Source organism: Ochotona princeps, chromosome 7 (assembly GCF_030435755.1).
Source record: "Ochotona princeps isolate mOchPri1 chromosome 7, mOchPri1.hap1, whole genome shotgun sequence".
Taxonomy (NCBI): domain Eukaryota; kingdom Metazoa; phylum Chordata; class Mammalia; order Lagomorpha; family Ochotonidae; genus Ochotona; species Ochotona princeps.
In genome coordinates this window covers 48,390,695-48,514,138 of record NC_080838.1, presented here as the reverse complement: position 1 = coordinate 48,514,138, position 123,444 = coordinate 48,390,695, and the positions used below count along the sequence as shown (strand labels likewise).

At 40.7% G+C, this 123,444-nt stretch overlaps 3 protein-coding genes across 3 annotated transcripts; 1 reads left to right on the top strand and 2 right to left on the bottom strand.

Annotated features, from left to right (window-relative positions):
* Nucleotides 1-17,519: 17,519 nt before the first annotated feature.
* METAP1 (methionyl aminopeptidase 1) lies at nucleotides 17,520-48,938 on the top strand. The gene is made up of 10 exons (XM_058667018.1): nucleotides 17,520-17,590; nucleotides 23,790-23,902; nucleotides 25,224-25,284; nucleotides 28,163-28,254; nucleotides 29,350-29,433; nucleotides 32,091-32,229; nucleotides 36,622-36,753; nucleotides 38,622-38,765; nucleotides 43,108-43,173; nucleotides 48,558-48,938. The coding sequence occupies exons 2-10, from the start codon at nucleotides 23,828-23,830 to the stop codon at nucleotides 48,719-48,721; spliced, it is 957 nt and encodes a 318-aa protein (XP_058523001.1). The 5' UTR covers nucleotides 17,520-17,590; nucleotides 23,790-23,827; the 3' UTR covers nucleotides 48,722-48,938.
* A 7,376-nt stretch (nucleotides 48,939-56,314) lies between these two features.
* On the bottom strand, nucleotides 56,315-69,825 carry LOC131480818 (alcohol dehydrogenase class-3). Its single transcript, XM_058667017.1, has 9 exons — nucleotides 69,706-69,825; nucleotides 66,702-66,803; nucleotides 64,660-64,801; nucleotides 63,609-63,696; nucleotides 60,315-60,534; nucleotides 59,547-59,807; nucleotides 58,682-58,817; nucleotides 56,702-56,840; nucleotides 56,315-56,555 (listed from the first exon to the last, which is right to left on the bottom strand). Exons 1-9 carry the CDS (start codon nucleotides 69,715-69,717, stop codon nucleotides 56,531-56,533), a joined length of 1,125 nt encoding a protein of 374 aa, XP_058523000.1. The 5' UTR covers nucleotides 69,718-69,825; the 3' UTR covers nucleotides 56,315-56,530.
* Nucleotides 69,826-92,886: 23,061 nt separating this feature from the next.
* On the bottom strand, nucleotides 92,887-110,702 carry LOC131480768 (alcohol dehydrogenase class-2 isozyme 2). Its single transcript, XM_058666705.1, has 9 exons — nucleotides 110,685-110,702; nucleotides 109,305-109,406; nucleotides 108,171-108,312; nucleotides 106,844-106,931; nucleotides 104,079-104,310; nucleotides 97,225-97,485; nucleotides 96,117-96,252; nucleotides 95,199-95,334; nucleotides 92,887-93,065 (listed from the first exon to the last, which is right to left on the bottom strand). The coding sequence occupies exons 1-9, from the start codon at nucleotides 110,700-110,702 to the stop codon at nucleotides 93,041-93,043; spliced, it is 1,140 nt and encodes a 379-aa protein (XP_058522688.1). The 3' UTR covers nucleotides 92,887-93,040.
* Nucleotides 110,703-123,444: the final 12,742 nt, after the last annotated feature.

The following is a 123,444-nucleotide window of genomic DNA, read 5'->3' as shown; positions in this document are numbered from 1 at the left end:
AGCCGCAGCCTAGTTGGAGCGACCCACAATAACCCCCACCAGGCCCGCCCCCTACCCTGGGTTGCCAGTATGAGTAGCAGTAGTCCAGTCTGTCCCACACCCCATTTGGCTCTCGTACATGTCGATGAGTATTAAAGCTTAGTTCCATCTAACCAGCTCCACTATGCAGCCCACACAGATGCTGTTGGGTATCTGTCTAGCCACCCCAGCCGCTGTGCTAGTTTTCGTGCCCTCCCATGGAAGTAGTAACCCAAGAGGGAGGAGCCCACTATTTCCCTCCCAGGTCTCCCACTTCCAGATCATGCACTGTTCATGTAGTTCTGTTGGTTTGACTTTACAGAATTGGCCCCCAGTGCCAGCTTCTACCAGCTGATGCTGTGGCTAAGCCCAAACAACCCTTACTCACTCTAATTTTGTTTGCACCAGTAGGAATAATCAGCCCAGCCTGGCTTTTCCCTGATCTAGTCCACAAGAGGTGCACAGGTGTTGTAGCCCTGCTTAGTCTGGTCTGCCCCCATCCCAGCTCATGCTCTCCAGTGGGAGTAGCTGTCCAGCAAGGGAACCACCCCTTATTCCCCTGCCGGCTCTGCCCCTCCATCCTGGTTCTCACGCATGCTGATTGGGTGCTGCGGTCACATCCGGTACAGGCAACCTCACCTTGGCATTCTGTATTGTGCACTAGTTTTTGTTGCAACCGAACCCAGCTTGACCCACACTGTTCTAGTGTTCGGATTTGCCAGTGGATGACGAGAACTGATTCAGCCTGGTCTTCCCCCGACCCATGTCAAATGTATGCCAGTGGGTAACTTTCCATGGCCTGTTCTGGGCTGTTTCCTATCATGTTTCTTGCGCTTACCTGCCAGGTCTGTGTCCTGCCAGAGGAGTTGCCCAGACTCCTCCATCAGAACCCCTCCGAGCACCAGATTTCGCGCATACAAGGGGGTCCATGAGCCAGCCCTACTCAGTTCACCTCCTGTCCTAGCAGGAACAGTGGCTTTTCCTGACTGGCCTTCAACCCAAACTGGTCCTTGTGCTAAATGCTTTTGAGTTTATGTGTTTTAATTCAGTTAATATGTTGAAAATATGTTAATGGTAATGTTAATGTTTTCATGTATTAAAAAAGTAGATAATATGTTAGCTGCAGAAAGTTGAGAGTGGTACCTCACCCCTTACTTACTGAGTTCCTCAGTACTGATCACTGAGGATACTTTGTTCTGTTTCCCCAAGGAGTTTTTAAGGCACATGATACATTCTCTCTCCCTCTCTCTCCCTCTCTCTCCCCCTCTCTCTCTCCTTTGGAAAAGCAGATTTAGAGAGAGAAAGACAGCAAGATTTTCCACAGTGGCTGGAGCTGAGCTGATCTGAAGCTTTAAACCAGAAGCCAAGAGCTTCTTCCCTGACTCCCACGTGGGTGCAGGGTCTCAAAGATTTTCGCTGTCCTCTGCTGCTTTCCCAGGCCACAAGCAGGGAGCTGGATGGGAATCTGAGCAGCCAGGACACAAACTGGTGCCTAAATGGGATCTTGGCATATACAAGGCAAGGATTTAGGCCCTGAGCCATCGTGCCAGGCCCCATGATATGTCTTGATTAGGCTATTCAACAAAAGTAAATAGAAACAGTCTTTTCCTGCCTGTCTTTGGTATGGTAGGTTAGTGTAGTGTTATTACAGGAATAGTGACTACTGTTAAGAATTAGATTTAGCATGCTTAACATGAGCTCTATGGATGAAACCATTTTGCCTTTTGTAGAACATCCAAATGGTAAACATTTGTTTGAGGCCAGTCTCATAGTTTGCTCCAGAACTTTGGCTGCCACCAGCTCTTGTCCCTCAGGTTTGCTTGGGGGCTGAATGTGAGCACAGAGAAAGGAAGGCACCCTCTGCACTGTCTGATAGGAGGAGTCCTCTTTCTATTGTTTGGTGTCAGAATTGGAGGATTTTTGCTAGTGCGTTGTGTTTGGGCCCAGATGGCCAGGGCAGTTTGTGGTGGGATTTTCAGCAGAGAAAACAGTAAACTCATTGCTAGGTAAGCAGTGTTTCAAATCTGTGGGTTTTCCTCTTTGCTGCTATTTACTGTTTCAGAGCTGTTTCATGCATTCTTTGAGATCTGATAGGGGCTAAGTATAAGATGTCTGTCTCCTCTGCATGGAGTGGCAATGTGGTGCCTCTACTCTGTGGTTTTTGACTTTGTATCCTGGTTTTCTGAGGGCTGCTTTGGCATCTGCATAATTGAATATTCTGCAAGCGATTGATTGCAGCCTTGTATTGAGCACCTTGCACCAGTATGCTTTTATTCTCTGTGACGGTCTGTGTAGGGGCCAGGAAAGGTCTGCCATTTTCAGACTTCAGGTTCTGACTCTATTTTTAAAAATGCTCGTTCAGTTTCATCATTTTGAAAGTCAAATATGTATGCATGTGCACAGACACACACACATTGACTTCATGTTTGCTGATTTATGCTCCAAATGCCTGCAACATAGAAGCCTGCGACTGGTAGCCTGAAGCTACCGTATTGATGTCAGGGACCCAAGCGCTTGCTGTCTTCTGCTGCTTCCTAGGGTATATTAACAGAAAATTGAATTGGAAGCAAAGCAATGGGGCCTTGAAATAGCACTCTGATGTTGGATGCTGGAGTCCCAAAGAGGGCCTAGCCTGCACACCATAGCACTCACCCCTCTGCTGGCTCTTAGGTACACTTTCCCAATGTGCAGATTCCCTGGGCCCTGGATGCTCGTCATGTATACAGTACATAGTCATCACTAATTGTGTAATCACACATAAATTTTCATAAGTGAAAAGTTGGTGCAGATTAACACACATTATATAGAAACATTTAGCTCATCTTTACAAATTTTGGCTCTAAATTTCTTTTAAAAATAATACAGTTGCTAATTAAAATTGAGCATTTACCGATTAAATATTTTATACCATTACTTTTTGCTAATTTGCAATAAAGGAAAAATGAAAGTTAGAGATAATTAAGATCCCTTCTACCTCCAGTTTATTAAAAATAATATGTGACCCGAACCAGTGCGATAGTGTAGTGGTTAAAGTCCTTGCCTTACACGCTCTGGGATCCCATATGGGCACCAGTTCTAATCCTGGCAGCTCCACTTCCCATCCAGCTCCCTGCTTGTGGCCTGGGAAAGCAGTTGAGGACAGCCCAGTGCCTTGGGTTCCTGTACCCACGTGGAGACCAGGAAGAGCTCCTGGTTCTCAGCTTCAGATTGGCTCAGCTCCAGGCGTTGTGGCCACTTGGGGAGTGAACCATCAGATGGAAGATCTTCCTCTCTGTCTCTCCTCCTCTCTGTAGATGCGTCTTTCCAATAAAAAAAATAATTCTTTTTTTTTTAAAGGTTTATTTATTTTTATTACAAAGTCAGATATACAGAGAGGAAGAGAGACAGAGAGGAAGATCTTCTGTCCGATGATTCACTCCTCAAGTGAGCCGCAACTGGCCGGTGCGCGCCGATCCGAAGCCGGGAACCAGGAACCTCTTCCAGGTCTCCCACGCGGGTGCAGGGTCCCAATGCATTGGGCCGTCCTCGACTGCTTTCCCAGGCCACAAGCAGGGAGCTGGATGGGAAGTGGAGCTGCCGGGACTAGAACCGGCGCCCATATGGGATCGCGGGGCGTTCAAGGCGAGGACTTTAGCCGTTAGGCCACGCCGCTGGGCCCAAAAAAATAATTCTTAAAAAAAAAGATGTGACCAACTTAGATACGAGCTTGACTTAATTATGTGTGTTTTCAGCCACTGCCCTGACCTTAGTTTCGAAATAGAATATTTTAGAAAATGTGTAGTCTTTCAGTATTCTTTAGTTATGAACCATCATGTCACAAGTAGACAGAGTGTTTTTTCTAATGTTTAAAATTAGGTGGAGGTTTTTACTTTGTAGTATTTTTAAATGCTTCTCTTATACTGGCTAATTGTTCCTTCTCCTCCCCGCCCTTTTTTAAATCTGTTTGGGGTGGAAGCTTCTATGTTTCCTGAATCATTTGGCACAAGACTGTCATTTAAGGATATGTATATCAAGGCCCAGCGGCGTGGCCTAGCGGCGAAAGTCCTTGCCTTGAAAGCCGGGATCCCATATGGGCGCCGGTTCTAGTCCCGGCAGCTCCACTTCCCATCCAGCTCCCTGCTTGTGGCCTGGGAAAGTAGTCGAGGACGGCCCAATGCATTGGGACCCTGCACCCGCGTGGGAGACCTGGAAGAGGTTCCTGGTTCCCGGCTTCGGATCGGCGCGCACCAGCCCGTTGTGGCTCACTTGGGGAGTGAAACATCGGACAGAAGATCTTCCTCTCTGTATATCCGGCTTTCCAATAATAATAATAAAAAATCTTTAAAAAAAAAAAAGGATATGTATATCAGCCTCTGAGGTAATGTGGATGCTGGGTGATGAAGAAGTATTTTGTCTTTAGAATCAATTTAGAATTGCATAAATAGATTGGATTAGGTTGCTAAGTATGTGAAGGCAAACCTCTTTCTGTATGGTTTGATCTGTATGAGTTCAGTGAATTTAGTCGCCACAGTTCAGTTAAATAAAACTAGTCACCCAACAATTTGGGTAACATTACAGTCACCACAGTATGCAAAGTCATCAGGGGATGTACAGACTTCACTGCTGGCTTGAGCCCGTGGGCCACTGGGTAAATGGCACAATGCACCGTCCCAATCACTGATGCCTCCTTTCAAAGACTATCAGGGACTGACCACTATGTATCATAGTTCACACGCGGACAGCAAAGTATGTAGTTGTCTGGCTTTCTTGTTTCTCAAGGATGAACTTACTTGATGTTTTACAAAAATGGGTAATCAAAACTATTTGACTCACACAGATAAAATACACCAAAGAATTAAGTTAAGTGAGGAAATGTATGGGAAAGACCAGGAATGCTGACATGATTGCCTTTCCTGAAACTGATAATGCAGCTCGAGGAACACAGTGAGGTGAACCTGGTGATGTAGTGATTAACATAGCTGTGCATGGGGCCCGGCGCAATGGCCTAGCAGCTAAAAGTCCTCGCCTTGAACGCGCCGGGATCCCATATGGGCGCCGGTTCTAGTCCCGGCAGCTCCACTTCCCATCCAGCTCCCTGCTTGTGGCCTGGGAAAGCAGTCGAGGACGGCCCAAAGCTTTGGGACCCTGCACCCGCGTGGGAGACCCGGAAGAGGTTCCAGGTTCCCGGCTTCAGATCGGCGCGCACTGGCCCGTTGTGGCTCACTTGAGGAGTGAATCATCGGACAGAAGATCTTCCTCTCTGTCTCTCCTCCTCTCTGTATATCTGACTTTGTGATAAAATAAATAAATCTTTAAAAAAAAACACATGGCTGTGCATGAAGGAGGATGACATGTCAAGCAGGAACACCAGTAAAAACTTCATTCACTTGAAAGAAACTCTCAGAAGTACATAAAGTATAAAGGATAAAATTTGGAATCTACTCCAAACCTAGAGAGGATATACATGCTGGGAATGGCAAGTAATGGTTCAAATGGCTGGGTTGCTGCCTCCCATGTGGGAGACCTGCATTGTGGTTCTTGCCCCTGGCTTCTTCCGCTTTGGTCTGAGCATGCCTGTTAGGGAAATTTGGGGAGTGAACCCTTGGACAGCTGTGTCTGTGTCTCTCAAATAGTTATCAGTGAACAGAAAAACCCAACTAGACCTGGAAAGGGATATGAGACTTTGCCAGGCAGTGGTTCCTTCCAATTTTATTAATTGTAAAGTGAGGAGGCAAAGTGTTTAAATCTGTTCTCTTTTAATAGAGATATGAAACACTTTATCAGCATTTCCAGTCTTTTCAATTGGAGTACACCAGATACATTAGCTATACTATTTTCAATTTCTCTGTATGTTATTAACTGACAGGAAGTTTTAAAGTATTTTGACAAAACTTTTACATTTGGGGGCTGACATTGTGGTCTGTAGACTAATCCTCTGAGATGCCAGCATCCCAAACTGGAGTCAGTTCAAGTCCCAGGTACTTCACTTCTGATCCAGCTCCCTGCTTATGGCCTGGGAAAACACAAAGTGTGGCCCAAGGCTTGGGTCCCTGTCAGCCTTGGGGGAGACTTGGAAGAGGCTCCTGGCTCCCAGCTTTGGACCTGCTCAGCTCTGGCCATTGTGGCCCTCTTGAAGGGTGTGAATCAGCGAATAGATGATCTCACTCTCTGTTTCTCTGTCTTTGTAACTTTGACTTTCAAGTATAATAGAAAACATCTCGAAAAAAAGTGTTAAGATCATAGAACAATTGTGATCTTTTTTTGTAGAGTATGAGGGTTACTTTGCACAGAGCTTGCGTGATCATTTGTATGTCTGCACATTATTGTGCAAGTTTTGACTGCTTATATTAAAAGGCAATTTTATATTAAAAGACCAATTTGTGTGTCATACATTAGAGGGAAAGGAGCTTTAAGGGCAAGTGCTTGGCGGTAATCTTTGGTGCAAGTCCAGAGGTCTGCTTTCGTTCTCAGTTCTTGATGTGTTGCTCTGGTCCAAGTACTTGAGTGGTTTCCTCCTGTGTGGGAGACCCCTGTCCTTGGCCTGGCCCAGTTCTAGGTATTGTGGGCGTTGTGGAATCAGTTGAGGTGTGATGATTTTTCTGTTTGTCTTTTTGCCTTTCAAATAAAAAGAAGCTAAATTAAAAATGACAGGAAAAGTGATTAAATTTTGAGTTCCAGGATGCTTGCCCATGATGTCATGAATTCAAGTTTCTATTGTTTGTTCCTTGACTTAAAACCTTCTAATGGCTTTCTACTATAACTGGGATACAACAGAATTCTAAACACAATCTGACTCCATCTGTATTTTCTTCTTTTTCTTAGCTCTTATGTCTTAAGTTTTTATAGTAAATTTGTAGTTAGCTGTGTGATGTTGTTGCAGAATGGGCAGGAATTTGCCTTTGTTTATTGATGAATGCCTGACACCCACTTCGGTGCTTTGGTCAAAATGTATACTTGATTTTAATATGAAAGGATAGACAAAATTACATACATATGTTTATATGTGTGTGGGGGGGAATTTTTTTTCCTGGGGGGCATTAATTGCTTTCCCATGACTCTGAGGGGATTAAAAAATGTTGTGAGTTGTATTGTAGGAATTAGATGATGAAATTTATACTCAACCTAGATGGTAACATTAAGCATGTTCTGTTTCCAGTCTCACTCTAAACTTGAGTACCTGTGGAGTATCTCAACATTCAGGATATTTATTGCCATGAGCAGCTACTTTAAATTATTACTGTGGCTGTAGATCATGGGTTATCTTAATATGGCATTTTCATGATCACTATCAGTTACTGTCTATGACATCTGACGGTGGGGTGGTATTGCTGCTATTTGGAAGATTGGCAGCTTTCATGTTCTGTAAATCACATCTAATTTTAGATCCTGTCTTTTTCTTTAAAAATTACCTATCTTTTACTGGATGATAATTTACATCTTAAGCCTTGTATGTGTTTCTTGAACATTCATGGTATGTTTTAAGGATATTTCATATCGTATTGAGTCTAATTCACAGTAAGATTATTTTAAGCATTTCTTGACTGACTTTGTTTATTGTCTTAATATCATTGAGGCAAAAATATCTACCATAATCAAATTAACTTTCTAACTTTTAAACAATACAAGTTATTCTTCATTTATATTGTCAAATGCTTCTGTACAAATTCTCAGTCTCCTTTCCTGTTTTATGGGTTTTTTTTTAAACATTTGTTATTTAATCTATAAATGTTCCTACACTGTGTAAAACTTCTCAATACTTGTGAGTGCATTTGGCATTTAATCGATTCAACCTTGGAAATCTCTCTCTGGAGACTCCCTTTGCATCAGCTGTCATAGATGTCATCTTGAGGTCTCTCTTGCCGCTCTCTTCACACTCCCTTCAATTTCCTCCTATCTTATTTGTGTCAGTCTTCCTCTTCCAAGGTTAAATTCTTTTGTTTTTGTATAGTATCTCCTGTAGTAACTTCCTGACAAAGATAGTGTGGGAAGTGCATTTTTTGAGATTCCCTTTAATGTGAAAATACCATCTTGTTATATCCTGAGACTTGAGTTTTAGTTTGGCTGAACATAGAATGGTTGATTGGAAACTCATTTCTCAACATTTTTTTTCAAGATGTATGTATTTTTATTGGAAAGGCAGATACACAGAGAAGAGGAGAGACAGAAAGGAAGATCTTCCGTCTGATGATTTACTCCCCAAAGCTAGGAGCCAGGAACTTCCACCAGGTCTCCCAGGCGGGTGCAGGGTCCCAAGACTTTGGGCCGTCCTTTACTGCTTTCCCAGGCCACAAGCAGGGAGCTGGATGGGAAGCGGAGCTGTTGGGATTAGGACCAGCGCCCATATGGGATCCCGGCACGTTTAAAGAGAGGACTTTAGCTGCTATGCTACCACACTGGGCCACCTTTCTCAACATTTTAATCTTATCTTGCCATATTGGAAAGTCTGGTGCCATTGCGGCCCATACTCTGTCCTATTTTGTCATTTTCGTCCCTTTTCTCTGAAAGCTTGATGAAACTTCTCTAGTCCCCAGTATTATGAAACTTCATGTGAGTGCCTTAGTATTCTTGGTGCTTTTATTTTATGCAACTTTTCGTTTTGGAAACTCACATCTTCCAGTTACGGGAAATTATTTTTAAGTTTTGGTTTTTTGTTTTCCTTTTTACATGTCCGTTCAGGAACTGATTTTTCAAATGTTAGACTTGTTTGCTACATTCTCTGGTAATGCCTCTTTGTTTCCAACTACTGTAATTTTGCTCTGCATTTGAAGAGACTAATTTAATTTTTTGGCCTACATGTATACATTTATTTATGTAGTTGAGAGGGAAAGAGAAACTTTATCTGTCTCCTGCCCCACCATCCATATCTCCTAGTTGCTGGTTTATTTCCCAAGTGCCTGGAAGGGCTGTTGCAGGATAAAACCAAACTGGAAGCTGTAAACCAAAGCCAGGGTCCTATATGGATGGCCGTCACTTGGTGCCTCTCAGGGCATGCACTAGCAGGAAGCAGAACTGGAACTCTTAACCCAGACACCTGGACAGGGATGTGGCTCTGCTGACCACAGACCAAACAGCTGTCCTGGGAGTATTCTGAACTTTGGTTTGGGGTATTCAAAAGTGAGTTATACCTAGCATGATTGCCTGGTGGAATCTTGCATCAGGCCTAGCCCTCTTTGTGGTTTCTAAAATGATGGGCTGCAGTTTTAGGGCCTGAACAGTATAGGCTAGCTAAACCAAAGATGAAAACCAAATGGAACTCAAAGAACGTTATCAGTTTTGCTGATTTTATTTATGATGTGAGATGGTTTCACTGCTGACTGAAGTCATGTTTTTTAAACTAAGTCCTGTGGCTTTTCTCTCTCTCTGAGACTGGGGTTAGGGCCATAGCAATAATGGTGCCTGTGATGCTGGCGTCTCATGTGGGAACCTGTTTGATTCCTGCCTGCCCCACTTCTGATCCACCACTCTGCACATGTCCCTTGGAAAGCAGCAGCAGAGGATGGCCCAAGTGCTTGGAGCCCTTTACCCAGGTGAGAGACCTAGAAGAAGCTCCTGACTTCAGTCCAGCTTCAGCCATTGTGGCCATTTGAGGCATGAACCATTGGGTAGAAGATCTCTCCATCCTGTCTCTGTCAACTCAGCCTTTCAAGTAAATGAAAAACAAAAACAAACAAACATTTAAAAATGTTATTTGGGAAATGTAGAACTAAAAGATTAATTAATCTTAAAAAGAAGTTGCTGTAAGTAATCAGGAGTTAACTGTCCCTTTTAGGACGTGTTAAGTATTGCAGCTTCAGAAAGACTGGTTAGTTCTTCACCCTGTTTCCGTGCAGGAGTCACATTCTTAAGGTCCATCATGTCTGGTTGGTTACTGTGTTAGTTTCCTGTGGCTACTGTAAGAGGGAGTCATAAACTGGGTAGTTTGAAACAGACATTTATTCTCTGTTTCTAGAGGTTTGAAGTTTGAAATCAGTTCTACTGTAGAGCCTAAATTGAACCTGTATGTTCTGGGAGCCCTCGCTCAGGATTTCTAGGAGAGATCCTGTTTCCTTGTCCCTTCCCATTGTGATGTGGCTGCCAGCATCTCTTGACCTGCTGCCCCTGAGCGCATTACTTCCTCCCACTCTGTGTGGATGCTTAGATAGTCTCCCTTTGCCTCTCTTTTAAAAATAAGCACTCTTGTAATGGTGTTTGGGGCCCACCTGAATAATCAATCTGCGTGCTACGGAGTCTTAATGTAGTTGCATCTGCAAGACCCTCCCCCCTAACCGCTGTCTTTTTTCTAAATGAGGTAACATTTTCGGGATATAAGGTTTAGAATTTGATAATCACTGTTCCTCTTTTTTTTTTTTTTTTTTTTTTTGGTCTAATATTGAAACAGTTTGTACTATTGATCTTGAGTTTTTGTCTTCTAAACTTCCGGTTTTTTCTTTTATGGTGGCTTTTATGTTATTTTTCTTGTATAACGGATCTGGGGGTAGGCATTTTGGAACAGGGGTAACACCTCCACCTGAGGGACCAGGTCACTCAACTGCTGCTTCACTCTGGCAGCATCTCAGCTTGCAGTAGGAGCAGGAAGAGGATATAGTGGAAAAAGGATGTTAGATGAACTGCCTCTTTTTTGGGAACCTTTTCAGGAATCTGATGCAATAACCCTATTTATAATTTGTTAAACCATGTGAATTATTAAGCCATAGCCGCTTGTATCCTCCCTGGAAGTTGCTGTGCATCTTTCAACATGAACAGACTTCTGTTTTTTTTTTAATTATTAAGATTTATTTATTCTCATGTTTTGATTTTTTAAAAATCACTATTTATTTTAGTGATGAAAATGGAGGAAGGGAAGCAAGTGGCTGGCAGGGGAGAGAGAAGAATCAACTGGTTGTTCAGTCTGCTGGTTCATCATCCAGTTGATTGCAGAAGCTGCAGCTTGATCAAGCTGAAGCCACCTTCCTTAAACATCCAGTTCTTCCATTTGAGGGGGGCAGAGGCACAAGTACTGTGCCATCTTCTGCTTTTGCAGGCACTAGCAGGGAGTTGGAGCCGAAGCCAACCAGCTGGGACTTAAACCTGACCCTGATATGGGATACCAGCTATGTAGGCCAGGGTTACAGTAGCAGCTTAACCTGCAGGATTGTATTTGTGGTAAGGAGAGGGGAGAATGGCTGTGGAGCAGGCAAGTTGAAGTCTGTTCTAGAATGTAATAATGAAAGCAGCTTATAGTTCCATCTACAATTAGGAAAAGGCTTTTCTGTATATAACATTAACCTGCATTTGTTCTCTCCTGTTGTGAGGACACATTTGGCAGGTAAGCATTGGTTTGTCAGTGGTTTGTGTTTGTCAGTATGGTCGTGCTTTGCGTCATGACATTCTGTGTTTGTGACGGTATCTGCCACATAGCCTAGGTGTGAAGTAGTCAGTATCGTCCAGGTCTTTTAAGTGTGTGACATGAAGTTCACACTGTGAGGTAGACTAATGACACGTGTCTCAGAATGAATCCATATTAAGATGTGCTAGACACCAAGGTAGCTTCTTTTTTTTGTAGGTGTTAATTGCATTATCTCATTTAAGCCTCTGTATTTTCCTCTGCTGGAGAGAGCAAACACATTAGAGGAGGCGTCAGTCTCACTTTGTATGTGAAGTAACTGAGAACCTAAGTGAATAGTCATTTCCTGATTTGAGGATAGAATTATAGGACTTAGAATTTTATGCTTATAAAAAAAAACTTGAGCTTTTTAGTTCCAAGTTTGACATTAGCTTACTGTTTGAGTATAAAACCTAGACACATACATGTGCACACAAAGTAAAGTTAAAGCAGTGAGAAAGAATGACCTTAAGTCTGGTGGCCTGGGTCAGGGTGTCAGTTCTGCCAATCACTGTTCTGCTCAGCTTGTGTGTGCTTTAGTTTTATCATTTGTAAAATGAAGATATTCTGCCTACTGTGTAATGTTCTGTGACCATTAAATAAAATAGCACAGATGTTATATTATTATTATGATTTTTCATCATAGTTTTTTGCTTTAAATTAGTTTTCTTTGAAAAGCAGAGTTAAGTTAACAGAAAGAAGGAGAAATAGAGATCTTCAATCTACTGGCTCATCCCCTACATGACTGCAGTGTCCAGAGCTGGGCTGATCCAAGGCCAGGAGTCTGGAGCTTCTTTTGAATTTCCATGAGGCAGGTGGAAGGAGCAAAAACTTGGGCCATGTTTTGCTACTTCCCCAGGCCATAAGCGGAAGTGGAACAACTGGGATTTGAACCAGTGCCCATATGGGATTCTGGCACTTCAGGCAGAGGCTTAGCATACTACACCACTGTGATGACATCCTGTCTTAGTTATAGTTTGACATTGACCTTTCCTATATTCTCTATAGATGTGATAAAACTGAAGCAATTACTTCTGCTTATTTTAGAGGAGATTCTGAACCAATTTTAACACAATACGTTTGTGGTGCAGTAGTAAATATACTTTTTTTTATAGATTTATTATTATTGGGCCTGGTGCTGTGGCCTAGTGGCTAAAGTCCTTGCCTTGAACACACCGGGATCCCATGTGGGTGCCGGTTCTAATCCCGGCAGCTCCACTTCCCATCCAGCTCCCTGCTTGAGGTCTGGGAAGGCAGTCCAGGACGGCCCAAAGCCTTGCAACCCTGCACCCGGTGGGGGACCTGGAAGAGGTTCCTGGCTTTGGATTGGCTCAGCTCTGGCTGTTGAAGTCACGTGGGGAGTGAATCATCAGATGGGGGAGCTTCCCCTCTCCCTCCTCCTCTCTCTACATCTGACTTTGAAATAAAAATAAAATCTTTTTTAAAAAAGATTATTTGAAGCCACCCATTTTGTAATAATTTGTTATGGCAGCTATAGAAAGCTAGTATAGAAGAGGAACTGAGTGTATCCATGCTATCAACTTGCAAAAATGCTCAAAAGGGTGATACAGATCAATTTTTTCCCTACCCATGATTTCAGTGAACTGGTAGGAAAGCATTTATCAGGGTTGGCATCTGATACATTTTATTATTTTTAAAGTAAATAATATTATTTATTATTATTTTACTGGAAAGGCAGATATAAGGAGCGAGAGAAAGATATCCCATCCAGTGATTCACTCCCGAAGTGGTCCAAATGGCCAGAGCTGAACTGATCTGAAGCCAGGAGTCAGGAGTCTCTTCTGGGTCTCGCACATGGGTACAGGGTCCCAAGGCTTTTGAACCATTCTCTGCTGCTTTCCCAGGCTACAGGCAGGGAGCTAAAAGGGAAGTGGAGCAGCAGGGACATGAACTGGCACCCATATGGGATTCTAGTGGATGCAAGACAATGATTTAGCCACTAGGCTATTGCTCTGGGCCTGATAAATGTTTTCCTACCAGTTTGCTGTATTGTAGGTACGGAAAATTGATCTGTATCACCCTTTTGAGGGTTTTTTTGCAACTTGATAGCATGAATAAACCCAGTTTCTCTTCTGTACTAGCTTTCTATAGTTACTATAACCAATTACTACAAAATGGGTGGCTTCAAGCAGATTCATTATCTTATGGTTCTGCCTTATTGCTTATGGTTCAGAAGCCTGACTCAGGGCTGGGACTAAATCAGGTATTGGTGGCTGTGTGTTACCCCTGCATTTAGGAGAGAAACTGTTTGCTTTTCCTTCTCCACATCCCTGCCCTGTGCCTGCCTCCCTCCAGCTTTAGGCACATGATGGATTAGCTATGTCTCTGATGCTCTGTTAGTAACGGCTTCTCTCTCCTCTGACCCCATCCTCCAGCATTTAGGAACTCTATTATTACATTGGCCCATCTGGAGGAACCAAGATGACTGTCTCCATTGATCTGCAGTCTTAAATCTGGTTTGCTTTGTAAACCAGCTTAGTCACAAGTTCCTGTTAGTAGACAGAATTATCTTCCAGGAGCTGTTTTTCTGCCTGCTATTGTTGCCGTCCTCCCTAAAAGATGGAGCTTAGTTTAAACTAAAAAAATTAGAAAGTGTTTGGAGTATGGGTACCTTCTGTGCAGTTATAAGTTGCAGTGTGAAAGAATCTGTGTAAATGGGGCTTCCTAGACTTCACTGTGCCAGGCTGTGAGGACACCAGGGGAGGTGGTGAAGCCCTCAGCGCAGGAGGAAGGGCTTACACACCACAGGGAGGGCAGCTGGTGTCCCTGGTGTAAAGTGACTTGATGGTGGCATAGTACTAATCATTTTCCCATTTATTTTTCTTTTTTTCTTTTTTTTTCTTTTTTTTTTTTTTTTGATTCCATCATGTATTTGAGGTAGAGTGGGACACTGAGGGAGAAGCCCCACCTGGTTTCCCGCCCACCCCAAGTCCCGGATGTGGGGCATGCTCTGAGATATGTGCTCAAGTGGTGTTAATAGTTCTCCACTTATGAGTCACTGCCAGTTTCGCTCGATGAGGTGGTCCACTGATTGATATGGTCCATCATGAAGTCTCCATTTGTCCCATATTTCGCTGCCAACATGTAGCTGAGATGAATGATTGTCCTATTCTTGGTTAGAATCCTGAGTCCAGCAGTTCAAGTGGGGAGATCTCCAAAGATACTTTGAGGTATCTTGTATGTTCTAGCAAGCACAGGGCCCGGAACAGTCCATCACCCTGATCAGCTGGTGGTTGCAATTGCTGTGTTGGTTCTGTTTTCAGTCCCGAGTTGCACTGGAACCAATGGGTGTTGCAGTCCAGTCTGGTTTGGCCCTTACATCAACCAGTGGGAGCTGCAGCCTAGTTGGGGCGACCCACAATAACCCCCACCAGACCGCCCCCTACCCTGGTTTGCCAGTATGTGTGGCAGAAGACCAATCTGTCCCCCATCCCATTTGGCTCTGGCCCTTGTCAATGGGTATTAAAGCTTCTAGCCATCCCAGCCCCCGTCCTAGTTTTCATGCCCTCCCACGGGAATAGTGACCCAAGAAGGGGGAACCCACTTTTTCCCTCCCAGGTCTCTCTGTCCCGGTTTATGCACTCTTTAGGTGGTCCTGTGATTTGACTCGACAGAATTAGTCCCCAGTGACAGCTTCTGCCAGCTGATGCTGTGGCCCTGATCTAGTCCACATGCAGCGCACAGGTGTTGTAGCCTTGCTTAGTCGTGTCTGTCTCTATCCCAGCCCACGCTCTCCAGTGGGAGTGGCTGTCCAGCGAGGGGACCAGCCCCTTAACCCCCCCGCCAGTTCTGCCCCTCCCTTCCTGGATCTCACGTGTGCTGGATGGGTGCTGCATTCATATCCAGTACAGGCAACCACGCCCTGGCGTTCCATAATGTGTACTGGTTTTGTCGCGACCAAACCCGGCCCATTCCACACTCTGTTCTGGTGATCGGATTTGCCAGAGGATGACATGAACTGATTCAGCCTGGTCTGCTCCTGACCCATGCTGAATGCATGCCAGTGGGAAACTTTCCATGGCCTATTCTGGGCTGTTTCCAATCATGCTTCTTGCGCTTACCTGCAGGGACTGTGTCCTGCCAGAGGAGTTGCCCAGGCTCCTCCATCAGAACCCCTCCCAATGCCAGATTTTGCGCTTGCCAGGGGGTTCTTGAGCCAACCCTACTCAGTTCACCTCCTGTCCTAGCAGGAACAGTGGCTTTTCCTGGCTGGCTTTCACCCCATTCTGACTCTTGTTGTTGGATGTTTCAGCCCGGCCATGGCTCGTCCATACCCACATACAGCTCACGCATGGCTCAGAAGAGGAGTGAGACCCAGCCTAGTCAGTCCCACATCTACCCTGGTTCTCCATAACACCAGATGGTGCTGGGATCTGAACCAGCCTGGTGCATCCAATCCCAGCCCACACTAGTGCCTCGGGTGACTGCAGCTGTTTCCTAGATAGAACGCAGCCCCCATTCCAGCACATACACCCCTTGGTGGGAACCTCATCCCAGCTGTGGCATCCCAGATTGGGACCGTTCCTAGCCGTAAATCACGCAGCTGCATGTGGTTGCTCCGAGGACCATTAGGTGCCAGCCTGCTAGACAAGCCGGAGCTTATCTTTTACTTCATAGGTGTTCAAAGCTCAGCATTATTAAGGGATTGGAAGTTCTTCAAAGGAAGAGTTACTGGCATTGGGAATCTTTAGGATTGACTCAGATCCCAGAAACAGTGGGGTCACTCCAGAGCTATCTCAGCAGCGATTCAGACGTTCAATACCCCAGAGCTCCCCGCCCGGGCCCAGCCCGCCATGAGCCATGGGCACATGGCGGACTGGGTTCGGGATCCGAGCTAGACGTCCTCTCCCGCAGCCCTCGGCTCGCCTCTGGCAGCCAGAGGTTAAATCCTGCAGGCCCAAGGTTGCGCCCCTCCCCAATCCCGTTCACCACCCAATGGGGGTGGTGGGTGGGCCCCGGACATGCCCAGTCACGGAGGCCTCCCCCCTCGGCGTACTCACCCCAGAAGGAAGCAGGCCCTGCACCCAGGCATGTCCGGGCCCAGCCCGCCATGAGCCATGGGCACATGGCGGACTGGGTTCGGGATCCGAGCTAGACGTCCTCTCCCGCAGCCCTCGGCTCGCCTCTCTCCCATTTATTTTTCTTAACTTTTCTCTTGTCCATGCTTTACTTTTTCAGTGTGTTCAGTGGTACACAACTGGTAGGCATTTGTGAATTTTTTAGTATTTCTAATCATACATTTGAGTATCTTTAAACTTTATAAAGGAAACCATATAAAAATAAAAACTTAAAATCACTGGGTGAATTATTTCCTGATTTATTATTTGAATTTAGTTCCCCAACTTGTTACTGGGGTCTCAAAATATTACATAAATATTTTCACAAATGAGAATGAGAAATCTGATCTTTTTAGTTAATTTTTTTCTTGACCATTAATTTTTGTTTAGATAGAGGTAAGACAAGAACACCAAAAGCTGGGGCACAATCTAGGTTTTCAAGTAGATGTTTTTTGAGCCATTAGTACTGCCTCGTATACTTCATTGGTGAGTAGCTGGAGCTGGGAATTGAACCCAGGCACTTGGATATGGTGTGAAAGTGTCTTAACCACCAGGCCAAACAGTTGCTCTCTATTCTGTCCTGTTGGTTAATAAGTTACCGGAACCCTGTGATGTGCCAGGCCTTAACTGGCTCTGGGTAGCTGTAGTTAACTATAAAACTAGTCCCTTCCATCAGAGTTTATATCTCCCATACTGAATATGATATTCAGATGGGTGCTTTCGTATATGTGTAACTGAGTGTGGAAGTCTCATTCCCATAAATAATGGAAAAATCTGCAAATATTTCCTTGTTATTTTTTCATGTTTATGATTGATTAACTGTTCTGAAATATTTCAAATTAATTTGGTAACATAATTGAAATATAACTATAGCTGCTGTTTAACATAGTGTAATGCTTTTTGTTATTTTAAAGAAATTTTAGATTGCTTTTTGAAGTGAAATTTTGAGTAAGTACTATTTTTTGAACTTTCCCTGGTTGATTTGTGGAGTCAGAGGCTTTAGTTTTTGCAAATAAAGTTTGCAGTGGCTGTATCTTGTATTGCTTAAAAATGTTTTTAACTAAGGAAGGCCTGATGTTAATTACTTATTTGATCTTCTAGGAATGTTTTAAAGGAAGCTGGGCTACTCACAAGTTACTACATAAGAAAGCAAGTAAGTGGGACCATGTATCTTTACTATTTGGATAGTTCTACTGTTTGTAAATGTGTATTGAAATGTACTGAAGCTATATAATGACTTTTTGTGGTATGGTAGATACTCATGAAAACAAAATGTGCCTGAGTAATATCTTTCTTAGTCTTTATTCACATGTTTGACTTGAAAACATGAGTTAACTGCTAAGATTCTTGAATCTTGCTTGGACAATCTTAACACAGCTCTGCTCTCTTGGCATTCTATTGTCTTTTCTAGAAGTGTTTGTACATTGCAGGCAGGAGACATACTAACTATTTGGCTTCACTTTTTTTATCTAGTTTCAATTCGCATTGTTTTTTTCTACTCAACATTATATTCCAGCCAGCCTTCCATATTTGTGGGTTTCTCATCTGTGTTTTGAAATATTTATTAAAAATGTCTGCACTGAATGTTTTATGCAAGGCTCTTTGACTAAGAGTTTCATTTCTGATTGTAGGCTGGGGGTCAGTTCTGGGAGCCAGTCCCCTGCAAATGCTGAGTGACGATTGTAGCTTGTTATTTCGTGTTTTAATGTTACCCATAGTCTAATGGTTAGTTTTGTTTTTTGAGTTTACTTCATGTATGTCTATAAAGTGAAACAGTTGGCTGTTGCTTAGCTACTGCTGTCAGTCTTACTCATACAGCTGTGATGTAACTAATCTTTCTGCTTCAGCTGCTCCTGCATGAACTCGTACCATGATAATTGGCTGTGGCAGCCTGATAGCTGGTCACAGTACATGGGAATAGACAAAGGGCATTCCTGTTGACTGAAGGCTTGACTGGCAGTACATGTTTCTTAGTGTAAGATTTTTGTTGCAGCTTACTGATACTCATGCAGCTTACTGATATCAGCAGTTTACTGATACTCGTATGTTTTGCTCATCTACTTGTGCATTTTTAGGAACTGATTTAATGAGCTTTGATAAATTCTTTTACCAAGGCATATGTAATTGAGGTCAGTTAAATTGCCATTTGAAGGACATGGAAATAAAAAAAAAATTTTAAAGATACACAAATACCTTCTTTGCTTGGATAAAGTAACTTTGTGTCTAATGATAATATAGGCTGTTCAGAGAGGAGATTTAGTCAGATGAAAATGATGTGAATGAATGAGACTTATCAAGTACAAAAAGACTTGTTGTTGATTCTGATTTGTTACCACAAATAAAACGTAGACAAAAGTTTAAATAATATCAATTAATGTTATTAATACATCCATTACATGTTATATTTTTAATGTGTTAGATATTTTGCAGAGCAGCAAAATACAAAAGATCAAGGTTACACAGTAAGTAAGGGAGCTTAGGTTCTGTCTTGACCTCCAGGTTTGCCAATTCATTGCAGTGTACCTGGGTCTTCAACACTAGATTTCTAAGTACAGAGCTATTTCATTTTGGCCTATATTACAAAAGAACTGAATAGCAGGTGTTCCCTGTGTGAAATGGACATGCAGTATTGGTCTTGGCTGCTTGAATTTCATCTCCACCTCTGTTTAGTGCAGTGCCATCCTTTACATGGTGCCCTGTTGGATTGGGGGAACTAATTTTCATGACTGGCTGAACCTATGATTCTTTATCCCTTTGGGGCATTTTGGATACAGGTAGCCCTCAATTGACCAGCTCTGTACCTTTCCCAACCTAAGCAAGTTGACCCCAGTACACTACTGTGGGTGACAGACTTAGAGAAGGGAATAGTGTGGAGAAGGATGAGCTCAAAAGCAAGAAAAGTATCAAGAATCATATTAGGGGAAAAGATTGAGTTAAGGGTCTAGGGTATCTTAAAAGGAGATTGGAGGCAATGGTCTCATCCACTTTTCCCCCATTCCTTGACCCTCCCCACCCTAATCTGTTGTCCACATGAATATGCATCTCTTTCAACTGTGTAAACATCAAAAAAATGAAAAAAAATTTTTTAAAGATAGTGTTTTGATTCTTATAAATGCTGGTGAGAATAGATCAAGCAGTTCTTCTAAACAGAATATATAGACTCTGGGTTTTGTTTAAAGTGTAGTATGCTGGTTTCTGACTAAGGCTGCCTGATTTTAATTTGGCATATTGACGTATAATAGGCTGTTAATGTGTTTGCCTAATTTTGTTGTTGGAGCAATTCTGGTTTCATAAATTAAGACGAGAAAGTTTTTTTCTCTAATATTTTAGGAGAGAATATGACATTTGGTATTATTTCATTTTTTAAAAGATTTATTTTTATTGCAAAGTCAAATATACAGAGAATGGAGGAGAGACAGAAAGGAAGATCTTCCTTCCAATGATTCACTCCCCAAGAGACCGCAATGGCTGGAGTTGCGCCAGGCTGAAGCTGTGCTGATCTGGAGCAAAGAACCAGGAGCTCTTGCTGGTCTCCCAGGAGGGTACAGGGTCCCAAGGCTTTAGGCCATCCTCGACTGTTTTCCCAGGCCATGAGCAGGGAGCTGGATGGGAAGTGGAGCTGCCAGGATTAGAACTGGCTCCCATATGGGATCCTGGCATTCAAGGCAAGGACTTAGCCACTAGGCCACAGAGCTGAGCCCTATTATTTCATTTTTAAACGTTTAATAGAGTCTACATGTGAAACATGGAATTTTCTTGATTGCAAGAGCTTGATTTTTTCTTCAGACTGCAGGAAATGCTTAATTGTGAATAAAGTAAATGACCTTGATGGAGTATTTCTATGTCTTACAGCAAGAACAACCAGTCTGATTGTCAGGCCATGAAGTGAGAGCATGTATAGTAGTACTTGGGTGCATGTTTCCTACATTGTGGCTTCTGACAGAGTGTGCACCCTTAGTCTGATCTGTGGAAGTTGTAGCACTGCACATCTCAAGATTATTCTACACTCTCTAAGTGTATCACTGATTTTATTGTGTTTCTTTCTCTAACTTGTCCAAAGTAAATGGGAGAAGAGTGTGACCTTGTTTGAGTAGCCAAAAACTTGATATAGGTATACTATGTTTTTAAAAGCTCCAACTAATACTTTATCTTCTATTGCTGTGCTCCCAACTGGTTCCCCTAAACTACAATCATGGATTGTTCCTTTCTTAATTTGTATTTATGTAATTTTAATTTTATTCTAAATGCATAGAGAGAGACATAAAGAGACAGATAAAGATCCATCTTTGATGTGTTGTTTTACTTCCCAAATGCTATGAATGGACCAGGCCAAAACCAGGATTTTGGAACTCTGGGGATACTTGGTGCCTGGCAGGATCCCAACTGGGACTTCTGTACTGTCCTACACTGCTGCCCCTGTTTACTTACCCTTTAAACATAAACACCAGGTTATTGAAATCATAGGCTTATTGTATGGACTAAATAAGCAAACTAAATAAACAAATTCATGTAAAGTGAATATAAGTACCCATTAACCGTTGCATTATTATTTTTATAAGAATTTGATCAGAAAATCCTGTCCCCATCAAAGTATTCATTTTGTGCCATTTGCATAGGCAGCCTGTATATTACTAAGTTTTGGACAAGTTCTTGTAAGTATCAGGCATTACCTGTTTTAAAGACTACCTACTAGTGTTTATTTACAGTGTCCTGCCTGTTCACGTTTCTAAAAAATTATACAATTTACTACCAGTCTTAGCTCAGCTTAGATTATAAATCTATTATGTCTCTAGTATTTAAGGCTCAGATCAAATTTAGCCTTAAAATGTTACATAACTTTGTTTTCAAGTGTACATTTCTGTAAGTAAATCATACCTAGGTTTGAGTACAGAACTTGTGAAATTTCAGCTTACTTCTGTAGGCTTGCTTCATTTTAAATTATTGTTCATAATCTTGAATTCTCTTGAAAATAGATTGTGGAAGGATAGGAATGCAGATCAACAGAAAGTTCTGGATGGTCTTACATCTTTGCCTTTTCGCGGCTCACTCCCCAAGGGTGTACTGAGGCAGAAACCCTGTGTCTTCATTGCTCTTCTGTCCTACATTTCAAGGGAAAGTTGTTCCTGAGGATCAAAAATGTGTTCTTTTCTAGAGTAGTGTGAATGAATAGATTGGTATTTGTGTGCTTGTCAATTGTTACCTTAAGTGCTTTGACCCAGCAAAGGAAATGAACAGACATTTTGAAAAGAACTGATTCAGATGGCTAACAGACACCGCAAGATACTCAGGTTCTCTAGCTGTTAGGGAGATACAAATGAAAACCACGTTGAGGTACCACCTAACTTCAGTGAGATTGGCCTACATTCAGAACTCAACAACACCTGTTGGCGTGGATGTGGGGAGAAAGGTACCCTTCTTCACTGCTGGTGGGAGTGCAGGCTAGTACAACTGCTATGGAAATCAGTATGGAGAATGCTTAGAGAATTGTAAATAAACCTGCCAAATGACCCAGCTATCCCCTTCTTAGGTATATACCCAAAGGAAATAAGAACTGCCTATGGGAAGGGGATCTGTAATCCTATATTTACAGCAGCACAAACTGCAATAGCAAAGACATGGAAACAATCCAGATGCCCATCCAAAGAGAAATGGTTAAAGAAACTGTGATACATCTACTCCATGGAATATTACTCAGCCTTTAAAAAGAATGAAATTATTCCATTTGCAACTAGATGATCCAAACTAAGGACCATCATGCTCAATGAAATAAGTCAATCCCAAAAGGATAAGTACCATGTTCTCTCTAATACAAGGAAGCCATCGTGCAAATTATGTTCAATAATCCTTTCCATAGTGTTTTTATTGTATCCCCTGTCTTTTGATGTTTTTTATTTCATTTTCATTTCTTCCAGTTTCTTTTCTCTTGTTGAATTCATCACTAACTCATGGATTGCACGGTGGCATCATCTTTTTGTTATCCATGCATTGATTTTGCAGTGGCACGATTTTTTTTGACTCCATGGTGCTGTAATTTTTTTGTTTTGTTTTTTGTTTTATCTTCATCCCTGTTGCTAACTTTGTTTCATGACTTCTCATTTAAGGGAATGTACAGTGATGCATAGAAGAGACTTCCATATCCAGATGTGACGATACAATGCCATGTGCATCCTTACTTCAAAATCAAAGATAGACTCTCAATGAAAATATTGGAAATTATAGAAAATGGGATGCTAGACTATCTGACATTGTCTGTACCAGCAGTGTTGGGGCACAGCTTAATAACAGACTGATGGACTTATGACTCCTTAGGAAGGACTTTACTGTTGTGGTAACATGGGGTAAATCAGTCGGAGGTGGGAATTTGGGGATGGGGAGAAATCCCAGACCCTATGGAATTGTACCATACTATTAAAAAAAAAAGTTCTTTGACCCCATAGTTGACCCCGTGATATGCAAGAGTATGAATTGAAGCAGGCATTCTTGTCATTTTCACTTCAGAATAAGGATAAGTCAGACTAGTTTTTTACATTATGCCATCTGTCTCTCCATTTTGTATTTTAAATAGTTTAATAGAATTAATTAATTTAATAGAATTCACTCTTAATGTCTTGTCTCAGTTGAGAAGATTTTGCTAACTTACAAATCCTATTTTTAAAATGACCTTAAAAATTGACATTGTAGGGCCCGGCGGCGTGGCCTAGTGGCTAAACTCCTCGCCTTGAGCGCCCTGGATCCCATATGGGCGCCGGTTCTAATCCCGGCAGCTCCACTTCCCATCCAGCTCCTTGCTTGTGGCCTGGGAAAGCAGTCGAGGACCCTGCACCCACCTGGGAGACCTGGAAGAGGTTCCTGGTTCCCGGCATCGGATCGGCGCGCACCGGCCCGTTGCGGCTCACTTGGGGAGTGAATCATCGGACGGAAGATTTTTCTCTCTGTCTCTCCTCCTCTCTGTATATCTGACTTTATAATAAATAAAAAAAAATGACATTGTAGAGAGAAAATGTTTAGTGTTTACTTGAGAAAAGCAGTTGTAAGATCTGTTCCCATTTGACATTTTGTAAAAACTTTAAAGCATTTCAGTCTTCTAAAAGGAGTTGCAAAACTAGTGACTGTAATGGAAAAGTAATAGCTTTGATGATTTACAGTGTACATGTGTTAGCTCCGTTTCCGTAATGTAGTGGTTATCACGTTCGCCTCACAGTGGACATGTGTTGGATTTGTGTGTATGTATTCTTGGGGTTGGTTTTTAAAACATGTGCTAATCAAAGTGTGCTACATCCAGTTGCTTAATCATTGAAGCATTCCTTTCTCTTTTTCTGCCTTCTGGTTGCTGCTGTCTACTCAACTCCCAGAGGATGAAAAAGCGAAACGAGAAGTGTCTTCCTGGTCTATGGAGGGTGATATTAACACTGATCCATGGGCAGGTTACCGATATACTGGTAAACTCAGACCACACTATCCTCTGGTGAGTAAATAAGGTAACAAAATTGAGCATTCATTTAAAGGGTAGCTATAATTTTTATTCCTATGGTAGTGAATCAGCCGATCAGGATAGAATTTGCAGAAGGACTTGCATTCTAGCTCTTTAGCTCTTGTGGGACAATGTTTGGGAGTCAGTAGGGACAGTTGGCAATCTTGGGAAAAGTGGGAGAAATTTTAGATGAAGGGATTAAAACTTTTTAGATTTTAAAGTAGTGTTATATAGTCATGTAGATAATTCTGGCTGGCATGATGGTCATGTATATTACTTCTCTGTTGAAATTTTTTTCTTTGAAATTGACTGCATTTATATGAAAGGCCGAGAAGCAGATTCTCCAATCCTGCTGGTTCACTCCCCTAATGGCCACAATAGCTGTATAAGCGTAAGCCAGAACTAAGTATAAGTCCCCCAGAAGGAACTTGACTCACCACTTTGAGGGTGTGCCTTACCAAGTAGCTGCAGTCAGGAAGAAAGGCCCTCTGATATGGGATGCAGGCCTCCTAGGAAGCACCTTAACCCACGACACCAACTGACCTTCGTTGTTGAAACATTTTAAACTTGTATTGATTCCTGCCTTAGTTTATATGGATAGCTTTTCTGCAATTCCTGTCCCTTTCCATGATCTTTAGATAGGACTTAGAGTTTTATTTTACTTATTTTATCACTTTTTTGTATGTAGATTATACATTTTATTGATATTAGTTGATTAAACTCCCATGATACATTAGTCTGTTTTACAGATGAGGAAATTGGGCTGAGGTTAAGTTATTTGCCACAGATCACAATGATGATAAGGGGCAGATCCAGGGTTTGAGTGTGGAAAATCCAGCTACAGAGGACTCAGTTATAATATAGAAATTCTCTTATGTTGTACTTCACTTTGCATTCTTCAATATTTAAATTCTCTTTTGGTAACTTTTTAATTAAAGGAAATTTTGAAAAAATATCAACCATCTTAAGAAGGATTCCTTAAGCCAGCCTCCCAGCAAGGGTGACTTTGGGCATACTGATAATATGTTTACTTTTGGGTACTTTGTTAGTTTGTCAGTTTGAACCAATACAGGAGTGAGTTTTGTGGTAGGTATCTAATCTTAAATCGTTAATGGTCTTTCTTTTTGTTAACTTACTAAAAAAAGGGTAGCACAAGGTAAATAAAGCTTAGGCTTAATGAAACAGATTTGTCTTACAGTATTTTAGATGTCACTTACAACTTTTTTGTCATTTAAAAAGCTGAGTGAACTTTAGTATTTTTTTGAGTTTTGTTTGTCAGTAATTAGAATATAAATTACCTTTTTCATGTTTTTAGATGCCAACAAGGCCAGTGCCAAGTTATATTCAGAGACCAGATTATGCCGATCATCCACTAGGTAAGCTCTGCTGTGTGTTGACTTGATGGCTGCTGTGAGGAGTCCTTTTCTTGTAGAAAAGGTTCAGTACTGAAATTCTTTGTTCCCTTTAAGTGATGATGTTTGTTTTTTAAGTGATGTTAGAACACTGAGGAGAATAGATTCGCCGTTTTGAAATCTACCCAGTTCTGAAACATTATTTATTTAGCTGTTAAAAGACTCCAAAATAACACTGTATTTTGTGTGGTTATAGTATCCTCTGCGTTTAAGTTAAAACAAGCAAGTCTGGATTTGATTTTTAAGATATCCTGCCTAAGCTTGTAGTTAGGTTAAAGCAGATTGTAGAGGCCTGAGTGAGTGCCTACCTAAAGATTTTGGACTGTAGCAATAATAGAGATACTAACAGTAGCCTAGATAATGGTAGTAATGACGAAGATCCTGCTGCTGCTGCTGATACTGCTTTAATAGTAACCGGTGTTTATTTTTGCTTAACTATGTGTCAGGCACCGAGCTAAGTTCTTTGTACGTGTTACTCTATTTAACAGTTGCAACATTGCTGAGATAGGTTCTATTGTCTTCTCCATTTTATAGATATGGTAGTGAGATACCCAGAGAAGATAGGTAATAAGCAACTTTGGCACAGTTTCTTACCTCAGGATCTCACAGTGTAGTTTATGTAGTACTGTGTGAAATACTTTGAGTTTACATGTCCAAAATGGTTGAACAACAGCAACTTCATGTGATTTAATCTGCTTTGGTAAACTGCCTTTGTTTGGTTCTGTAAGTGAAGAACTGCTTCTTATGATTATAATTTTAAAACTTAAAATGCATGATTTCAGGTACATTAAAGGAAAAAATATTGAAGTCTGAATGATAACCTTTTATTGATATGTATTTCATTGTTGTCTAATTTTCTTTAATAAAATACATTGGTTTGTATTTTAAAATACAGACAAGGTAAATTGTAATAGAATAAAATATCATGCAATGAAAGGCAAATCCTGCTCCTAAGACTAGCGAACCAGCTATTGCTAGGTTGTTGCAGAACTTTCTAGACAGAAATCATGTGTACACACATTGAACTTTGTCTTCTACATTTCACTACAAAAGAAACGTTATATACACCTTTTTCCTTTGCTATAGTCTCTTTATACATCTTGAAAACATTCCATATAAAACCATATAGCACCATTTCTTTTTTTGTTTTTGTTGACTGAAATATTCCATTGTGTGAGTCTCTCAAATCACTAAAGCTGGCTCCCACTCACTAATGGAATGGTTAGATTATTTCCTGTCTTATCAATTCGCAATAATTATTCTTTCATTTACATTTGTTTGCCTGTGAGAGTATGTCTGTTGGTGAATCTAAAGTGAAGTAATTAGGTCAGTTTTGATTTGCTTCTAGAGATTTTGGACACTTTACTAATTGCTGCTGCTGTTGGAAACAGCATAATCTGTTGCCATGCTTACAGTAGTCCTTGCTAATCTGAGATGAAAGGAAGGTGTTTAATTATTATTTTAATGCACATTCTTCAGTATATTGTCATGTTTAAAGTCATTTGGAGTTTTTCTTTTTTTTTGAATTATTTTTATCTGTAGCCTTCTCTATCCCTGTTAGATTATTAGTACCCCCCAGTATTGATCTGTAGAGGTTCATTTTGTATTAAGAACAATAGACTATATATATGCACTAAAGTTTTTTTTCTCAATTGACCATTTACATTTTGTTACTACATAAATAACCTTCAGCATTTTTTATGTAGTAAAGTTTAACAGTGTTTTAAAGATGTTTGTTTGGCCTTGTGACCTTGAAAAACCTTTTTGGTTCAGAGGTCACAAAAAATAATTTCCCATGTTTTCTTGTATTTTTGCATGATTTTGATTTTGTTGTGTGTATAATAAAAGTTTGTGATCTGTTATGAGTAGATAGAGAACATACAACTTGTTTTCCTCAGGAGAGTGCCAGGTGTCATCATAGTTACTACGAAAAGCAGTGCTGCTTGTAAGCAGCCTGTAACGCGGATCCTTGGCTTGAGAGTGTGCCGCCACGTCAAAGTGGCAGCTGACCGTGTTATCAGAAGTGTTTCCAGATGATCACTTACTTTTGTTTTCTTAATTAAGGGCAGTGATGAATTAGATGAGTAGTTTTGCTAAATTGAGCTATCTTGACCTTGTGTTTGTTGATATTTTATTTGAAATTCTTTTATCAGTTACTTTATAAAGATTTTTTGATTTTTATATTAATTTTGTCATATTTCCAAATAATTGCTTTACTGACTTACATTTAAATGTATGCAAGTTTTGAATTAAACTAATTTCATTAATAAGTATTCTTAGGGGAGTATTTTTCAAACTTCTTTGACTATGTCAAAGTAAGACATGGGTTTATAACATGAGTGTGTAACAACAAACATTTCAGAGCAACTTTTACTCTTATTCTTTATGATACTTTATTTATTTAAAAAGTAGTGTCTATAAATGGTGACATTGCAATTCAAAAAATACTGACTTGGATTTCTGTTTCAAAAAATAGGTATGTCATTTGTTGGTGTATATGCTTCATTAGATGGTGATAATGAAATCAACTTGTAAATTGTGTGCCATTATTCAGATGTCAATCATGCTCTGAGTTAGTATACTGAGGCAGATAATGTGTGCTCTGTAAATACTGGCTGATTTCTAGCAGATAGGAAGTATGTTCTCTAGAATTCTTCTTTCAACTTGTATAGTCAGTTTCTTTTCTTGTCGAATATTTTTTGAAAAAAGCTACCTGGATAATCTCTAATGATGAAATATCATTGTGTGATAGACTGGATTATTATGTTATCTGGGTTATAATTCTGCTGGTGAATACTATGTGATGTTAATTTTGGTTTTGCTTACTGATTTTGTATTGCAGGTATGTCTGAATCTGAACAGGCTCTTAAAGGCACTTCTCAAATTAAATTGCTCTCAACTGAAGATATAGAAGGGATGCGACTTGTGTGTAGGGTAAGAATTAGTTTTTTTCCTATAGGATGGGGGCATGTTTAAGGATGGATGTAGAGGCAGACACAGTCAGTGATCCTGTTGGCTTATAAAGGTTGATGGAAATGTCATAAGGCTGACAGGCCATAGTTGTTTCAATAGTTTTTTTTTTTTTTTAAGGATTTTATTTATTTTTATTGGAAAGTCAGATACACAGAGAGCAGGATCTTCCATCCACTGGTTCACTCCCCAAGTAGCTACAATGACCAGTGATAAACCAATCTGAGCCAGGAGCCAGGTGCTTCTTCCAGGTCTCCATGCAGGTGCAGGGTCCCAAGGCTTTGGGCCATTCTCTGCTGCTTTCCCAGGCAACAACAGGGAGCTGGATGGAAAGGAAGTGGAGCAGCAGGGACACGAACTGGCGCCCATTTTGAATTCCAGTTGATGCAAGGCGAGGTCTTTAGCCACTAGGCTACCATGCCGGGCCACCATAGTTTTTTAAATATTTAATTTTGGTGGATGATGTATATTTAGTTGACATTTGTATTACCCTTTATATATATAATTGTAAAAGAACCAGATTTTTGTGATATTTTGTTACTTTGTGTATGCATAGTTACAGGACACAGTTTAAGGCTTTTATTAAAGATCCTGTTGTAAAATATCTAAAGTTTACGCTAGTAGCTATTGCCAGATAAGATCATATCTATATTCTTTTCAAAAGAAAAGTAATTGGTAGTTTTTATCTAGATGTGCAATTTAAGCTTTTTATGCAGCACTTTGTTTAAAAGTGATTTGATATTTTTTCTGTTTTTGTTAATTTAAAAGAGTTAGTGTTCTTGTAATTTGCTTGCTGTGATTCATGGAAGAAATTCACTTTGTTTTTCTGCTTCCATCCTGTACAGAAATATGAGAAGATTCAGTCTTTTATCAGTTGGTTCCTTAGGATGTACATTTATTTTGCATATAAATTGGGGTGCCTTACTTAGTAACTTGCTTACTAGTTTGCTTAATTTTTACAGATAATTACAGATTTATTTTACTAGTCTTTCACAGAGTCTAAGAAGTACTGATTTCTGGTTCTCTGTCATTTTCTTCTGAATGTGTTTTCTTTTACAGCTTGCTAGAGAAGTTTTGGACATTGCTGCAGGGATGATCAAGCCAGGTGTTACTACTGAGGAAATAGATCACGCTGTGCACTTAGTAAGAACTTTCATTTTACTTTGGAAAAGAAAATTCACACTATTAGATATTTTTGATTTCTAAAACTTCAGTAGATTTAAATTCTGAATGTTTAAGGTAACTTGGAAAGCAGATTTTTGCTTTGTTACAAATATGGAAAATATTCCAGTCTTTAAATGCTTGTGGCAAGATCTGAGGTGAGGTTGAAAGATCTTGTTTCTGGAACCTTGTGTTTGTTAAGCATTTCAGTTGAGCATTTATAAAGTAATTCATTTTATCAGTTCCAACGTATAAATAAATCATGACAATGTATACATCAAGTAGTCCAAAATAAGAATATGACTTCTGAAGAAACAAGTGTTCTCTTTATTATCCATGGTTAGCAAGCTGTTAAATAGACCACATAGGTAGTCCACATGCAGTATGTGCAATGCAGGAGTTACTTTCTTGAAGAAGCAAAGATTGCTGATAGACTCTGGGAGAGGAAAGTAAATATTAATGTGAAAAGATCCTTTATGAAGGAAGAACGGTAGCTAGATACACCTTTACAAAATGAGTTGAGCCTATTTTGGTAATCAGATATGATCTATAAAACCTGGCAATTTCGTGTTGTCACGATGTCTGTATTCATTGCATGTGCAAAGATGATGCAAGTGCTCTCATGGTCTTGTTTATTGTTGGGAGTATGTATTAGGATCGTTTGAAAAGAATGTGATTATATGTCTCAAGATGCAAAAATAATTATAAATCATTTTACGAAATTTTACGAATTACAATTTTAAGGTATTGTTCATGTTTTATGAAATGTGCAGCATGCAGGACTAGCATTTTGAGTGTTTCATATTGGCCAAGTACTACTTTGAGTGTTATTTTTATATTAACTCATTTAATATCAACAATAAACTCTTGAGTTTAGGTACTGTTATAATCCCAATTTTATAGATAAGGAAACTGAAAAGGAGAAGTTAAATTGTCCATGTTATGCAATCTTTTAAATTTTGTTTAGTATTTATCTCGTTATTTGGAAGAAGCGCAGAGAGAGAGGGAGAGAAGGAGACAGAGATCTTCATGCACTAGTTCACTCTTCAGATGATCACAACAACTGGGGCTGAGTTAGGCCGAAGCCAGGAGTTTCTTCCAGCTTTCTGGCATTGGTGGTGGTAGTGCTTATCCTTGGCCTATTTCCTGTTGCTTTCCTAGGCATGTTAGCAGGGAGTTGGATTGGAAGTGAAACAACTGGGACACAAACTGGCACTCAAACTGATGTCCACATGGGAAGCCGGCATTGCAGGTAGTGGCTTAACCTGCCTGCTCCACAGTGCTGGCCCCATGTCGCACAGCCTCTGAGTGAGTGATAGAGTTGACATGTTCAGCAAAGACTAGTTGATTGATTGATTGTGCTCTGAGCTGTTTATACTACTATAAGAAATGCAGAATTAATTCTCGAAGGGAACAGCCACAGGCATGTGGTTACTGGTGTTTTCTTTTTTTGTAATTCAGAAAATTTTTAATTAATTTAGATTTCTAGTAAAAGTGGAATTGCTAGTAAAATTATTGCAGATTTCACAGATGGTGCTTTATGCAACCATTAAAAAATTGTTAGCCTGAAGACTGTGTGGCAGTATGAAAACAGAAGTGATATAAGCTGTGATTACCTCAGTGTAGAAATATCTAAGTATCATAAGTTGTGTTGTGGAAATTAGACTGTTTTTTTCTCAGCATTCCTTTGTTATTCCACTAAATGTAATGACTAAAATGTCTCTGGAAGTACTTTGCCATTTGTTAATTATACTGGCATTCATAGGGATATTGGCTTATTTTTCTACATGAGATTACAATTACATTAAAATGCTTATTATATCCTTATATGTATCTTTAAGGAGATTTTTTTTTCACAAATAGTAGTGCTTTTTTTAAAGATTTATTTTATTTTTACTGGAAAGTCAGATACACAGAGAGGAGAGGAGGAGAAACAGAGAGAAAGATCTTCCTTCTGTTGATTCACTCCCCAAGTGGCCACAACAGCTGGAGCTGCGCTGATCTGAAGCCAGGACCCAGGATCCTCCTCCAGCAGTTGTTTTAAAATAAATTCTTCATATAGTAAAAATTTGTACAAATAATATGTAAATTTTATTTCAAAATTCATCACCAATGAACTGGCATGTATATCAGTGCATCCAACCAGAACCAGCCTTGTTATGGTAACAATATATAGTACTACTTTTTCCTTTTTTGTATTTATTTATTTTTATCTGAATGGCAGATTTTGCAGAGAGAGGAGAGACAGGGAAGTCTGCAGTCTGCTAGTTCACGCCCCAGATTGCCACAATGGCAAGGGCCGAGCTGATCTGAAGCTGGGGACCAGGAGGCTTTTTCTGGTATCCCATGTAGGTGCAGGGGCTGACGACCTGGACCATCCTCAGCTGCTTTCCTAGGTCATAAGTGTAGAGATGGATCGGAAGTAGACCAGTCGGCACTCATGGAATGCTGGCACCCAGACAGAGGATTAATATGATACAGCACTGTGCTGATCCCAAGGGCTGTTTCTAAAATGAACTATTAAATGCTTTTTTTTTTTAACATCTGCCCAAAAGTTTTCAAATTTTAAAAGCTGAATCACTGGGTACATATTTTCTTCACATTCAAAATTGTCTTTTCTACATTTTAATTCATTTTAGGCCTGCATTGCAAGAAATTGCTATCCTTCTCCCCTGAATTATTATAACTTCCCAAAGTCTTGTTGTACCTCAGTGAATGAAGTCATCTGCCATGGAATTCCAGACAGACGGCCCTTGCAAGAAGGTGATATTGTTAATGGTAAGAAATATGTACGTATGACTCATGGTGATGAGTAAGCAGACAGTAAGGTGTTAGATAGAGGCTGAGCATGGCCTGTTTTCTGAACTTGCTTGCTACACTTATTTGTCTAAAACTCAGCATCTTTCTAGAATCTACAAAAACCTCCTTTAAAGTTTTGTGCCGATTATAGAACTTATTTATTGATTTAAACGAGTAAGAAATCGGAGAGACAAGGCTGGGGGTGGGGGGTGGCGAGGGAGGAGGAGGAAGGAGATATGCCTCCTTCATCTGCTGTTCCTCTAAATGGCTGCAACAGTCAGAGCTGGACAGCCAAAGCCAGGAAGTTGCAATTTAATTTATGTCTCTCATATGGGTACAGGGACCCAGGTGCTTAGACCCACTTTCACTACTTTCCCAGGTGTATTAGCACGGAACTGGATGGGAAGTAGAACATCTGGAACTTGAGCTGGCACCTATGTGTGATGCCAGCCTTGCAGGCAGTGGCTTAGTCTACTGTGTCACAATGTCAGCGTCTGAATATCTTGCTTTTAAGATACTTTTAGGGGCTGATGCAGTGGTTTAACTGGCTAATCCTATGCAAGAGCTGGCGTTCCATGTTGGCACAAGTTTGTGTCCTAACTACTGCACTTCCAGTCTTACTCCATGCTTATGGCCTGGGAAAGCAGAGGAAGATGGCCTAAGTTCCTGGGCCCCTGCACCTACATAGGAGATGTGGAAGAAGTTCCTGGCTCCTGGCTTTGGATTGGCACAGCTCTGGCTGTTGCAACCATTTGGGGAGTGAAACTGCAAATAGAAGGCATCTCTCTGTGTCTCTCTGTAAATGCCTTTCCAATAAATATAAATTGCATCTTTAATATGCTTTTACTGTTTTTCTTTAGTAGTTATTATCTCATGAGATAAACAGGTGAAAGATGTGACATGCAGAAGTAATGTAGTGTGGGTTTTTTTAAGATTTTAAAGTCAGAGTTACAAAGAGAAGGAGAGACAGAAAAATAGGTCTTCCACCTGCTGGTTTACTCCCTGTACGGCTGCAACAGCCAGAGTTGAGCTGATCAAAGAGTAGGAGTGTCTTCCAGTTCTCTTGGGAGAATTGAACCCAAAGATTTTAGCTACCCTGTGGTTTTCCAAGGCCACATGTAGGGAGCAGGACTGGAAGAGAAGCATCCAGAGGGCCCAGCACGATAGTGTAGTGGTTAAAGTCCTTGCCCTGAATGCGCCGGGATCCCGTATGGGTGCCGGTTCTAATCCCATCAGCCCCGCTTCCTATCCAGCTCCCTGCTTGTGGCCTGGGAAAGCAGTGGAGGATGGCCCATAGCATTGGGACCCTGCAACCCTGCACCTGCGTGGGAGACCTGGAAGAGCTCCTGGCTCCTGGCTTTGGATTGGCTCAGCTCCAGCCGTTGCAGCTGCTTGGGGAGTGAACCATTGGACGAAAGATCTTCCTCTCTGTCTCTCCTCCTCTGTGTGTATATCTGCCTTTCCAATAGAACTAAATAAATCTTTAAAAAAGAGAGACAGAGAAGCATCCAGGACACAAACTGGTGCCCAAACAGGATGTCCATGCTGCACACAGAGTTCTAGCCAATTTTACCATGGGGCCGACTCCAAAGTAGTGTGATTTTAATTAATTTATTTAGAAAGAGAAGGATGAGATCTCCCATTTGTCAGTTTCCAAACTTGCAATAGCTTGACTTAGGCTAATTTAAATCCATGAACTTGATTTGGCTCACTCACATGGGTGGCAGCACCCCAGCTACTTGAGGTGTTACCAGCTGCCTCCCGTGGCACCCATTAGCAGGAAACTGGGACATTACCCAGGTACTTCAACACTGGTAAGGGTGTCCCAAATGGCATGTTAACTGCTATACCGAATTCCTCTCCCAAAGTAGTGTTTCATTTTTTTTCTCTCTCTTAAATATAGTGACTTTAAAGAGGTGAGTTTTCTTATATGCAGAGTGTCAACAATATAAAAGACCTTAAGAAAAAAAGCTGAAAGTTTCATAGATATTCTGTTCCTGAGTAGAAATGGTTAAATTAAGACCTCTGTTTTATTTATTTATTTTAGAAGAGTAACAGTTCTACTTTATTAAAATACTGAGTTTATTTCTCACGTACATTTTAGTCTCCCCACCATTTCCACGCCTGACCACCACTAACTACTGCTACTGTAAGACCTCTGTTTTAAAATCTTTGGGAAACTGCAAATGTGGAAGGAACTGCAAAGACATTCCTCCATGTGATGATAAAACAATATTGATGGAGAAAACTCCTTTAGTTGATATTTTAAAGCTCATTTTGATGAAATTCGTCTCTTCGTCATCAAGTTACTGAAAGGATTTGTGGATCAAGGGATGAAGCATGAGGCCAAGTGTTACAGGCAGCAGATTGGTGATGCTGTGAATGATGGAGAAATAGCTATGACAGTGGTTCTCAATAGTGCTGCTAACTGCTTTAGTTAGAGCGCTGTTTGTAAAATTCCTTAGATCTTGATAAACGCTTTTTTTTAAATCATGTAAGGTTTTTTTTTTTAAACACCTTTATTTGCTTTAAAAACATAAGACTTCTTGTACAATAAAGCACAAGCATGTTTCATCTACAAAGTCAGAATATCTTCCTCATAGAACACGCAGGAAGAAAGGAAAAACACACACATGGCAAAGTAGTCACAGATTACCTCTAAGATAATTAAGACTTTCGGCCAGAAAAATTAATCTTTTGAAAACAAAAGTATAACAATAACAAAAAGCCATATTTCACACCTGGTACTAACAGTAAACATTCATAGTACAAAATTATCTGTTAAAATCAAGTTCCTATATATTGAAAGTATTAATATCATCAAAATACCCATCGTACTTAAAGCAATTTACAAGCTTATTGCAATCTCAAAATACCAAAGACATTTTTTTTCTCATATCTAGAACATTTTTTTTTAACTAGTTTTTCGGATTGACATCATTTCATAACAGCCACATCAATCACAGCATGAATAACAACAGCAACAATGTTAACAACAAATTGTAGCACCTTGATTAAGTAATGTGCCACTGAGTAGGCAGCACATGCTTAACTAAAAGGAAACACAGAAGTCTCTTAGGAAGTATGTTGCCATACTCCATGGGCACTTGATGAACTCCACTAGAGAAAAGAAATTATTTGGGAGCCAACAAACCAACATAAAAACATCAAAACATCTGAGACACAGCCAAAACAGCCAACAGACGCTCAAAAAAACAGTATAGATTGGACTATTGGAGTTACCCTTTCCATGTTGGCTTCCTTATATGAGAGAGAATATATGGTATTTATTCTTTTGTGATTGACTCATTTCACTGAGCATAACAGTTTCTAGTTGGGACCACCTGGTTTTAAATAGAATAATATCGTTCTTCTTGACAGCTGAATAATATTCCATTGAGTAGATGTACCACAGTTTTTTAACCATTCTTCCTTAGACGCACATCTGGTTTGTTTCCATGTCATTGCTATTGTAGATTGTGCTGCAGTAAATATAGGATTACAGATTCCCTTCTCATATGCAGATTTTACTTCTGTTGGGTATATTCCTAAGAGCGGGATTGCTGGGTCATATGGCAGGTTTATTTGCAATTTTCCAAGCACTCTCCATATGGATTTCCACAATGATTGTACTAGCCTACACTCCCACCAGCAGTGAAGGAGGGTACCTTTCTCCCCACATCCACGCCAGCATGTGTTGTTTTTCGAATTCTGAATGTAGGCCAGTCTCACAGGAGTTAGGTGGTAGTGAGGTTTTTTTCAATACTGTGTATTGAAGTAAGGCTGAAATGTCTATCCTGCAGTATTGAGGTTGATTGAAATTGAGGAGTTAAAAATGTTCGTTTAATGTGCTCTGTGGATACACATTGTGTATGTTCATTATAGTGATATTATAGTAGTGTGTGTTAGAGAAATATGAATATTCACATATAGATGAAAGGCAACTGAATTTTTTTAAAACAAATGTAGAATTGTTTAAATTCTGTTTGCTTGTTCCCCAGAAGCAAGAAGAACCCTGTTCAATATGTGAGAAACTATTCCCTCTTTTATGCCAGAACATAACAAAGTCCTCACTTTAATATTACTAACTCATGTTAGTTATTTTGTATGACTGTATCCTGCATACATTTTTCTTGTGGCACCAGTGGTCTAATAAAGAACATAAAAGTCACCATCTGGCTTGTGCTGTGTGGCCATACTCCTATTTTCCACAGTGGGTGAGTTACGTGGCATTCAGGAGTTTCTCTTGGGTCTGATTTGAAAATATAGTGGCTCTTTTCTTCATTAGGCTCTTGAAGCTTTCATATTAGGAAAACAGTGATAGCTTGGGATAAAATAATGTTGTCTTCATGTTTGCACCTTCTTTTGCAGTGGACATCACCTTGTATCGCAATGGTTACCACGGGGACCTGAATGAGACCTTTTTTGTTGGTGATGTGGATGAGGGAGCACGGAAGCTTGTTCAGACCACGTATGAGTGTCTAATGCAAGCCATCGATGCAGGTCAGTGCTGGGCATCCGCTGGCACTGCTGTGTTGGAGGGGCTGGGCAGGACCATGCTTTCGTTACCTGGGTCTGTTCCTCTATTCGAGTTAGCTTTGGGCTTTAGCAGTGACAGGTTGAAGGGCGATTTGGGAATCCTAAGATGGGGATGGAGCAAGTAACTAGTTAGCGTTCATTGATCGTCTGTGACTTACCGTTCTGTGCTAAATGAAGAGAATTGTGTGGATAGTTTTTTAGTGGAGATTTTGTTTCTGCCCTTTTTTTTTATTCTTTGACTTACATAAATGTCTTCTGATTATAAAAAATAAGCAGTTGAATATTATGACAAAAAAGTGAGCAACCCTCCTTCAAGCTTGCACTTTCCCTGTCCTCTGCTGAGGGATACTGGTAACGTCTAGTTTTTGCTTTCTCCTGTGTGCTCATTTCACAAATACGTAACACATGTTATACATTTGGTTGGGTTAAATAGAACGATGCTGTCAGTGATGTTCTGTGATTTGGTGTTTGTGTGGGTTTTTTTGCTTTTTTTTTTTTGGTGTTTTTTAGCTAGTAATATTTTTAAAAACTTTCCGAGTCACATGTGTACCTACTTAACACAGATATACCTATTCTGTTATTTATTCATTGGAAAGGCAGAGAGAGTGACAATGAAAGTCTGTGGTGTGCTTCCTTCTATGAGCTCATTCTCCGAATGCCTGCAGTATCCAGGCTAAGCCAGCTGCATCTCAAGTGGGTGACAATGGCCAAAGCACACGAGTCATGACCTGCTCTCTCCCAGGGTCCATCAGCAGGAAGCTGGATCAGCAGTGTAGTAGCCAGGAATGGAACTGGTACTCTGCAAAAGAAGTTGTAGTTCAGCCTGTTGTTGGTCTGTTCTTTTACATGGATGGGCTATGATGTTTTTACTGATTTTATAAAATCGAAGAAATGAAAATGTAATATTTTTGTATATTAGTATGTAAAATTAGTTTTACTTATTCACTGGTAACTATTTGAAAACTTTAGTGTTCTTGGTGGTGTTGCGAGGTGAAAACTTCAGCGTTTAGTATTTCTTTTTTAAAAAACGTAATTTATTTATTTGAAAGGTAGAAGTTACACAGGAGAGGGAGAGATGGAGAGAAAAAGAGACTCTTCCATCTGTTGGTTCACTTCCCCGAGTAGCCTCAGTAGTTGGGGCTGTCACAGATGAAGCCAGGAGCTCGTAGCTTCTTCCAGATTTCATGTGGGTGCAGGGGCCTTAGTACTAGCAGAGCCTGAGGGGCGATGAGAAACCCCAGTTTGATTTTGTTTTTTATTGAAACAGTAATACATGTAATAAAACTCAATATAATAAGAAATCCATTATGTACTTTTTATATTTTACCCCAACATCTACTGCAGAGGCAGCCTGGATAGATGGAGAATCATTTTTGAGGGGTGAAGAAGTACAGGGGAAATAATTCTTCGAGAAGCTGACCAGATGGAACCTTGGAACAAGTCAAGTTACTTTTGGACATTTGCTTTGCTGCTGCTGTAATGTTTTCCCACTTGGCTAGAGTAGAACACTTGACCTGAGGGAAGGATCCAAAGAGAGCTGGTTTTCTTTTTTTTTTTTTTTTTTTTTCTCTCTATTGCTAGAGGAAGCAAGAAGATGCTTGTCCTCAACTCCTTAATTTTACAAAATGCCCTTCTTTGGTTCCTGACTTTAGGTGCCACTGTTTGAACCAAAGCTCTGCCATTAGGTGGCCATGTAGCCCTTTTGTGCCTAGGTCTCCTTATCTTTCAATGAGAAGGCATACAGAACCGTTAGAAAGCTTCCTGGCAGATGGGTAGTATGCTTACCAAATGTTTGTTGTTGCTCTACATTGTGTCTTCTCTTTTCCTTTCAGTGAAACCTGGTGTTCGATACAGAGAACTGGGAAACATTATTCAGAAACATGCCCAAGCAAATGGGTTTTCTGTTGTACGAAGCTACTGTGGGCATGGGATCCACAAACTCTTCCATACAGCCCCCAATGTCCCTCATTATGCCAGTAAGTATTGTTCACAAAGGTTTTTAATGTGCTATTCATTTATTCAGCGAATACTAATCCAGATATTTAAGATGATGTATTCTTTTGGATTCTTTAATCTGTTAGATATTAAAAATAATACAACCCCAAAATATACATTTCCTCAGGTGAAATCTGAGTTTGTGCCTTGCTCCACGTAACAGAGCAAGGTGGGTGTGTTTCTCCACTGTGTGGTCAAGGCCATTGCTTTGTGACCAGAGCTCTTTATCCAGGGCTTTCGTGAACATCTTGGCTCTTGGCCTTCTGGTCAGCAAATAGTGTGGGCAGCAGGGGGGGGAGGGAGAAAAGCTTGGAGGAGGGCTGTACTTGAGAGGTTTTAATGAGGCAGCCCGGATGTGGCATAAATCACTGACATTTATTTCCTTTGTCAGGATTTCAGTCATGTAGCCATGTCCAGCTACTGGGAAGATTGAGAAATGTAATTTAGCTTAAAATCTTGAAGAAAAGCAAATTAATTTTGTTGAAAAATTAACACTGCCCCATGTGTCTGGCTATCAATATTCTGATTCCTTTGATAAAATCAGTTTATTTTACTTGATTTGCGTTCTTAATATCTGTGTGGTCTGTACAGTTCAACGTGTAAACAGAGAGGAATAAACACCTGGCCTCAGGTTGAAAGCTGTGAGCTGGAATATAACAGGAAGTATCAGAACAGTGTCTTCAGCAACCTGTTCTCTGGAGAGAGGACATGTGCAGAAGCCTGGCTGTTAGTTCAAGTGCCAGAAATGAAAGCTTTCTATCCTAGTGACCTGGGAAGAGATTCACTGTGTCTATTGAGCCATTGCCAATGTAAACACTTTCTTGAATTTCTGCTATTCATGTTTTTTCATCTGAACAGTAGGTGGGGATTAATACCTTAATGGAATTGTTACAATAATTGCAATCATATAGGAAAAGCACGTAGGACATCACATGAAATCGTACATGAGAGGTTGCTGATGTGTAGCTTTGGAATGATGACAATGATGATATCCCTTCTCAGTCATTCGATCATGATAGCTCTGAATCACATGAGTGTGCATTCCTTTTATAGACTAAGAATACTTATTCCTGTAGGATGTGTGGGTACGTGTTGTGAATATGTGCAGGAACACAGACACTGGCCCTTACAGAGGCAAGAAAATTTGAACTAACATATAGATTCTTGAAGGCCTCTTGACAGACAGCAGAGTTTCTGAAAGAAGGGGATTTGGGAACCTGGGTGTAGGCTCAGCTGGCTGATCCTCCCCCTTTCAAACATTGGGATTCCATATAGGCGTCAGTGCTGGTTCTAGCTACTCCCATCTGCCATCCAGCTTCCTGCTTGTAGCTTGGAAAGGCAGTGGTGGACAGGCCACAGCCTTGTGAATTTGCGCCTGCGTGGAAGACCCAGAAGCTCCTGGATCCTGGCTTTGGATTGGCTCAGCTCTGCCCATGACAGCCACTTGGGGAGTGAACCAATGGATGGAAAGTCTTTCTCTCTTGTTCTCTGCTTCTCTCTATAAATCTGCCTTTCCAATAAAAATAAATATTTTCTTAGGTATACCCCTTCTGGTCTGAAGACAGAGCCAGTGGACAATGGGATGCTGGACTCTATGTTTGGTATACGCTTGCAATGGGGGAATCTCAACTGAACTTGAGCTGTGGTTATGCAACAGGGTGGAGGAATCCACCATAGTGGGAGGGTTTGGGGAGGGGTGGGGAGAACCCAAGTACCTATGAAACTGTGTCACATAATGCAATGTAATTAATGAATTAAAAATAATAAATAAAAAAAAGTTAAAAAAAATAAATATTTTCTTAAAGGGGGAATGGGTTATTTTTATGATGTCACACAGTGTAGTGCTTTTGGCAAGAGATACCATCTGACGGGTTTTTTTAAGTTTTTAAAAAATTTTAAAATTTTTATTAGAAAGTCAGATTTACAGAGAGAAGAAGAGACAGAAAGGAGACAGAGAAAGCTCTTTCTTCTTCTGGCTTACTCCCCAAATGGCTGTAATGGCCGGAAGTGAGCTGATCTGAAGTCAGGAGCCTATTTGCAGCTTTCCCACATGGGCACAGGGTCCCTGGGCTTTGGGACTTCCTCTGCTGCTTTCCCTGGTCATAAGCAGAGAGCTGGATTGGAAGTGGAGCAGCTGGGACCAGTGACCATATTGGATATTAGTGCTTGCAAGTAGGGGATTAACATGTTAAGCCTCCTTGCCAGCCCTACCACCTTTTCATTTACTTAGACAATTCTGATAAAGGCAGGTACTAGATATATTTCATTATATGGATTTGATATGTCTATAAAAATTAAAGTGTAAATTGAGTTTATTTAAGGCAAAATATGTTGTGATACTTTTAGGGAAATGTTACAGGAAATTGTCGAGGGTATTTTGAGTCAAAGAAACCTATTAAAATGCAAATAATGCTGCTTTGGTTTGTAACTATTACCCCACAAGAGGGAGGAACCAGGAAATTGTTGTATAACTTCTTTCCACCTCTTCTGTGTAAGAAAATTCTTTTTATTAGTGGAGAGTTCAGCTTGCTGCTTTTTGAAAGTTATTAATGGGGCCCGGCACGATAGCATAGTGGTTAAAGTCCTCGCCTTGCACGCCCCGGGATCCCATATGGGCGCAGGTTCTAATACTGACAGCCCTGCTTCCCATCCAGCTCCCTGCTTGTGGCCTGGGAAAGCAGTCGAGGACGGCCCAAAGCCTTGGGACCCTGCACCCGCGTGGGAGACCTGGAAGAGGTTCCTGGTTCCTGGCATCGGATTGGCACAGCACCGGCCCGTTGCGGCTCACTTGGGGAGTGAAACATTGGATGGAAGATCTTCCTCTCTGTCTCTCCTCCTCTCTGTATATCTGGCTTTCCAATAATAATAATAAATCTTAAAAAAAAAAGTTATTAATGGTTGGGAAATTGTGGTAATACCCTAATTGAGAATGTGGGTTACTGTGATTCTGTGAGACAGGTATTTAATAGCTGTTCATTATTTTCAAAGTATTTGATAAAATGCTGCAGTGATATATGGGCCAACGCTGTGCCATAGTGCGCTAAGCCTCCACCTGTATGATACGATGCCAGTTCAAATCCTCTCTGCTCCGCTTCCTTCTTTGTGGGACACTTATCCTCTTGACATTGTGTCTTTTTGGCTTATTTTATAAGCCAGTCACGTATATGTAGTAAGTTGCTTGTAATTTTGAGAGAAAGTTTATGAGATTAGAAATGAGAAATTTAACAAGTTTTTTCTCCCTCTTAAGATTGCCTGAATTTAGAAACTGGATTTGTAATTTGCATTGAGTGTATTTTGGTAATCCAGGATAGTGAAAAGCATGATTACGATTCACCAGGAGATTGCAGGGATATAAATGTGTGGGTAGATCGGAGCACTCCTGGAATGAGTGGAGTCCAGTAGGTGCAGCCTCCTTGGGCTCTGTAGGAAGTTGAGATTCTGACTACCCTACAAAGAAACCCAGTAAGGCCTGTGAGTGTGCCATCTAGTGGTTGCTCAGAGCAAATACAGATATTTATTCAGCAATTTTTTTTTTTTATTCAGCAATTTTTACCTGAACTTTAAACTAATTCTTTATTTGTGTCTCCAGTTGTCTGAAAATACCTATCTCTATCTTAAGACATTTTGGTCTTTTTTTCATTGATTATAGATGTGAACACGAGCTCATACCTGTGTGTCTCATGGTGGTCATGAGGGTTATCAGTGAAGTTGGGCAAAAACATTTTAAAAAGTGTTTAGCAATGGAATTGATTTTCAGCTAGGAGGGAGAGTAGTCTCTTCAGCATTTCACAAAATATGGTAATGCAGAGACTTTGTTTCTCACTCCAAGAGAAAAACTATAAATATTCTGTTGTTGTTTCTATGGATTGTGCCTCTGTACACACACAAAAAACCACATATTCCCTTGGCCCCCAGAGGGCTGGGGGACTTCTGTTATCTGAAAGACCTGCCATTCTTTTTTTATCTTCACATTGCTGCTCATGGGTGAATAATGAAAGTTTGGTTCTGTGATTATAATTCTAACAATGGAAAATATAAGTGGTGGCATTTTTCCTTTTATGGAAGTAATAGTCATGTTTGAAACACACCTGTGGACCTATCTGTATTTTCCTAGGGGCAGTATGAGCCGAATGAACTCTGCCCTAAGGCTGGGGGGTGTCACCAGTACTAATACCTGTCTGTTGAATGATAAGCTTTAAGAAGGGGAGTCAGGACAGGAGGAAGTCATGTCAGACTCTCCGAAAGGAGTTGTGTATTCTTTCTGTTGAGCTATTCAGTTGTTGATTGTTGCTACTATTGAAAATTTTTTCCCTTTAATTTCAGAAAATAAAGCAGTTGGAGTCATGAAGTCGGGCCATGTGTTTACAATTGAGCCAATGATTTGCGAAGGTGAGAAAAAATGAAACGATGCTTTTAACATTTTCAATTGAATTTTTATCTTTTTTTGGTTACTTATCAGAATAGTGATCTGTTCTGTTTACTTGCTTTTCTTCCCGTTTCGTTACCAGTCCTCTTCTTATCTTGAACTTGGTTCAGTTTCATCTTGAAAACAGAAAATTTATTTTTTCTTTAAGATTTTTTTTTTATTGGAAAGGTGCATGTACAGAGAGGAGGAGAGAGAGAGGAAGATCTTCCATCCGATGATTCACTCCCCAAGTGAGTGCAACGGCCGGTGCTGTGCCAATCTGAAGCCAGGAGCCTCTTCTGGGTCTCCCACACGGGTGCAGGGTCCCAAGGCTTTGGGCCGTCCTCGACTGCTTTCCCAGGCCACAAGCAGGGAGCTGGATGGGAAGCAGGGCTGTCAGTATTAGAACCTGTGCCCATATGGGATCCCGGGGCGTGCAAGGCGAGGACTTTAACCACTATGCTATCGTGCCGGGTCCTGAAAATTTATTCTAAGAGTTGGAAAGAAAAGAATACTGCCTTTGTGATAGTTCTCCCGCTGTCAGTGGATGCTGAAGTGCTTGCCTCCTGGTCCCTTTTATTAATGATCCCATCACAGGGTACATTGTAATGGTCCATGTCCAGCATCAAGCCAGTATAGCAGGACTTGATTTACAAGGAGGGGAATGAAAAGGAAAAAAGAAGTAGACCATCTACTGAACCAACCACCCTGTGCAGTGGCGGTCAGCTCATTTAATTCTGAATAGTTAATGAGATGGCTGTTATTGTCATCGGACAGGGATGCAAGCTGATTCTTGAAGAGCTTAAATAACTTAGCTCCAGTCACTGACTTAGTTTGTGTGGCAGAATTTGTTAGTTTCAACTCATGAGCTCTTTTTTTCTTTTTTTATATTTTTATTTGAAAGGGGGGCATTTAGATATTCCATCTGTTGGTTCACTTCCCAAATGGCTGCAATGGCTAGAGCTGACTTAATCTGGAGCCAGGAGCTTCTTCCTGGTTTCCCACATGATTGTAGGCGCCAGAGTCCAGCTGCAGCTGAGTTCGGAGCTCGGGAAGGGTGCATGGAGTCGGTGATAAAGAAGGACTCGGACATTGTCACTTCGTGCGCTCTTGCTACAGCTCAAGAAGCAGCTGTCCTTTTTATTTACTCAGACACATTACAAGCCTCTACACAAACAACTAATTGTTCTATTTTTACTTCAAGACTAAGAGGACATGTACAGACATTTGGTCATTGCGTCTGCACTTCAGAGCTGAGCAGGTGCTCCTAAAGATAATTCTGCAAAATACTGTATTCATATTCTTTAAAGCAAGCCATTATTCATTGTTCAGTAGCAGTCATGGAGTGAAAGCCAGGACTCCAAGGCCAAGACACATGTGATTACCTGCTAATCAGTATTACGTTCCTACCACATTTCTATTTCTACAATTTACCCATTATTTAATGGGAAAATAGGTTACAAGGGAAAAAATGTAATATCTAAGACAAAAGTTTCAAATATTAAATCCCCCTACAACTATAGGCTCAACAACCCCATAAACAGTAAAATAATAATTGAAAGCATATTTCCTTAATAAAAGCATCCTTAATTCCTCTAGCTAAAAATTATAAAAGCAGCTAAAGCAGTTACATATTCTATGCTCTAAAAAAATTGCAAAGACAGACTAGCCTTTGAGATAACAATAACTATTTTTATTGCCATAGCAGTTTCAGCTCTCACTCCCATCACTTGCATTAATATTTAGGATATATATCAAGCCCTTTCCCAGAAGGTGTGCTACATGTCTGGGCCAGATTCTGAGGCAATGGTTAGCACACTATAAGGTGTCCAGAAATGGCATGGGCTTTGATGTGCCCCTGTGTGTAAATTGTCAAAGGCCCACTCACCAAGACATTATCAGTGACATTAACTCTCAAGCTCACATCGGTTGCAAAAGCCATCTCACAGGGGCAAACAACTGACCCTTCATAAGCTCTTCTTAACTTTTGTGGAATGGCAGGCTGTCACTGTGTGGAAAACATGACGGGGATGTCTCTATCCTTGGCAGCCTAATTAATTCCCACTGTGCTTATTCGCAGAGGTAGGCATGTCACAGTGAAAGCAAAGTTGGCTTTTTGGGTTCTCATTATAGCAATGGGGGCCTGTAATAAGGCTTCTGTGTGCTTTGCTCTATATTAAATGACACTAGGGGCGACTTCCATTCTCTTCCTTAGAAGTGAGTCACTGTGTGAGCAGGGCTTGAGCAGGGCGTGAGTTCCTCGGGTGGCGTTTAGAAGTCATCCTGTAGCCTGTTGCTCTCCTGATTCTGTATGGCCCTTTTCTGTAACGTACAAATTGCTGTCCTTGTCCTGTCAACCACCCCAGGACTGCTGTAAGAATTGGGATGGTTTGTATTTGTAGACAGTGCCTTGCGGCCTTTAAAGAATTACACAAGGTAAATGTGAGGCCATGTTTCTGTCTTCCTTCCGGAATAAGAAGATTCTTGTGTGCAGCCAATTGTAAGATCAACTGAGTGCGTCAGCAGGGGAGGAAATTGTTTTGGTGGTACATTAAAGTACTTCAGGAAATTCCTGGAAAATTGAATTAAAAACTGTTTTTGTGCAGAAAGTTTTGAAATCTGTGTAATTTTTTCACAATGTGAATCTTTTTTTTTTTTTTTTTAAAGATTTATTTTATTTTTATTACAAAGTCAGATATACTGAGAGGAGGAGAGACAGAGAGGAAGTGGAGCTGCCGGGATCAGAACCAGCGGCCACATGGGATCAAGGCAAGGACCTTAGCCACCAGGCCACGCCGCCGAGCCCTACAATGTGAATCTTTTATGAATTTTTGGGAGATTCTTTTATGCATGGATTTCAGAATTTTTTGCACAAAAGAAAACATTTTAATCCAGTTTTCCAAGAATGTTCTGTAGTTCCCACATAGTTTTATTAACTGGCACCTGATTGGCGAAAATAGTTTGCCATTTCCAGGAGTTAGCAAGTATGTTTCTGTATAACCAGCTTAGGTAGTCATCCAGTTACCACACAATAGGGGCTGGCATTGTGGCATAGCAAGTAAAGCTGCTGCTTGCAGTGTTCGCTTGCAATTTAGGTACTGACTTAAGTTCCGGCTATTCCACTTCTGATTTAGATCCATGCTAATGTCCCGGGAAAGATAGCTGAAAATGGTCCAAGTGTTTGGATCCCTGTTTTCTAGATTTGGCCTGGCCTAGGGCTGGCTGTTGTGGCCATTTGGGAGTGGACTACTGGATAGATGATCTCACCTTCCTTCTATGTAACTTTGATTTTTGTACTTTTAATATATAGCATGTATTTGATAATAACTTAGCTAGGTTTAGTCTCTGCTGTGGAATGCAAAGTCTTCAATTCCAAAGATCATGGCTAAATATATTTGACTTGACATTACTAAAGAACCTTGTATTTTAAGAGCAGGAAGAGGGCCCGGTGTGGTAGCCTAGCGGCTAAAGTCCTTACCTTGCATGTGCTGGGATCCCATATGGGTGCGAGTTCTAATTTAGCAGCCCCTCTTCCCATCCAGTTCCCTGCTTATGGCCTGGGAAAGCAATAAAGGATGGCCTAAAACCTTGGGACCCTACACCCGCATGGGAGACCCAGAGAATGCTCTGGGCTCTTGGCTTCGGATTGGCTCAGGTCTGGCCACTGTGGCCGCTTGGGGAGTGAATCATTAGATGGAAGATCTTTCTCTTTGTCTCCTCTTCTCTAATATGTCTGACTTTCCAACAACAACAACAAAAAATCAATCACTCTTAAAAAAAAAAAAAAGAGCAGGAGCAAATCAGAGTTCAGTGTGTCCTAAAGCCACCTGTGTAAAGGTCAGTACATCTGAAATTATTCATCCTTGGCTGTTGAACAAAACTTGGACTGACTTTAAGATGCTTTCTGTTTTCTTCCTAGCTTGGAATTTGATACTGAAGTCTGTGTTCTGGGATTTGGGTGTGTGTCATTGAGGTCTTAAGTAGTATGTTTCGCCTGAAGATTACTCATACTAAAGAACATATTGATTTTTTTTTTAAAGATTTATTTTTATTGGAAAGGCAGATATAGAGAAGGGGATGCAGAGAGAAAGACCTTCTGTCCACTGATTTACGCCCCAAGTGGCCGCAACAGCTGGAACCAGGAGCCAGGAGTTTCTTCTGGGTCTCCTGAAAGGTGCAAGGCATGGACTTTAGCCACGAGGCTGTTGTGCTGGACCTTGAATTTTGGGGGAAGAGTAGGGCCTTTAATTTTGAAACAAGAAAGTCTGTAAACACACCTTTACCAGAGTTGCTGCTCTCATTCTACGTGAGATTCTCTTGGGTCTTAGCTGTCTGCTCACTCTGCCTTCTGTCTTCCCACTCCCTGACTTTCTGTTGTCATCTTGCCACTGCCTTCACTGGCCCTGTGCTCTCCTCCTGTAGTCTCGGCTCGACTCTCTGCCTCCTCCTATTCTCTCTGTCTTGCCATCTCTGCTTCTTTCTCTTTGCGCCTCTTTCTGGTAACACCATTATTCTACAAACATTCTACAGTGTTATCTGTTCCTACAACTTGGTGGTAGGCCTGCCATTTAAAAATTATGACAAGAATTAACTTCAGTAATAATATAAAAGTTTGGGCCTGGCACAGTAGCCTAGTGGCTAAAGTCCTTGCCTTGTATGCACCAGGAACCCATTTGGGCTGTGGTTTGTGTCCCAACTGCTCCACTTCCATCCAGCTCCCTGATATGTGGCCTGGAAATGCAGTTGAAGATGGCCCAAAGCCTTGGGACCCTACACCAGTGTGGGAGACCCAGAAGAGGCTCTTAGCTCTGGGCTCCTGGCTTCAGATCAGCTCAGCTCTGGTGGTTGTGTCTGCTTGGGAAGTGGATCAGCGGATAGAAGATCCTTCTCTCTGTCTCTGCTTTTCTCTGTAGTTCTGACCTTCCAATAAAACAGACAAATAAGCTAAATGCATATATATTTATTTAAATTCAAATTATGGAAATAATTTCATGACAGACATAGTCCATGGTCTGGTTTGATGCCGAAGTTATGAATAGCAAAGGGTAGCAAAGTCCAAGGTGCTACTGTGAGTGCTGTGACTGTCTACCAAAATGTGACCCAGTTTTTAATTTTGGAAGTATCTTTTTTGATTTGGTATTTGAAAATATAAAAACCTGTAAATTTTCAACAGTCAAGAAGATGAAAATACCGTGAGTTCGTTTGTACTGAAGTTGGGAAGGCTTGAACTAAAGCAAGTGACTTGGCAAATGGGATCTTAATGATCAGGTTTCTAATCGTTTTTCTCCTTGATAAGGTACTTCCTATGAAAGCTAGTTTAGAAAACTGAGTGGCGAAATTAAGAACTTTGCTTGCTTGTTTGTTTTAGGTGGATGGCAGGATGAAACCTGGCCCGACGGTTGGACTGCAGTGACGAGAGACGGCAAGCGCTCTGCTCAGTTTGAGCACACGCTGCTGGTCACAGACACTGGCTGTGAGATCCTGACCCGTCGCCCCGATAGTGCGCGGCCTCACTTCATGTCCCAGTTCTAGCTCCTCACAACATGAGATCCAACAGCTCTGTAATACACTCTTACCGTACTGTGCATTTTATTGAAAGTACAGAAGGAAGAGGAAATTTTTTTACAACTAGTTTTGTTTTGACAATAGATTAAAAAAAAAAAAGACTGCAGCATTTGATATGTGTCCTCAAGAACTTGGCTTGAATCGGAACAGGCTGAGAAGAATAAATAAAACCTTGCTCAGCTTCTCCCTGCCCCCATCTCTGCACACCTGTTTTCTCCTTTGTCCTTTAAGCACTGCTGCAAACCGACCGTCAAGAGCCAGCTGCTTCCAGGTGAATGTTGAAGATGAAAATCTTTGAAGCTTTTGTCGTTTCTGTTTAGATTTTTTTTAATATGTATATATGGAAATATATGGATCCCTTTAAATTCCATAGACATAACGATGGAACACTACATGACCTGGAGTTTGTGCTGATTCTGCTCAGTCAGGGTTACCTACTGTCATCAGCGGACCCCTGCCTTGCAGTGACCTAATTCCCACTTGAAGAATTGCCCTCCCTGTGCTAATTACCGCTGCAAATTGTGCATGGGGAAGTACTCACTCAGTGTGATCTTCTCACCAGTGCAGGCTGTGTGTCTAAATGAATGTGGGCAAATTCACTTTTAAAAAAAGTGTGTCAAGCTTTTTTAGAGTCTAGTAGAAACAGCCATGCTCTAAGTGGGGGTTGGCTGCTGCACGACATGAGGGTTTTGTGTTATACTGCTAATTCAGATTTATTCGGTCAAAAATGGAAGGAAAGAAACCCTCTGGGAAGAGGGGCCTCTGTTTTATCTCAAGGTATGTTTTGGAAATGCCGAGAGGAGGGTGGAGGTTGCAATTGAAAGGGAGCAGGGAGTACTCTGACATTTCGCCAGCTGTGAGCACAGTGAGTCAGCTAGCTGTTCGATTCTAACAATTAGGAAGTCAGGTAAGGTGAAAGGAACATGCTTGAGTACTGTAACCTTGCAGTAGAGATGCAGTGGTCTTTGGTGTGAAGACACCACCTCAGCTTTAGTTGGTTGAAAAATGACCACAGCTGCCTGATACCTTTGTTCCTTTCAACGGTTGTCCAAACAGGATTGTTTGTGTAGGGAACATATCAGATCATAAAGTCATTGTCATTGCAGTGTACTTTATTACTGGGTCTCTGATGACTATCCTGTAATGCAATTTGATACCACTGACATGTTATACTTGTAAGAGAACATCTTTCCCAGAGTGCCTCAGACCTTATTGCTTTAAGAGAATTATGACAATGTTTTCATTACTTTTATTATTTTAATGATTTAGCAAAGTGACTGAATCTGGTAGACTTTGGTGGGTATGTGCGTGTTGTTTTTAACAGACTGTGCTAATTGTGAATGGACTGCCTTGCAATATGAATATTAATGTAATGTGTAAAGGGAGATTAAAGAGTTTGACTGATTATCCCACCATGCAGGCATCAGCTCTGCTGCATTTGTCTGGGTCTTCGAAGGGCAGGGTGGGCCTGGCAGGCTAATTGCATCATCTGAAATAAACTCAGGACCATTCCAGTGAGAATCCTGTTTCAGGTTTGTGACTACACAATTGTGGAACTATGCTGAACGCATCAGTGTCTGCCAACAGTATTTGAGGGACAGCCATGTGTTTTGAGCATTTGTACAACAGGATGCTACCTAGTTAGTAGGGTTTTCTTAATGTTTATTTTTATTTTTATGTTTGATTCCACTCCCCTCTCCCCAGTAAGCCTTCAGGGGAAAAAAACATGTTGAAAGGGGTGAAAAACTACTTAGGGAGGGAAAGCTGGGGGAGTGGCAGGGAGGGGGAGCTAGGGAGAGATAATAATCGTTTGAAAAATTGGTGAACTCTCTCCCCGCAGAAAAACGGGGTATACCGAAAGAGGGGGCTAATATGGGGGTTGAGGTGGGGAGTTGGGGGAAAGAGAAAAACTATTTATGTATTTATTTATTGGAAAGTCCTATATACAAAGAAGAGATAGGAAGATCTTCTATCTGCTGATTGACTTCCCAAGTGGTCACAATGACTGGAGCTGAGCTGATCTGAAGCCAGGTGCCAGGAACCTCTTCTGGGTCTCCCTTTCGGGTGCAGGGTCCCATGGCTGAAGGCCGTCCTCAACTGCTTTCTCAGGCCACAAGCAGGGAGCTGGATGGGAAGTGGAGCTGCTGGGATTAGAACTGGTGCCCATATGGGATCCTGGTGTGTGCATGGCGAGGAATTTAGCCATTAGGCTATTGTGCCAGGCCCTGAGAACCTTTTCAGTGTCTTAGAAAATGATCTTGAGAAAGTAACTGGATGATTTTTCTTTAAGATTTGTTTACCTTTATTGGAAAGGCAGATTTACAGAGAGAAAGAGATACAGAAAGAGCTTCCATCTACTGGCTTGCTTCCCAAGTGGCTGCAACAGTTGGAACTGAACTGATACTGAGCCAGGAGCTTCTTCCGGGTCTCCCATACAGGTCTGCAGTGTCCTACGGCTTTGAGCCATCCTCTCCTGCTTTCTCAGGTCACAAGCAAGGAACTGGATGGAAAATGAAGCAGCTAGGACATGATCCACTGCCCTTATGGGATCCCCATGTTTGGAGGTGGAAGATTAGCCAATTGAGTCATAGTGCTGGGCCTCCTGGAAAATATTTAATGAAAAAAAAATCACTGCACTGGTGAATAATGCTTTTCTTGGTTTGGGAATACAAATATACTACAATTTTGTGTAATTGTATATGTCTAACTTTATTAAATTTATTAGGTCCCATATGACAAAACATTTAATCCTATCAACTTTTTGTAAACTCAATATTTGTTTACACTCACTTTTTAAAAGGATATTTATTTTCATAAAGACACAGGCATGCAAACACATCATCCAGCCCCTGAATCACTTCCCAAATATTTGTAGTAGCTGCAGCTGGGCCTGGCAAGGGCCAAGTTGGAGCCAGGAGGCCAGAATTAAGTCTAGGTTTCCCATGAGGGTGGCAAGGGCCCACGTAGTTGAACATGTCCTGTTGCTGCCTAGGGTGTGCACTAGCAGCAAGTTGGAATGAAGAGCATAGCTGGGACTCAAAACCCTACTCTTGACATGGATGCAGGTGCTGCTTGCAACCCCAAAGTGGCATCTTAAGTGCTGAGCCAAATGCACTCTATCTGCATTGACATGTTTTTAAATGCAATTTATTTTTTTGAAAGGCAGAGTTAGAAAGAGGAATCTTCCATTGACTGGTTCACTCCCCAAAAGGCTGCATCAGCCAGGGCTGGGCCAGATGAAGTCAGGATCTTAGAGCCCTGTCTGGGTCTCATGTGGATGTAGGGTCCCATAGTGTCCCAATCTGGTGGGAGCTGGATTAGAAATGGAGCAGCTGGGACTGTAATGAGTGCCTGTTTAAGATGCTGGTGTCATGGGCAGTGACTTCATCCGCTATGCTACAATGCTGGTCCCTAGAAAATCTTTTTTCAAGGTAACTTTTGGAGTTTGTTAAAGTGGTGAGGGGATTACAGACACGTATGGGAAATGAATAGAGGTGGTGTGGGTCAGGAGGGGAAAGGCAAATGAGAAACGTTTCTGTCTTCCCTTCTGTGCCCACGGGAGAAGAAAGCATGCTGTTTTCTTGCTACCACACTACACATGTGCCAGGGAAGGGGAATGGTCTCATGTTGTATCCAGACCCTGGTAGAGCGAAGAGATGGAAAGGGTTACTTGAGGGGTGGGTGGAATTTAGATAGAGTGAGGAATGTGCACCTCCCACTTGTGACCCTAGACTAGTTACTTAATTGTCCCATTTCAATCCCTCATCTAATGGGTTTTTCCCATGAGCCAGATTCTTTCAGTGCCTGTTGCTGTTCCTCCCACATGATTTTGATTGCTCTGAGAATTTGCTGGCTGCTTTGTGGTAAATTTCATCTGTACCACCACAAATGCTTCGCTATTCTCTGTGTAAAAAAATTAAGACCTGTTAACTTTCCATGACTAGCTCCAACAAAGTGTCTGCAGACTTCGGTGCTTGCTGTACAACTTGGTTTGAAACATTGGTCAGCATCTTTCTACCCTTTGAGCAACTCGAGGTCTTTGCATCAGAAAGTAGTCTTACCTTTCATGTGCACCTAGGTGTGTTCTTCGCCTTTGCACAGCAATGGAGGTGGCCTAGTCATGCAACATGTACAATGAGGCCAAACCACATGTTCATGGGCTCTGTAACCCAAGATTGGAGTCCTGTCAGTATGAGTCAATCATGTGATTCAAGCATCTGACCCTTGGCCAGACCCCCTACATAGCCCACCCAAATATATAGTTCTCATGCATGCCAGTTGGCACAAAAACCTGGTCTAGGGAGACCCTCCAGACCCATACATTCTATTCTAAATATTAGTTCCCGGTGCATGTATTAAAAGAACTTGCCAGACATGCCTGTATATGGACTTGTTCAAGTGCAAATGACAAGGTAGGTTAACTAGAAAGCAGAAGAGCCTAATATGCTAAAAACAATAAAGTAGGAAAGAATAAAGTGATGGTACATCAAAATTTCCAGTTAAACAACATAAAGATACTTAAGAGTTCTTAATGTTTTGAAACTTAAGATCCTTTAAAATCCATTTCACCAGTCACAAAGATGCATGATGAAAGTTATTAATTTGTGTTAAAATGGTCTAAAGAAAGCAGTTTAAAGATTACTTTGAAAAAGTCAAAGACTCCTTACAGACAATCATAATCTTAGACAACCTGAGTTGGTTTGTGCACATATATGTAGGCAAAGTTTTGTTGCCTTTGATTTGTATCTTATTTCAAAAACTAATTGATTTAGCAACATTTATAGCATCCTAGATCCAAGATGTAGTCAGGAAGTCTCACAAAGAACCACACCTATTGTCAGACTATAGGTCTGTGATCCAAGAATCCTTATATACTCAGATTCTTGTAAAATTCTTTGTAAGTGGATTTCCAGGGCAATTGTGTTTTCACCCAGGAAATGTTAATACTTGTTAAACCTGTTTGGTCAGGAATGTGTGCTGGGACAGACACAGAATATGCATAAATGCTATTCTGCATATGGAAACTAATGGGAAAATACTTATGGGACTTTAGTATTTTTTCTTTTTTGTGGCAGGGGGCAGTGTATGCTTTATCTTACAATTTCCTGCACAAATTTGTTTTGGGGGAGATCTGCATGCATTTTTTTTTTTTAAAGATTTTTTTTTTATTACAAAGTCAGATATACAGAGAGAGGAGGAAAGACAGAGAGGAAGGTCTTCCATCCGATGATTCACTCCCCAAGTGAGCCTCAATGGCCAGTGCTGCGCCGATCTGATGCCGGGAACCAGGAACCTCTTCCAGGTCTCCCACGCAGGTGCAGGGTCCCAATGCATTGGGGCGTCCTCGACTGCTTTCCCAGGCCACAAGCAGGGAGCTGGATGGGAAGTGGAGCTTCCGGGATTAGAACCGGCGCCCAGATGGGATCCCGGTGCGTTCAAGGCGAGGACTTTAGCCACTAGGCCACGGCTGGGCCCATGCATGCATTTTTTAACAGAATTTTCTCCACAACCTAAATTTTGAACGCATACTGCGTGTATGGTTTGTGATAGTGAAAAAAGTGTCACCACTCCATATTAATACATTTGACTAAAATAAAAACTCTTAAAGGATTGACATCTAGAATAAAGAACTCCTACAAATTAAAGCAGCAGGAGAAATAGCCCAGTAGAAAATGGAGTAAAGGATATTATATTCTTCACAAGAAAGCACATCAAGCTCTCTTTCTGCTGTGCTCTTAAAGGTGCTGTCCATTTTCACTCTTCCCCCATGGAACACACTGCTCTCCTATGTGCTGTGCCATTAGCAACGTGGTCTCAGATGGACCGTTCCCACTCCCCACGGGGGAGGGGGTAATGGCAGCTTCCAATTATAAAGCATCATTTTTGTTTTTTCTTCTCTCCAGTTTACAAACAGTTCTGTCATTCACTCATATTGTTGGGTATTTTCATGGAGCAGTCACACTGGTACATGAATGTACATTTATTCGCTTATTACCAATAAAATTCCTATTTGCACTAAAAAAATACAATGATCATTGAAATAAAAAATGTAACTAGCAATTGAGAGAAATTTAAACTAATGTCATAACGAAGCACAATTTCATGGAATTTGCAAGCATATTAAACAGTCCTGTGGCCCTGTCTGGTAAGGTTAAATGTGTTTATTTTACAACCTGCTGGGCACAATGCACAAAATGTTCCATGCACTGGTACAGTGACAGCTCAGGAAATGCTGCTGTGCCATCAACTGGGAGCAGGTAAATATGGTAGTCCACAGAACTGCCCACTCTGCTAAAACTGGTGTGCAATGATGAGAGAATTTCTGTAGAGTGGGGTAGTGCAAGTCTTGTAACACACAAAGCAATGTGAGACCGGAGTCTAAGAGCATGTGTGGGAATGATAAATGCCAAAATCCACTGGAGAGGGAGGAAAGGGAACATGACCAGAAGCAGCAAAAGCTTTGATAAAACAAGTGGTATGAATTTGGAGATTTAGTGTATAATTCACTGTAGTTTTCATTTGCTTTTAACTGATCGCAATGTCATTGCCAGTGCACCTCAAGCATGGAAAGTTGTTTCAAAGAATTTTAGTATTCCCTTGTGAACCAGATGCTGTAGCAAGAACTGACGATCCTGGTGTGCATAAAGATTTTAACATGACCTCAAGGAGACACTCTTAGGGCTGACATTGAGGTATAGCAGGTTGAACTACCACCTGTGGCACTGGCATCCCATGAATGCCAGTTGAAATTCAGGTGTTCACTTCCCATCTAGCACCCTGCTAACATACCCAGTTAAGCAGCAGAAGATAGTCCAAGTGCTTGGGCTGCTGTCACCCATGTGGGAGACCTAGGTGAAGCTTCTGGCTGTGGAATGGCACAGCCCTGGCCATTGCAGCCGTGTGGGTATTGAATCAGATGGAAAATCTGTCTTTGTCACTCTGTGGTTCAGTCACTTCTAGCCTTCACCCCTGGATAAAGGTACTCTAAGGGCCTGGCAGCATGGCCTAGCAGCTAAAGTCCTCGCCTAGAATGCGCCAGGATTCCATATGGGCACCGGTTCTAATCCCGGCAGCTCCACTTCCTATCCAGCTCCCTGCTTGTGGCCTGGGAAAGCAGTCAAGGCTGGCCCAAAGCCTTGGGACCCTGCACCCGCGTGGGATACCTGGAGGAGCTCCTGGCTGCTGGCTCCTGGCTTCGGATGTGCGCAGCACCGGCCGTTGAGGTCACTTTGGGAGTCAATCATCGGACGGAAGATCTTCCTCTCTGTATTTCTGACTTTGTAATAAAAATAAATAAATCTTAAAAAAAAAAAGGTACTCTTACAGAAGCAGACTTGGATGCTGATGAAATTTTCCAAAGATAACTCCAAAAATCTGTTCTTCAGCAAAAGGGCCTGGGACCCTGAAAAGCAGAGGCTGTTCAAGAGACCAGCAGCAGGAACGGCACATGTCTTCCCTTCAACCCTGTGTTTTCACCTTGCCTTTACAAAGGGCAGACAGTGGGTAGGGAATACTGAGAAGGAACAGCACATACAACATAGATGACAACTTGCACAATGCTGCAGTGATTACTTTTATTTTGTTAAAAAAGCCAGCGACTGATCAGGTGAAGGACATCTCAGAAAATGGATTTCTGACCTATGTGGCCCAACACTATTCCCTAGAGTAGTCAGTCAAGGTCTAAGAGGCTGAGAGCTTGGAAGAACTTCTCCTGTATGTCACGGTGAGCCAGCACATACGACTTGGGTCCAGGATGGACACACTGTCCACGGGCATTTAAAACTTTACAACAGTTCGAATGCTGTAAGGGAAGAAAGTGATAAATGCATTTTTAAATGCTGCCTTTATCTTCTGAGATGACTAAAATTGTTATTTTGGCACTCACTCCCCGACAAAGCCCCAAATCCTTATTACATTCCAGAATACAGAGCGTATTACAGTGTTTACCTCTTCCCCGAATGCATCAGTTCAAAGGCTTTGTTAATTTGGTCAAATGACAGAGTGTCAGTGACAAATTCATCAACTTTTATCTTCTTGGACATATAGTCAGACACCAACTTTGGGACACTCTCCACACTCTTCCATCCTGAAAAAAAAAAGGCATTCATTTATAGTCATTATTTGTTCAACAGATTTTAGTGTACTCACTACTTAGTGTGTGGAAAGAAAGACACTGAAGAGAATGAAGCTTACACCTTAAAAACTAAAATTCCAAAATTTGTATGGAGTTCAGGAAGAATTTGGTATCAAAAGAGACATAATGTCTCTGAGTACTCTTATTTTTCTATGTCAAGATTTAATACAATTTATTTAAGGTTCTGGCCAGCTGTAACTTTTAAGTTACCTAGGATAGAACTTGGAGTCTTAGCAACACACTTGCTTATTAATCTTTTGTTAGGTATGGAAGTCAGTATGGGGAGTGCTCAGACAATTTAAAATTGATCTACCGCATGACTCAGCTCTGACTTTTGGGAATATATCCATAGGAAATGAAGTCTCCATATAAGACAGTGACCTGTAATCTTATATTTATAGCAACACAATCTATAATAGTGAAGGCATGGAAACAATCCAAAAGAATGAAATTCTATTGTTTGAAACAAAATGGTCCCAACCAGAGACCATTATGCTCAGTAAATTAAGTCAATCTCAAAAGAACAAATATTGTATATTCTCTCTGATATAAGGTAATCTTAATGCAAAAGACAAGGTCAATAGATATATAGGTAAACACGTATATACATATATTTATCTGGAGGAACTGTATAATGGCGGCAAGTATATTGTGAAGTGAAGACACACTACAATAAGTATCTCTACTTCTGAATAAAGATGGACTCCCAATGAAACTGTTAAATGTTATCTTTACAATAGAATGCTGGAATTTCTACCATTGCCTAGATATACAATATTATGATGCACTTAAATAGAACGATGGACTTGTGACTGTTGTTCAGACTATACCACTGTACTGATATAGGGGAAGCTAGTAGCGGGGGGAGTGAGGGGAGGATGCGGAGGCTGTAAGGGAAATCCCTGAGCTTAAGCACTGTATCACGAAAAAAAAATTAATTAAAAAATCTTTAGCTAAGTAAGATTTTCAGTAACGTTAGATGCTTCAATTTTTTATTTGTACTGAATGAATCAACAGACCAACAAAGAAATCTTCCTATCTTTTATGGATTCTCTGGATGTTTCAAACTTTCTTTGAGGCTTGTTCGAATCTTCTTTCTTACATCCTTTGCTGGTTACTTTTTTTCCTACAGACTGTGGGGATTTTTTTTTTTCTCTTAAATCTTCTGGTGACAGTTACAGTCTGTTTTTCTCTGAAAACTTCTATTTACATCTTTGGGGAAGACCTCAGAAGTACTGAGACCCAAATGTCCAGTTAATTTCTCAGCTAGAATATGTGAGGATCAAGTTTTGATTACAGATTATCATCAGGACCCCTGACTCAGTCCTCCTGCGGTCTTTCTAATGGCACCAACATACTTATGTTGCTATGTTTTCTAAGGTATAAAGCTGTGACATAATCTAGGTTCTGGTAAGCAAAGCAGGTTAGAGTGATGTTTTCTAAGGCAAATTCTGTAAGGTAAAGAAAGAAAACTAGTCAGACTCATTTATGCATACGTTCCCAATCTTTTTCTAGCCTTCCAAAAAAGCTGGCAATAACACGAGGTAGAGGAAACTATTACAGTATTTTGGCATGTGGATCAATCAAACCTCATATGAGTTTTCTTCTCCAAGAGGATGATGAGATTTAAATGTATTGTGAAAAAGACTACAAAGACTACAATATCATTGCTGTAACAATTTAGAATGAGAAATCTGTCCATGAAAATTGCTGCTGCAAGAAAAATGGCCGGGGATAAAAAAAATCTGCCAATGAACTAACACGGAAAAAGTCCATCTCATCCGCAGAGTTACCTCCAAAGGCGGTGCCTTTCCAGGTACGCCCTGTTACCAGCTGGAATGGGCGAGTGGCAATTTCTTCACCAGCACCAGCTACTCCAACCACCACGCTGACACCCCAGCCTTTATGGCAGGCCTCAAGTGCTGCTCTCTGCAGGCACAGAGAAATGACCAGAACACAAAAGTCAGTGCATTTTTTGAGAATACCACCCCTTTCCACCCCAAGACTTCAATTCAGGAAGGAGGTGGTGGGGGAACATGGCTTTTGTTTCTGTATAATGGCAATCAATTTTTTAAAAACCAGTAATCAGATATTCAAATTTAATTTTATTCAACAGTTATCTTTTAACAAATATGTTACCATATATCAACACAAACTGGAAGAACTTAAAGCTTTACTTGCTTTCTAATCTTCACACTAAATCCTAGCTCGACATTCCAACAACTTAAATGCTTGCAGTGTCCATTCAGTGTCAAGTAGCTGTTGCTGTTGACATTATCTACACGAAGAAACTGAAGTTGAAGGAAAAGTGAACTGTTTGCTCAAGCCACTTACTTCGCAAGTAGAGTTACCTAACTTCAAAGTGTACTCTCTATAGCCGCACTGTTTTACCTTTTAATACACCATGAGATGGATATATTTAGGTGTATCAGAAAGTGGAGAGACAGGGTTTTTTTCATCTTTTCCCTGAGATGACGTATCCTAATCCCAAATTAGCTTGAATTTTCTCTTCTTTCACTGGAACAACTGTTATTAAATGAGATTTTTCCTTTGCAAACACAGTCATTTTTTAACTTAATAAACATTGTATTAAAAAAAATGCAAACCCACAAAAAAAAAAAAAAGAAAAGAAAGAAAGAAGAAGTCAAGCACACGCACCATGATCTTCACGTTGCCGATGCACTCAAAGGAATAGTCTACTCCTCCATCAGTCATCTCAACAAGTACTTCCTGGATGGGTTTACTGAAGTCTTGGGGGTTAATACATTCAGTGGCTCCAAACTCCTTGGCTCTTGCAAATTTATCTTTATTGATGTCCACACCAATGATCCGGGATGCACCAGCCACTTTACAGCCCATGATAGTTGCTAATCCAACTCCTCCCAGGCCAAAGACGGCACAAGTAGAGCCAGACTCCACCTAAATGTAAAGACAGTCAATAAAATAATCCTTGCAGAATGAAGTAGATCTCTAGGGTTTTTTTTTTTTAAGCTTTAACAAAATTCATTTTTAAAAAAGATTTATTTATTGTAATCAGAAAGTCAGATGTACAGAGAGAAGGTGAGACAGAAAGATGTTTCATCTGCTGATTCACTCCTCAATTGGCTGTAACAGCTGGAGCTGAGTGAATCTGAAGCCAGGAGCCAGGACCTCCTCTGTGTCTCTCACACGGTAACAGGGTCGGAAGGTTTTGGGCTGTCCTCCACTGCTTTTCCAGGCTACAAGCAGGGAGCTGGATGGGAAGTAGAGTGCCCAGACATAAACTGGTGCCCATACGGGATCCTGGCATATGTAAGGCAAGGACTTTACCCTCTAGGCTACCTCGTCAGGTCCAAATCTCTAGGTTTCTAGCCAATGTCACTATTCTAGCAAACCTTTGCTGAACTGAATCATAAGTATAAACTAAACCCCATGCCAATCTCTTACCTTGGCAGTGTTTAATGCAGCACCATACCCAGTAGAAATGCCACAACCCAGAAGGCAGACTTTATCCAAAGGTGCTGAAGGGTCTATTTTAGCCACAGAGATATCAGCCACGACTGTGTATTCCGAAAATGTGCTGGTTCCCATGTAATGTAAGATTGTCTTTCCTTTGCAAGTAAATCTGCTAGTGCCATCTGGCATTAAGCCTTTTCCTTGAGTGACTCTATGAAAATGAAAAAAGAAAATGGTAGGGTAGAACTAGGTTTCTTTCTTTTTTTTTTTTTTAAAGATTTATTCATTTTTATTGGAAAGCCGGATATACAGAGAGGAGGAGAGACAGAGAGGAAGATCTTCCATCCGATGATTCACTCCCCAAGCAGCCGCAACGGCCGGTGCTGCGCCGAACCAAAGCCGGGAACCAGGAACCTCCTCCAGGTCTCCCACACGGGTGCAGGGTCCCAAAGTATTGGGCCGTCCTCTCTTGCTTTCCCAGGCCACAAGCAGGGAGCTGGATGGGAAGTGGAGCTGCTGGGATTAGAACCGGCGCCCATATGGGATCCCGGGGCTTTCAAGGCGAGGACCTTAGCCCCTAGGCCATTGCGCCGGGCCCGAACTAGGTTTCTTAAAAGCCAAAAAGAAATCAGTTTTAAAAATAATGACCAATAAATATTCACAAAAGTGTAATAAGACCAAAAGCCCAGTTTTAATGTATTAATGAATAATTCAGCACTTTAACCAAGGCCTCTTAAGGAAACTGCTAAGAGATATAAGCTTACCCATCTTTTCTTATATTCAACAGTCTTCTGGAACTTAAACCAAACTTTTAAAGTAGAGATAAAACATTAAGATCAGTTGAAGTAAGATTCCATCACAAACCTCTGTGAGCAAACGTAACTTTGTCAGGGATAAAGTCATAACCAGCAGCTACAGAGGCAGGGACACCATTCACTGGTTCAGGTCTCAGAGGCCCTCACTGAGACTGGCCCAAGCCAAAGCTAGGAGCCAGGATCTCCATCTGGTCTCAAAAGTGGGTGGCAATGACCTAAGCACTGGAGGGATCCCATGCTGCCTCGCAGGTGTGTACTGGAGGGCAGGCGGAATCCGAAGCAGAGCCAGGACAGAACCCGGGCACTCGGGTGTGGAATGTGGGGATCTCAAGCAGCCCCTTTTCTTCTGCTCTAATGCTCACCCCAGACGAGGAGTTTCTTCAATTAAAGGTGACATGAATTGCTTTCTCTCAAAAGTTACAATCACAAAAAAGCTCACCATCATTAGTATACCCTATGTGACACAAAATTTTTCAGATTGTCTTTGAAACTCTCTGAAAAAAACAACCATACATATTTTTTGGCTCTTTGTTAAAATTAACTGGCTTAATAAGTGGAAATTTGCATTCCAAAAATATAAACTAATTTTGTCAATAGTATTAGAAAACAAATACAAAAACATATCTGCCAAACAATGCTACCTGAGAGTATACACTGTTTACTACCACACTGGAGAATTCCAGATAATGCTGCTGTAACTTAGCAACTCCAACTCCAGGAAAATACCCAAGAGAAAGTACAGCATGCATCGATCAAAAGGTATATGTAAGAACATTCCTAGTAGCAGTCATCATAACAGCCTCAGACTGGGAGCAACCTAAGTGTTTTTCAACTGGAGAATGAATGAAGAGTGTTAACCATGGTACAGGAACAAAAATGAACTATCAATGTATGCAACAACTTGGCTATATTACAGACATCAAGAATGAGCAGAAACATGACAAAAGAGAAGCTAACTGCATGATTATATTTATTTATATTTATATCACATATTATACTGAAGTAAATCAGCACTTAGTCACCTTTGAAAGAGGTAGATACTGACTTGGAAAGGATACAGGGACTTTGTGGAGTGTTGGTGGGCTTCTTATCTAAATATGGTGAGGCTTCTAATTAGTAAGAATGTTTAAATATTCATTAACATGTACAATTAAGATTTGTATGCCATAAATAGTTTATTAAATGTATTATGTCCTACCTTACCAAAGAAATAAAACACATATAAGTAGCTACCTTTGATGGTATATCACAACCATATTCCAAATACCACTTTTTATCCGTACTCCCACTGATAAGCATTTAGATTGCTCCTGAATTTGACTTCCCAAAAAACCCGTTGTTATGAAAACACAATAGAATATCTTCTCTGTGTCATAAAATTATTTTATCTCTTATAGTCGCCCCAGGTATTAACCTTATGAGGTAAATTTTAATTAGTTGCACTTAATGGGCAATAAAAGGGATCATAAAAATGATTTCCTTTCATTTCACAAGCATGTCCTATACTACACATTCTGGAAAATTTAGATGAGCATTACTGAGTCTGGAAAATTTGTCAAAAGAAGACCTGTCCTGAAAATTGTTTTATATCTTTTTAAATTATTACTATTTCTTATTTAAAAGATTTGTTTCTAATGGAAAGTCAGATCCAGAGAAGGAGAAACAGAGAAAGATTTTCCATCTGTTGGCTCACTCCCCAAGTGGCTGCTATGGCCGGAGTTGAGCTGATCTGAGTGCAAGAGCCAGGAGCTTCTTTCGGGTCTCCCAAGTGGGGGGAGGGTCCCAAGGCTTTGGGCCATCCTCCATCATCCCCCGTCCCCCGGCCATGCCACAGGTAGGGAGCTGGGTAGGAAATGGAGCAGCTGGGACCTGAACCAGCACTAATATGGGATTCTGTTGGTTGCAAGGTGAGGATTTAGCCACTATAGTCCAATACTATCACACTGGACCCAGCCATCTCTTTACAGCTGGTAATCCCAGGCAAACCCTTATTTTCAAAATCTTAATTTTTCTCACCTATGAAAGCAAGAAATTTCAGGAATGGCAACATCACTTTAAAGATGAAATAAGGGGCAGTCATTTGGTGCACGCATTAAGATGTCTCCTGCATCCTTCATCCTCCATCAGGTACCTGCATGCTAATTTCAGCTTTCTGGTAAGGAGCACCTTGGGATGGTTCAGAGTGGGGTCCCAGCTGTTTACAAGAAAGGTACCCAGCTCCTGACTCTCTGCTTCAGTCTAGTCCAGTCCCAGCTACCCAGAATGTTTAGGGAGTGAACCAGTACTGGGAACTCTGTCTCTCGCATCTCAATTAAGTAACGCTGTAACAGAATTGAAGTAATGCATGTAAAATTTACATATTATAATAAAAAAAGAAAACAAACAAAAAAGTCACGTTATAAACTGTCATATAATTTTTTATCATTGTTAATATGACCTTTTGTAAGAAGGAAATTAAAAAGATACTAACCGTATTTTCTGGCAAAGATTCGTTTTCGGATTAAGGCAAAATTTGCACTCTCCACACTGTGGGATGTAAAGTGGAATGACGGTATCACCTGGAAAATAAACGTGAAGACATGATCCTGAAGAGGATAGGATGTGTTTGCAAGTGCAGACATCAGTCCCTGAGAAGTCTCAGGCTTGTCACCTGATAGAGCTTTGCAAAGTCAACAGCCCTGCACTTTACAGCTTCACCAACATCACATCATTTGGGAATGTCCGCCTGATCATGGGGCAACTGGGACTCAGAATTTTTATCTAAAGGAAACTCTTTTTTTTTTTTTTTAAAGATTTATTCATTTTATTACAGCCAGATATATACAGAGGAGAGACAGAGAGGAAGATCTTCCGTCCGATGATTCACTCCCCAAGTGAGCCGCAACGGGCCGATGCGCGTAAAGGAAACTCTTAACAGTAACTAGAGAACAAGGAGGTTGTGTGCTTTAAAAAGAAAATAAAACAAAAAAAACCACCTCATTGATATTTTTCTGAAAATTCTTGCTTGACTTGTCAAAACTGGTTTTGAGGGCCCAGCGCAATAACCTAGTGGCCAATCCTCGCCGTGCATCCGCTGGGATCCCATATGGGTGGTGCAGGATCGTATCCTAACTGCTCCACTTCCCATCCAGTTTCCTGCTTGTGGCCTGGGAAAGCAGTGGTGGGTGGCCCAAAGCCTTGGGACCTTGCACCCGCATGGGAGATCCAGAAGAAGCTCCTGGCTTTTGATCGGTTCAGCTCTGGCCATTGCGGCTACTTGGGGAGTGAACTAATGGATGAAAGATCTTCTTCCATGTATATCTACCTTACCAAAAAACCAAAACAAAACAAAACTGACTTTTGAAACATATTTAAACAGTTATGGACAAATATTAGCTTGAAAATTAAAAAGGCAAAAATTACTCAAATATCTGTGCTTTCCATGCAAGAGGGAAATAAGTCAATGGTTATTATGTGATAAACTGTTCATACGTTGTGCACAGCCACAATCATCAAACAAATAATTCAAATTCTGTCCTTACCAGCTTTTAGCTTAGTAACTCCTTCACCAACACTTTCCACAATTCCAGCACCTTCATGTCCCAAAATCACAGGAAAACATCCCTCAGGATCAGCTCCGCTCAAGGTATAGGCATCAGTGTGGCAAACTCCAGTGGCGATGATCTAGCAGAGTATCAAAATATAACATGCAACTCAGAGTGAGGCAGAGATCAGATGAAAGGCATTTTTCTTTTTCACTCAAAGACATTTCTTGTAACCTTTCTCTAATCAGGAATTTATTTTTAGTGGAAATGCAGATTTTACAGAGAAGCAGAGACCAAGATTTTCCATCTGCTAGTTCACTTCCTAAACACCCGCAATGGCTGGAGCTGAACTGACCCGAAGCCTGAAGCCAGCAAATCTTCCTGATGTCCCATGTATGTACAGGGTCCCAAAGCTTTGGGCCATCCTCTACTGCTTTTCCAGGCTACAAGCAGGGAGCTGGAAGGGAAGTGGATCAGCCGGGACACGAACTAGCGTCCATATGGGATGCCATACTTAGAGACAGAGGATTAGCCAGTTGAGTCATTGAGCTAGCCCCAGCATATGCATCCTAACAATCCAAATCAGTGGCATTATTTCAGTGATGTATCAAAGCCATGGTACATTTATGAGCAACAAACTATGGTACATTTATTTTCTTTTCCAATGCATATTTATAAGAAAATGCATATGAGGGGATTTAACGTGTACGGTGCCTCCCGACATGGTGAGATACATCACCTGTGTGCTAGAGAGGCTGTCCCCATCCCTCTGCCAGCTCCCTTGTGATTGTAGGGACTTGAGATGTCTACATTGGTACTATTTTTGAAACAAGAACTCAACTTGAATCCGGGGTAAAAATCTGAGAATTTAGTAGAACTCACTCCCTTTTGAGAAAGCACATATACATTTTACTTCAATAAGTACTTCTATCTCTCTAGCTATCAACTACTATCTTTTCAAACCACGAAAAATGTAGCAAGGCAAATCCATAAGTTTATGTTTATGCATCTCTGCTTTTGGCATATAACCCCACTTACAGAGTGACGTGCTTTCCCACTGTCAGCAGTTTCCCAGGGAAGATGGCTAGAGGCACTGCTCTCCTCACTACATCCTGGACAAATATTATCTTCAGTGGCGACAAGATAATCGGCCCAAGTTCTGAATGAAGAATACCATATAAAGTAACAGATGGTTCTGGAATCCTGGCTCTGGTTTAAAAAGGACCCTCAAAAGTCATTTGGCCTTGGGTTTTGCTACCTCACAAGTGTGATCTTGAAGTGCCTGACCACTTCCAGACATGGTATATCTGGAAATGGGATAAGAGGAAGAATAGCATGGAAAGAGGAAACTGTTACCTCTTCTGCTACAATGTTACTTTTATTCCCTGGTTGGTGCTTAAGTGTTTAAGTCACTTTAAGTGTTAATTTTATATCCAAATAAGTAGAGAGCAAAATGTTGAAAACATGAAGTTTTACAAACATTACAACTTCCAAGATCTCACTAACTGGCTGCCTTGTATCATCTGCCTCCCTCCAGTGGCAGCCTGTCTCTGTCACAGCAGAGAAGCAGGGTCCCCTGCACTTTGTCCTCCACTGCCGGGGTCAGCTCATTGAAAACCTCTCCCATCAGGCAGATTTCACTTGCTTGTTGCTCTAACCAGCAAACTCTTCTCAAATCTTATTTGAAGTTACTACTGCCAAAACTGAACACATTTGTGCATTTGTTTCTGGGTTGTCACCATAAAGTTAAAGTTACAGGATCAGCAAAACAAACAAAAAATACAGGGGTGGGGAAGGTTCTGAAAGTCACCTGCACAGGATCAGTTGCAGCAATCCAGTGACTCACAAGGATGGTTACCTGGACCAAGAGCAAAACCACAAAGACAGGAAGAGAGTGCCAATTCCAAGGCTGGATGACTTTCAGCAATTTCCCCTGACGCTGTCCAATGGGAATTATCCTCTGCAGGCCTCAGGTATACTCATCTATCCAGAGACCTCATTTTAAGCCTTTTCTTCCAGTGCCATAGCTGAGTCATTACCTTAATTCGTACTTCATGAGCTTTTGGAGGTGCGACCTCTATTTCCTCTATGGAGAGAGGTTTTCCCGCCTCCCAGGCAACTGCAGCCTTGCACTTAATAACCTGAAACAAGAAAAAAAAAGGTAAATTGCTTCTCCTAAGCTATTGTTTTAGTTTAGATATAGAGGAATGTTAATGTTAGAAAGTATATCATAGATTCACAAAGAAACATCTAGATGATACAGAGAACTGCTTTGAGATTTTACATTTAAAAAGCCTTAACTGAAATTACTACATAAACGCACAAGTCTCTTGATTAAAATTATATTCATAAATTAGAGAGCCTCTACAATGCATCCTTAAGAGCTGCTTCAGAATACAGACTGACGAAGTGGGAGCTGTGAAACGGCAGGTGAGAGCTGCTGCTTGGAATGCCTGCATCCAGTAGTGGAGCTGGGATTGAGTCTCAACTCTTCTTCACATCCGGTTTTCTGCCTAAGCACACCCTGGGAGTCAGCGGGTGATGTGTCAAGTACCTGGGTCCCTGTCATGCACAGAAGAGACCCAGATGGGTTCCTGATTTTGGGCCAACACAGCCCTGGTTGTTGTGGGCATATGGAAAGGGAACCATGCTGGAAGATCTCTGGCTCTGCTGCTCTGCATTTCAAATAAATTAAAAAGTTAAGGGAGATAATACTGGTTGAAGGCAGGCAATTGCATAGTGGTTAGAAATCAATCTGGACACCCACATCTCCTACTGGAGTATGTGAGTTCAAGCCTCATCTCTGCTAACAGTAGTGCTTCCTGTTAATGAAGATCTGTGTGCCAGAAGGTGACAACTCAAGTTCTTTGGCCCCTGTGACTGGAATGAATTCCAGGGTCTTGGTTTTGGCCTGGCCCAGTTCTGGCTATTGTGGGTGTTTTGAGGAGTGAACCAGGGCATGGAAGTTCTGTCTTTCTGCCTTCCATATAAAATGGAAAAAGAAGAAGAAGAAGGAGGAGAATTCTAAAAGAATCTGATTGAATAGATCCATTTTGGGGTATAAAAAAAAATCTGTGCTTTATCTATACTCCATAGAACTTTTTTGCTTAGGCTTATTTCACCAGTTAAATGCAAGGCCCAGAGTGGAAAGGGGGTCAGGAGATATCAGTGTAGGGAAACTTGACAACACATCAAACCATATCCCTTATAACTATGACCTAGAAGAGTTGTCACTTGCCACACTTGAAAAACAGTCTGTGTGAGCTTGGATGTGAGCTGTAAGTATTCCATATGCCTGCATTTTGAAGACATGGCATAAAAACAGGTGTAACTATCTCATTAGTAACATATTAGAAACCATTAACTACAAAATAAAACAGTACTCTGATTAGACTGGCTTATATAAATACACCATTAGAGATTAGTCAGTATGAGGAAGGTTGACAAATGACACATGCTTTTGAAATATGTTAACAGAATACAGGCTGCAAACCACTAGGCTCCCAGCAGACCTAAAAGTCAGTAATTCCAAAGTACAATTTAAGAAGACAGGCACAAAATGCTACAAAAAGCAGGGCAAATAGTGTTATCTCTATTTGTGGGTTTTGAAGCATGTTACTTTTAAATTGGATACTGATTGGTAAGGAGAGCATACTTACAAATGAAAACATGGGCAGTTGCTTTTCAAAAAGCTCATTGAAAAACGGAAACAAGAGGACTATGCAAATTTCCATTACCTTTTCGGAGCCCCTTTGTGCACACCGAGAGATTATGAGGAGTTCATGAAAATGAACATGACTAATGGCCCTTGGCACAGTGTGTATTTGAAAGTAAGAAACTATCAGCAGCAGTAGAACAAAGTGCTAAGGAAAAGCAGAATGGCCTGGTAAACAGGCGAGGCTGGGAATGACCACTTTGGAAGTGAAAATATAAATATTAAATTTGATAATACAGAGAATTTACACTGCATTGCAATCCTTTATTGTACAGCCAATTACAAAAATACATCCGAAAATCAAAATTACAACACTGAGACAATGTAACAAGAATAAATAATCCAGAATCGAAATTTGATGCCTCATCCCTTTGAAAAATATTTGCTATACGCTTGCTTAATCTTTTCCTTTCACTTGCAAATCTAAGCAAGGCAAAGCTCCAACTGTAAATCCTAGGACAACTGTGCTACTTCAACCTTTCAATTATTGTAAGAATTATAACTTGTCACTTCCTCTGACTGTACACTAGGTAACAAAAAAAATACTAATTTACCAAGTTTGGAGGACAGTTTTAGAGTTCGTCTTGTCTTTTAAATTCTGATACTTCAAGGTCACATATATTTTTAGAAAAAGTCTATCAAGTTTGCAAAGCATTAAAACAACTTTAGACTGATCATTCTCATTACTTGCATATTTCTGCCTCTGGCACCTAATGTCTATTTCAGGAACCTGTCACACTGCAGAGCTGTGGGTCAAAGTCTCCATTCACTACTCGTGGCCACCAAGCCCAGCCAATCTCTCCCGCTTTTAGTCTGTGAAATGGGGAAAATTCCTCCAGCAGAGCTTGAGAGTATCCATCTGTCGGTAAATCTGTGCTCAGAATGTCTCAGGACCTAATCGTCTTCACAAAACGCACCGCTCCAGTGCAGGCTTGGTTATGAGCCCAACCAATTACGAACCACACAGGGGTTAATATCGCTGACTCCGGCCGCAGCTTCGCTCGGTGGAAGGCCTTACCCGGCGCAAGCGATTTGGCGTAAACAGCCATGGCTGCTGCAAGTCTTTAGTACAAGGAAACAGACCGGCCCTGGTCCGGCCCCCACGCCCCGGTTCTCCCTTCCCCCAGTCCACTCCGGCAGCCCCGAGAACAGTTAACAAAGGGACGGTCTAGAACAAAACTTTCTGCCTTTCCTTCCCGTGCGAGGTTCCCGCTCCGGTAGCGGGATCCCATCCCGGGCGCAGCCCCGCACGGCCCGGGGCTAGCGGCCTGGCTTCACCTCATGCGCTCCCTGACTTCGACTCCGGGCCCTTCGCGTGGCAGACCTACCTGGTTCGCCATGTCTTCCACCTGGGGTTGGCGCGGGACGGGAATCCGGGGAGGCCCAGCCGGGGCCGGGGCCGGGGAGGTGGGTGGGGCGTGCGTCGGGGCGGGGCGAGGGGCGACGTCCGCCCCCCGGAAGGGCGGTGCCTGAGGCGAGGCGTCGTGGGGCTGAGCGAACTTTCGCCCCATGCCTGCCTGTCTGACAGATTCCGGACCGAATGTCCTGACCCGGGGACGGTATCCCAGTGTAATTACTGTGTAGCCACGGTAAATGAGGCTTACGATATAGGAGTTGTGGGAGGCAAGAGAATGAGAGGCTTGGCCGGGAGCGCCTGAGCAGCCATGAGCGGCCCGCACAGACCTTGTTCCCCTCAGACAACTGCTGCTTTCCCTTCTACACGCCGCGTGCGTGGGAGACAGCCCCTGAAGGGACGCCACCTGAGCTTTGGGTTAGAAGGATACAAGGGGCGGGCCAGGAGGGCTGCTTGTTCTAGAAACTTCCCCATTCTAACTGGTGTGTTGGATGAGTTGGGGGGCGGGGCGCGGAGGGACCTTGGAATAGAGGGGAGGAACTTGGCAAAGAACTTAGGACAGCGTCTCTGGAGTTGGGATTTGCTAGAAGTTTTTGAACAGTTGATGTTTTCCTTTTAAACTCTGAATGCTGTGGGTCCTGGATAACTCAGCCACCCAGGCTACTCTGCTGTCTCTGCTATAGTCTTTTCGTGGCTTTTCCTAAATACACACCCTCCTGCACCCTCTTACCTAAATCATGGTCTAAGTTAACTTCTGATTATATAAACTCTTTTAAACGTTTGTGATAAAGTGAAAATATGATTTTTATTTTAGTGCAAAAACTTTTTTTTAGTGTGGAAAATGTTTAGTGAAAAGACCATGTACTGATTTCAAAAATCAATTTTTTAAAAAGATTTAGTCATTTTTATTGGAAAGGTAGATAAAATATATGGAGAGAAGTAGAGACAGAAAGATCTGCTGGTTCAGTCCCCAAATGGCTGCAACAGCAGGGGCTGAGCAGATCCAAAGCCAGGAGCTAGGAGCCTCTTCCAGGTCTCCCTTGTGGGTTGCAGAGTCCCATCCTCTGCTGTTTTCCCAGGCCATAAGCAGGGAGCTGGATGGAAATGGAGCAGCCAGAATCTGAACTGACCCCCATATGGGATTCTGTGCTTGCAGGGTAAGGATTTAACCATTGAACTATAATGCCAGACTTCCAAAAAATTTGTGAGCTGAAATAAACTCATACTACGAGTTCAGTTTTTTTTGTCCACGAGCCTTTTGATATTCCTTCTTATATCCCTAATATCCCTAATCTGGGTGGCTGTCTTAACCTCCAGGTTTCTCTCCTTAAGGAGTGTGTAATAACATCCTACACCTGTGAGTCCCAGGAATCAAGAAGACACACTTTCGTCCTCTCCCTTGCTCGCTGTGATCTGTCTGTCTGCAAGCCCTATATACCTCTTACGTATTGTGTCACGCTCTCCTCACAGCTAGTAGCTTGGCTCAGGATCTGGTCATTCCTTACAGGGCTTTCCATCTGATTTGCTTTATGCTGGTTCTAAAGTAATGTCCCTGTAGTGTTCTTTCTGAAACATACATCCGTGCCATTTGCTTTCTACCTCAAAATAGTTTAAATAAGTTAGATTATAAACAAATAAATGTCATTCTACTATTTAAAGATCTTCAGTGTCTAGCAGATGGACAAACATTTTGTAGTGAGTCAGTCAGGCCCAATGTAATCTCTTGCCTACCTCTCCTCCTTCTTCTTCCTCTACTTCTCCTCTGCCACCTCACCCCCTCTCCCTTCTCTTCACTTCCCTTTAAGATTTAGTTATTTTACTTCAAAGGATTACAAAGAGAGAGGGAGAAACAGAGATCTTCCATGTCCTAAATGACTGCAATGGGCAGAGCCAGGTCAGTCTGAGGCTGGGAGGTAGTAGATTTCTCTGGGTCTCCGATGTAGGTGTGGAGACTCGCATGTAGGTGGCTACTTCCCCAGACTACCAGCAAGTAGCTCTCCATCCTTAGTTTTGCTATTCTTCCACATAAGTTTTACAGAATGTCTGTGGTTCCTTAAAAGGGCTATCCATAAACAGGCACAAAACTGTTCCATCTGTTGATTCCATGACTTTTTGTATACCACTATTGCTTGGAATGTAGCAAGCACTTTCTGGTGAAAGGTGGGGGTAGGGGAAAACTTAGTGTTGCAGAGACTTAATGTTTTTTTCTTCAAAGGGCTAATTTTCTTTACCTTATGGTAAAAATGTTGTCTATTTTTTGGGACAGAGGGTACAAGACACTTTTTGTTTTTTAAGATTTAATTTTTATTGGAAAGTCAGATATACAGAGAGGAGGAGACACAGAGAAAGATCTTCCCATCTGCTGATTCATTCCCCAAGTGGCCATAACAGTCAGAGCTGCATTGATCTGAAGCCAGGAGCCTGAAGTCCCTTATGAGTCTCCCACGTGGTTTTAGGATCCTAAGGCTTTGGGCTATCCTTGATTGTTTTCCCAGGCCATAGGCAGGAAGCTGGATGGGAAGTGGGGCCATCAGGATATGAACAAGCTCCCATATGGGATCCTGGTTTGTGCAAAGCAAGGACTTTAGCTGCTAAGCTGCTGCACCAGGCCCAGCACTTGTATCGTTATAGTAATTTGTTGAACAATAATAGCCACAATATAGAACTTCTTGTTTATAATGTATCACTGCTCTTCCAAAGGAAAAGTTGAAAAAACTAAAATTTAACATTTTTTTTTAGGTTCGTGAAAGAAGTGAGCTCACAGGGGAAGCTGCTGCTTCATACTGGAGACACAGACAGATGGAGACAGGAAATGACATACCTGAGTGGAAGCCCGATCCTTCAGAAACCATTACTGAGGTAGGAAAACCTGAATTATTATGAATGAGTTTGTTGGAGATGTATCTTGGATTAGTTTGAGAGTTAAAGTTCCAAGGGAACCCTTTGGTAACAGAGGCTGTCACGCACTCTGAGCTTTACTTCCCTAAATTCTCACATTGAAGATCAGAGACAAATTCACTGCCTCTCCTTCCAGGTAAGTGGAAAAGTAACCATTTTGAGATATGCAGAACCTTCTGTTCTTAATAGGGCTTGCTCTCAGAATGAGGAACTGTTTTGTCTGTGCCTCCCCTGCTGTGATAGAGAGGTAACCAGAGTTTAAACAGACACAGAAAAAGGTTTTACCTAACTCCAGCCCTGTCTATCAATCCTTCACTACTCAAAGGAGTGGACAAAAAGAAGGAAAGGAAGAAGAAGAAGGAAAAACAAACAAAACTTTTTTTTTCTTATTAATATTTTGCATTATGTGACAGTTTCATAGGCTCTGGGCATCCCCCCACCCCTCACCCCCCTCCCCTCTGGTGGATTCCTCCACCTTGATGCAGCATTACAGTTCAAATTCAATCAAGATTCTTTCCTTGCAAACATATACCAAGCATGGAGTCCAGCTACTTATTGTCCAGATGGGTTGAACAGTTTCTTGGGGAGACCATTTCTGGTCCGAAGTCAGAGCTGGTATAATATCATCACAGTCAATTAAGAGTCCCAATATAACATCAACAGCAATTTGCAATATTATGGAATTGACATGGTTTTGAGTAACCAGTATGTTAAAAAAAAAAAAAAAACAAGTCCTAACCACAACCTATGATTAGCTCATTGACATCTCAATTTTAGTTTATATACAGGACCGGCTGCTATATACCTTAAAATGGCTATAGGGTACCATTCAGCTGTCTCGTGTCTATTTCATTTTAGTATTTAGCCATTTGTTGTGTTGAAGTATAATTTTGTTGATCTTGGCAGATTTTTGGATAATCTAGACTGGCTTGTAACTCTAACAAGATATTTGTTGACATTTAAGGTGCAGAACATTTTTTTGGGGGGGGGCGGGGTGTGCAGGAAAATCCTCAACACCATGGTGAGGAGTGACTAATCTTTGTGTCCCACCCAGCAAGGCATGAGCCAATCCACGCCAGCTCTTTCCTGTCAGATTTCAAGCTCTACTTTCTGTTGTTTGTCTATTTATTGTAGGTTTTTTTTTTAGTTTGTATGATAAACAAACAAAACTTAAGAACTGTGAGGTTCAAAGCCTAATGACACAGATTCAGTGAAAGTTCTCAGTGAGATCAAATCATAAAACTGTAGGATACTTCCATTTTTTCTGTACCTAAGCACTGTGTTACTGAAGGACTGTTTACTGCAGTCCCTTTACCCAGTATGTCATGTTTGCCTTTCAATAAAGATGTATAAGACACACTAAAAGACAAAGCCACAGTTTGGATGAACAGACCATGCATCAGAACCAGACCCAAAAGATGGCATGGATGTTGGAATTATCAGACCATAATTTAAAATAACTGTTACTGATATGCTGAGGCATTTGATGGAAAATGTAGACAACATGAAAACGTAGATAACAAATTAAAATTTCTGCTCTGTGAAAGAAAAAAGAAATTAAGAGTCTGACTGGAATAGCCTGTTGGAGGATGAAGTGGAGCAGAATTAAATGGGAACAATGATACAGGTGTGTTTTCCCAGAGTCATCTATGAAGTTGGGGAAAAAATCAGATGCAGATGTTTTTAAAAAGAACTTTACCAAAGAGAGGCACTTGGACATGTCAGGTGAGCTTGTGGGAACTGAGGTTAATGCAGAGTGCTTAGCAGTCTGTTATAGAAAGAACCGTCCTCGTAAAGGAACCATTTTCGTAAGAGATCTATGGGGAAGTTGTCTTCCTGAAAGCAATAGTAATCCTCCACTCAGGAAGGAATTCAGTATCTAAAGGTGAGGTACTCGAAGGGCACCAGTGTTAGAGTACAACTATACTTGATGTGTAAAATGTAGGCTTTGCTTGCAGATATCCCCTCCTGCCTATGCTGGACAATGGCCTGAACAATGGAGAAGGCTTGATAGTTATTGGCAAGTGATGGAAGAGATAGTGAAAGGAAATAGGAAGCAACAAACTCCTTGCCCTTGTCCATTACAGATTCTCTAGTTTGAGGCAGTTCTGAACTAGAAGTTCTAAAAATTGATTTAGATGTGTCTTCACTTTTTTCTTTGTGTATGAAGTTCATCAGAAGAGCCATTATATCTGTCCCTGTTTTCGCTTAGGAAAGAACAAGACCAAAACCAAAAACAAATGTACTCACAAAATAAGTACATGGTACATTTTTTCCTTACTTGGATGCCTGACATTAAACCTCTGTTTTTATACTTGGGGAATTATCCATCACAATAATGTGAAAGAAGGGAAATGAATGTCAGGGATAATTATCAAATACTTCTTGCCTGCCTAACTTAAATAGCTGTGTTCCTTGAAAGGGCCAAGAAACTGAAGATTTCATCAAAGTTATCAAGAAAGTCATTGTTGTGGCATGATTGTTTTTTGTTTCAGTTGGTGACGAGTGTTGAAGCTGAGATGAACTTGTTGGTTTTTAGCAGAACCAGACACTGGGATGACATAGACCAAGTGGTATGACAAGAGAGGAAAAGTGGGCACAATCATTATGATTAGCAGCAGGGTCAGTGTGATAAATAGTGGTTTCTGATCCACTGTGACTTTAGAATGTGGCAATGGAAGGATTCATGTATTTATTAGATTGTTTTGCCTAAAAAATGGAATCTTTGTGTAAAATAAGCTTAACAATTAAAGGTTTATTATCTGATACAACCAAAAGTGTATAAGGGCTTGGTCAGCCTCTTTACCATTCCTGTATCTTTCCAGCCATGGTTGACAGATGTTTATTGCAGCCCCAATATGTCATGTCTTTATACAACAACCTGAAAGCAAAAAGAAAAGGGTTTTATGTCTCCTCCGCTCTCCTTGCTTTTATCCAGAAGGAAATTACTCCTGAAGCTTCCCAGGATTCTTATCTGCATGTCTCAGTCAACAGAGTTAACTCACATGTCCACTGCAAATCAGTTTCTAGCAAAAGGGAGTGTGATTAATTCAATCATGAATCCTTTACTGGGGTTGTGGGAGAGTCCCAGTTGCATTGAGTTCATCACTAAGGATTCTTTGGTAGAACTGGGGTTCTTCTTCTAAAGGACAAATGAGAAGAATAGGCAACCAAATTAAGCACTAGCATTTCTGGTAAGCTTTCAATAGTGAAGCTTTTAAAAAGACTACTAGCTTTGAGTAGAGATTATTGCAAGGGGACTCTCTTCATCTCACTAGGCTGCCTTGTGGAGTCATTCATGCTTTCCTTTTATGGACTGACTGGTTTTTAAGTGTCTGTGCAAGATGTTAATGGAGTCTGTGTCACTCCTATATGTGGTGGAGAACCTGGTTGTGATGAAATGTTTGCCTGTGAGACACTGTAGGTGATTGTTCTGGGTTTTTCATTATGAACTGGGTATTACCTGATCCACAGAATTACAAGACTGGACATAACTAAGAGGATAGCATTATCAGACAGAAGTGATTTGTATAGGTCTGCACTCAAGTTGATTCTGAATAATGCTGCCCAAGCAGTTACCTCATTCTGACTTTATTTCTGCTCCTTGGGGAGATTTTCTGTGGGTAGTGGTAGAAGAGGAGAATTTTAGCTTGCTTTAGACGCATTTTGCAAAATACTTTGGCAGTTGTTAATGGTTGACTTGGGAAATTTTGCCAGGATATAGAACTTTAAGAAACATAGCTGTGAGAATCCTTTTTGACAAGAATGAAATGGCCTAAGAAGGATATACTGATTAATGGATGTTAATGAAAAATTTGATTAGATGATCAGGGATAGGATTGTAATGTTGGTAACAAGGGAGTATGGAGAAGACATACATGCGTGTACCTTTTGTAAGGGTCATTGCGGGTGAGGAAATTATTCTACGTGATTCTCATCAAGAGGTCTACTTTTGGAGGTCATTGTCAATAATCACATGAACAAGGTGACTACCCTGGAATACTGTTCAGTAGGCTGTCTGGGTTCTTGCTCAGAGGGAGAATCTTATAAGTGTCAGTGATATGTTGATGAGCATGAATGTTCTCTTACCAAGGCTCTTCCAGTTCTGACATTGGTGAATTTCCATAGTGATGAGCAGCACCATGACTCCTGGATCCCCTGTATGGTACAGTATCTCAGTGGAACTAGAGAGCTTTCTTCTGTGACAGGATGATCACATCATGGAAGAACTTGTTCTTAATGGCATCTGTATTTATTCTGATTTAAGATAATTTCCCTAATATGTCTTGCATATACTTGTATCATAATTGAAAAAATTAATATAAATGAGACAGTCTTAGACTCTCAGACTTAAAAATACAGCAAAGATGTAAGCTTTTCGTAATTTTGTTATGCATATGGAAAGTGCCATTTTTTAAAAAACTGGGGAAAAATTAAAATTCTGTGGAAGAGAAGTTACAGCATTTTATTTATTTATTTATTTATTTTTAAGATTTTATTATTATTGGAAAGGTGCATATACAGAGAGGAGGAGAGACAGAGAGGAAGATCTTCCGTCCGATGATTCACTCCCCAAGTCAGCTGCAACAGGCCGGTGCGCACCCATCCGATGCCAGGAACCAGAAACCTCTTCCAGGTCTCCCACACGGGTGCAGGGTCCCAAAGCTTTGGGCCGTCCTCGACTGCTTTCCCAGGCCACAAGCAGGGAGCTGGATGGGAAGTGGAGCCCAGATGGGATCCCGGGGCGTTCAAGGCGAGGACTTTAGCTGCTAGGCCACGCCGCCAGGCCCACAGCATTTTATTTTTAAAAATATTGATTTTTTGTTTAAAAATTTGTTTATTTTAATTGGAAAGGCAGATTTACAGAGAGAAGGAGAGACAGACAGAAAGATCCTCCATCTGCTGATTCACTTCCTAAATGGCTGCAATGACTGGAGCTGAGCTGATCTGAAGCCAGGAACCTGGACCTTCCTCCAAGTATCCCAAGTGGGTGCAGAGTCCCAAGGCTTTGGGCCATCCTCTACTGCTTTCCCAGTCCACAAGCAGGAAGCTGGATTAGGAGTGGAGCATCTGGAAACGGGCGCCTATGGGATGCCAAGCTTGGAGGTGGAGGATTAGCCAGTTGAGCCATTGTGCCAGCCCGCAAAATACTGAGGGAGGTATAAAATCCAATACTGTGCTATTTCTTCACCAAAGAAGACAACCTGCACATGTAAGAATACATTCCTCGTGGTTCGTAACCTGTCATATCAATCATGGTGACCCCCCCTAAAAAAAAAAAAAACACTTTTCACTTCATTTTTGAAATAAATGTATTTAATTGAAAAATGTGTTTTTTTTCTTGGAAAGTTAAATCTTGCATGAAAGATTTTTCTGCAAGTAAACAGCTCACTGAAGTGAACAGCTCACTGTGTTGTAGAGTTATTAATCCCACATTAGTCTTATCTAGTTTAAACATTCTACTTTAGGAATTAGGTTTCAGACTGCTGCTGCTGCTTAAGTAACTTGGAGAATTCTCTGCAAACTTTACTCTTCTGCCTGCTGGAGGATGAATAGCTCCTGTTTGAAGGAATGATGTAATAGAAAAGAGAGGGAAAACAAAACTTATTATAGGAGTTCTAGCTTCAGTATCTGAAAGGCACAGTAGGTACCTGCTAAGATGTCACTGTCATAAAGCAGGAGAATTAGAGGGATGTACAGGGAATTTAGCAATATTCACTCAAGTAAAATCTAAAGCATCAGTAGGTAGAAAGATTGCCAATTTGTACTTCAGAGGATTCCACATGGCAGTGTTAGGTTTTCCAGTAATCTCAAAACACAATTCAACGTCAGCCCTTATAAAAGTCAAATTTTTGAGTCAGCTTCTTGAACTGCTGTGGGTTTATGCACTCATTGGCCCCTATTTCCTTTGCCTTCTTCACTTTGTCTTTGTTGATCTTCACGCTGACAATCCTGACTGCTCCAGCTGCTTTACAGCTCATGTTGACAGATAGATGAGTTCCTCCAAGGCAAGCACAGCATAGGTAGAGCCTGAAGTATCTAAGAAAAGAAACATGCACCTTTGCTCAATTGGGAAGGCCAAATCTCTATATATGCTTTATGAGTCATAAGCCCAGGATATTTGCAAACAAAGTGTAGCTAGAATGTTGCAGTTTCTCAGGACTCTTCTAGATGTGTGATATTTTTGCCCCAGAAGCAAAAAAACTGTCAGCAAGCCGAGAATTTCAAGTTTTAGGAATTGGCATGAGTAGAAATAGTTAATGAATTTTTACTGAATCTGAAGGCTCATTTGATAGAATGTGTATGTTTTATTCCAGATATTTTTGACTTCTTTAAAATTATGTCATCTCACGGTTTTTCCTTTCTCTTTTTTAAATTATTATCATTTTATGATACAGTTCCATAGGCTCCTGGCATTTCCCTTATCCCTTCCCAACTCCCTCCACCCCAGTTCCTCTGTATCATTACTAAAATGTAGTTCTTCATACACAGTCATATGTCCATCATTGAGGGCATGGACAATGGCAGAGAGTCCAGCATCCTATTGTCGAGACATAGTGGGGCCTGGTAGCGTAGCCTAGAGGCTAAAGTCCTCGCCTTGAACACACCGGGATCCCATATGGACGCCGGTTCTAATCCCGGCAGCTCCACTTCCCATACAGCTCCCTGCTTGTGGCCTGGGAAAGCAGTCGAGGATGGCCCAAAGCTTTGAGACTCTGCACCCATGTGGGAGACCCGGAAGAGGTTCCAGGTTCCCAGCTTCGGATCGGCTCAGCACTGGCCGTTGCTGTCACTTGGGGAGTGAATCATCAGACGGAAGATCTTCCTCTCTGTATATCTGACTTTGTAATAAAAGTAAATAAATCTTTTAAAAAAAGATATAGTGAACAGTTTTATTGTAAGTCCATCTTTGTCTGGAAGTAGAAATGCATACTACATTATATCCTCACATCTGGATATGTTAGTCTCCATTTCACAGCTACTGAACATCCCCTTAAATGAAAAGTCATAATACAAAATCAACAATAGAAAGAAAAATAGAAATTTACAATGCCATGAAGTTAAATGACATGTTACTAGATATGACAGTCTCCATTACACAGCTACGATACATCCCCTTAAATGAAAAGCCACAAAACAAAATCAACATCAGGGAAAAAAAAAAAAAGAAATTAACACCACAATGAAGTTAAAGAACATGCCACTAAATGACTAACGTGTAGCTGAAGAAATGAAAATCAAGAACCTTCTTGAAGAAAATGATGCTACTGAATGATCTAGGAGTCATTGAATGATTTAATCAGAAGAAAGTGTTTTGAAGAGATGAACCTAGCAGAAAACATCAAATTCCATGTGATATAGTTTCCGCTGATTTTTGTTGATGAACTGTGTCTCTTCTAGACAATAAATAGATGGGTTTTGTTTTTTAATCCAGTCTACTAATCTATGACGTTTGATTGAGCTTAAGCCGTTTACATTCAGAGTTTAATATGTATGAGTGGTACTTTGGTCCTGTCATTTTAGGAATGGGTTGTTCATTGGTTTAGTCTTCTGTTGTCATTTTACTGGGATGTTCTTTCCATTTGCCTTTGGTTTTGGTTGGTGCTATTCCTCTTCTCTGTCATGAGAACATCTTGAAGTATCATTTGTAGGGCAGGTTTGGAAGAGGCATATTCTTTTAACTTTTCTTTACTGTGGAAGAATTTTATTTCATTTTCAAAGACAAAAGATAGCTTTGCTGGATATGTTATCCTAGGCCGACAATTTTTTCCTTTAGAATCTGGAATATGTCACTCCATTCTCTTCTTGCCGGTAGAATTTCCTGTGAGAGATCTCCTGTGAGTTTAATTGGCATTCCTTTATATGTCAATTGATTTTTTTCATGTGCACATTTAAGGATCTTTTCCTTATGTTCAATTGAAGAGAGTTTGATCATGTATCTTGGTGAAGATCGCTTTTGATCAAGCCTGTTGGGAGTTCTGTGCCCCTCCTGGATCTTGTTTTCCAATTCTTTCTCAAGATTGGGGAAATTTTCCTTTATTATTTCATTAAATACATTTGCAAAGTCAGCTTCTCTTTCTGCACCTTCTGGGACTCCCATAGCTCTTATATTTGGCCTCTTAATAGTGTCTTTCAATTCTTGAATACTTTTTTTGGCCTGATCCAGCTCTGCTTTCAGCTTTTTGTTTGCTTCCCCCTGATGACAGGAAATACCTTCCAATTCTGAGATTGTTTCCTCTGCTTGCTTCATCCCATTTTGGAGACTCTCCATTGTACTTTTAATTTGCTCTACTGTGTTCTTAATTTCTGATATACCAGCCTTGATTTGCTTTATTGCTTCCTTAAATTCTTTGAACTCTTGTATGTGCTTCTCATTGTTGATCAGAAGCTTTAAAATGAGTCTTATGAATTCTGTGTCCCCCATTTTCTCGATGTCTTCCTCAGTTAACTCTGAGATTGGCATAGGGTTTTGCTCCTTTGCAGGGGAGTCTTCGGTAATATTCATTGTGCCTTTGTCTCTTGTTTTGCGCTTTGTCATTGCACTTCTGGTTAGCAGAGTCTTCTTCTTGGGGCAGGTTTCTAAAGCTGTGTCACCCACAGGTCTATAATGCGTTTTTACTTATTGCAGTTGGTACACAACTTTTTGCTTGCAGTCACTTGTGTCACAACCTCCAGCGAGTTCCAGGTCTAGGTTCTTATGTTAGATTTCCACAAAGAACTCCGTAGCCCCAACCCCTGGCTCACCACTCTTCACCTCCTGTGGTACTGTGCTGAGTCTGCACCGTTGTCCCTGCAACCTTTCTCCCACTTCCGGTTGGAGCAGGTCCCAGGATTAGAGAGACACCAGGTGTCCTATCTAGTTAGGTGGTTGTTGGGGCTGATCTTGCTGGAACCTGTTGGAGGTTATGTCTGGGTGCCACATGGACCTATTTTGACCCATATGATGCCACCGTCAGTATTATTTTCCTGCAGGACCAGTGCAGTCCACGGAACTCAGTGAGTTCTTGCCAAGCTCAGCACATGTGCAGTTCACTGTTGTCCCCTGCAGTCCTAAAGTTATTGCCACAGTGTACAAAATGGCACCTGATGTACCACTACTAGGCCATCAGGTCTGAGGGCTACCCAGACCTTTCTTGGGTGGAACCTGTAGAATGCCATGTTGCTGCAGTTCACTGAGTCAGAAATGAGTTCACTCCCAGCTCAGCGTATACTCAGTGCTTTTCCTTGCCTTTGTCTCCTTATGCAAAATGGCGCCCAATTCGGCTCTAGGGGCATGACTGGGCTGTGAAATCCACCCTGTTCTTGCACTGCCCATCTGAGATCTGCTGCTCTGTCTCTGCTCTTGGTCAAATCAATCGGATCAGCAGGATGGACAGTTCTTTGTCTGGGTTCACCTCCCAAGATCCCAGTGAAAGTCCCTTCCCACCTGGTTGCTGATGGAGTTCTGGCTGCTGGTGGAGTTCCAGGCTGCTGGTGGAGTTCAGATCACCGTTAACTGATTGCTGCTGGAATATCAGTCACTGCAACACCACACCATTGTTTTCGTTGCTTTCCTGTGTCTGTCAATCTGCAGGTACCCCTCTGCTGCTGTTCTGTCCTTTTCTATTTCCTGGAATGTGTCCTGTCTGCTTCATCCTGATTAAATGTTTTTCTGTCCATTTAAACATGTCCTTACCCTATTCCGCCATCTTGATTCTCCCATGAATGTGATTTAAATTGAACGTTTTCCACCTTATTTTTCTAAGTAGTGTTGAGAGTAGTAGATACCAGTAAATGCAAATATCTAAAATTCACCAGTCTCTTAACAAAGATTTTGTTGTATTAGCTGTATTTGTTGTGTGCAATAAATATAGACAGGGGTTGTTAGAAATTTTCTATTCATAGCTAGAAATCCAAGCTCAAAATGATCCCTGTTAAATGAAATTGGGTTGCCAGATATTTCATCAGGTAATGTAAGGAAAAAAAAATTTAAATACTCAGACTACTGGAGAGAATTAATCAAATATACCTGTTTCCCTGTTCATTTCTTGACAGGTTCTAGAACATAAACTCTTCAACCAGATGATTGAGAAAGTATTGGGGGAGAGTGCTGTTGTTTATATTCTCAGCTGCTTTAGGACAAGGGAGGATGCTATGTTGATATGGTTTCCTGATTTATTTCAGGCTACCAGATAGTAAGATCGAAGTATCACATATTGTATCAGGAAATGCAAAGTGGAGAATATTGTATAACAGAATCATTTTGGTAAATTGTACTGTCCAATCATCTGTGGTTTTTGGAGGTCAGTGTGAAAGTGCTGTATCATTTAGATTATTTTGCCTGTAAATAAGATTTGAGCACCAAAGTGTTAAATAAAAGTTTTTGATATCATAAGACCATAGTATAAATAGTATTGATGAAATATGCTACTTGATGATGTCAGGGCACCAGTTCAGCTTCTTAGCCGTTCTCTTGTCTTCCCTCTTGGTTTTGAGAAGACTCTTAAAACTGCATCATGCCAGGTGTTTACCTGAGAGCATGTCAAGCTTAAAATAACTGCCTCTCCCCTCCTTTTTATTTTTATTTTTTATCTTTAAAAAAGATTTTTTAAATTGGAAAGTCAGATATACAGCGAGGAAGATCTTCTGTTTGCTGATTTATTCCCCAGGTGACCGCAGCATGCAGAGCTGAGTCAATCCGAAGCCATGAGCCAGGAGCTTTCTCCTGGTCTCGCATGTAGGTGCAGGGTCCCAAAGCTTTGGGCTGTCCTTGACTGCTTTCCCAGGCCACAGGCAGGGAGCTGGTTCGGAAGTGGGACCACTGGGATGCGAACTGGTGCCCACATGGGATCCTGGCACATATAAGGCAAGTACTTTAACTGCTAGGCTACCATGTTGGCCCGTGCCACCCCCTTTTTTTAATTAACAGGGAAATTGCTCCTGGCAGTCTCCCAAGATTCCTCTTCTTAATCCTCACCAAAATGGAGTCGTTTTCCATTCCAAATCAATCCTTAGCAAAGAGCAATATGATAAATTCAATCATGGGTTGTCTTCTAAATCAGAGAGAGTCTTACTTTCCTTTAGCTCATTGCTGCTCGTTTCTTCAACAGAATTGTGGTTGCTTTTCTAAGGAGAAGTGATATGACTAGGCAGCTAATGTAGGCGTCCCATTGGGAAATCTCACTTAATAAAATAGTGCTACTTGAAAGAGCACTAGCTTTGAGTAGCGCTTATTCCAGGGAAGGTCCCTTCATTTAGTTTAGACTGCCTTGAGAACAGCTCATACTTTTCTTTTTAGACTGGCGTGTCTTTAAGTATTTGTGGCAGGTTGTTGGATGGAGCCAATGGCAAGCTTGAATAGTGGAAACGTGGGAAAACACGGCTTTTACTGCAAAGTCATGCCCTCTCCATACTCAGCTGTAACTAACTGCATGCCATTGAAGCACTCTAGATGACTATGCTGTCTGATTTTCTCACCATGAACTGGATATTTTTTAATACATAATTATGAATCTGGGCATGTCCAAGAGGACAGGATTATAAAGTGGGACAATATACGTAGAATTGGGCCCAGACAGATCTTGAAGATGCAGAATGTTACCTGAGCATGTTACTCCGACTCTGATTTTGTTTGTGTCCCTTGGAGGAGATTTCCTAAGAGCAATTCATGGAGGAGGAATTGAATTTTAGTATATTGAATTTTAGTATATTTCCAAATATACTGCATAATGTTCTGGCAATTTTGGTTGACTTGGAAAATATTTCCAGGCCAGAGAACTTCAAGACTTACATCTCTGAGTCTTACAGGAAAAGGATGGCCTATTATTGCTCAGGATCTATATTTGTTGACGGGTCATAGTCAGTGTTTGGCCAGAGGACTGAGGACTTAGAAGTGTAGGAACTGTAACATTGGTAAGGAGTGGACATTTTAGAAGATTACTGAAGGTTAGGAAATTTTTTTTCATGATTTTCATTGAAAGGTCTGATTTTGGAGGACATGGTTAATAGTCACAGAACAAAAGGACTCTCTTTGGGAGTAATGTTCTGCAGCCTATCCAAGTTCTTGCTTGGTGTGCATGGGTTCAGCAGCCTGGATACTTCCTTGCCAAGGCTCTTCTAATTCTGCCACTGTGGAGTGCCCATGTTACTAGGCAGAGCCTCAGAAAGAATGGACAGGTGCTCTGGGATGGGTTGATTACATTGAGTCTCATTAATCAGGTAGGAGGGTAGAAGTTTGTTCTTTCCAGCTTCCAGTTTTTCTGGCTACAGTTCCACACTCTGCCATCCTTCTGCTCGTTCCATCACTGATAGATCTGGTGATATAAACAAAGCAGTTTTGTCTTCTCGTTACCAGATAACTGCAGATGCATAAGTTTTTCATTATTCTGCTATACATGTGGGAGAAAGGGAAGTACCAATTTTGTTCAAATTTGTGGGAAGCCCTTTAGTTTAAATACCATTTATATGAACAGAATGAACTTCTTTTTCATAACAACAGAAGAGATTGTGGTACCAGCTATGAATATTCAGTCTCCATGTTGTTTGGGAGAGCCAAACATGTTAGCCAGAGCTTCTTCTTTTTTTTTTTTTTTTAAGATTTATTTTATTTTTATTACAAAGTCAGATATACTGAGAGGAGGAGAGATAGAGAGGAAGTGGAGCTGCCCGGATTAGAACCAGCGGCCATATGGGATCAAGGCGAGGACCTTAGCCACCAGGCCACGCCGCCGAGCCCTAGCCAGAGCTTCTTAATTTAATGCCTCATTAAATCAGGTTGCTTGTAGCAGTTTATGATATTGAATTGTGTTTCTTTTTTCATAGTTGCCATGAAAAGAACCATCCTTTTCATCTTTTCCTTAGACTCTGTTTTAAGTATAAAGATTTCCATTTTTAAGCTCAGGTTCCTGAATTAGATTAGCCATAAAGTAAGCTGTCCTATAGAACATAATTTCATTAACATAAATGAAGAAAGAGATAAAATGTTTCTTAATGTCAGTTAAATAAGGTATACTTTTCTTCTATATTATTACTATTTTAAAAATTTATTTATTTTTTGTTTTATTGGAAAGTCAGATATACAGAGAGGAGGAGAGACAGAAAGATCCTCCATCCTCTGATTGACTCCCCAAGAGGCCACAATGGCTGTAACTGAGCTGATCCGAAGCCAGGAGCCCAGAGATTCCTCTAGGTCTCCCATGCAGGTGCAGGGTCCCAAGGCTTTAGGCTGTCCTTGACTGCTTTCCCAGGCCACAAGCAGGAAACTGGAAGGGAAGTGGGACAGCTGGGACAGGAACTGGTGCCCATATGGCATCCCAGCGCATAACAAGCTGAGGAGTTTAGCGACTAGACTATTGCATCGGGCCCTTTTCTCGATATTATTAAATGCCCTGTTTACTTTCAGTGTCCTTCCAAAAAGATCCTGAATAGTGAGAGAAAAATAAATTATCTTTGTGCATAAAGTGCAAGTAAGAACAACTAAGATTAATCTCATTTCTGAGTAAATGAACATTTTATGAGGAGCAAATTTGTTCACAGTAGAAGATAGCAATACAATAATACATAAATGCAGACTATGTTTACTGTTACATTATTCTGAATATTACATTACTTAGCTTCCCTATGAAATGTTGAGTAGCTCTTATATAATATTTTTCATGAACTGCATAGATGAAAACAGTTTTGTACCAAGTAGGATCAGTTTGGGATATAGTAGGTAATGCCCCCTACGTATAATTCTGGCATCCCATATTGGCATTGATTCATGTCCTGTTTTTTTTCCCAGCTTCGATTCAGTTCCCTGCTAATAACCTGGGAAAAGCAACAGAAGGTGGCCCAAGTGTTTAGGTCCCTGCCACCTGTGTGGGAGACCTGGATGAAACTCCTAGCTCCTTTGCTACCATATGGGGAGTAAACCAGCAGATGGAAGATCTGTCTGTTAACAACCTGTCTTTAACTCTTTAAAAATAAACTTCCCAGCGTGTCTACTCCTAAATAAAATGAGGACTCCTAATGAAGCTGTTAAATATATCTTGACAGCAGAATAATAGAATTTCTACTATTGTCTATACTTACAATGTCAGGTTGTGTTCAAATAGCACAATGTTGGACTTGTGACTGTTGCTGAAAGACTATATACTATTGTAATAATATGGGAGAAAACACTGGGTAAGGGGTGAGGGTAGCATAGGAGGAAGTCCACTTATCTATGGAAGTATATCGTGAAAAAACAAGCTTAATTTTTCATTCCTTGCTGTCCATGAACTCTACCAAGTATCTTTAAATTGCTTAAGAACAAGCATGTTAAAAACTGGGGGAATAGCCCTACCCTGAAGAGTCACATGGTCTCATGAAAAAATTGGAGATTCAGACTAACAATACATATTGAAATAGCACTTAATTTTTTAAGAAAGAGACTAATTCACTTTATTTTATTTTGCTTGAGAGGGGTGGAAGAAGGAAGAGAGAGATAGTAAAAGAGAGAAAAGGAGAGAGTGTTCCTGTCTGCTGATTATTATCCTGAGTGTCTGCAGTGGCCAGGGCTGTGCTGAGTCTGAAGCTGGGAGCTGGTAAGGCAATCCAAGTTTCCTCATGGAAGTCTGCAGTCCAGTTACTTAAGCCATCAGTGTTGCTTCCCAATTTCATGCTTGCAGATAACTGAAGTCAGGAACCACACTTGGTAATTGATCACATGTGAAATGTGGACATCCTACTTGCATTATTAGGCCAAACACTACTGAACGCACTCATTAGAATGTCAGCTCCGGGCCTGGCATGGTAGCCTAGTGGCTAAAGTCCTCACCTTGCATTTGCCAGGATCCCATATGGGCGCTGGTTCATGTCCCGGTGCTCCTGCTTCCCAAACAACTCCCTGCTTGTGGCCTGGGAAATCAGTTGGGGACGGCCCAAAGCCTTGGGACCCTGCACCCATGTGGGAGACCAGAAGAGGCTCCTCGCTCCTGGCTTCGGATCAGCTCAGCTCTGGCCATTGTGGTCACTTGGGGAGTGAACCATCGGATGGGAGATCTTCCCTTCTGTCTCTCCTCCTTTCTGTATATCTGACTTTCCAATAAAAACAAAATAAATAAATAAAAAAAGAATGTCAAATTGGGAATCTATACTGCTATGCTATGCTGGCATGTGATATGGGTTTGAGTACAAGTTATGGCTCTATCTTGGAAAGAGACACATTATCAAAGAGCTTGATGGCTTCTGTACCCACGTGGGAGACCTGGATGAAGCTCCGGGCTTTAGTCTGGTCCGGACCAGCCATTGCAGTTATTTTGGGGCTGAACTAGCTGATGAAAGATATCTCTGTCTCTGCTCTATCTGTAACTCTACCTTTTAACTAAATAAACTTTAAAAGACATCATCTGTAATATAAATAATACTTAAATTACTCCACTCTACTAATTTATCTCAAAATAGGATTTAAGGGATGGTAAAATGTAAGAAGGAACACTAGAGGGCACTGTAGTACCATTTTGAAAACTGACAGGCTAAGCTATATAAAGGGATAGTGAATATTTCTAAAAGCTGCATATTTTCCTTGTCAGAATATATTGTTAGTTGTGCTGCATTATAAATTAAAATATTGTTCTGTTAACTGATATTCTTAAAGATTTTTAACACAGTAGAACTTTGTATCTAATTATGTGAGAAAGCAAATTGTTTTTCTGAAAATTCAACAGTCTTTAATATCCTGAATGTCCATGGTTTGTGTGCCTGCAACAAGCTTCCATTGTCTGGACCACAGCACTGCAGGAGAGGGAGAGGTAATTCTGGAAAGATTCTTCAGAATAAGAGAAAGTAAATCTTTTGTCAATCGTGTGAAATGTTGTCTTGTCCCATCCAATGCCCCCACCCTCCCTTCAAATTCCCCCACCACACCCCAGCGCTTTGGAAGGATCAAGTTCCATTGTTTTGTTTCATTGGCTTAATGTCCTAGAAATGTTGCAACTCATGTTTCCTCTGATTTTTGGAAACCAGTAATGTTTAATCAAGGAATACATGTAGTCAGCTATTGGTGGCTTGCAAACTTTTTGATACCTTTACACTGTCATTATTTTATGTAAGCTTTATACACAATACCAGTTACATAGCTGCTATGTGCTTTTTGTTGTTTCTGGAATATCATAAGGGTTCAGCAATAAATCGTTATTTTAAATGTTCATTTATTTATTTAAAAGATTTATTTATTTTTATTGGAAAGTCAGTTTTACAGAGAAAAGGAGAGACAGAGAAAAAGATCTTCAATCCACTGGTTTACTCTCCAAGTGGCTGCAATGACTGGAGCTGAGCTGATCTGAAGCCAAGGAGCCAGGACCTTCTTTTGGGTTCCCACTTGGGTGCAGGGTCCCTAGGCTTTGGGTCATCCTCTACTTCTTTCCCAGAGCACAGGAAGTGAGCTGTAAGGGAACTGGAGCAGCTGGGGTATGAACTGGTACCCATATAGGACCCTGGCATATGCAGGGCAAAGACTTTAGCCACTAGGCTAGCACTGGACCCTAATTTTCATTTTCTTGTTAATGTTTTTCATAGTTCAGAGGGATGCACACATATGTGGGCCTCTGATTAGGGTGGATAGAGTCAGGTATGGAGAGTTGTGGGTGGTACACATGCTGCTGCTTCTTTTTTTTTTTCTGTGTCCTCAGCGGAAGTAGGGGAGGAGGCTGCTCCTTGCTATCAAACTACGTCAGCACCCAGAGATGGGGGATGGGCCTTTGCTGACAATTTAGAGACACTGACATGAGGAAGAATGTTCTGAGGGTATTACCTGAAGGGTTTTAATAGTTCTGAGAAGTTGTTGGTTTTGTTGTACCTGGGTCGAGACAATTTTCCCAAGGTCTGTTTGTTGATTAATTCCACCTTAGTGCATCCACAGATCAGGAACATGCTGCAGCATTTGGCCAGGAGAATCATCCAGCCTGTTTTACTTTCCATCCTCTGACTAGGCAGTCAGTATTTCCTGCTGGCTAGATGTCATGTCTCCCATGAGCATCTGGACACGCTATCTACTGCACAGGCATCAGTAACTGTCGAGGCCCAAGCCCAATACATGCACTCCAAGGTCAGACCACACATCTTGTGATTTTCCCTTGGCCAGGGTCTGAGTCCAGTGATCTAATTGGGGAGTCCCCCAAAATACCTTGCCTGGGGTGACCTCAGACTTGGCTCGTATGTGCCAGTCAGTGCAGAGCCAATTTCAGTCCTGCACCAGCCAATGCATAAACTTGTGGATGCAGTGACATGGTCAGTTCTGCTCCAGCCCTATATCTCATGTGAACTGACAGGGGCCTAGCTTGCCTAGCACAGGCCTTGTCCTCACACATACCGGCAGGTGTCATGGCATAGTGAGGCAACTCCTATTAACCTGCTGCCTGGTTTTTGAATATATCAGCCTCTGCTGCAGCCTAACCCAGCCCAACCAGTATCCTATCTGACTCTGGTGTATACTTGTGGATGCTGTAGCTTAGCTTAGCCTGAGACAAACCCTACCTTAGGCCTGACCCTAATGTATGCTGACAGATGCTGCCACCTTGTCTAGTTTGGCCCACTCCAAGCCTGCTTCTTATGCTCACCAGTGGTAAGTACAGTCCAGTAGGAGTGCCCACAATTCCTCTGCTAGGCATGTTTCTAGTCCTGGATCTTGCACCTGGCAGGGGGTACTTCAGTCCAGCCTGACATGGCTTGCAGCCTGACTTGCAACTTCCAGTCCTGGCTCCTGCCAGTTGGTGGTGTGGCCTAGCCCACTGGCTTGCATGCATCTTGACTCTTGTGCATACTAATCAGTGTGACAGCCTAGTCCAGTGTAGCCTATTCCCAATCTCAGCTTTTATGCTCAGCAGTGGAAGCAGCAGCCCAGCAAGGAAGCCCCTGAAGTTCCCCTACCAGGCCTGATCCCAGCCCTGAGTCTTGCAAGTGCCAGCAGGTGTTGTGGCCCAGTCTGAGATGGCTTGCCCTTAGTCTAGGGATTTCCATGTAGGTGCTATAACCTATCCTGGCCTGTCCCATAGCAGTCCCACCTCTTGTTGGTGGGTGAGGTAGGATAGCCCAGCCTGTCTCGACCCCAGTCCTCATGTGAAGTGGTGAGTGTTACAAACCAGCTTGGCTTGGCCTGCACCCATCCTAGCTCTTCTTCATGACTGTGCTGTGGACTGATCCTGCCATATCTGCCTTCACACCCAGCTCAAATGCATGCCATGGGTGCTACAGCTCATCCTGGTCTGTCCTGATCACAGCCCTGGGTCTTTTGTATGTTGGTGGGTGCTTTAACCCGGCTTGGCATGGCCCAACTATAGTCTCAGCTCTTGCTGGTAGGTGTTGTAACTTAGTCTAGCCCATCCAGGTATAGCCTACACCCTGTCCTGGATCTTATGTGCCAGTGGTTGTTGAGGCTTGGTCCACCCTGGCCTGTCCCCAGATCCAGCTCATACAAATGGTGATGAGTGCTTCAGCCTTGCCTTGCCTGTCCTGCCCCAAGCCAAGACTGTTGTGTTCCCCAGTGGGAGCTGCGGCCTAGTAGTGTTGTTCCCCAAGTCACCCTACCATACCTAGTCTTAGCCCCAAATCTCACCCTTGCTGGGGAGTATAGTGGTTCTGCTTGGCATGGTCTGCTCTTAGTCCCAGCCTTTGCATGTGCTGGTGGGTGCTGCAGCATGGCCCTGCCTGGGCTCCTCCAAGCTCCAGCTCCTGTGTTAGGTGGGTTTCTGTTAGGTGAGGTCTGTGGTCCATTTACAGAGGTATATTTACAGAGAGAAGGAGAGACATAGAGAAAGATCTTCTATTGGCTGCTTCACTCAAGTGGCGACAATGGCTGGAGCTGTCAATCTAAAGCCAGGAGCCAGGATCTTATTCTGGGCCTTCCACGTGGTTGCTGGGTCCTAAGGCTTTGGGTCATCTGCTGCTGCTCTCCCATGCCACACGCAGGGGACTGTCATAAATAACATTAGGTATCAAGTAAAAACAGAACATTCTAATTTATAATAAAAATGAAATATGTTAATAGCAATTAAACACATTTAAAACAGTTCAAGAATTTAGCCTACTGGTTAAGATGCTTGTGTCCCTAAATCAGATTGTCTGGGGTTCAAGTCCTTGTGCTGTGGCCAATCCCAGCTTCCTGTTACACAGTACATCAGAAGGCAGCAGGCGATGACGGCAGTCGTTAGACCCCCACCAGCTATGCGGGAGGCAGAACTGAGTCTCGGCCAGCTGTTGTGGGTATCATAGTCATTTCCTGGGCCATTCATTTCCAGGTGTTCAGCCATGAAAAAAAGAAGGCATATGTCCACATAAAGACAAAAAAATTATTCATAGTAGCTTGTAATAACAAAAAAATGGAACAGAACCCAAAGTCCTTCAAATAGGAAGTGGTTAAATAAGTCATGGCACAAAGTATCATACAACTCATCAGACTAGTATAAGGTTGTGATACACAAAACATGGATGAATGTAAGATAATTACGCTGACTGAAAGACGACACATCATAAAAGCATACACACTGTGGAGTAGCTGGGATGCAAACCAGAGCCCTTACGGGATCCTGGCGATTGCAAGCAATGATTGAACCAATAGGCTACCATGCTGGGCCCACAATAAATATTTTAAGTGGCTTATTTAAAAAAATAGCTTATGGGCATATAGACATTATATGATAGTTTATAAATATGTGTTATATGTAGTTATATTTTTCTTTTTTTTAAAGAATTTCCTTTTTTTAAAAAATATTTATTCATTTTCACTACAAAATCAGATATACAGAGAGGAGGAGAGACAGAGAGGAAGATCTTCCATCCCAAGTGAACCGCAGTGGGCTGGTGTGCGCCCATCCAAAGTCGGGAACAGGAACCTCTTCCGGGTCTCCCACGCGGGTGCAGGGTTCCAAAGCTTTGGGCCATCCTCAACTGCTTTCCCAGGCCACAAGCAGGGAGCTGGATGGGAAGTGGAGCTGCCGGGATTAGAACCGGCGCCCATATGGGACCCCGGGGTGTTCAAGGCGAGGACTTTAGCTGCTAGGCCACGCTGCCGGACCCAGTTATATTTTTCTAAAAATACTATTTTATTATGGAAAGTTTTAACATAGGCAACAGTGGGAGAATAGTATATTGAAATCACATGTGTTCATTACCCAATCTACAACATTATAGAATATGATCAGTCTGGTTTTATTATCCCTTTGTTCTCTATTCACATCTCTCCAGAGTTAATTTTAAACAATTCCTAAATATGATTCAATCACACTAATTGAAATTTCATTTAGTATAGTCATTGAACTTAGAAATCATTAGCATATTTCATGGTGACAAATGCTGTATGTTAATAGCTGTTTCATGTTGAGACATTACTGTAAATATCCTTGGTTAATTATTTTAGGTATCAATTCGGCAGGTTCATATTCAGTCACATGGTATTCAGATTGCTCCAGACATCTTCAGTAGGTCAGGAGGGTTCGGATGCTGTGAATAACAATTGAACTATATTAAGTATAATTTTCATGATAAATCTAAATTTACAAATAATCTTAGCTTTTTTAGTTCAGTTTTTTAGTTCAGTTTTTGGGTAGCCTTTCTTTATAGACACCCACTTGGTTAGTTCTAAATTCTCTTGGCATATATGAGAGTTAATTTGGAGACCCTCATTCAACCTGGACAAGGTATTTGTTGCTTCATGGTACTACACAGAAATAAAACATACCAAGTGAGATTCTAGTCTTGAAAGAGTCACTCTTTTTTTGGTCCTTTATTGCCAAGGGATAGTTGGGCACCAAAGAAGAGGTGCTTTTTGAGTTGGGGGTGCTCCTTTCTGAGAAGCTAAACGTTCTCCTTCTTGGGTAATTCCAAGATGTGGGAGCAAAGGGTGGGTTAAGCCTCAAGGGCAGAACTGTTTACCTCAGATACATGCCTACTGGAGCTATGGTATCCAGACATTAGCAAACTGCCAAAATTAAATGGTTCTACATGCAAGTTCTGGAAGTATACACCACTGTGGAGGTATACCTATTTGTGTCCACACCTCACTATGGGCATGAGTACCTGTACTGTTCAGGATATTCATTCATTGTGTCCCATCCCCTTCCCTTGAGGCAATTCCTTGCTTCAATGCAGTTGGCATGCTAGGTGGTGTTACCCTCTCTTGGGCTTCCTGTCTCCACATGGTGAATACATCTGGAAGTATCATTCTCTGTTTTCCCTGTTGCCTCCTTTCCATCTGTTGAGGTAGCCAGGCAGTCGTCTCATGGTTCACAGGGGGAAGTAGGAGATCCTAATGAGGACAGACCCCCTAAGCGTCTGTCCTTCCAGCTGCTTACCAGGAGAGACTATGGGAGATTTACCAACTGATTGATAAGGCATTATAGCATTTTCCATTTGGCTGCAACTTGTCATACATCCCCGTGGTTCTGTTTCATGACTGAGGCCTTCAGAGGAAAGATTTTATGGTTGGAGAAGCTATGAGCACCAGGATTTGTGGTCCAGAGCTTCAACCCACTCAGAACTCAAAGAATATTCTGCCTGCAGATATTGAAATTGAAGAAGATACTGCTGGGCTTCTGCATTAAGTTTACATAGTGTAGCCTAAAAATAGAGTTGTACTTTAAATTGCTTTTTGTTGAACTTCTTTTTATATGTGTGACTAACATATTTGTAAATTGAGGAGATGATATCAGTGGGAATAATTTCTTGGGTTTCTTCATTGGAAATTAGCCTGTGTCCTCTGGTTATGGACCTGTTTTCTTCTTTTCTGTGACGTTTGTTCTCTGGTTCAAACTACTGTCATTTTGTTTCTTTTTTTAAAATCTATTTTTAGTTTGAATTTTGAATTATGTGGTACAATGTCATTTTCACTTTAGGTTCTTCTTACCTTTCTTCTTACCTCCTCTTTTTCACATTGTTACTGCTGCTTTTGATCTTTGCTTCTGTTCATCAAAGCTGTGCTCAATCATTATGACTAATTAATTAATTAATTAATGATTAATTGATCCAGATCAGATCCATTTCCCCAGCCCTTATCAACCCTCCACTTAGGAGTTCCTAGGATGCATGGTAAGTGAGTACAATGGCTAAAAATATGGATCAGAAGGATATCTTATAGGAGCCTGTAACAAAGCAAGTAAATGAGAAAATGAGACTTTTTTTTATGTCTCTGGTATCTGTCACTCACCGGTCATCTCCATAGTTTCATGTGGCTCTGCTTAAGAAAGGACTGAGTGGATGTTCTTTATCAGATTGCTGAGTGTTATGATTCTAGATACACAACACTGTTCTATAGGGATTTGTCATTATACCATAGAAACCTCTCCAGGGAACAGACCCAGTTGTTTTAGGAATTGTTTGTAAAAGTGAAGATCTGTGTCAATTTATATCCTCATTCTGTATAGTAGTTTTAACAGCATATCGTAATTTTAGCAGTATATAGTAGTATGCAAGGTGTCCTTTCTTCCCAATAGTCACTGTTGAATTTTTTTAAGTGCTTCTAATTGCTCTGATGTGGAAAGTCAGGAAAGACAAACTGGTTATTGCTTAACATTAAATAAAAAAAAGAGTTAACATGAAGGTGTTCTAAACCTCTCAATCATCTTTTTGTTAATTTACCTTTTCCCTTGCTTCAGCAGGTCCAGTGCCTCATTAATTTTTTCTAATGGCAGGGTGTGGGTCACCAATGCATCCAGATCAAATTTCCCTTTTTTGTAGTCAGAAACCAGCTTTGAGATGGTGTCTACATTCCAACCTATAATTTGACCAAAATGGCAAAAAATTAAAGACATGGCTCATAGCATTAAGAATGATTACATTAGTGTTTGTTGCTATGAAATTGGTCACATTTTAATTGATTTAAGTAGTTAATTACCTTCCCTCCTCCCTTAATGTTATATTTATAATCTAATTTTTTATAAAAATAGGATTTATTCTCTGTTTTATGTAACTAACTGTAGCAATCATCTAAAAATTTACCTTTTGTACTTTTATGTTGGTTTCTTTCACTGAAAATTGAATTTCAATTTATAAGATATGGTTACATTTCTATATGAACCCTGTTTATAGGTAATTAGTATTGTATAATCTTTAGATACATTCTAGACTATTAATACTTAAACAAATTATTTTCCTTTGCTGCCAATAATCTTCATGTTAGAACTTCAGTACTATTATAAAATAAACTAAAAACTATGAAGAATAAAAACCCACCACCAGGCCTGGCGCGGTAGCCTAGCAGCTAAAGTCCTCGCCTTGAATGCGCCAGGATTCCATACGGGTGCCGGTTCTAATCCCGGCAACCCCACTTCTGATCCAGCTCCCTGCTTGTGACCTGGGAAGGTAGTTGAGGATGGCCCATGTGGAGGCTGTACCCATGTGGGAGACCTGGAAGAGGCTCTTGGCTCCTGGGTTTGGATCAGCACGACTCCAGCCATTGTGACTGCTCGGGAAGTGAATCATCAGACAGAAGATCTTGCTCTCTGTATATCTGACTGTCCAATAACAATAAAATAAATCTTTAAAAATAAAACCCACCGCCCAAACTTGATCCTCTTAAGGTACGGCCTATTATTAGTTCCACTGGAGAAATAGTCAATCCTTTGTCAGTCAAACCGGCTCCAGCAAAAGTACAGGATCCCCAGCCTACCGTTGTGCATTCCACAGTTGCTTTCTGGAAGATAAAATACGAGAATCACCTGAGTATGTAGAGAAGTAGATCACAAATCCCAGTATTACATGTAAAATGCTTTAGAAAAAATTTATACAATTAACATATCAGATAATGAGATTCAAGCTAATGAGGCTGTAGAATCATTACATAGAGCTTCAAAATCTTTTGAAGGTTCATTATAAAAAATTCTAAAAGTAAACCGAACACATTTTTCCCTGAGTTAATGCAATAAATAGATGATATCTATGTAGACAGATAATCGGAATCCGAATGTATATTGTTATATATAATAAGTGGTGACTTGAAATATTCTTTAACACATTAGTATGCACTATAAAATCATATTTAATATGTTAAAGGTTTTAGTTTATTTTATAAATGTAATTTATATACTTATAGAAATGTATTAATATTAAATATAAAGGTAAATAGTATAGATACACATATTAGTGTTTATAATCTCTTATATAATATTACATGGACTATTGTAAATTAACAAATGTCAATATATGATATGCTTAATATGTACTTAAGCAGAAAAACTATTTTTACCTGTTTTATGTATTACAGTTAATTAACTTCTTTATACAGTTTGCTAGAGAATGCTGCCACATTGGTAATATACTTGCTGTTTTATTTAACTTAATAGCTAAATGAACATTTTTTCAATAATTAAAAGAAACCCCCAAATTATCATTTCAAAGTTGGATATTGGGATACCATGTTAAAATTAGAAGTATATTATTTCCAGTGTAATAATATTGAGCTTCTTCAAGGCATCTGAAAAGAAAACCCAACATCTAAAGGGTCATTTATCTTAATGCAAGTAAAGAGTGAATTCACAAAGATAGTATTGGCATTTGTAAGAAGCAATGATTATAGCTAGTTTAATGATCATGATTTAACCTTCAGGTATTAATGTATGACCACTGAACAAAATAAAACTAAGATCCAAGAGAAAGATATACATACCATGACTTCTGATCCACCTGCACAGTCAATAGCAAAATCCACACCTCCATTGGTCATTTCAACAATGACATCCTGGACAGGCTTATTCAGTTCTTTAGGATTGAGGCAGTCAGTGGCTCCCAGGGCTTTGGCTTTTGCAAATTTGTCACTGTTGATATCAATGGCTATGATTCTGGAAGCTCCTGCTGTTTTACAACCTATTATAGCAGAAAGACCTACAGCTCCTAAGCCAAAGACAGCACAGGTAGACCCAGGGGTGACCTGCAGGCAGGAAAAGTATAAAGTAACTATTAAAGCAGCTGGTCTCTCTCCCTTTATATCTCTCTCTTTGACTGAAGAGAGTGTGAGGTAAAGACATGAGTGAAAAACGTTATCACAAGTATAGGAAATCTGCCATTGTAAAAAACTGTATTATTAACTAAGCTGACAGTATTATTTAAAGGTAAGCAGTTATCAACTCATAAAGAATAAAACTGAGTAAAATATTTTAGGTTTTTTTTTTAAAGATTTTATTATTATTGGAAAGCCAGATATACAGAGAGGAGGAGAGACAGAGAGGAAGATCTTCCATCCGATGATTCACTCCCCAAGTGAACCACAACGGGCCGGTGCGCGCCAATCCGATGCCGGGAACCAGGAACCTCTTCCGGGTCTCCCACGCGGGTGCAGGTCCCAAAGCCTTGGGCCGTCCTCAACTGCTTTCCCAGGCCACAAGCAGGGAGCTGGATGGGAAGTGGAGCTGCCGGGATTAGAACCGGTGCCCATATGGGATCCCGGGGCTTTCAAGGCGAGGACTTTAGCCACTAGGCCACACCGCCGGGCCCAAATATTTTAGTTTTTCCTTTGTTATTACCAGCATAATTTCTAAAAATGCAAGTAAGTTGGAATATATGTTACTAATAGAATGTTGGTGGTTATATTGCCTTTTCAATTGTTTTTGATCACCAGTATTTCTTTTAGTGTGAGCTGACTCACTTGATCCTACAAAATTATTAATTCATTTAGAAGTACTAAGTCCAAATTTCTTTGCATGGTATTCAAGGACTTTCAGGACCTGACTTCTGTTTACCTTCCATTTCATCTCCGTGACAGTGCCAGTACAACAGTCACAATAACTTGTTGCATTTTCCTGTCTTCATGCTGTTCCCTCAACATGGTGTTATTTTTTTTTAATGCCCCCCAGTGGCCACAAAGGCTTTATTTTTTCAAACTGTATTTATTTTTATGATGGTTGATTAGGGTGATAAGGGTTAAGGGCTACAGGAAGGTAAGTGAAACCACTATTTTCACATTCTGTTTTTTTGCTTCCTGTATCTGGGGGGAAGGAGGAAGATAAGGAGAGAAACTACACCTAACCTTCCAAACACCTCTGCACCTTGTGATAGGGACAGCCATCTGACACCACCCCAGGGTCCCTGACGTGGGGCATACACAAAGGGTCCAGCTCAAGAGGTTTTGATAGTTCAACAATTCTGAATTACTACCAATCTTGCCACTCCAATCACGATGAAATCTCTCCAGAATCCACTGGTTGACATGGCTCATCTTAGAGTCTCCATTTGCCCAGAGTTTCACTGTCAACATGTGGCTGGGGTAATTGATCCATTTGTTCTGTCCTCCATCCTCCTATGTGGTACCAGGTGTCCTCTGCTGGTTCCAATGGACTGCCACCTGGATATGCTGTTCACTGCTCTGTCTGAGCCATTGAGGGGGCTTAGCTTTGACACATCCACTCCATGGTCAGACCATGGAACCTGCAATTTTCTCTATGGTTGGGTTCTGAGTCCAGCAGTTCAGTTGGAAGGATCCCCAAAGAAACTTCTTCGGAGACAACCCCAGACCTGATTTTTGTGTGTACTTGCCAATACAGGGTCTGGCACAGTCTGTCAGCCCAGTCAGCTTATGCACATACTAGTGGTTGCAATTTCTGGATTAGTTCTGTCTCTAGCCCTGTCTTCTACAAAAATCAATGGGTTTTGGGCCCGGCGGCATGGCCTAGCGGCTAAAGTCCTCGCCTTGAAAGCCCCGGGATTCCATATGGGCACCGGTTCTAGTCCTGGCAGCTCCACTTCCCATCCAGCTCCCTGCTTGTGGCCTGGGAAAGCAGTCAAGGACAGCCCAATGCATTGGGACCCTGCACCCGCGTGGGAGACCCGGAAGAGGTTCCTGGTTCCCGGCATCGGATTGGTGCATACCGGCCCGTTGTGGCTCACTTGGGGAGTGAAACATCAGATGGAAGATCTTCCTCTCTGTCTCTCCCCCTCTCTGTATATCCGGCTTTCCAATAATAATAAAATCTTAAAAAAAAAATCAATGGGTTTTGCAGTCCAGCCATCTCCTGCAAACCTCACAGTTGGCCCTCATGCAATCCAGTGGGAGTTGCAGCCTAGCAGAGTGACACGCAATAACCCCTACCAAGTCTGCCCCCTGTCTTGGTTCCCGTGCCTGCCAGTATGTATAGCAGACTGGTGCAGTCTGTCCCACATCTCCTTCAGCTCTCAAACTTGTCAAGGTCATTGAAGCCTAGTTTGACCTGACCAGCCCCACTGTCTAGCCCACTGCTGCCATGTGCCACTCTCTGTCTTGTCATGCCTGCCCCAGTCCTGGTTCTCATATGTTCACCAGTGGGAGTGGCAACTCAACAGGAAGGTGCCCACTGTTTTCATACTGGGACCATTCCCACTCCCAGATATTGCACTCTGCAGGTGGTTCTGCAGTTTAACTTGACAGAATTTGTCCTCCATGCCATCATCTGCCAGCTGATGCTTGGCAAAGCCTAACCAACCCACACTCACTCTAACTTATGCATGCACCAGTAGGAACAGTTGACCCAGTCTGGCTTTCCCCAATCCAGCTCACATGAGGCCAACAGGTGCTGTAGCCCTGCCTGGCTGGATCAGTCCCTATCCCAGTTCTCATGCTCACCAGTGGGTGGTGGTGCATCAGGGGAGCCCCATGCAGCCCCATACTGTGTTTGCCTCCTCCCTTCCCCTACTGGTTGAGTGTTGCAGCCCAGTCTGGCATGACCTGCCTCACCTCAGCATTTGCCAGTAGGTGCTACAGTCTCACTGGGCCCATCCCATCCCCAATTCTAGCTCATACTTGTGGAGGCTGCAGCCTAGCCCAGCCAAGCCACCCCCCAGACTTGATCCTTATGTGAAGTACCTTCTGTTGCAGCCTGACACTGCCTAAACCACACTCCATTCTGGTGCTTAGATTCACCAGCGGGTGATATAAACTGACCCAGCTTGGTTTGTCCCTGACCTAAGCCAAATGTATGCCGGTAGCTACCATTTCTTGGCCAAGTCTGGGCTGCTCCCTATTGTGGTTCTTGTGTTCCCTATTGTGGTTCTTGTACTCAAGTTCCTCCATTAGAACCTCTCCCAACACCAGATCTTATGCAAAACGGTGAATCCATTGGCCAACCCTACTTAGTCCACCTTCTGTCCTAGCAGGAACAGTGGCCTTTCCTGATCAGCCATCACCCATTCCAGTTTTTGCTGTTGGGTGCTACATCCTAGTCAAGCCTGGTCCATACCCAGACAGCTCACACATGGCTCAGCGGAGGTAGAGACCCAGCCTAGCCCATCCCATGCCTACCCTGTTTCTCACGAGCACCAGTGGCTGCTGGAGTCTAGCCCAGTCTGGCACACCTCAGACCCAGTACACAGTTGTTTTGAGGGACTCTGCAGTCATATCGAGACCAGAATGCAGCTCCCACTCTGCTCACTAGTGGGAACCACCACCTAGCCAGGGCGTCCCCTTAACTCCCCCAACCAGGCCTGTTTCCAGCCATAAATCTTGTGTGTGCCAGTGGTTGCTCTGACTCAGCTTGGCATAGTCCCTCACCTTTAATGGCCTTTGCTTTTGGATGCTGTAGTCTGGCCTGACCCAGCCAGCCCCCAGTTCCAACTCTCAGTGGCAGATGCTGGAACCTGGCCTTGCTTACTCAGCATTCATCCCTGACTTATGCAAACTGGTAGGTGTGACAGCCTAGCCTAGCATGACCTGCACTCCAACTTGGTTTGCACACTTGCCCGTGAGCTAAGGTTGCTTGGCCCTGTCCAGTCCGCCCCCTTCCAAAACCAACCCACACATTTGCCATCCATTGGAGCTACCTTGCCCAGCTTACCCAATCCCCAGGATTAGACCATGTGCTCACTAGTGGGAGCTATGGCCCATCAGAGCAGTTTCCCAAGTTCCCTCACTCGGCCACTCCCAGATCTAGATCTCATGCCTGCCAACGGGTATTAGACCCTTGCCTGGCATAGCATGCCCCTCCATCTTGGCATTGTGTGAGCTAGTGAATATTATGGCCTGGCCCACCCCACACTCTGTTTTAGAATGTACATGTGGGTGTTGCAACGTTGATCTGCCGAGGCTATGCTCAGTCCCTGTACCCATGAATGATTGCAGGTTCCATGGTCATATCTAGCTCAGTCCATCCCCATTCCAACTCTTGAGCTAACCAGTGGGAATTGTATTTCCACAGAGTTGGGTTTACATATGCCCCACAGAATCTACCCTTGGACCAGGTTCTATCATATGCAGGTTAGTGTCATGGTCCTACCTAATGTGACTCGTTCCCTGTTCTGACATTCAGTCAGGTACTGGGATCTAGCCCTGCTAGACATGTCCCTAGCCCCAGCTTTTGCATGGGCTGGTATGTGGTGATCAACAATGTTCCATGCTAACAAACCCTACTCAGGACTCCCATGTGGGCTGGTGTACCAGTCTGACATGTATGGATCTTTCAGTCTCTCCTCTCCAAACAAGCTGGTCTCAGTCCCCTCACTTACCTGCAAGTACAATGATCCTGTCAATGGGAGTCCCACAAAATTCATTCCTCACCTACACGCACAGTGACCTTAACAATGAATGTCCCTAGGCAGTAATTCCATACCCCCAAAACCCCAGAGCTTGCTTCTGGGTGGCCATCGAGTGAAGCCTGGCACCAGTTGGTGTTGTGGTTTCCTGCAAGCCCAAGATGGCAGTGGCAGGTGTAGCCAGGGACCAGCCTAGCTCCCAAGAGATCCCTTTACAGTGTACTTACTGTGAAGGGAGAAAACTCTCAGGCCTAGGCAAGGCTTTGGACTCGCTCACTGCTTAGCAGTGGTGGCTGTGGCCAGGCCCCCAAGCATTGAGTCCAACCTGGCTCAGGTATCCCTAGCAGCTGCCACGCTGCTGGGAGCTCCCTCCACCCAAGCCCTGAGGTTGAACTTTGTATTTTTTCTTTAACTAAAGTATAACCTATGTTTTTAACTTTGACTGAAAGAACATTCTGTTCATGAAAGTTGTCTTGATTCTTTCATCAGAAATTAGTACCCACATTTTTTTGCCCTTTTCTATGTTTTCTCTATTCAATTGATTGATTGTATCAGTAGTTTTTACAGCAGACTTTATGTACTGCATTGTTAGTAAAAAAATCTGTATGTGAAGTCTTTAGTAAATGCTTGATACAGTAAAATAAATGGAGACAATATACAAGGTAGTATAACTGGAATGATATTCTATAGAGGCTGTAAAGAGGCAGAAAATACACGGAGTATTTTCTGTGCATAGAAAACACATTAAATTATTGTATGAAAAATACATTAATTAATGTTTCTAATGAATATGGAAAGCTTTCTAAGTGAAAGCATAATAAAAGGAAATAAAGAATCTGTCCAACAGAAGTGTTAATAAATATTTAGTTGTAAGCAAAATTACCAAGGGACAGATGGAATAGTTTAATATATGTATAGTAGGTATACGTATGCTGGCTTTTGCTACTCAGGGGAAATGAAAAATATATATTTTACAGCTATTAAGAACACTGCTCTCCATATACCATGGCCTATTTACTATAATATTGTTGCACATATTTAGTATATTTTCAAATATATTTCTGTAGGGTTGAGTTAAAATGTAGCTGATGTGTCTCTTTAGCAGTACATTGTAGTTTTCCCATTGCAGCAGTGTTGTAATTGGATCCTCATGCAAGCTCAGAACAGTAGGTGGAATCCTCTAAGCTACTTGGATAATACAGCTGACCATTGTGTATTAAGTGCCTTTGCTTATAGCACCTAGAGGAAGGGTCATTATAAAGCAATCCTGCAGTTTGCAACTAGGGAACCCAGAGTGGGTACTCCTCTGTTTATCAAAACTGGTACAGAGTGTGTTCATGGTTTCAAGAAACTCTGTGAGCTGTGGTTTAGTTGACAGTAAATTAGGCCAGCAGGCTAAAACTCTGGTGGTGCTGGATGTTATTGCTTCACTTTTCTTTACAGAAATAAGTTAAGCTGTTATAACTCTTGCTTCATGGTTAGAACTGCTTATACTTAATTTCCTTTAATTTCCTTTAATTCCTTAATTTCCTTTAATGTCTTCCTAACAGATTTATGTTTTCTCTCTGAGTAACAGTTGAGATTTTTTTCTGGGTGGATCTCTTTGTTGACAGTGAATAGAACAAATTCTGGGAATTTAAGGAAACTTAGATCAGATTAAAAAGAAAGACATACAGTTCCACTTCTGAGTATGTATCTAAGGAAAATGAACTTATTATGTGGAAGACATGTCTCCATACTTGTGTGCATCCAGTGATGGACCACAATCTATCTGTGATATAGTTTATAACATGTACTGGGTGCCAGCTATGTGCTATGTGCTGGATCAGACGTTCTATACATGTAGTATATGGTTTCCTCATCTGTATCAGTATCTATCCTAGGTATTATTCCAAAGAGGTTAAATAACTTACCTAAATTACAAAAACAAAACAAAACAAAACAAATAACACAGGTTGAGTGAGGTTAATGGACCCTGGCTCCTTCTTGTAATTTCTGTGTTACACCAGCCCATGTTTAACTATTTACCTTGGAATCGTTGATTGCAGCACCATAGCCAGTAGAAAAGCCACATCCAATCAGAAAAACCCTCTGTAAATTTGCATCATCATCTATTTTGACAAGATTAATATCTTTTATCACAGTGTACTGAGAGAAGGCACTGACTCCTAGGAAATGGTAAATGGATTTTCCTTTGCAGGTAAACCTGCTGGTTTTGTCATCCATTAGTTCTTGTTCAGTGATAGGGGTTTTCAGTTCACTAGAAAATTAAAAAGGGATAGTTGAAGATGGGGAAAGTATATGGGACACTGATCATCTACCTACAAAATATGCTGGGCAGTATACATTTGTCATAACTTTGTAATGTGAAGAAAATTGAGGAGACAGCTTGAAACTTGTCACATTAATATCTGTTCTGTTAGCAATAGTTTCAAGATAATAACAATAAATGTATTGACTACTTCTTGTATGCAAAAATTCTTTTAAGTGTTTTGTTTGTGCTAACCTTTAAAAACTGAGGAGAAATTCAGATATAATATAAAGATAGAAATGACAGTGTTATGTACTTACCTATCAGGTTCTGTAACTACCAACTCTTTGCGCATCTTATTTCATCTGTTTACCCCTCCACAGTATAAATTTTCTTACTCTTATTGGCCTATTTTGAAGCAAACTCCAAACATCACAATTTATGCTGTAAACACTTCAGTATGTAGCCCTAAGATTCTTTGTGTGTGGGGGGGTCTACCTTTGTTTTTGTTGATACATCTTTTAAAAATATTTATTTATTATTATTAGAAAGGCAGATCAGATTTATGGAGAGAAAGAGACAGAAAGATCTTCTGTCCATTAGTTCACTCCCCAAATATCTGCAATGGCCAGAGCTGAGCTGATCTGAAGCCAGAAGCCAGGAGCTTTTCTCTGGGTCTCCCAGAAATGTGCAGGATCCTAAGGCTTTAGGCCATCCTCTACTGCTTTTCCAGCCCACAGGTTGGGAGCTGGATGGGAATGGAGCAGCTGGGACATGAGCCAGCATCCTTATGGGATCCCAGCCCTTGCAAGGTGAGGCTTTAGCCACTGAGCTATGCACCAGGTCCCTGGTTGATCCAATTTTAACTGTATACTTCCTTTTCTACTCTACCCATTTTTCAACTTACTATTTAGTTTTTGAAGAAACTGATTTATCTGTCCTGTAGAAGTTTTTCTTGTTGTGGGTTTTGCTATTACATTTATATAATTTGGTTTAACATGGTTTGTGTATCTGCATTTTCTCCTAATTTAGCAATTTTGACCTAACTTCTTGTTGTGATTCAGGTTTTATATCTTGGGTCACATATTTTGAATATAATTGTGTATATTTTGTGAAAGGAATGTGAAGCTTGTCAGAATCAAAATGGAGTCACATTTCATACTAAGCTGACCGTCAGGGAAGGACCACAATCTTACTGTGGTATAGTTTATAACATGTACTGGGTCACAACTACATGAAATCACATATCAAACCTAACTGATACAGTTGGGAGATTATGAATAATGAGTTCTTATTCATTATTGCCTGATAATAGCTATCAGAAAAAGACTTCCTGAGCTACATAACACAAAGGTAAACATGACCATACGTAAAAAGCAAAAAGTACCTCTTCAAGGATATCTGTCCAGTGTTACACTAAGGTCACGCTGGTTATTAATCTTTGTGTTCAGAAATTATTCTTTCAGAAGCTACTTCATTTTTGTATTTGAAAAATTTCTCTGCACAGCCTCCTTGAATATTTTTTTTTGGTTAACTGTGGCATGAATAGTTTCACTGAAGTGTGCTGGTATTTCTATGGTAATGTTCTGTTATTCCCAAATCAATATCATTCTTTATAGAGAATCCTTATTTTGATTGTATTTCTCAATTTAGGTTGGTAGTTTCTTCTGGAGGGACATAATAGCTGATTATCCCCCTTTGTGTGATATTATAAAGAAGTTATAGTCTTGGTCTGAATCCATCATTTAATTAAAGTTTTGCAAAAGAGTGTCACATTAATTTGTTGAATATCAGCAACAACCTTAGGAAGCAAACATTATTATTCTCCCCATTTTATAGTTGAGGAAAATGAGGCACAGTAATAGATGTGAATATTGCAGGTTTAGCTTTTACAGTAATTAGTTTCAACTATCATTAGTGAGAATTTTATTTTTCCTTAGTCTTAGCAAATCAAAACAAGGTGATTAAGATTTAGATTTTGCCACTATATTCTCTGGGTGAAAAGCCTGACTCTAACATTTATACCTGTGATGCCTTGAAGTAAATGACTGTGCTTTGTTGCCTCCTTTTATCCTGGTCAAACTAGCTGCTGATGGTTCAGTGATATATTTATACCTCATATTTGTGTAACCATCAATAATTTATCATATTTTTGATACTTCAATGAAAATGTCCTTCAGCTACTTTCTTCTTTTCCTTAACTTTTTGTGTGAATTATTCTGTGTTGATATATGTAGTTCAAGTTCAGTGATTTTTACTTGTTTATGTTTATAGTATTTCATTATGTTACCACATAGCAAGTTGGTAATCCATTGTCTTATTTATAGGCATTCTTGCTATTTTGAAGTGTTAATTATTCTTAACAGTATTGCCATGAACACTGTAGCATGTGTCTCTTTTTGTACATTTGCAACAATGTCTAGTACACATTTAGAATAGAATTGGTAGGTGGGATATTAGCACCTCTTCAACTTCATTTAGATGTTATCAACTTGCTGTCCAGCATATATATGCCAATATATGCTTAGTGCATAGTGCTTACCTGAACTTTGTACAAAAATTTGTGAGTGGACTCTGGCAGAACTTGCATTTTCTACAACGAGGTAAATAAAGGGGAATGACTTTGTCACCTAGAGAGAAAAGCCATATGTTACATGGTACCTAACATGTTACTCACTTTTTTCTAGGAGATGAATCAGAGGCAAGTACCATTCTTTATGGCATACATTTTATATTTAAAGCAACATTCTAGGTTGCTACGTTATCAAATTACCCTACAAGATGACAGATTCCTCCCAATACTATACATTTTGCCATGTATCACTGTGCTCTGTATTAATGTCAGATAGATGCAGAGTTCCATCTAACACATTGCTGTCTTTGTAACTTTATGCTGTAACTATTTATTTCTGATCATCCAGTATTGAATAGAATATCCTTAGATAAGAGGAGAGGTTAGGACTACCAGGCTAGAAATGGAGTAAACTTTTACATTCACCATTTAGCTTCACTTTCATATTATATATTTATCTATTTGTTAAACTCAACTCTATATAATGGCTTATGTCCTTTGAAAACTAATATCTGGTGATGAGAATCCACATTTACTGTTAATTCAGCATTACTATGAGCTAGGCTACAATATCTTACATTATGCTCTGGATAATACTCTAGGAAACAAGAGCACACAGCCAGTAAACAGCAAAGTTGTGACTAAAGACTTAGATTGTTGTTAGACTGCTTCATGACTACACAACTTCTAGTAGTTTGCTTCCATGATTTTGTATGGAAGACGATCTATTAGTATCTGGAACATTTTCTTTAAAGTAGGAGAGTGATAAGATTAATTTTGCCAATAAAATGAGGATTACAGTTCTCGTAATCTAGTACTGATTGGTCTGTTTTAAAATGTGACATAAATAATTTCAGTCACTGGTGTGTATTTTTTGGGCACTATTTCCATTGTGAATCATACTATTTTATAATACATTAGAATTTATAAAATGCTTTTTACTTAAGCTAAGTTCTTATTCTTTATATAATAATAAAAGTTTTATGTTTCATGTAGATAAAGCTGTTATAAAACATTGTATGTATCCTGTGAAAGTATAAATTTATGGCAACCTTTGCTTCTTCAGACAATTCCTTAGTATTATATATAAATAAAATGATCACGATTAGGGGATTTTGTAATTTTAATTTCAACATTTCTGTTCCATTGTTAGACTTAGATTGTGTGTGTCAGGTTTGCTTCTGAAAAAATGTTTCTATTATCCAAATAGAGATCAAGTATGTCATGAGCCTAGGACAGAAATTATCACCAAAATCACCTGACATACTTATTTAATTGGGATAAAAAACTGAAATACCTGGTTTGAAGTTGGTCACTCCTGGCCCAACACTTTCGACAATTCCTGCACACTCATGGCCAATGATAACTGGGAGATGGGCCTCCTTCAGTGCAGGGTTGATCCCATAGGTGTCAGAATGGCACACACTAGCAGCAATTATCTAGAACGTAATCACATACTTGATCATGTTTCTGCCATTATGTTAGATCTTAGTATATAACTTTGGGTTCATTGTCAGCTTGAAGCATTGTCATACTTCTTGAACTTAATAGAAGTTACATTTTGAAAAAAAGAATAAATAAAAATATACTTAGATTCATTTTTCTCTTATGGTATACCTTTTTCTTTTTACCTTCCATTGTTGTCAGAAAATCTCAAAAACAGAACTGACAATTGCTGTCTCCGGGAGAGAAAAGTAATCAGAGCTATTGGAGTAAAGTTAAAGTCTATTAGGAAAAAAACAAAAAAAAAAGAAGGAATGGGAGTTTCCAGGATTTATTTAACAGTTGTTTAGACTATGTGAAATGAAGGTGTAGGTGAAACAGACATATGAAATGGAAGTTATTTACATCAATTACCAATGTATCTCTATTAGTTTTCTTCAAAATGCTGTTCATAAAGATGTCCCATCCACGTTCATGTATAAACTAAACCCTTAACATTGTGGACCTGAGGAAAGTTAAGTTTGAGTAGTGCTGGGAGATATAGAGATGTCATTGAAACTTACTATGTTCAACCCAGTCCCTTCCTCTCGCATCCAGCGCACTTGTGTCTCCCAGGGTTTCCGGTCCTTGTTTTGGACCTAATTCCATATTTTTAAAAAATAACATTTTCTGGTGTATGGCAATTGGAGGACAAAAAGAAAAGCTAGCATCCTAATCCAAAGGGAATTGCTTTGTCTTGTTCTTAGTGTTTGTGATTTATGGTAAGCTAGTTTAATTAGATTTTAAGTTGGCTAGCAAGCATTACTAAAACAATTAATGATTTAGCACTCCTTTTGGAGTGTCTATTCTTACCTGAACCTAAAAGTATAACTCCCCCATAACGGAAACTCTAAGACCTCCCAGTCATTCTCAGAGGGATTGAATTGACAGAAACCAATTCTGTACTTAGGTTTCTGTCTGCTCAAGACTTGGGACAGTTCCTCCTCACCTTAACTCGAACTTCATGAGCCTTGGGGGGAGCTACCTCAACCTCTTCAATGCAAAGGGGCTTTCCGGCTTCCCAGGCAATGGCTGCTTTGCATTTAATAACCTGAAAGAGAGGTGAAGTGGGAGAAAAACAGAGAGAAAGGGAGAATAATTTAAGAAAAACTTAAATGTCCTGTTGATACAATTTCATGAAATAGTTTTTGAAAAAAAAAAGATGTGAAATTTTACATTATAGTTTTTCTGACTTTTGTTTCTTGAGGTGAACAGGTGTATTCAAATTTATCCTAAATGTAATGACTTGATTTCTTTTTTCTGTGAAAAGGTAGATATGCTTATAGAGTTCATAGGGCTTTGTTAATGATCCAGTGGTGTTTGTTGACTCAACCATTTGTAATCAGTTTTGAGTTGCCTCCAATCTTACAGCTCTGACAAAGATTTATTACCTAACTACTCAAAGTATAGGCTTCATACTAGGAGTTATGTCACTTGGGTACTTTTTAGGGCTGACAGCTTTCCAAATCCAGTAAATCAAATTTGAATTTGAATAAGATCCCCAAATGCCTTATTAAAGTCTAAGGTGTGAGTTTATGATTACATGCATTTTCAGAACAATGTGTATTAGTAGTTTTTATGTTTATAAGAATTTGCACAAAAATGCATGAAAAGAAATGGAACATTTCAAGACTCTATAACTCATACATCAAAATTTTTTTCTATTTTCAAATTGTATCAAGCAGAGTTAACATGGAAAAAAATTTAAAAGAAGCAAATCTAATTCTCCATCCTAATGATATTCTTTCTTTTGATATGATTTTCCCAAAGTCTTTTACCACGTGAATATATGTTTTTCAATAGTTTCATTAAATTTTAAAATATTTTTAGATATCATTATTTCATTACAGATGAAATATATATATCAATTACAAGAAGTTTCAAAATCAAAGGAAAAACAAAATTAGTCTCTAATTTTATCACTCATGCTTTTTGATCGAATTCTTTTTAAGTATCCCAGATAGGATCATAAACTATGAAAAAGTTTTACTTTTAGTTGGCTTTTGCCTACTTAATTATATGAGCATTTTTGTATTTGCCAACATTATTTCCAACAAATACATATTCTAGTTTATGGCTGTAGCATAGTTTCTTTAGTCTCCTTTTCCCTAGCAAGTAAAATAATATTTGATTGAATACCCTGTAGTAAACATCTGATAGATCCACGGTTTTTTCCTTGTAACAATTTGCTAGTATTGAGGCTACTCTTTATCCTCTTTATCCTTTTGATTAATTTCAGATTGGTATAGTTCTCAAAAAAAAAAAACTTTTAACAAATGTACACAGATAAAAAAAATTCACAAACTAAAATATCAGCTTTTTCTCTTACTTTGCCCTTGGTGTCCATTTTTCTTTGGAAAACTTGCTTTGGAAATTTCTTTCTGATTTGAGGAGGCTTCCACGTATCCCCTGGGTGCTCTATGTCCCATAATGACCTGTCTTAATAAATATCATTTCTCCTGTCTTATTCTCCAATCACTTTGCTTTGTTGTTCCTTTGGTCTGAACTCTGCCCACTTCCTGCCAGAGTATTTGTGTTGTCATTTCAGCTGCAAGCCCTTTGATCCCAGCCAGTGTCAAGATTTCTTTAAACTGTTTTTTATGTTCAAATACAAAATAATGGAGAAAATATATTAAATGTTTGAAGACGAATTAACAAATTATCACAACCATGTTAATCATATCATTTCATATTCCGTGGTTTTGCTAGTATTTACTTTTTCTATATAATCATGTAGTTTTATCTATTCAAATTTTAAGGAATGAAATCCTATAATAATGTTATGTATTCGTTCATTATTTGCAGTATGTATTTCTTTTTTGTCTTTTTTCTTATCAGTTTGTGAGATTCTTTGACATTGCTTATAGCTTTAATTTATTTTCATTGCTGTAGAATATTCTATTAAAAAATTTACTATCACTTGTTATTTATTTTCCTTTCTGTTTGTTTCTGCTGAATCAATAATTGTGTAAGTTAGCTTATTCTATTGCACATGTGCTTTAGTTTCTTAAGGGAAAATTTGGGATTGATATTCAGAGTCTGCACACTCCATTAAAGTGATGCCAGCTTTTAAAATATAGAAGTACTTTTGTTCAGGTCAGTAAAACACCATTGGCCTGCTGATGTGGAATGATTCTGGATCTCACAACTTAGCAATCCTAGGACCTCTGTGAACCAATACCCAGTGATCATTTCCTGGGCTGTGACCACTATTGTTATGAACCAATTCCCTAGAATCATACTTGTGTGGCCATTTGTGAGAAGTAGAGTATCTTGAACGAACTGTTAAATACTTTTAGTAGGAGTAGATTCGCCAGGTCTTCAGCTGTTATAGTTAATCCAGAAGAGATTGCAAATTGGCTGCACCCACTGCAGCAGTTATTGAAGTTCTATGGCCCCACTCCTTGCCCATGTTAAACTTGCCTTGCTCATCTAAAAAATGTTTTGATCATCTGAGTTATTTACTTTTGTTTTTAATTTGTATTTTTCTGATTTTTAATGAGCTTAAGTACCAATGGTGTACTGGTGCCAGCTCATACTGATTTTTGGTGTGTACTAATTCTGTTCTAATGGGAAATGCTTAAAATTATTATGAATTTATTTAATTCTAACTGTTCCTTCTGCTTTTGTTATAAATATTTTAAAGTTTGATATTTATGTAGGCAAATGTTTCTGCTTTAAGTAGTTTAATATAAATTTATCACCTTTATGTCAGAATATTTTCCATATCTGCCATTATAAAATGGTTCAATAGTTTTCCACTGTTTTTAAAGATATAACTAATACTATATATTATTGCATGTTAATTTTATTAAACTTTGAAAAGGTATAGTCTATTCTCTTTGTTTCTACTTCTTCACCACTCACATTTACCTTCTAAATTGGTCTGGCTATATCCTTTTTATTGAAAGTGTGTTGTTGAAAGTTGCTAGGAGAATCTTCTTATTTAAAAAACTGATCTTTCAGGGAATTCTTCCATAAGGTTCAAGCTTTTTATCTTTTGCCTTTTCTCTTGGTTTCAATTGTATATTTTTTCCAGATTCTTTCCCTTTGATTCACTTTGGAGATGCTCCTAAGCATCTCTATTTTAATAGAGTTCATGTCCACAAAGCAATAATCTCATTATCTTCCTTGCACTTTGAAATGGCTTCTTTTTACAGCTTTCCTGTCTTAACACTAGCATCTCTATTCTTTTTCTTTTTTAAAAAATTAATTTTTAATTGGAAAGTTAGATACACTGAAGAGAAGGAGAGACAGAGAGGAATATCTTCTGTCCTTTGATTCACTCCCCAAGTGGTTTCAACAGCCCTCCCCGACTGCTTTCCCAGGCCACAAGCAGGGAGCTGAGTGGGAAGCAGAGCTTCCTGGACATGAACTGGGGCCTATATGGCATCCTGGTGGATGCAAGGTGAGGACTTTAGTTGCTAGGCTAGCTTGTTGGGCCCTCTTTCTAAAGCCTTCCCTGAGTGCACTTTTTTTTTCTCTCATCTGACTTTCATTTTTAGTGATATTAATCTGAAAGGAAAGAAACTGAAATGAATAAAGATTGCAGGATAGGGTGAGGATGAATTTAAACATACAGAGAAACGTTAGCCAGGCTGAAGCAGAGAGGGAAAATTCCAGGAAATAGGAGAAGACAGACCGACAGCAAAGGGACACCTGGAGACTGATGGACTCAGGAAAGCAGAGGAAATAATAGTGTGGTGCTGCAGTGACCTGATACTCAGCGGCATTTCTGAGTGGCAATCTGAACTCTACTGGCAGTCGTAACTCCACCAGCAACCAGATGGGAATGGTAGTGCACTGGGAACAGAGGAGGTGAACCCAAACAAAGAAATGGGTGGATTTCACATCCCAAACCCCCCAGTAGAGCCGAATTGGGTGCCATCTTGTGTAGGGAGGCAATGGTTATGGGACAGGACTATGCATACACTAAACTAGGAGCAAACTCATTTTGGGCTGAATGAATTGTAATGTTGTGGCATCCTTCAGGTTCCACCAAAAATAGGACTGGGTAGCCCCCAGACCTAATGGCCAGCAGTTCAAGAACTCCATGAGTTTCACATAAGGCACCATTTTGTACAGTGTGGCAAAGGCTTACACTGCAGGAACAACAGTGAGCTACACATGCACTATCATCCTGGGACCTGCACAAACCAGACTGGGAGAAACGTACAGACAATGCAGCAGCAATAGCGCAGGATCACAGAAAGTGGAGTGCTGACCAAGGAGCTGTGCTACACAGACCATGGTAGAAGTCTAACATAAAAGCACAGATCTAAAATTTGCTGGAGGAAGTGGTACAAGTGTCTGCAAATAAATAACTGTGTACCAACCACAATAAGTAAATTCAAACTGCAGACCAGTGGGTGACACAGCTTAGAAACCTGCCCTAAGGAGAAGAATCTGCTAACCAGAAGTACAATGACCAAAAGAAGAGACAAAGGCACAGTGAATATTACTGAAGACTCCCCTGCAAAGGAGCAAAAGTCTTTGCCAACCTCAGAGTTCACTGAGGAAGACATGAGAAAATAGGAGACACTTGTTTATAAAGCTTCTTATCGACAACAAGAAGCAAGTAAAGCAGGAGTTCAAGCAATTTAAAGAACATGTCGCCTAGTAAATGAATCAAATGAAAGCTGATATATCAGAAATTCAGAATATAGTGGAACAAACTATGAGTACAGTGAAGAGTTTCCAAAATAGGATGAAGAAAGAATCTCAAAATTAGAAGATATTTCCTGTCACCAGGGGGAAACAACCGAAAAGTTGGAAGCAGGGCTGGATCAGGCTAAAAAACGTATTCAAGAATTGAAAGACACTATTAAAATGCCAAATAAAAGAGTTATGGGAGTCCCAGAAGATGCAGAAAGAGAAGCTGTGTTTACAAATGTATTTAATGAAATAATAAGGGAAAATTTCCCCAATCTAGAGAAAGAATTGGAAAACAAGATCCAGGAGGGGCACAGAACTCCCAACAGGCTTGACCAAAAGTGATCTTCATCACAACACGATAATCAAGTCCTCTTCAATCAAACATAAGGAAAAGATTCTAAAATGTGCACATGAAGAAAAATCAATTGACCTATAGAGAAATGGCCATCAGTCTCACAGGAGACCTCTCACAGGAAACTCTACAGGCAAGAAGAGAATGGAGTGACATATTCCAGATTCTAAAGGAAAAAATTGTCGGCCCAGGATAACATATCCAGCAAAGCTATCTTTTGTCTTTGAAAATGAAATAAAATTCTTCTACAGTAAAGAAAATTTAAAAGAATATGCCTGTTCCAAACATGCCCTATAAATGATACTTAAAGATGTTTTCTTGGCAGAGAAGAAGAATAGGGCCCACCAAACCAAAGACTAATCCTTGGCTTTTGAACATGATGGCATCTCTATATTTAAAAAAAATAATGGATTCTTCCTATGAATATGGTTTTATCTTTTACGACATTTGAATTCAGCCTTGGATGATCAAGATTCTCAAAGTTTTTGGCCCTGCGTGGTAACCTATCGAGTAAATACCTCGCTTTGAATGCCCAGGGATCCCATCTGGGTGCCAGTTCTAATCCCAGTAACCCCTCTTACATCCAGCTCCCTACTTGAGGTCTGGGAAAGCAGTCGAGGACTGCCCAAAACCTGGGTACCCTGCATCCACACGGGAGACAAGGAAGACACTCCTGGCTCCTGGCTTTGGGTCGGCTCAGCTCTGGCCATTGCTGTCTCTTGGGGCGTGAATCAACGGACTGAAGATATTTTTCTGTCTTTCCTCCTCTCTGTATATCTGGTTTTGCAATAAAAATAAATAAATCTGGAAAAAAAGATTCCCAATGTTATATGTACCTTTAAAAATGTTACTTCCTGAATCCAGTTTGCTTGGTATGGGGGCTTTGTCCATCCAGCCTTGTGCTAATGGCTGGCTTAAAACTCACCTCAGGGCAAAGGAGAATATTATTATTTTCACATACCATAACTGCCATCACCACCACCAAAGATAATGTTATTTAAATAAACATAATGTTACCTACTCATAAAAATATAGCTGTTAAATTGTTGTGCAGGAATCATAACTAAATGTCCTAACCTATCTACGACATGTCCAGCTGTATAGTAACCAGGTCTGAATCAAAGGGAACAGTGAAGAGAAATTCTTAGGAATAATGGGTTAGCTAAGAGGCAAGGATAAGTTGGAAATTCAGAAACAGACCTTTGTCCTGTTGGTGATCTGGGCTTCCTCTAGAAGTTTCCTAAATCTTGCTTATTTATAGTACACCCCCAAACTAGGACCTGCTATTTTTTTTTAAAGATTTATTTATTTACTTGATAAAAATTTTATTTATTTAAAATTTAAAATTTATTTAAACATCATTTTAAAGATTTATTTATTGTAAGATGGAGAAATTTATGTTGTTTCTGGGTTGGCAGGATCAACATTGTGAGATTTATATATTTATTTGAAATGCAGAATTATAGAGAAGAGCCAGGTGCTTCATCTGCTAGAATTTGTTTGTCTCTTTGTCAGTTGAAGGACATTTGAGTTCTGAGTATCAGTGTTTCAGGACTAGAACAAGAGAGTCTCATGGTGAATTCCATTCATCTGTTCATCTATATTTCACAGAGTGATTTGCAGGGTAATTGTTTCAGGATGTCAGATCAAGGGTGGACCTGGACCCATCCTGCTAACTTCTGTGCAGTGTTTCTGCTTGTTTGAACACTTACCACATTTTTGTTGTTGTTGTGTTGTTGTTTTTACTGTCTTCAGGGTTTTTTTTTTTCCCACTCTTAGACTGATTTTATCACGTGCCTATAATATTCATTTACCTGTATCCAAAGGATAATCAGTAATTTTTCAAGAATATGTGATGTAAAAGTTGACTGAGGAGAGAAAGTTGCCCCACAAGGAGCATGGGACCACCACACAAGTTTAGCAAGCATGTCTGTCATGGTGTTTAGGCTATGTGAAGTTCTTCCTTTGGGTCAGCCAGTGCTCTCAGAGTGGAGTCACTTGACACATCAAAGGTATTTCTGCTTTCCAAAAAAGAGGCTTTGAAGTACCTGTTTCATTAAGGACTCAACTGAATTTCTAGTCAAATGATCCTTGCTCCTGTAATCTCTATCTGCGAGAAGGAAAAGGAGAAACATTTTTCTTGTTAACTGAGTGATTTTTAAAAATTATCTTATTTTGATCATCTTTACATATAACTAAGTGATTTTTATAGCAGTTTATTTCTTTTAAAAATAAATGTTTTGTTTGAATATTCTGTTGCTTAAGAGATCAGTTTGATTTAAATTGTGTTTTGGTTGCAAAGTTCATGTTGTCAAGCTGCTGCTTTTTTTTTAAAGGTTCATTTTTAATTTTTTTATTGGAAAGTCAGATATACAGAGAGGATGAGAGACAGAGAGTAAGATCTTCCATCTGATGATTCACTCCCAAAGGGGCTACAACGGCTGGAGCTGCGCCAATCTTGAGCCAGGAGCCTCTTCTGGGTCTCCCATGCGGTTGCAAGGTCCCAAGGCTTTGGGATGTACTCTACTGCTTTCCCAGGCCACAAGCAGGGAGCTGGATGGGAAGTGGGGCAGCAGGTATTTGAACCTGTGCCCATATGGGATCCTGGTACATGCAAGGCAAAGACTTAAGCTGCTAGGCTACCATACCAGGCCCAAACTGCTGCTTTTAAATTTTTTGATTGTTTGGTAGGATCTGGGTTCTGTTTCCCTTCCTTTGCAGTACATGTAAATGGAATTTTGACCTTTGAACGTTGTTCACTCAACTTTTAATTTTAAGTTAATAATTAACTATGTAATTATTACTATAGATTCTAAGTATTTTTTAAATCTTTAGCCCAATACCTAAAATAAAATTCATGCTAATGTATAATTGTTTTAGTATTGTGATACCAGATAAATTTTCCTCACAATTTATATTTCAATCTAAATATCACTTTTAAAGTAATTGCTGATAGGGTCAGGACCCCCTGTATTAAAATTCCTTTATACTTTTCTTTCATAGTACTTTTAGTTTTCATTTTGAAGTGTGATAAATTCCCTTATATCTCTCTTTAGTGATTTTTCTAGAATGAATAGATATGCAAGATTTAAAAGGACTTACAGGAATTCTTTTTTTTTTTAAAGACTTACTTATTTTTTATTGGAAAGGCAGATCAGATTTATGGAGAGAAGGGAAGAAGATATTCCATCTGCTGGTTTATTCCCTAAATGACTGCAGTGGTTGGAGCTGAGGTAATCTGAAGCCAGGAGCGAGGAGCTTCTTTTGGGTCTCCCTTGCGGGGAAGGGTCCCAAGGCTTTGGGCCATCCTCCACTGCTTTCCTATGCTACAAGCAGGGAGCTGAATGGAAAGTGGGTCAGCCGGAACACAAACTGGCACCCATATGGGATGCTGGACCCACAGGGCAGAGAATTAGCCTGTGGAGCCCCCGCAGCAGCTCCATTAAGTAAATTCTTGAAGATTTCCTAGTGAAGACCTAAGTGACACCATCTGTCAGCAGTCTGGGCACTCTGATGTTTTCTCAAGTTCAGCACTTGCGTTTGTCAGATTACATGAGCAGAGATGCCATTGCTTCCTGGTCCAAGAGTTAGTCAGTTTGTCTCAAACTGTCTAGTTATTATTTTTTTATCCTGAGCATGACCCCTGTATCAACATGCAAGGAGTCAATAGGTAACTCTTCTGGGGACAAGTCATGTTAGTTCTTGTGTCTTCCACCCAATGAGCATCAAGTTGCTGCTTTAGTATGCTGTTTTTGAACTTACTCCTTGTGAAGAATGACTTTCTGTTCTTTTCTATTTTCAGCTTGTCATGGCCTGATACTTTTGTGTAAAGTACACTGAAAGTCCTGTTATGTGCTTAGGCAATATAAATGAAGTTCTTTCTCTGTAGCTCTGTTGTTTCTCAGGGTTCTGTTATTTGTGAATACAGTTTCGTTTCATATTAAAATATTTGAAATAGAGTTAAGAAAATGTGAAGAAGTGTAAGAGATTTTAAAGCATATGAAACATTCGTCATGACTATTTTTTGTTACAAAGACTCAATTCTCATGTTTGCTTTCTGAAATCCCACATCTGTGTTTGCCTCTTCTTGTCCCTTCCTAAAACAGTTTTTTATGGCCACACATAGGACCTGAGAAACCGAGTCCCAGAGGCCTCACTTTTGAATCTACTTTCCCTAGATTCATTGATTCGGCATTCTGGAGGCTCACTGAAGCTTCCAGTTGTATGCACTGATATTGCAGGACTATGACAAAAGAATCTCATTCAAAATCATGCTTATCTATTCCTCATAAAATGATTTGGAATTAGTTGCTTTGAGGTCTGAGATTAACTGTGGTACTGGATCCTCCCTGTTGGTCCTATTCTAAGGGCTATCTTTGTTGATTTGAACATTCAGCATGCGTTTCTGCTATTCAGTTTATTTTTCACTGTTAGACCAAGTTTTATCTTGTGTATGTCACATATACATACCTGTATCCCAAGGATGTTCTCCAAGAGTATGTGCTCAAAAACTTGACTAAAGAGAGAAAGAGAAGACACTTCAGTTGCCATACAATGAGCATAAGGCTACCACACATCTATGTGCTTGTCATTATATCTAATGCTGAGTGACGTTCTTACTTGAGCCAGCCACTGCAGTCACAGTGGAGCCACCTGCTGCAACAGTGACAGTTCTCTGACTTCCAGGATAGAGACTTTGGAATACCTGTCCCATTCAGGACTCAAGTAAATTTTTAGCCAAAGGAACTTTACTTCTACAGTTTCATCTTGGTGAAGGGAAAGCAGTTTGTTTCCATTATGGTCACTGTGCTTGATAATGCTTAGTTGTTTAAGAGGGAATTAGAGGTTTGATTTGAATTCTGTTTGGTTAAAAAGGTCATGTTTATTGTCAAACTGCTGGTTTCATAAGTTTTAGGTCATTTGATAAGGCAGACAACTGTTGGCATTTGGACACTGTCTGATAAGCACTGGTACCTCAAGAATTGTAGATAAGAACAGCTTGTTGTTAGAGTCTTAAAGACTTAATTTTTGAATGTTAGGTTTTTAAAAATTATGAAAATAACACCAGCATATTAAATATATAAGCTAAAAATTTTTGGGAAGGGGCTATTTATTTATTTTTACAAATTGTTATTTTCTTTCTTTTAAAATTTTAAAAAAATTCTATTTACATAGTTGAGAGGGATGTATGCCCATGTGGGACTCTAATTAGGGTGGATAGGATCAGTTTTGGAGGAATGAGGGTAGAACACATGAACACATGTTTCAGTCCTTTTTTTTTCTCCAGTGTACGGAGGGGAGGAAAGGGAGAGGACTGTTTCTTGGTGTCAAACCACATCAGCAACTGGGGATTGGTGATGGTCCTTTGATAATGACTTGAGTGGGGAAGAGTGTTCCAAGGGTGTTACTTGAGTGGTTATGATGGCTCTGAGGCATTGTTGGTTTTGTTGCTTGAGGGCTGAGCATCTTCCTAAGGTCTAGTGGTTAACCAAATCTACCTTAGTACATCCACAGACCAGGATCATGCTGCAAAGCGTGGCCAGAATTGTCCAACCTGTTCTACTTTCTGTCCTCTGACAAGGCAGTTGACGTCCCCTGCTGGCCTAGATGAGCTGGTTGTCATGTCCCCCATGTAAAACTGGGCATGCTGTCTAATGCACAGGCTTTAACAATTGAGGAGGCCAAGTCCTGATATATGCACTCCAGGACTGGGCCACACAACTGTGATTCTTCTCCCTGTGGCCAGGGTCTGAATCCAGTGGTCCAGTTGGGGAGTCCCCTCAAAACCTCACTTGGGGTGACTTCAGACTTTATTCTTTTATGTGCCAGCCAGTGCAGGGTCAGGTGTGGTCTGTTATCTACACAAGCCAGAGCACATACAGGTGGATGCAACTTGGTCAGGTCTATCTCAGCCCCATATCTTACGAACTGATGGGGACTGCAGCCCAGCCCAGCCAGCCTGTCACACACCCAGTCCTCATGTATATTAGTGGGTGCCATGGCCTAGTTAGAATGATCTCCAATAACCCCAGCAGGCCCACAGCCAGCCCCAGTTTCGCACATGCCAACCTCTGCTGCAGGCTAGCCCAGCCATGTCATATTAAGCTCTGCTGCACACCAGTGGGTGTTGCATTTTAACTCAGCCTGACTCACTTCCAGACCCAACCCTCATGTAAGCTGACAGGTACCTCCACTGGGTCCAGCCTGGTGTACCCCCAGCCCTGGTTCTTGCACTCATCAGGGACAGGTGCAGTCTTGTGTGAACCAGCAGGTGCTATGATCTGGTCTGAGTTGGCCCTCCCCCAGTCTCTGCATTCACCGGCAGGTACTACAGCCCAGTTAGCCTGGTCTGTACCCAGTCCCAGCTATTGCCAGTGGGTGTAACAGCCTAGCCCATTCTGGACCACCCCTAGCCCCTCATGTGAACTGGTAGGTGTTGTGGTCCAACCTGGTCTGGCCTGCATCGTCTTTTGATCCTCACTTGTGCCAGTGTGTACTGTGGACTGACTGGCACATATTACCTGGTTTGCCTCCAGACCTGGTTCACACCTGTGTCAACGTGTTCTGCAGCCCAACTTGGTAGAGCCTGCTCCCAATGTTATTGGTGAATATTCTTTCTGTACCCACTTCAAGGTTTTTGAAACAATGTTTTATATATATATATATATATATATATATATATTTAACTTTCTTACTATGTGTTTTATTCTATTACTATTTTTAATTATTATTTTTCATGATGCAGTTTCTTAGGGATTTCCCTTTCCACTTTTGCCATCCTCTCTCCCTTCAGTTGTTTTCCCCTATATTATATGTGGGAAGCCATGCAGTTGGATTCAGGATTAGGACACATCCTTTACCATAGAGGAAATATAATGTCCAACATAATAAGGATTTAAACATTAAATGCAGGCTAACTAAAGTCACAATGAAATATCATTTCACAAGGATTCCTTATTGTAGGGAAGAGTCTGTGGCCCTTTCTGGTTTAAATAGGCTTGTTCTATAATCCATATTCAAATAGCTAATGTACTGAGTACAATGCACAAAATGTTCCATGCAGTGCTGTTGGTAACACAGGGACAACTTTGGGAATAAGTCTATGCCATGCACTGAGGAACGAGTCAATTAATGGTAGTCATATAATTACCCAATCTCAATACAGCATTAAAACTAATGAATGTGGGTTTCAAACACAATAGTGATAAATAAATAAAAAGTTGCAAGGTGAGATCATAGAATGTCTAAACACATACAAAGCAATACTGAGACCAGAGGGTCAATGGATATGTACAGTATAGGTTAGGAATATGCATGGAAATGATAAACACTAATTTCTTCTGGAGAGGAAAAAATGGAATGTGATCTGAAGGTGGCAAAGAGATTTGATAAAAGGTGGTACTGGGAACTTGGATATTTACTATAAAATTTGCTCTACTTTCCTGTGCTTGAAACTGGTCACAGTGTCTCCCACACGCACTCACCAACCTAAGGGTGGACAGTTGTTTCAGTGATCAATTTTTGTATCACCTGTGAGTCAGATGCCACAGCAGGAATTGGAGGTGCCAGTTTGAGCAAGGTTCTAAGGAGTATGATCTCACAGGAGTTGACTTGGATGCTGATGAAATTTGTCAGTTAGGGTGCCTAAGAAAACATGTTCTGTAAATGGTCCTTTTCCCTTTAAACAAGCAGTAAATGTTAATTGATGTTGGTGGAAGAGAATTCTTACCTCTTCTCTCTCCTGCAGGTTCCTCTTTTCTTTTACAGAATAAAGGTAATGGAGGCGGGGGTGGGAGGGAGGAAGCCTGAGAATGACTAAAGCATAAAATAGGGATGGCAGCTTTCACACCAATGCAGAGGTAATTTTATGTTGTTAAACATTTCTTAGTGGTCTGATAATTGGTTTTGGGATGGAGAGCTCAGAAAACAGATTTCAGACTTTTGTGGCACAACACTTCCTTAGAGTAGTCAGTAAAGGTGTAAGAGGCTGTGAGCTTGAAGAGCTTCTTTCTGCAGGTCATGGTGCACACAGTAGATTAGAAGAAGGTGTGTGATGGACACCTTCCATTTGAATTTATGTCTTTTCAACAATTCAAATGCTGTAACAGAAGAAAGCAATAAACACATGGATTTATTGATTCCTTCCAAGATAGTGAAAATTGTGCTATTTTTGACTCATTTCCCATCAGCTCCAAATCCCTGTTGCATTCTACAAGATATAGCTTGTGAGAATGCTTACCTTTTTGACAGATAATATAGGTTCAAAGTGTTTGTTAATTTTGTCAAAAGATAGGTTGCTAGTGACAAGTTCATCAAGTTTTACCTTCTTGGACATGTAGTTAGGCACCAACTTTGAAACACTATCTATACTCTTCCATCATGCAAGAAATCACTCACCTAGTCATCCAAATGGCTAAACAGATTTTTGAGTGTGAATGACAGACAGACATTTAAGGGAATGAGGTTTTTAATATCTTTAAGACAGGGACTGAAAAATCCATGTTTATATGAAGTTGAGAAAGTATTTGACATAGATGTTTAATCAAACATGAAGTAAATACTTTTGAACATTCTCATCTTCCTGTATCAGTATTAAGTGTAAGCTCATAAAGGCTTTGCTTTTAAAAAACCACATATTTGAAAGTTAGTAATATCACGAGAGGGAGAGAGAATGAGAGCAGGGGAGATTTTATAGCCTGTGATAATTATTCACATATTGTAGTGCTTTGGGGTTGGGCATTATAATGCAATTGATTAAGCTGCCACTTGATAGCCCAAATCCTAAGTCGGAGTGCCAAGAACTCATCTCTTTCTCCATTTTTAGTCCAGCTTCCTGATAATGACCTGAGAACCAGCAGGTGATGGCTTAAGTACTTGAATCCTTGCCATCTGTGTGTGAAACTGTGGTGGAATTTGGGACTCATGGCTTTGACCTGGCTATTCCTAGTTGTTGTGGGCACTGGAGGAGGGAGTTGGTTATGGGAGATTTCTCTCTCCTCCCCTCTCTACCTCTGAAAAAAAAAATTGAATAAGTAAATAGTATAATTTCAGTCTTCTTAATAGCTGAATAATATTCCATGGA

Coding starts and splice junctions, on each gene's coding strand:
- METAP1 (XM_058667018.1), top strand. CDS start 23,828: ATGGAGGGTGATATTAACACTGATCCATGGGCAGGTTACCGATATACT. Junction 28,255..29,349: donor GGATGCGACTTGTGTGTAGG/GTAAGAATTAGT, acceptor TTTCTTTTACAG/CTTGCTAGAGAAGTTTTGGA. Junction 43,174..48,557: donor TGAGCCAATGATTTGCGAAG/GTGAGAAAAAAT, acceptor TGTTTGTTTTAG/GTGGATGGCAGGATGAAACC.
- LOC131480818 (XM_058667017.1), bottom strand. Junction 58,818..59,546: donor TCGGCAACGTGAAGATCATG/GTGCGTGTGCTT, acceptor CTGTGCCTGCAG/AGAGCAGCACTTGAGGCCTG. Junction 56,841..58,681: donor GAAAGGCACCGCCTTTGGAG/GTAACTCTGCGG, acceptor TTTTTTTTTCAG/GATGGAAGAGTGTGGAGAGT.
- LOC131480768 (XM_058666705.1), bottom strand. Junction 108,313..109,304: donor CTCATGAAGTTCGAGTTAAG/GTGAGGAGGAAC, acceptor ATTACGTTCTAG/ATAATTGCTGCTAGTGTGTG. Junction 106,932..108,170: donor AGTGACCAACTTCAAACCAG/GTATTTCAGTTT, acceptor TTTTCTCTCTAG/GTGACAAAGTCATTCCCCTT.